Genomic DNA, 142,864 nt, shown 5'->3' with positions numbered 1-142,864 from the left:
TAGGAGTAATCGAGCACTCCGACAGTCCCTGGGCCAGTCCGGTCGTGCTGGTCCCCAAGGCCGCTACCCCTGGCGTCGCCCCAGAACTCAGATTTTGTGTGGACTACCGGGGCCTGAACGCCGTTACCCGAACAGACGCTCACCCCATCCCCCGAGCTGATGAGTTGATCGACCGTCTGGGGGCCGCCCGCTACCTGAGCATCTTTGACCTGACCGCAGGCTATTGGCAGATCGGCCTCCCCCCAGGCGCCAAGAGCGATCCTCCTTCTCCACCCCGGATGGCCACTACCACTTCAAAGTGATGCCCTTCGGAATGAAAAACGCCCCCGCCACCTTCCAGAGGCTTGTGAACAAAGTATTGGCGGGCCTGGAGGAGTTCAGCGCCGCCTATCTGGACGATATTGCCGTGTACAGTCTCCACTGGGCAGAACACCTCCAACACCTCCGGGAGGTCTTGACCGCCCTCCGGCGGGCAGGACTAACAATCAAGGCCTGCAAGTGCCAAATCGGCCAAGGGTCCGTGACCTACCTGGGGCACCAGGTAGGAAGTGGCCAGGTGGCCCCTCTCCAACTCAAGATCGCAGCCATCCGGGCCTGGGAGCCCCCGGTCACCCAAACAGAGGTCCGAGCCTTCCTGGGGCTCACCGGATACTACCGGCGCTTCGTGAAGGACTATGGCAGCATTGTGGGGCCCCTCACAGAACTCACGTCCAAGAAAAACCCCCCGAAAGTACACTGGACCCCTGAGTGTCAGGCCGCCTTTGAGAACCTCAAGTCCGCAATGTGCACCGCCCCAGTGCTCCAAGCCCCCGACTACAGCCGGGAATTTATAGTACAGACCGATGCCTCCGATCATGGCATTGGGGCCGCTCTCTCCCAAATCAACACAGAGGGAGTTGACCAGCCAGTGGCCTTCATCAGCCGACGCCTGATGGCCCGAGAACAGCGCTGGAGCACCATAGAGCGAGAGGCCTTCGCCGTGGTGTGGGCCCTCAAGAAGCTCCGGCCCTATCTCTTCGGTACCCACTTCCGGGTGCAAACAGACCACCGTCCTCTGCAATGGCTGATGCAGATGCGGGGAGAGAATACGAAGCTGTTGCGTTGGTCCATCTCCCTGCAAGGGATGGACTTCACTGTGGAGCATCGCCCAGGCCAAATTGACTGACTTGTCTTTACTGGGCCTAAGACAGGCGAATAGTGGTCCAAAGCATCAGGCAGGGCATACCTTGGACCTAATCTTGTCCAACTCCCCCATGATTAACTGCCTACCTCCGACTCAGGTTAACTGGACTGATCATTTTATTGTGGAATTCTATACCCCTAATATTTATATAACACCCCCATGTCCAGTGGCTCTGCCTACTAAAAGGAGACAATGGCATAAAATGACTCGTGAAACCTTCAATGAGAGGTTTGTTGACCCCCACCATCACTCCTACGGAGGGCATTGAGGTGGCTCTGACTAAATTTGAAGGAGCTATCACTACTGTGGTGGATATTATTGCTCCCTTAAAATTGTTCAAACCACATCCGGCACACAAGCAGGAAGTATGGTTTTCGGAACATTTAAGGCCCTTGAAACCAGTCGCCTGAAAATTTTAAAAGACATGGAGATCTTCCCATTTGGATGACGACAAGAACCGTTACTGGAAGGCCCTCACTACATATCATAAAGCAATTCGAGCGACGCATAAGAATTACTTTGCGTCCCAACTCGCAGCTGCTGGTAATGCTCCAAGGGTCTTATATCAAATCCTACAGTCCTTTGTCAAGCCTGTGGCGCGAGAGCTCTGAGCTAGCATCACAGCAAGTGTGTGATGAAATCACTCAGTTCTTTACTATTAAAGTAGATAGGATATATGAAAAAATCATCAGCTCTGATTTGTCTTTTAATAAAGATGTAACCCGACCACAAGTCGTCGACGAACCCTGCTCTGCTACTCAAACCCTTGCTGCATTTCCCTCTATCTCTCTAGAAGAGGTAGACTCTTCTATAAATCAGATCAGGGGCGGCTGTCCATCTGATACCATCCCAGCTAGAATAATACCTGTGGTTTGCAGTGCGTTGGGTCCTGGGATCCAGCGACTTGTGAATCTATCATTGGCTGAAGTGAGGTCCCTAGGGGGTGGAAAAAGGCTCTGGTAAGACCTATTCGGAAAAACTCTGCAATCCCATGGACGAACCTGTCCAATCTAAGACCGATATCTCTGCTTCCTTTTTTGGGTAAATTCACAGAAAAACATGTGAACCAACATCTATCAAATTTTATCGAACAAGCAGATGGCCTAGATTTTTCTCAATCCGGCTTTAGGCCGAAGCACAGTACAGAATCAGCAATACTGTCAGTCACGGACGATCTGCATGTGTATTAGGACAAGGGTTATTCCGTTATCCTGATACTGTTAGACCTATCGGCAGCGTTCGATACTGTGTCCCATAACATCTTGATTGGACGACTCGCAAACATCAGCCTCGAGAACAAGGCACTGGCCTGATTAAGGAGCTTTCTAGCCAACCGCACCCAATGTGTCACCATGGGTGCATTCCGCTCGGTGGAGGTAGAGATCACTAAGGGGGTGCCACAGGGCTCCTGTTTGAGCCCGACTCATTTAAACATCTATGTGGCCCCCCTAGCAAGAATCATGAGAGCTTTCAGTTTCATACCAATGTCATACGCGGATGACACCCAGCTCCTTTTCCCTTTTAAGTCTCTAACCGCCGAGGTTAAAACCTCTTTCTCCCAGGGCATGAAGGCTGTGGCCCAGTGGATGTTATCAAATTGCCTACAGTGTAATGTAGGGAAGACCAAATTCATGCTCTTTGGGGAGGCTAAAATCCTGTGGACTCCGGACTGGTGGCCACAAGATCTTGGGCCAGTCCCCGACCCTAAACAGGTCGTGAAGAACCAGGGAGTACGTCTAGACCAGGAGCTCTCGTTGAAGCAGCATGGTAACCACACTGTGGGCCTATGTTTCCACGTGATAGGCCTCTTACGTAACGTGTTTCCCCTGCTTCCTGATTCCACCAGGAAAACATTGGTACAGGCTCTCGTCCTAAGTCGTATTGACTACTGTAATGGGCTACTGTTATCGGCAAATGAGGCAGTATTAGCTAAACTCCAAGTGGTGCAGAATACTGCTGCCCGGTTGGTTTTGAACGCTGCCCCTAGATCCGCGTCCAAACCTCTTTTGGACAAGCTACATTGGCTATCGGTTCGCCAAAGGATTAAGTTTAAGACGTGTTGTCTAATTCACATAAGTCTAAATGGACTAGGTCCCTCTTATTTGATGGACAAATTTGTACCTTATACTCCTGCTCGCTCCCTCAGGTCTAGTAACCAGCTTCTATTGTGTGTGCCCAGTGCAAAGAAGTAATACAGGTAAAACAATATCCCAAAAGGTATGATTGAAAAGGCAATTTATGTTGCATGCACAAGGCATTACATAGATCAGGAAAAGGAGACACTTATTCAAATGATTTAAAGCCAAAATTAATTTTTGTATTTTTGATATTCAAACAGGGAAGTTAAAAATCATATAGGAATAGTTATGTACAGCCCAAAGTTAGGCAATTCAAGTGACAACCGATAGGACTTGGTGCTCAGGGATGTATGGCAACACAAGTGAGAAAGTGAACAGCGATGGACGGCGCAAGGTGAGCAAGGTGAAGTATTTACAGTGAGTAGCTCAACATGTGACACAGAATCAGTGACTTTTTTTACACAATTCACAATTTCAATGGAGTCACAACAAAAAGATGCGCCCATAATTGCGCTGTGGAGTCGACGACGTTTCGGTCCTTAACCAATGTGGACCATCTTCAGGACAAGGTTGTCTCGTTTCCGGTGCTGTGAGCGGGCGAAGTCTCAAAACCGGTACGAAAGGATCCGGCGAGGATCGTCTGACCGCCCAGGGACTGAATCGTCTGGAGGTCCGGAGGGGGCGTCACAAACAGATCTCGGCAATTTGAAATCCGGCAGCCAGGGACCTGGAAAATTACAGGAACTGGGATCGAAGTGAATCGGAGTAGGCGCACCAGCCAAGGGTCAGGTAGCCTGTGGCTAGCGTGTAGATCTACACGCTAGCCACAGGCTACCTGTAATTTTCCCTTCCCTGTTTGAATATCAAAAATACAAAAATTAATTTTTACTTTAAATCATTTGAATAAGTGTCTTCTTTTCCTGATCTATGGGATGCCTTGTGCATGCAACATACATTGCCTTTTCAATCATACCTTTTGGGATATTGTTGTACCTTTATACCTTTGAACCCTAATCCCGATTGGTTTATGGGTCACACTCCTGTTTTTTTCCTACAAGACCGTGCAAAGAAGGCCAGACACGGAAGCAAAGCTCTGTCGGTGGCCGGGCCTACATTATGGAATAAACTCCCCTTAGCTCTCAGGCAATGCTCGGAGCATCTGTTGTTTAGGAAACAACTTAAAACCTTCTTGTTTCAAAACTTATACTTTGTACGTGTATCCTCTGTTTGTGCTTGTGGTGTTCTGTAGGGCGCAGAGATACTCCTTCGGGAGTCGATTCAAGCGCGATATAAACCTGCAAATAAAGAAATAAAATAAAGAAATAAACTCTGATTTTCCTTGGGCTTCCCCGGTTGCTCCAGACGTTCCCAGACTCTCCACCGTGTGGGTAGTCCCTCAGACCTTGCTGGTCCACACTGAAGCATTTCTTTGATTCCTGCGTGGGTTGCTGTTGCCAAGCTTGTTGGGTCCAATCCGGGCACCGACACCTCAGCACTTGACATCCTTTGTGGGACAGCACGATTCCAGCTCCTGGTCATCATCGATGCCTCCTAGTCCTCGTGGCTGAAGAGTGAAGCTTCACCTTCTTCTCCTGAAATCACCCAACATCGGTGGGCATTCGACTATTGTGCCCCTGGTCACTGGCTAGTGACCCAGACTCTGTTCCCTCTGCTTTCAGGTTCTTCTCATCCACGATCCTGGCTTGGATCTTCCCGGACACTTTCCACTTGGACGGCAGCAGCACTTTGCAGCAGATCGCCATTGAAAACAACAGCGAAACCCGACACCAAAAGACACCTATGCACCCAGCTTCCCTGGGTGAGGTAACTCGAGTACTCCCATGCTCTAGTGGTTGTTGGCTCTAGAACCCCTTAAGTCCAAGGGGGTTTGCTTCAAGTCCTCTCCTAAGCGTCATTTATCTTTAAAATTCCAACTGCGACTTTCCCCATAGAAGTTAATGGTGATTCGCAGCTGTGTTCACATACTGAACGCGTCCCCCGTGGGTCCACTCTGTCACTGCCTTGGATGGTTCCTGGTGGCCCCAGCTGTTCTACAGGCTCTAGACTTTGTGTCTAGGCAAGTCGTAGTTCTTATACCACTTTCTTAATATATAGTTTGGTACGCCCCTAGGGTTCAACCTATATTCTGCTAATTTACTGTGTGTTATTCAGTTTACTGAATGTACTTTTGACTCTAGCCTTATAAAGAAACTAGAGGGATGTATTTAGAATAAATACATATATTTTATATATATATATATACCTGGTGTGGTTGTCCTTTCATTTGGTCATTCACGAGATTATAGACTGGTGAAACAAGCTGCTTTACATTCCTCCCAGACTTAGCCTGAAGGCTGCTCTTCACAGCTACCACTAGGATAGCTTTCTATATAGGTTGTCTTTAAACCTACCATCAATAAGGGTCGTTTGGACTGGTGCAAGGTGCCCACTAGAATAGTGGACAGCATATGCCAGGCCAACTTCTCACACCCACTGTCTCCAGAAGTCCTCCCCATGTGCTGTCTCTTTTGCTTTAGGATCAGCAACTGTGACTTGTTCTCTGAATAGCTGGGCTTGCTGGCTTAGTGGACTAATGTGTCCACTGTAGCCCTGTGTTCAACCTCATGGTCACTGGTTCAAGTCTCGGTGGGCACACTCAGCCTTTCATCCTTTTGAGGTCGATATAATGAGCACCACTGAGCTGGGTAACAATAAACATCTGTTATTTAGCGCCAAGATGCCTTTGGGTGAAAATTCACTTCACAAAATAGATGTTATGTTAATAGGTGGCTGAGTCTTGTGGTGGGGGGGGATCACACCTCTAATCGTGTTATGTCTCTTTGCAGAAGAGGAAAGCAAAACGTCAGTGAAGGGCAGGGGCTGTCTATGTTTCCAGATCTTAGGACGTCAACACGAGTGGCCTTATAAGATTACATACTTAGGTTTTCAAAATGCATGCGATAATTATCAGTTATTCCAAGGTTTTGGGGGAACAACACGTAGATTTTTGTGGTTACCAAAGCAACATCTCCATGTTGTAGGAAATGCACTTTCCCCCTTTTAAATTCTAGCAGATTTGACTTGACAAAATGTAATGAAGGGGGAGTCTTTAATGCACCCTGTAATGTAAATATTTCACAACTTGGATTTCTGAGCTCTTGAAACCCGGGGTGTTGCACAGCATTCAAGGTAAGGGCTCTCTTCTCACTGCTGGGCTCCCCATAGCAGCCCTCCACTCCAGGAATGAGGGGCTGAAAGGATGAGTGAATGATAGGTGGACGGACAGGTGAAAGGATGGGTGGGTGGACGAGTAAGTGAATGGATAGGTGGACAGACAGGTGGTGGAGTAAAGGGATGGATGGAAGAATGAATGGATAAGTGGATTAACAGGTGAAAGGATGGCAGATTAAACAGATAGAAAGATATGTGGATGGACATGTGAAAGATTGGCAAACTTAGGGATGGATGAGTGAGTGAAAAGATCAGTGAATGAATGGGTGGATGATGGATGGATGTCTGGATGCCCAGTGAATGGATAGATGGCAGAGTGAATGGGTAGATGGCAAACTTAATGAATGGCAAATTGAATGAATGGATCTTTAGATAGCAGAGTGGATGGACTGATGGATGAATGCCAGAGTGGATGAATGAGAGGATGGATGGATGGGTAATGGCTGGCTGGGTGGATGCATGGATGGATGGATAGATGGACGGACAGACGTGTGGATGGATGGAAAAGTTGGTGAATGGATGGATGGCAGAGTGGGTGGGTGAAGGATGTATGTATGTATGGTGAGTGAATTGAGGGATGAGAGGGTGGATGAATGGATGAATGGCAGAGTGGATGGATTGTAGATTGATTGGATGATAGAGTGGATGCATGGATGGCAGAATTGGAGGGTGAATGGCAGAAGATGAATGGATAGCAGAGGTGATAGATGGATGGACGGACGGATGATGAGGGATGAGAAGTAGGAATGATGGATGAGATGTAGGGATGAGAAGTTGGGGGGATGGATGATAAGTAGGGATGAGAAGTAAGGATGATGGCTGAGTAGTAGGCATTATGTACGAGAAGTAAGGATTTTAGATTAAAAGTAGGGATGAGAAGTTGGGACGATAGTTAAAAGTATGGGTAATGGATCAGAAGTAGGGATAAGATGTAAGGAAGATGGTTGAGAAGGAGGGATTGTGGGTGAAAAGTAGGAATGAGACGTAGGTATGAGGCAAGAGAAGTAAGGATGATGAATGAGAAGTAGGGATGATAGATGAGAAACAGGGATGAGAAGTATGGATGAAGAGGGAGTTATGAGGATGTCCTGAAAAGGATGCTGTAGCTGGTGGGAGTCTCTCAAAGGAAGAGATACGTTCCAGGCAAGCTTCATGATTTTGTGATGTAAGTGAAACCCAGTAAAACCTATTTTCCTTAAAGGATCATTGTTGTGTAATGTGGTTAATCTTTGTCAATGAGTTTTCTCTAATTGTATTTTTAAACTAAATGCTTTCAAGAGGGAGGCGTGTTGGGTTCTGTCTTGTGTTTATCTCGGCTGCTGTGGAGTGTTGTGCTCTGAGCTGGTTTCATGAAGCAGTGTGTCTTGAATGGAAGAGAGGGGCTGTCAGCTGTCAGTCTGTGTGAGTCAGGGGGGTAGTTCCTCTTGTCCTGTTAGACCAAGAAGAGAAATAAAGAGCGTTAAACCCCCTGAGCTCTGTTTCCTTTTAGTGGAAACCTTGCCTGCTGTACTGTTGGAAAAGAGTGTGTGTCATTAGGAAAAATAAACCAAGGAATGCTGCTGTCTCCGCGGGGCCTGTTGAGATGCTCTGATGTTGGTGTCCCACCGAGGAGAAAGCCTCTAGCTCCTCGCGGAGGGGCTTCGCGTTGCTGGTGTTAGGGGTTTCGCCCTGGGGTGTTGCGGGCTGGAGTTGTGGAGATCTTCGGCAATGAATGGAGCGATCGATTCTCACTGACGGTGCCGTGGATAATGTCTCCAACCTTTTCTGTAGTGAGAGGTGTGAGAAGTTGGCCTGATATGTAGTGTTTCCAATTCTGGAACCACTGGTGGTAAAACAGCTCGCTTAACACGACCTCTTAAGTTAAGCCTTTAAGGCTGCTTAGTCCATGCTACCACTAGGATAGCTTGTCTACAAGGTTGACTTACAACCTGACATCTTTGGGGTTTGTTTGGACTGATACCCAGTGGTTCCAGAATTGGAAACACTACATATCAGGCCAACTTCTCACAAGAGGCCATTCTCATCGGTGAAAATCATTGTGAGTGACTGAAGGCCAAGCATTGTTCACAGTCCCCTCCCCAACGCCCACCATCATCGGCTTTAAGCCTAATGTCCAGAGAGCCCGATACTATGGTGTGAACAAAATACTTTGACGACAGGCACTATGACTGGTTGTCATGTGTCAGTGAGAGCTTGGTCTTTGGGGATGTATGAACATGTGTCTGTAAGAATTGCATACATGTGTATGGGTGACTGGGAGCATGTGTCCTAGGTACTTGTGGCACACTACAAACTTTCATCATATGTGGCACCATACATGTGCAACGCAAACACACGACCATTGATTCAAATTGGGGAAATGCAGAAGAATGTTCTGCAAAAATGTTCACGATATGGAGCATTTTTTTCTGCTCTTTAAATTTCTCCCACTTGAAATAATGTCTGTCTTTCAGTCATGAATGTGGCACTGTGTCTACCAGCCACTGGAATCAAGGTGCCTGCTGTGTGTGAGGGCGACACTTTGAAATGGGAGAAAATTAAACCGAAGAGTAAACTTTATGGGGCTGATTCACAGAACTATCCTGAGACAAAATCCTAAACTTACTACTTTTGGTATTCACAGCAGGCACTAACGATTTTTGGTATTCATAGAATGCACTAACGACTCCTAACTTTACGTCTGCACTCGTGCCAGAATTTCCACACCTGGAGCTGAAATCCTGCAATTGTGCTGGAATTTCTGCTCCCGAGCCGGAATCTTCTCTACCGGGTCGAAATCTCAGCTTTCGGGCCGGAATACCCGTACTCTGGCCATTGATCAATTTCCTCAAGGCTAAACACCTGCTCAAGTTCTTACCATCCCCCACCATGCGTCAGCTGACACACTTCAGTCAATCCCAGCCCTGAAGCATGTATGAAAGCAGAGCAGACACACAAACTCTTTTAGCATGTGGCTGAATGTGGTTGTTGCTCTGCCCCTTGAGGAGGAGGAGGAGGAGGTGAAGGAGAGCAGAGAGGATCTTCAGGCAGAGGATCAACCTATTTGGAATGTCCAGCCAAGATCTGAGGGCCAGGTACCATTTCCCTCCGAGGTCATCCTGGATATGGTATGTGAGTGGGAGCAGGAACTTGACTCTGTGACCTGCTGCTCCCGTGCCATTCCAGCCTATCTCATGATCCTTTCTGCTCTCTATTTCTTTGCCACTGGGTCTTTCCAAAGGGTCTCCAGTGACCTTTTGGGCATTCCCCAGGCGAGCCAGTCGTGGCGCCTGCATCAGGTACTGATCTGCATCACTGCAAGAGCCACAACCACACACAAATGCCCGATACACTGGCCAGGAGACGAAGGGCCGCACAAGATTTCGATCTCCTTGGACACTTCCCATGTGTGTTGGGTGCAATTGATTGTACCCATGTGGCACTTCAGCTACCCCGCCGCATTGCACACATCTTCTGCTACAGACACCGATGGTATTCCAACAATGGGCAGGCTGTCTGGGATGCCAGTGGGAGGTTGATCGACGTGCATGCAGTGTTTCCAGGCAGTACCCATGACAGCTTTGTATTCACCATGTCACCTCTTGCCCGGAGGATAACTGCCGGAGAATTGAGCAACATTTGGCTACTGGGTAAGAACCAAGCACTAAAAATGAGGGATATGTATAAATGAAATGTATGAATGCACCTTAAATTAACAACCCTTGTACATTAAGAATCATAAAGCAAGATACAGTCTCAACAGACACTGCATGCACCAAGGTATGGATCATGTTCTGTGTAAATTAAAGAGGAAAATGTAACTAATTGCCCTTTCTTTCCTCTTCAGACGATGCTGGGAATGCACTCTCCCCACAGCTCCTCACCCCTTACAGGCATCCAACCACTGTACCGCAGCGTAGGTACAGTGGGGCACACATACGAACGCGAGCCTTCACGGAGCGCACTTTTGGTCTCTTGAAGTCCCGATTCAGATGTCTTGACAGTACAGGGGGTGTGCTGATGTACTCCCCTGAAGTTGTGTGCAAGATCATATTAGCCGGTTGTGTTTTGCACAATGCAGCTTTAACGCTTGGCTTACACATACCTCTTGTACCTCGGACAGCTCTGAAGCCGGGACACCGGGCCATTGCACAAAATAGAGGTCAGGGTATGCAGGTCTCTGACCAGCTGGTTGCCACCTGAGCAATCTGTTGTGTCATGGACAAAATATGATTTTCAGTCTGTTTGTTGTCAATGATGAAAGTTGGATAATTACGACTCTGTCCAAACATTCCATCCTGATACTACTTTGCAAGCCACACTAACTGCATGTAAACCACAGCCTTTGACAGTAGTCAAAAGACTGACCGTGCTTCAGCTCATGTGCCCATGTCAGTGATCAGTGTAGTGGACGTCCCTAAGGAATCTATTGACTCAGAGGAAAAGCTGTACATGTTCTGAGAGACCTTCCTGGACCTTATGAGGATGGGTTTCTTGAACACAAAGGGGCCTAACTTCTGCATTCTCAGAGTTTTGCCCTCAACAGCTTTGACTCCCCCACAGATGATGGGCCCACAACGTGAGTGACGAAGTTATGGGTGAATCTGGCATTGTGTGTCTGGGATACACTGCACTGCTTCGCCCCAATTTTTCCATAACACAACACACAACTCTTGTGTTGAGCACTAAATATAGACCATATTGCAAAGGAGGAGAAAACTAAACTGGGGTTCGATGGTGTGTCAGCCCCCCTTGTTCTAGCCAAAATGTCATTGAATAGTCTCTTCCCCCTTATGTTACATGTCTATGATTTTCTCTTGCACCGTCATTGCAGGTTTCTCCACTACAGAACAACAGGATGGCAGTGGATTTGATCTGTGATTGTGGATGAATCAGAATGAATACAAAATGGCTGTCAGCTACTTCCTGTGATGTATGTCCTGTCACCCACATCCTGTATTTCATTTCTTGTAAGAAATATTGGGTTTCGGTTCATTTTGGGAGATTACGGCCTGAAAACGTAATTTCCGATTCCGAAACCTGCGCCTCACATGCGGACCCGACGCTCCGGAACCGTAAATTACGTTTTTGGGCCGTAATCTCCGAAATTAAACAGGAACCCATTATTTCATACAGGAAATTAAATACAGGAAGAGAGAGACAGGAAATACATCACAGAAAGTTATTGACAGCCATTTTCTGTTCATTCTGAGTTATCCTCTCTCACAGATCAGGTCCTCTGCCATCCTGCTGCTCTTTTCAACCTTACTTCCCCCAAAATGGCTGAGGGTTATGAAGTGAGAGCACCCCCTTTCAGGAAAGGGAATTAGATATCTTAGCTGAGGGGGTGATACTCAAATATCCTCAGCTATATGGCGGGGCCAGAGAACCAGCTGAGCAATGCAGCGTGGCCAGACTATGGGCTGACATCGGTGAGCGCTGCAGTGCAGTGGGCATTCACACCAGGAAGGCGAGGGCATGCTGCAAGCGCTGGGAGGACCTAAAACGCTAGGCCTGGCACAAGGCTGAGGAGCTAGTGGGTCAGTCTTCCCAGCACTATGTGCATCGTCCCGCCTCTTGCCACTGTACAGGAGGGTCCTGAGTACAGCTTGGCCGATCCTCCATGCTCACCTGGTGGAGCATGAGCAGCAGAGACCTGGTAAGTGCATTATATGCATATGTGTCTAGAAGTATGATGTGAGTAAAGACAGAGCTGTGCCATCATGTGTCCCATGCCTCCATTCACCTATTCTGTGTCTATGCAGCAGTCATCATGAAGCAAACAGCTCACTGTAGCACATTGACTGTACAGGGCAGAGTGCATTTTGGGAGTTGTTGTTTCTTCATGACAACTGGGGAATTGAGAAACACATGTGCATTTGTAAATACATGTGCACCGCCAGCACCACTAACAGTGAACCAAGGGAATCATAACTGATCTGTGCATTGGCTGTCCAGTGTGTGTATGAGAGGCCAATGGGTATTGGATGCTGTGACTTGCATTGCATTCAGTGAGTTTGGGTTCTCATTGAGACAGATCATCATGTGCCATGGAGTCCAGACAGACTTTGAGATCCTTGCCTCCCTCTTAAGTGTTTCCAATGTAGCCGAGTGTGTCCACAGACACACGCCTTACCCTCAGTGGCGTGCATGCCATTTTTCATGTACAGGTAGCTGTAAAAGCCAGCCACTACAGTTCACAGCACCACCTGATCAGTCTCCGAAGCCAAACTGTGGCACTGGATTGTCAGCTTTTGTGAGGGACTATCAAAAGGTTAGACTCACAACTTAGGAAACCGAATAGCCCAGACCCTATATGGATGTGTGACCCCCAATCTGCATTTGTCTTGTCTCATACAATCCCACCCAACAAATAAAATTTGTCTAGACATAATAGTGCTGAGACTCCATATCACAGGCTCTTTTCAATACCATCTGGGCTCCCTCTGATCTCCTTTTGCAGACTGGGTTTGGAACATGCCCATGTATCACTGACAGAACACACAGGTCACAAGAATGCCAAAGTTGAGGGTTGGCCAGTACAGATGCGTAAGCCACCACAAATCTTGTGAGATGTCCATGTCAGACTCAAATCAGGAGATGACAGTGAACATGCACATAATTTAAGCTCATAAACACTCTATGGTGTGATCAGAAGAGAACAAAGTCTGACCTTGGCTCATCTAGGTATGTCTTTTTTATTTTTTATTTTTTTTAGAGTTTTATATAGCGCGAACAGACCCAAAGATATCGGTTATCAGAACGCTTTACATAGCACCAGTTTCGTTACACAAGGACACAATCATTTTGTAAGGCACGGGGAGATTAAGTGATTTGCCCAGAATCACAGGATGTTGAGCGTTGTTGCTGAGACTCGAACCCGGTTCCCCAGCTTTGATGTCGACTACTCTAGCAGTAAGGCTACATCCTCTCCCATCCTCTCTTGTCCTGACATGTACAACCACTACATCATGATCTTTCTTAGAATTCAGTGGGCAGAGCTGGCCAAATGGAACAACAGCCAGACACAGTTCAGAGCAGGACATCTATGGTGCACCGGCGGCTACGACCTCTTTCAACAAGTGAGGAAGAAGAGGATGAGGCAGGACCCGCAACATCAGGAGGCAGGGGGCTTGCACCCACCCGGACTGACCAGGAAGACAACTCTGGTGCTACAGACTGGGTGGAGTCTGTGGACATTGAAGTGCGGTGGGGAGAACTGGACACCTTTGGCTCGGGGGGATGGAGAGCCACTCTCCCCCGGACCATTCACGAGTTAATTTTGGCAAGGTGTCCCCGGGCAGGCCACTACGCATCCTGGGCCTGCCATCACCCCCTCTAGCTACATCTCCTACAACCTGTCCCCCTTACCGGAGCTGCAAGGTTGACACCAACATTGGCTACGAACCTGAGGCACCACATCCCTTATGTTCAACCCAAACCCCTCCCTGTGTTGTTCCTTTTGTGGCTGTGCCAGAGGGCTTGATGTGGGCATGTGGGGGTCCGCCAGACATGTCCTCTTGCATCCGCTGCAGATGTGTCTAGAGATGCACATGATGCGAGAGGATATTGCACAAGCTCTGGCCACCCTCCCTGCCAGTGTCGATTCCCTGTCCGCAGCCGTGTTGTGTTTCGTATCCCAACCTCCCTCCCACACCACCGTCAATGTCTCCCCCTGACCGTTGCCCCACACTGTTTCCCCCTGACCTCCTCGTATGTCCTGACCCCGTGTGGGGTCTGTTCCTGCACCAGCCAGCCAGGAGCCCACATCGGACTCAGAGAATCTGGTCATTGTGATGCTAGGGGATGACCAGAAGGACACTTGACCTGTTGGACATACGTTTTGTTGTGGACAATTGTTTACTTTTCCCCTTGTACATAGACGGGTTCCCCTGACGTTTTATAATTTTTTGCCCCACCCCAATCCAAGTTCCCTTCTCTTTCTGTAGTAAGAACATCATTTGTTTTCCTTTCTCCCTTCCAAAGAGAAAGTTGTTGTTTTTCAAAACTTACACTTTTATTTACACAAAATTTTTGAATCAGACTTTCTCTATCTTGTTTAACTTCATTGTGAATGTCTTGTGCAAAATACAGACATCTATTTTGGGAGTCATCTGCTCTGTACATTATGGCTTGTTGCAATTCTGGGGTTACACTTGTACATGTGTCACACACACACATACATCCTCATATCTCTCGGCCACCAAAATTGCTATACATTTGCCTATCAGGACATGATACGCAACAGAGTCTTGACTTGTGAAGAGAATTACTTTTTATTTACACATATTAACAGTGGTAAAAAAAAATTGGGGGCATGTTATCAATTGGGATTGTGCTTGCGACTTTGCAATTTTGGAGGTGAGTATGGCTGTGAGGGATCATGTCTGGGTTGTCGCCTACGTGCAGGTGGGTGTTGTGCATGTGCCTGTACAGGGTGACGTTCATGTGCAGGGGCAGATGGAGTATGTACAGTTGGTGTTTGTGCGTAGACAGGGGCTGGTTGTGCAGGTGGTGGAAGGGCTGATTTACAAAAACAATACACCGTTGTGTCCGCTAGAACTTTGTACTCACTGGGATGTGTCAGTTTGGTAGGTTCTCCAAGAGCATTTGGTGGCCAGAGCCAACAACGGAGCTGCACTTCACAATGGTTTTCATTGTATACAGACCACACGGCAATTCATATAGTAAAATAAAAAAGGAACTTCTAAAATGTACCCTAAATACCAAGTTTAGGATCATGGGTTATTTGTCTACCTCCGAAGCGGGGGTTACCCACACTATCGTGATTTAGAGGCTATTTTGCAAAATGTTTTCTTTCTTACACACTGGCTTACATTTGGAAGCCAAAGTTTGGTGGCCAAGTTGTTTAGGCTCTATGCCTACACCGTGTCCTGAAGCTAAGAACTTAGGGATATGGGTGGATCCCACACTCTCTTACGAGACACACATTAGTCGATTAGTGGGCAAGTGCTTTGGAGTCCTAAAGACTCTCAATAAAACCCTGGACCTCCTTCCTTTGGAGGCTCGGCGCACTATGACCCAGGCACTGATTACGTCACGCCTCGACTATGGGAATGTCCTCTTCTTGGGAGCTTCTAGTAAAAGTCTAGGACGACTCCAGATACTGCAAAACGCTGCAGCCCGCCTAGTACTTAGACTCCCAAGAAGAGCCAATTTCAGAACCGCCCTGGAGGCCCTCCACTGGCTCCCAGTGAAAAAAAGAATAATGTATAAAGCCCTCCTAATATGTCATCGGATCCTCTGGCATAAAGCTCCCGACTATCTGGCAGGTCTGGTCACCTGGTATGCACGCAGATCGCTTAGGTCGGGCGGCATGGGCACGCTTGTGACCCACCGCTACAGGAGAGAAAAAATGGGAGGTCGGTCCTTTAGAGTGGCGGCGGCCATAGGCTGGAACAAACTTCCCATCAGTCTCCGCCTGGAGCCTTCGGAAACCATTTTCCGCCGTCAACTGAAAACACACCTGTTCTCCTTATAAGTCTTCATTAATGTCTTTGGCCATGCACTGTCCTCTCCTCTGGCGAGCTTTCTTCTCTCTTTTAGCGCGGGGACACGCCGGGATGGCGTAACCATGGCGCTCTATAAATGTCTTATTATTATTATTATTAAAAATACAGATAAATCCAGTGCGAATAACAGGTATTCTACTACTCCGTATTCCCAAATGTCTTACAGTCAAAATGGTTCTGCACTTGTGTAGCTGGGCCTTGTGCCCACGATGGGAAAGACCCAAAACGCAATATGAAGACTTGGGACCAAATCTGAGACAAATCCTAACTTTACGAGTTTCGTTATTTACAAAAGGCACTTTACTACTCCTAAATGCCTTTCTGAATACCGAAAGTAGTAAAGTTAGTATTTTGTCTCTGCTTAGGAGTAGTAAAGTAGGAATCTTAACTTTGCGACTCCTAAATGCCTTTCATGAATACTGAAAGTAGTAAAGTTAGTATTTTGTCTCAGATTACTTTTGTGAATCGGGCCCTTGAAATTGTACAAATGAAAACCAACCCTTTTTGTAATTTGGGTAGCAGTGCATTGTGGGCAGTTTTGGGAAGTTGAAATTCAAAACAATAAAAAATCCCCAAACCAATTATAATAGTAAAGTTTAATAGCCAAAGTGACACTGAAATGACAATAATCCAACCAGCAAATCGGAGATATGACTTTTCACATATTGAGGTAAAGAAGCACTAAGTGCCAATGATGGTCAAAAGCAGCGGTAGAGCAGGAACGAGGGGCGATTCAACGCTCACCGTGCTCGAGCGCGGGTCAGACACAGTAACCAGGTTCATCCTGGTCAAAGATGTTACCTCCTGCTTTAGTCCTTTAAATACCAACTCGACTACAGTGTACACTTGTAAAGCCCCCCAGGACCTGAGGGGAAGCTCTTAGAGGCTCACAACATGGCGGGCAGAGGCCACAGGAGGGTCCAGTCCAGGTCTAGTTGACTTTGGTCAGCTGGCCAGTTAAAGGAAAATGCTTCTTGCAGCTTTTGTGTCCCTGTAGCTTTAACATGAAGTCGGCCTACTGGCCCTCGAAGTCCGCCTCTGTGTCTTTGGTACAATAGGGTGCGCAGAGACCGTCTTCTAAGCTGCTCTCAGGTCTCAGGCAGCAGATTCAAGCCACTCCTGATCTTCCACGGTTCAAGGCAGTGACTGGAAGTCTCACAATTGTGCCTGGCATGAGCTACTGCATAGAAATGACCCTGTGGAGGCTGCAAACAATAGAGTAAAGATTCCTGGGGCTAATCCTAACCACTCTAGACATTTTCAAGGTGGGCAAAGTCTTCAGCCACACTGAAGTTGGACTCTGATATTTGAGTGTGTGTTGGGAGTGTGCTATGATAACCCCAGTGACCCCCCACTTCAAATAGCTACATTCAGTTTGATACAGTCCCTGTACCCACGGCAACCTCTGAGACAGAAGTTTGGTTTAGCAAACTGAGCAATCAGGAACCCGACAGTGGATGTAATACACACATCATTTTGGCATTATTTCTCTCCTTTGAAGTGTGCCTCAAATGTTATATATAAACCCCACAGACTTGTCAATCAGGCGGTGACCCAGTAATGCCAAAGAAGGATCACTGAGAGTGAGGCCTGAGTGGCTGGGAGGACAACAGAAGGCCCTGCCCAAGTGTCAGCTAACATTCGCCTGTGACAGGGGAGGCATGTTTAAACGACTTTGCAGCCTCTGAGATGGTGCTGCCTCTGGGGGACCCATCCCTCGACTCACAACACCTCTTGATCCAATCCGCCGCCAGCTTTTGGCCTCCTATCAATTAACTGAAGACCCTGATGCTTTCTCTGTGTGACAAGAACATACAATCTTAGGGTTTAATGAGATTATAGAGGAGATTTAGGACTATGCACGTGGAAACATCAATAAATGCGGGGTTCAGGCAACGGGCCATGGTAATGGGAAGGGGTGGATTGATCCTGTCCATCAGTAAATGAAAGGGGATGAATCCTATGGCCCCCAGGGGGGGCTCTAACATGTATGATAGCTCAGGATACTTGGGCAGCGTACTTAGAAGGCCGCTATGGAAGCCCATCGATTTCACGGCGCCTTGAATGTGTTCCTGTGTGAGCCCAAGATCACACCGACTGAGCTGCAGGATTCACTCAGCCACAAATCATAGTTTTGCTCATTGGTCGTCATTCGGAGACCCCTAGAAGTGAACCTATGTTGTGGTTTGAGTGATTTTCGTCCAGCCTGTGATGCAGTAGACAGGAGACCCCTATGGGGCACGCGCCACTCATGGAAGCTTCCAATTGTGCTCCTGAGTGCAATACAAGCATTACATAGGGGATAACCGGCTCAGGTTGAACTCGATAAATCCGGCAGACTGTCGCAAAAGATCCCAATTCAGAATGAGCGTGGCAGGGGCGCGTCTTTGTTCCTTTGATTTTCAGCCAATTCTCCGCAGACCTTTCCCTAATCAGGAATCTACCAAATTAATTTCCCCCCTAAGTTGGAAAACAATTTAGCTCTTGTCAGCTTTATGCAGACAGCTTAGTTATGCTGCATAAAAAACCTATTGGTCTGAAAATAAAACTAGACTCCCTTGAGGCTTATAGATAGCAAATTCACTGAAAATTAACCCTGGGCGTAGTTTGCGTAGTAGCGCTACGCGTAGCTATGCAAAGTGCACTTCGCATTACGCAAACTAGGTGTAGCTACGTGAACTGCGTAGTGCACTGTGCAAAATGCCGTTCGCACTCATCGCACAGTGTCGGATGCTTGTCTACACTGTGCAATCAGTGCAAATCACATCTTGCACAGTGCGAGCGGTCATTTTCTGCCGCTCGAGTAGATTTGTACTCGAGCTGCAGCTTTCTCAACGCGGACTGATAGTTTCTCACCTCGAGCGATTGCGGCCATACTCGATCACTCGCAATGAGAATCCTGACCTCCCCGCGTTGAGAATCTCGCCAGGAGGTTTATTTTCCACGCTCGCGGTCGGCAACTTGATGTTGCTGATCGCGAACGAGGAAAAAGTCTCGCCGGGATGTTATTTTGCTCGCTTGCGGTTCCCAACTTGACGTTGAGGACCGCGAGCAAGCAAAAAATGCCCGCTATGCGTTTTTGCACTGTACTATGTGCAATTCACGTAGCGCGTAGTTGCGCAAACTACGCAAGCGTAGCAGGCCTACTGAAAATAAACCTGGATAAAACAAAAGTGGTAGTCATTGGGAAAGAAGTGAACAACTTCAAATTGTGCTTGCACACTCAAGAGATGGAAGTGGTGAATTCCAATAAGTATCTATGGCTGCCCTTTAATAGGAACTTAAACAAGGATTCCCATATGAGGGACGTCAGGCAGAGGTCAATGCCGCAAGCCGGGTGTTCGGGTAAATTTAACCAGAGATTGGGGGCTTTGTCCTTAGACAGCGAATGAAGGCTTATGAAGGGTAAATATCCCCTCAAGGGCTATATGGATCAGAGGTTCCTGCACCTGGCTGACCCCGTCTGCAATTGGGATCTGCTGGAGCGGGCCATCCTCAGGAGGCTGCTGTTGCCGCCACCTGGAACCATGATTCTGGGCCCAAGGATTGAAGTGAATCTGCTTTCCTGGACTTTGCTGCAAACTCCTGGGTTCTAGGATTTCTTAATAATCGGAGGAAGCAAAGCTCTAAAGGCATCTAGATCATGATGGGAAGAAATTCTTGGTAGTGAAAGGAGGTGAGCCAGGGAAGCAAGGGCCAGGTAAAAGATTTTTTTAAATGCATTCTCCTTGGGGTACATTGGAACTTGATCCCCTCTCCCCAGTGAACAGGCTCTGAGAGAAGCTTTGGGAAAGAATGGCGGTTCTTTGTACCTGGCTCGTCTGAAGGGGGCGCCCTCCATCAGCCTCACACTAAACACTCTTGGTCGCACGCGGCCTTTCTCGATGGGCCCCGGTACAGACCCCAAGCGACGGAATCGCATTTTAAAAGCGAGAGCGGGGGCAACCCAGTCTTTTGGCCCCTGAATGTGTAATGCTCTCTAGGTTAGATATGGATTTTGCCCCTGCTCCCTGAATGTAAAATGCTCCTGATCTCGTGCACCTATGGGCTGTGTTTTTATATCCACACCTGTGTCAAGTTTCCAAGCCATTATTTTCAAGGTGGTAAACGCTCTCAATGACGGAGGCAGTGGGGCTTCCATCCGAAATGTGCTATCTTGCTTTTGCGGTAGGAATTTCACAATTTATACTTAGAATAAGTTGTGCTGCTGGTGGGGGGGGGGAGAAGGGGGAGGGGGCATATCATCAAGGGCATTATCTCCGCTTTTTTGGATTAAAAAGCCAAAAAAGGGAAGATAAAACTATCGCCCTATTTACAAGAGGGTGCTAATATGCATAATCGCATGTTAGCACCCTTTTTTCCCAACGCCTCCCTTTGTATCTCCAATGAGATGCAAAGTGGGCGTCACTGGGCGTACCCCGGATGGACAACCTTGTAAATATCACTGATGTTCACATCGCGATATTTACAAGGCAGCCCACAGGATTTTAGCACACGTTAGATTTTGACGAAAACATCGGTTTTCACCAAAATCTAATGTCTGCTAAAATCCTGACTTAGCTATCCCTAACATAGGGGGTGGATTATGCTGATACGACCACAGGGTCGTATCAGAAAGGTTATTGCTGTTTTGCAGGGAGCATCGCTGGATAACAAGCAATGTTCCCTCCAAAACAGCTATTTCCCTGCAATCGCAGCAATTTTTAACCCCTTGAAGATACAATAACACGATATCTCCGCGATAAAAACCTGCGATAGCCGGCATTATAAAAATGAGCGCTAAGCGCGCTTTGCGATAGTTATCGAAAAGCGTTGCTAATATGCCCTATGGGTTTTTAAGTTGGCATTGTACTGTAATTGTTTTATTGTTGTTACAAGGACAAATGTTCCAATAAACTGTTACCAAGCCTCACATGAAAAGAGCCAGCAGACCTCTCAAGCAGGCTGTGACATTCAAGCAGGACTTGACCCTTTAATGTCAAAATGGATCTCCCCAAGCCCACCCGTGGCTCCCCTGCACCTTCAGGGCCTGAGGGGGATTTGCTGTGTCTGTGGAGGGTATCCATTGGAAGTCCTTGTCAGCCCCCACACCCATGCCCCGCCCCTCATTGCTGTGTCTGTGGGGGGGGGGGGGGGTGCATTGGAGGTCCATGTCACCCCCCGACACCCATGCCCAGTCCCTCATTGCTGTGTCTGTGGGGGGGTGCATTGGAGGCCCTTGTTACCACCACCCCCATTCCCCGCCCCTCATTGCTGTGTCTGTGGAGGGGTGCATTGGAGGTCCATGTCACCCCCACCCCTCATGCCCCGCCCCTCGTTGCTGTGTCTCTGGGGGGGGGTGCATTGGAGGTCCATGTCACCCCACCCCCCATGCCCCGCCCCTCATTGCTGTGTCTCTGGGGGGGGGGGTGCATTGGAGGTCCATGTCACCCCACCCCCCATACCCCGCCCCTCATTTCTGTGTCTGTGGGGGGGTGCATTGGAGGTCCATGTCACCCCCACCCCTCATGCCCCGCCCCGCATTGCTGTGCCCTCACTGCCCTTTCTTGCTCCTCCTGGGTTCCTGCCACGTGCCCTCACCCTCCCCTTCCTGTGTCACTTTCATGTCCTCCACCAATGCCATCTCTCCCTCCCTCGTGACCCTCAGTGGCTTGCGTAAGTTTGACGAATATACGTGGTACATACAGCAGTGATTGCAGTGATTTTAATTAATCAAGCAATAAAGATATATATATAGACTGGCGATGACGTCAGAGACCGGAAAAATAGGAAATCAATCTGAGCTTAAAGCGAAACATTTATTTAATAAATGAAAACGGCTCACAAGCTTAGAAACTGGCATAAATTAAGTAAACCTGGAGAAGGAACTCTGGGAAAGCTCCATTTCTGGGTAAGAGAAGTCCTCAGTGAAACGCGTCATGAAAGCGAAACGCGTGTCAGGAGCTGCTCTTACTATATTCCGGTGGACTTCAGGGATACTTTACCAATATGTCCTGGAATGTTGAGTACTTACGTCGCTTCGGCATGTTGGTATTGAAACCCTCAATGATTTTGTCAGAATCCTTCGCCAGCAGCAGGCTGCTGGTGGACCCTTGCATTCGGCTGAGAATGCTGCATTCGAGAACTTTCCCGGAGCTCCTTGGCTTTGCTCTTTGTTACATGTAAGCCTTTGATTCTATTGCGGCATTTCATTATCTATAATCAAACTCAGGTCCAGAAAACTGAAGCTAAAGCTCATAGGAGGCAGGTCAAGGGGTGGGTATCTCCTGTGAGGCCAGAGGCCAGCAGATGCGCCCTGAGAGCCAGCCGCCACTGAAGGAAAAGAAAGGGTGCGTAACCCCCAGTGCATCCACCACAAGCCCCTCTCATGGCCACAGGCCTCGGCTGCTGATGGCAGCATCAATGAAAGGGCTCTCCTGCCCTCTGACAGGTGACCTGTCCAGGTTGTGTGAACGAGGGCTTCCCCATACATGACCCTCTGGAATGCTACATGTCACCTGCACAGGCACTAGCTCTGGAAAAGTGGGCTGTGGATCTTAGCGCATATTCCCAGCGGACACCTTGTGTGAGCTCAGGCAGGTCTTGAGCAATGATCCGGTTGGTTCTTGAAGTGATTTATAATACGGGTAGCCGTGCTTCACTCCCCTTGCACACTCCATCTTATTCAGGGGATGAAGCTGCAGATTTCAGAAAATAATGCATTGCTAGATAGCTCATCAGCATTGACACGTTTCGACTCAACCATACGCCATTTGGTCAGAGGCGGGTGACGTCTTGTGCATTGAAGTAGAGGTCTCACAATATCTCTTCTGTAACTTTCATTACAATTTTACCTACAATAATAATGTTCAGAACATATGTTACCCCTGGAGTTTTCCCATCTCTACAGCTGGACACGGTGGCGCCCCAGGGGAAACAGGAAGTCTTTCGTACCGGAAATATGAGGCTACAGTAATGTCCTCAGGAAGCAGAGAGGCACCATGGGGGAGCAGCAGAAGCAAGCTGGGGGCCTCTGCAAGCTTCCCACCCTGGCACCCCCCTCAGAGCAGAAAGTGCTTCTGCTCCGGGTAGGCCTTCACCAGGACCTCTGGGCTGAACTGGTAGGTCAGCTTCTTCTTGACCTTCTTGACCTCGCCGGTCTTGCCGTAGTTCCGCAGGGCGCGCGCCATCTTCTGGTACGTCATCTTCTTGCGGTTGCCCTTCTGGATGCCCCAGCGGTGTGCCAGGGATTCCTTGTGCTTGGAGGAGAACTGGAAGGTGCCCTTCTCCTTGTCCACCCACCAGATGCTGTCCTTCATGCCCCCGCTGCGCAGCAGGTCCAGTAGGAACTGGTACAGGCGGATCTTCTTCTTGTTTCCTGTGGAGAGGTAGGAATCAGAGAAGACATTCAGAGGGATACGGGGTGCATGAAGAATGGGGCCCACGAACAAGAGGTACTGGAATCAGGAGCAGAGAAGACATCAAGAGTGATACGGGGTGCATGAATATTGAGGAGCACGAACAAGGGGCGCAGGAAGCAGGAGCAGAGGAGACATTCAGAGGGATACGGGGGTGCATGAAGATCGGGGTTCACAAACAAGGGGCGCAGGAATCAGGAGCAGAGAAGACATTCAGAGGGATACAGGGTGCATGAAGATCGGGGCGCACAAACAAGGGGCGCAGGTGTCAGGGGCAGAGAAGACATCCAGAGTGATACCGGGTGCATGAAGATTGGAGCGCGCAAAGAAGGGGCGCAGGTGTCAGGGGCAGAGAAGACATTCAGAGTGGTACGGTGTGCATGAAGATTGGGGTGCAGAAACAAGGGGTGCAAGAATCAGGAGCAGAGAAGAGATCCAGAGGAATACGGGGTGCATGAAGATTGAGGCACAGAAACAAGGGCGCAGGAGTCAGGAGCAGAGAAGACATTCAGAGTGATACCGGGTGCATGAAGATTGGAGCGCGCAAAGAAGGGGCGCAGGAAGCAGGAGCAGAGAAGACATTCAGAGGGCTATGGGGTGCATGAAGATTGGGGAGCACGAACAAGGGGCGCAGGTGTCAGGAGCAGAGAAGACATCCAGACTGTTACAGGGGTGCATGAAGAGTGGGGTGTGCAAAGAAGGGGGTGCAGAAATCAGGACCAGAGAAGACATTCAGAGGGATACGGGTGCATGAAGATTGGGGTGCAGAAACAAGGGGGCGCAGAAGTCAGGAGCAAAGAAGACATTCAGAGGGATATGAGGTGCATGAAGATTGAGGCGCAGAAACAAGGGGCGCAGGAGTCAGGAGCAGAGAAGGTATCCAGAGTGTAAGGGGTGCATGAAGTTTGGGGTAATTGAACAAAGAAGGGCGGTAGGAGGAGAAGATACTAGGAATGGCATGGGAACGCCCAAATATCAGGGCACATGAACACAGGGTGGCAGGATGGAGGGGGGACATTGAGAGTGACATGGGGTTCATGAATATTGGTGAAGACAATGAAGGGGCTCAGTAATTAGGAGTGAAGAAGACATTGGAAGTGATATGGGGTGCACATTTCATGAGGTTACATAGGCCCCGGGTACAAACACCTCCATTTTACATATTCACATTTAATAATTACATCTGTTTGAACAATGCTTGCACACACGCATGGCATAGTGTCCTCAGAACTGTTTTGCTTACAGTTACACTTCTTCGTAGGCGCATTCTCATCCTTTAGACCCTTCTGTTCAAGGACGGGGTACACTGCACAAAATGTTGTTATTTGTTGTTGTCTGTATGGCGACAGCACTGGGTGGAATCAACAGTGATGGCCGGAGAAGAGCTCAGACACATAACAAATGTGTCCAGTTTACGTATACAAACTGCGCCGCATCTTTGTCTAGACAGACGAGCCTTTCGATGGGTTGTCGAGGTCGCCCCATACCGGAATTATAACCTAGGTAATCCTGTCACTCTCCTGAGAAGGACAGCGGCCTGTTCTACACCAAGACTGACTCCCAGGTGACACACGCGCACTTAATAGGGAGGTAGACCACTCTAAGGTCTACCCGCACACCCTATGCCCTCTAGGATAGGCAGCACTAGGTAGGAGCACAATTAAATGCCTTCATATGATCAACGCAAACGCACAATGGTTGAATTGTTAATTCTGTTCACCATTCTCGTAATGCTGGTTACAATGTTTCGCTCCATTCTATTTCTAATTGCAGTTGTACGTATTTTACACAAGAGTCCAGTTGCTTCAATAAATATTCAAAATGCCAATTTGTGTACTTCCTGTGTGTCGCTTTGAGCATGCCTGAGTTAACAACAAAAGGGCAGATCTGTTTCCACGATTTCCTTGAGGAATCGGAGTTGTCATGTTCTGAGGTTGCAGACACCATCCGGTACCTTGGAAGGTTAGCGGTCCAGACGGTGCACTGTCAGAGCCAGGAATTAGACCAACATAATCTGATGGTATTTGCGGACAAAGTCCCACATAGTTGTAACGCTTATGTTGCCCAAATGCACAGTCTTACTGAAATAGTAGGAACTGTACAACACACAAACAAGGGGCGTTAGAAGCAGGAGCAGAAAAGACGTTGAGAGCGATATGGGGTGCAGCACACAAAGAGCTGAAGAGGGGGTGAGGGATAGGAGGACATGACCCCAACACAGCGAGATTGAGAGTCTCAACCGCGGTGAGATAGTGAGATTGTAAGTTAGAGGAGGAAGGAGAGTACAGATAAAGAGCACGGGACGTTGCAGAGGTCCTATGAGTTACGGGCAGTACATCCACGACCGGAGGGTGCAAACAGGCGTCCATAGACAGATGGGAGGAGGTAAAAGGCTAGAAGGTCTTGCTCAGCGCCCTCATGGTGCGAGTGAGTGGGTACGAAAGACTCAGGTCAGACCAAACCAGTTAGAAACCAGCAAGACATCCTTCTGTTCACAAGTACTAAGGAAGGTGGCTTTCTGTAGACCTCTCCTCCAGTACCGCAGATTTGATCTGTCCTCCTCAAGTTGATATACTGCAGAGCCAGGGTGATCCTGATAGTTTCGAGTAGCCTCACTAAGGAGGTTCACCTACAAGAGAGGCCTCCCCTAGACAGGGTCTCATTTCAGCTGGTGGACAGACATCATCTAATTAATTTGGATTTAATATTTGTGACAGACTAACCTGCTGCTTTGTAGATAAGTGGTACAGTGTTTGGGGAAAGAGATCTGGCACTGGGAATCTGGTTAGCAAGGACCCAGTGCAAGTACAGGTCGAAATCACATCAGACATCAGGCAAACAGTGGGGGCAAAGCATGTCAAAAGAGGCCCTTTCCACAAATGAAAGCGGATGAGACTAACCTTTCCCTAGAGACTTTTCATCTTCTAATGGGAAGACCATGCAAAGGCCATCTGCATTAGCATGGGCAGTCCCAGGTATGTGTTTGACTGTAAAGGTCATTCCCTGTAAAGATATGGACCAACTTAACGATTTGGGGTTTTCTCCTTTCATCTGCATTAGCCACCTGAGAGGTCTGGTGTCAGTTTGGACAAAGAAGTGAGAACCAAACAGGTGGGGTCTCAGCTTCTTTAGGGAGCAAACCACAACAAAGGCTTCTCTCTCAATGGGACTCCAATGCTGTTCTCTGCGGAGAAGCCTCCTGTATATAAAAACAACAGGTTGGTCTTGGCCTTCATCATTCATGGGTTGCTCCGATCCCATGTTCAGAGACATCTGTCTGCACTATGAACTGCTTGGAGTACTCTGAGATTTTAGACTGGGTGCTGAGCACACTGATTCTCTCAAGGTGTCAAACGCCTTTTGACAGCTCACGGTCCAGTTTACCTTTTTGGGACTTTTCTTAGAGCTCTATTTTTTGGTGGGGCCACAATGGACCCATATCCCTGAACAAACCTCCTGTAGGACCCCGTCAAGCCAAGGGATGCCCTGACTTGGGGCTCCTGGTTGGAGATGCCCAGTCCAGGATGGTCTGGATTTTTGACTGTAACTTGGCCTCCACCCACAAGGTGGCCTGAGTATCAACCCTTTCCCTTCCCTACCTGGCACTTGGTGGCCTTGATAGTGAGGTCTGCCCTCTGCAGAGCTTCCAGGACCTTTTCGAGGTGGATTAGGTGATTCTGACTGGTGGAGCTAAAGACAGCAATATCATCAAGATAGGCTGCAATAAAGGACTCCAATCTAGCAAGAACTTTATTCACCAGCCTCTGGAAGGTGGTAGGGGCATTCTTCAAAACAAAGACCATCACAGCGAGCTGGATGTGCCCACCTGGAGTGGAAAATGCTGACTTTTCTTTTGCTTCAGGGGTCCAACCTGTCTGTTCATACCCTGATGTGAGATCAAAGGTGCTAAGATGTATGGCTGCCCTTACCTGTCAGTGAGCTGAGCCCCTCCGTCCCGGGTGAGTGGCTGTGCTATACCAACCTCTGATTGATTGATTGATTGATTGAGCTCAGCAGCTCTTGGCATTGAATAAGCATCTGTCTTGGTAACTGCATTGAGGCTAAGCATGAGCGAATTTTGCGGATCTCGCGTTCGCGAATTTTGCGGATTTGCGGATTCGCAATCCGCAAAATCCGCGAATTCCCGCGAATTTGCGGATTTTTTTTTTTTTGTGTTCGCCCGTGTTTCTGCCAGTTCGCGAGGGTTTTGTACACTTTCGCAAATTGCGAACTTACCTGTCGGGTCGCAAGTTTCGCGAACTTGTTGTTTCTACGTGTCCAGCCTGTTTGGGACACTCTTCTTCATCACTGCCACTCTCTGTCACCACTGCCACTCTCTGACTACTCATGCCACCCTCTGGCCCACCCATGCCACCCTCTGTTTCATCACCACACCCTCTGGTTGTCCAGTGTACATTATTTTCGGCAAAGCAAAGCACACCTTCCCTGCCTCAAGTGACCTGAATTAATTTGGGGCTGATTAATGTGTCACAGAATATTTTTTTAGCTGGCACCTGCTTCCTTAGTGCGCCCTGATTAGTGATCTTTTGCACTTGCTAAGTGCTTTCATTGTTGCAAAATTAGTTACAACACCTGCCCTGCCCCAACTGACAATAATGAATTAGGGGCTGATTAATGGATTTTAACTTCCAGCCTGGCTCCTGCTTGTCTCCCTTAGCTGTAATTCAGGACCTTTGTGGCATATGTGTAACTATTCTGAGGTTCAGAGCAGGGTCACATAATAGTTTCAACTGGCAACTGAACTCTGGAGGGGCCCCTCAGGAAGCACTACAGGAAATGGCTACTAATGATGAGCCTGAACTTTTGAACCTGGTAAGTAGTTACTTTCAGTTTTGCTAAGATCGTATTTCTGCAATTTTGCACTTATTCGCGGGGCGCGAACTCACGCGAACTCACGCGAACAGTGCGAGCAGTGCGAGCAAAATCCGCTGCTCGCGGATTTGCGGATTTTGCGGGAGATTCGCAAATCTCGCGGATTGCGGATTTCCCGAAAATCCGCAAAATCCGCGAGCGGAACGGATTTTCCGCCCATGCCTAATTGAGGCCCCTGTAGTCCAAAGAAAACCTCCACCCTGAGAATGAGGCTCGGAAACTAACACACCGGGGCTGGCCAAAGGGCTCTCTGAGGGTTCAATGACACCCAACTCCAGCATCTTGCATACCTCAGCTTTATTTCTTTCCTTGACATGATCAGACTGCCAGTATATTTTGCTTTTGACAGGTAGGCTGTCTTCAGTGTCCACATCATTTATACACCAGTTAGTCTGTCCAGGGGTCAAGGAAAGAGCACATCATACTGCTTCAGGACATGCCTGCAGTCCGTCTGCTGTTGGGCAGTGAGAGTGTCCGAAAAGACCACTCCATCGACTGATGCATCTTTGCAACTGTGCGAGAGGAGTTCAGTGTGAGACTCACTCTCTGCCTCCTGTTCTCCATTTGTAACCATAAGCATGGTCACACCAGCCCTGTCATTCTGTCACTGTAGGGTTTAATGCAGTTTACATCTATCACCCTTTTGGGCTTTCTATATGTGCCAAGGTTCACTAAGTAAGTGGCCTCCCCTTTTCTCTCAAGGACAGGGTAGAGTCCAGTCCATTTGTCCTTGAGGGCCTTGGTGGAACAGGCTCTAAAACCCACACCTTCTACCCTGGTTGGAACTCCACCACGGCAACCTTTTGATCAAACCTGAACTTCTAGAGCTCTTGGCAGGTCTCAAGATTTTTGTTTGCGTTTATCGTGTGTTCAGCTATCCTTGAATGAAGGCCAAGTACATAATCCATAATGTCTTGCTTTGGTTCCAGGAGGGGTCTCTCCCATTCTTCCTTGACAAGGCAGAGGGGTTATCTTACAGGTTGTCTAAACAAAAGTTCAAAGGGGGAAAATCCAACTCCCTTTTGTGGCACCTCTTTGTACGCAAAACACAGGCAAGGTAGCAAGACATCCCATCTCCTTCTGAGTTTTTCAGGGAGTCCACCAATCATGCCTATCAGGGTCTTGTTAAATCTTTCAACAAACCCATTCGTCTGCATATGGTATGGTGTAGTGAACCTATAGGTCACCCCAAACTCAGCCCACATGGATTTCAAGAATGTAGACATGAATTGGTACCTCTGTCTGACACTGCCTCCTTAGGAAAGCCAACACTCTGAAAAATACCAAGGAGAGCCTTGGCCAATGCAGCTGCAGTGGTGGTCAGGGGAATTGCCTCAGGGTACCTGGTGACATGATCCACTACCACCAGAACAAATGTGTTCCCTGATGCTGTTGGAGGGTCAAGCGTGTAGGAGAGTAGGGTCTGTCTTCAGTCTTCTAGTTGCAGTAGAATGTTGAAGGTCCAGAGTTTCATTTCAGAGTTTCAGTTCAGGACAATCTAATGTCTCTAGACACAGCTCCTAGCTTTATACTAATCTAAGGGGCTGGATTACCTGCTAGGTCCCTCTTATGGGTGGACCTGGGAAGGGGGTGGTTACACCCCTTTCCCTTTGTCCAGTTTCGTGCCAGAGCAGGGCTGGAGTGCCCCAGCAACTGGTTTGAACCAGGCTATGCATGGAGCACCTTGTGTGTTCCAGGCAGTGTCTGGAATAGCATCTTTCCATTGAACCCATCCTGCCCCAATACACTACAGGCTGTCTGGGGCTAGCACCTCCCTCGACAGGAAACCTATTGTCCAAGCCTCCCCAGCGGGAGTTTCGTCCAGAAGCAGGAGGTCAGACTCGTGTCTGTGGCAGCAGCATCCATTTTGTGATGCTGAGGCTCTGTTTAACTTTAACCGGGTAAAGCTACAACTACATGTCTTCTCCCTCTAGAAGGGTGGAATGCTACCGCCGCCACCAGGACTGCCGGTGGGGTGCGGGGGAGGGGGGGGGTAGTATTCCAAAGCGTATGACACCTGACACAACATGTTTTGATAAAGCCAAACCAAAGTTAGCATTAACCGCGAGGATTATAATGCACTACATGGTATGGCTATATCATAGAACAGCTATAAGGACATTGTTCCGAAAGCTGCAGACAGCCTCAGCTCATGCTATAGCACCATCTCACATAAAACCAAGCACTCTGCCTCCAGGATTGTTAAGGCCTGCCATAGGAGAGACTTATAGGTGTATATGTGTCTATATATGAGGTTAGATATAGGTATACTATATCTAAAGCAAAGGGTGATTACCCCACCTTGCCCCAGCTGAGTGATCAGCCAGTTGTGTCAGTTTGGATAGCCAGCCAGAGGTGGCATAATACATGCTGCAGCCCCTGGTAGGCCTTGGATGCACCTATGCCCTGGGTACCTATGATACACTATACAGGGGCTCATAAGGTGACCCAATATCCAATTGGAGATGTACCTAAAGTACATGGAGGCCATTTTACAGTGAGAGCAGTAGGCCTGGGGCCCTGATTAGCAGGATCCCAGGCCAACTAAGTCGAAAACCAGCTAAACACTAGGCAAAAAATCTGGGGTAACCATAGTCAGGTATCCACCTTCCTGCAGACACCAGTAGCTCTACTACCATGGCGATGCTGGCACAGGTGTCCCTCAGGGATTCCACCCTAATCCCATTGATATTTGGCTCTTGTCTGTATCTCTCCAGGTCACATCCACCCCTCTCTACGAGACTAGAGTTGCCTCAGTGAGCACTTGACAAGGTCAGGGCCCACCTGTGATCCTATCTGAAGACTAACAACTGCATTTCCTGTAGATAATCTGGAGGCATTGTTTATGTTTTTACAGCTGAGGTCTCCAGTTCGGTGTCCAGTTGTCTTGCAATGAAACCACAGAGCCCTCTTGGGATCCCAGTTCTTAGCCTGGTACCCACCCTTGGACTGGGATGAGTTTATGGGCCTTCCTCCGGAGCAGGTTTTTGGGGGCCTAAAGAGGACTCGTTTTTGTTTTAGTCTTTTTGGTCACCATCTTTCCCTTGGGGAGTCTTTGTGACCTCTTTTTTTGCCATCCCACCAGTGGTAGTTTTGACCCAGTGGTCTGCCTTTTTCCCCAACTCTAGACGAGAAAGTGGACCTGAGTCTACCAGATGCTGAAGTTCCTTCTCATTGTAGCAATTACTCAAAAGATGCTCCTTCATAATTACATTGCAAACCCCTTCAAAGGCATTCACATTGTTACTGTTAACAAACCAAATAGTGTTTTCACAGAAACGTCAACAAATTCCATCCAGGACTGACTCAGGGTTTTTCCAGTCTCCCTGAATCTAATTTTGTATTCCTCAGTGGTGAGTCCAACGTCCTCGATCAGGGTGACCTTCATGAGGTCGTCAGACTCAGCATCTCTTTCAGGCAATGTCAGGAGTCTTTCCCTGGATTTCCCTGAGAGTCGTTCCCACAAGAGAGGAGCCCCATTTTCTTCTGGATACTTTCCTTCCTATACAGGCCTTCTCAAATGCAGTGAGCCATTTGGTGATATCATCACCATCTGAATATTTAGGGACAATCGCTTCAGGGAGTTTTGAATCATAAGAACCTTCACCCTCCCTCTTTATTTATATGCTGCCTCCAGAGATATGTCCTAGGCCCATCTCTTTTCTTTGTCCTTCTATTTCCTGGAGCTGAGCTTCTACGTCCAGTCTGCTGGTCAATCCTTCCAGCCTGAGGTCCTCATCTGAGGGGTCCATTCTCAGTATCATCTTTATTGGCAATATCTTCATCCTCAGACTGAACTACCAGGTCAGGGTGATCTTTCTCAAACTGAGCTATCAGTTTTTGGAGATATTCTTTTTTTGAACATTTGCCTGTTCTGATACCGTGGCCTTTGCAGAGCCTGCATTGAGGCATAGCTCAGGTCTATGCAAGAGGTCAGGTCGAGCACCTGATCCTGGCTACTGGTTTCAGGCATTATTTTACTAAAGTTGGGACCTTTTTATGGAGTTAAAAAACATAACTACACACAAAATACTTTGTCCTAACTAAAGTTCAGATTTTGACATTTCTATACAGTTTGTTTCAGGGACCTATGCAAGGCCCTACTAGTTAGTTTTAGAAATTTAGAAAAAATAGACCATTCAAATATTTGACTAACTAAAGACAATTTTGGGATTTACTAATGTGGTCAAATATTGACAAAGTTGTTCCAGCAAACACAAAGTGTTCTATCCCACTGCTGAACCACCAGTTGCAGGACGCTGGCTCTCTATGTAGGGTACTAAAAAGATATACACTGCGCAGGGTCCAGTGGAACTCTTGCTGGTACACAGAGGCTAAAGTAGATAATACTAACGCTCTTTTGCGGTAGTGTGGATGAGCACTTATCAGAGGGTAGTGCTCTAAAATATGCATGTCTTTTTGGCCGGCGGTCTTGGGCCAGCCAGCCAGACACGCGCATTTTAAAGTTCTCTAACTCAGCGGCCTTAGACAGGTGGGTTAGAGAAAGCGCATGCCTCCAGTGCTATTAGGAGCGCTGGAAGGGGCTGCTCTATCCAATCCTAGCGCTGCTTTCATGCTGTGAAAGCAGCATCAGGATTGGGTAATGCAGTTTCCTGCTTCCGGGTCTTACAGAAGACCGCGCAGTGAAGAAAGGAAGGTAAGTATAAATCTATACTACTATTATAAAGAGAGAACTTGCACCTTTGGGTAAGGTAATCTCGGGAACTACAGCGCCAATCTACACACCCAAGACATTTTAGAAAACCTCATGGCAAGCAGAAGGACATAGGCTACATAAAAATAAAAATAAAACGTTTTTTAAAATGTTAATAAATTAAAAAAAGTAGTCCCTTGCAACTAGCGCCGGCCGCGACGTCTGCGTGAGGGGAGGAGCAGCGTTGACCAGAACCAGGAAGAGCGGAGGACAACAGCGCCGGTAGGAGCTGCGAGAACCGGAGGAGCAGTGGCAGTGAGAGGTACGTTGCTGGTTGCTGGGGCGGGAGGCGGGAGGGAGTCGGCGGGTGCACCGCGCGGGCTGCTACCTAACTTAAAACTAATGTTGATGGAGTCCGGGCGGGAGGGCGGGCGCGGCTGCTACTTAACGAGCAGTGGCAGTGAGAGGTACGTTGCTGGTTGCTGAGGCGGGAGGCGGGAGGGAGTCGGCGGGTGCACTGCGCGGGCTGCTACCTACCTTAAAACTGATGTTGATGGAGTCTGGGCGGGAGGCGGGCGGGGGGGGCTGCTACTTAACTTCATTCGGATGTTGCTGGAGTCCGGACGGGAGGCGGGAGGTGGGGCGGGGCGGGGCGGGCAGGGGAGGGGGGGCGGGAGGGAGTCAGCGGGTGCAACCCTCGAGAGCATGCTGCCCCAGCCACCTTCTGCGCCGGGGTAAAAATGCAGCCCCCAGCCCCCTTCTGCCCCAGGCAACGCTGGGGCGGGCTGCTAGTATATATATATATTTTGTTTGTTATGTCCTCTGCCTCCCCACCTTGGGCACATGCATGCCCCTGGCCCCACATCTTGGGCACATGCCAGCCGCCACTGAATGCACTTACAGTTCGAAATTATATCAGGCAAATAGTGTGGGCGAACCATGCAAAAGAGAAACTTTCCTACAGGTGGAAATCCTGGACTACCTTGGAGAGGCGAGAGGAGGCCAGAGTAAGACGGTGTGGGCTGTCAGTGATTTCCTTTGAGTGATATGAGGTAGTGAAGAAGTTGGAGGCTCTCAGGAGTTGAGAACTGTGACCTTCTGGGAGTAGCACAGTGGGAGGTATCCAGAGGTGGGAATCTTGTGACCCTCCCACCCCCCTAGGAGTGATGGGAGGTGTAAAACCGTGGTAATACAGTGATCCCCCTGGATCGATGAGCAGCATGAGACAGTGGGAGGTATCAGGAGGTGGGATCTTGTGCCTCCCTTGGAATGATGCGAGGTAGGGAGACAGGGGTCAACCTTCTGAGGCAACGGTGAGATGTTGGAGGGATGGTGAAGGAGTGACAGGCCTTGGCAGAGGATAGAAACCACAGTATTTCCATGTCCGGGGCACCTCCTCTTTAAGTTCTTTCTGCTGCCCCTCCACCCCCTCCCCCACCCTGTCACTGCTCAGCCCTATCAACTGAAGAAGGCTCATCCCTCTGCTCACCCCCAGTGGAATGGAAAGCCCACTCTTGCCCCAGGCCCCCCCGACAGCCCAACTCACCTGGGTCCAGGTTGATATTCACAGGGCTTGGGTCACTTGTGTCCACTTCTCCATCGGACACTTCCAGGGGAGGGCTCAGCCCCCTCTCCACATCATCATCATCAGAGCTGGGCGGGACGGTGTACTGGAGGCACATGCGGGGCAAATAGTTCAACTGTTGGTGACAGAAAGAGGGAACGAGAGGCATATGAAGGTCGAAGTATCTTTGAGGAGTCAATGTGACAACAACAGGCATATGAAGGACAGATTCTTGTTTCATGGCCAATGGGAGAACTAGAGACACATGAAGGACACAGAATGCCTGAGAAGCCAATGGGACGCTGAGAGACATATGAACGACACAGGATGCTTGAGAAGCCAATGGGACACCTAGAGACATATGAACGACACAGGATGATTGAGAAGCCAATGGGAGAACCAGAGACACATGAATGACACAGGATGCTTGAGAAGCCAATGGGACGCAGAGAGACATATGAACGACACAGGATGCTTCAGAAGCCAATGGGACACATAGAGACATATGAACGACACAGGATGCTTGAGAAGCCAATGGGAGAACATGGCACTTATATAGGACGCAGGATATTTGAGATGCCAATGGGAGAACCAGAGAGATATGAATGACACAAGATGCTTGAGAAGCCAATGGGACACCTAGAGACATATGAACGACAGAGGATGCTTGAGAAGCCAATGCTAGAACTAGAGACATATGAAGGACACAGGATTCTTGAGAAGTCGGTGGGATGCCTAGAGACATATGAACAACACAGGATGCTTGATAAGCCAATGGTAGAACTAGAGACTTATGAATGACACAGGATGCTTAAGATGCCAATGGGAGAACCAGAGACATTTGAAGGACACAGGATGCTTGAGAAGCCAATGGGAGAACTAGAGACATATGAAGGACACAGTATGCTTTAGAAGCCAATGGTAGAACTAGAGACATATGAAGGACACAGTATGCTTTAGAAGCCAATGGTAGAACCAGAGACATTTGAAGGACACAGGATGCTTTAGAAGCCAATGGTAGAACTAGAGACATATGGATGACACAGTATGCTTTAGAAGCCAATGGGAGAACTAGAGACATATGAAGGACACAGGATGCTAGAGTAGCCAATGGGATGCCGAGAGACATATAAAGGACACAGGATGCTTGAGAAGCCAATAGGATGACGAGAGGCGCATGACGTACACAGTATGCTTAAGAAGACGCCAATGCGAGAGCTAGAGACATATTAAGGAGAAGGATATTTTACAGGCAAATAGGAGAACGAGAAACATATAAAGGTCAAGGATGTTTCATGGGCCAATGGAAAGGCATATGATGGACAATGCATTATTTGATTGGCAGTGGGAGGAAGTAAGGCACATGGTACTTTATGAGGGTAAAGATAGAAAGCAAGGCACTGGAAGGGTAACAAGTGTGCCATGGGTCCTTTTAAGGTTTTTCCCCCAAGCTCCCAGGGGACTCTGGGACACCGGGCAGTCAGTGTAACAAGCATTTCCCGGCGTAGGATGGCTCCTTCTGCAGAGCTGGATAAGTGCCAAACCACTTGTTGAGCCCTGACTCTTTGGGGGTGGGGGGGCTGCAGGGACCAGCAGCAGGAACACAGATTATTACATAAAAAACACACGGTAGGAGGTACCTCACTTAAAATCCACAGGGGCCTGATGCACAAAGGCCAACGATCTGAAGTCAGTGCAACCAACTTAAAAAACAAAGAATCAACTTGTAATGCTCAAAAGTGTTTGTGATTCAACATTAATATTATGAATCCTAAAGTGCGAGCAGGAAACTTCTTCAGCGATTTACAAAGGCAAGAGGGAGGCTCATGAGCATCACCCCAGGGAGTGTAAGGCCCCCCCAAAGAAGAGTAAATGGTGGTCTTCAAGGAGGCTGAGGGGGTGTCCACCCAGGGAGACTAAGGTTGTCACCCATAGGGAGGCTAAGGGAGCCCCTCCTGGGAAGTCTAATGGGTGCTCACCCAGATAATCTAAGGTTTTGACTCAATGAGGCTAAGGTGTGACCTGCATGGGGTCCAAGGGGCACCCCACAATGAGGCTAAAGGGTGGCATTCCAGAAAGGGTAAGGGGTGTCCACTCAGGGAGGCTAAAGGGCATCCACCTGGAGGTTTATGGGGGCCCCCCAAGGGTGTCCCCCTCAAGGAATAACAAGGGGCACACCCTAGGCAAGCTAGTGGACACACCTCTAGGGAGGCGAAGGCGGGGTCCCCCAACAAAGGCTACTGATGATTCCTCAAAGGAAGCTAAAGGGCGTCCCTCCAAGAGAGGCTAACAAGTGCTCCATTTGGAGGCTAGGGGCGTCCCTCCAAGGGGGGCTAACAAGTGCCCCCCTTGGAGGCTAGGGGCGTCCCTCCAAGAGAGGCTAACAAGTGCCCAACCAGGGAGGCTAGGGGCGTCCCTCCAAGAGAGGCTAACAAGTGCCCCCCTTGGAGGCTAGGGGCATCCCTCCAAGGGAGGCTAACAAGTGCCCCCCAGGGAGGCCAGGGGCGTCCCTCCAAGGGGGGCTAGCAAGTGCCCCCCAGGGAGGCTAGGGGCGTCCCTCCAAGGGAGGCTGACAAGTGCCCCCCAGGGAGGCTAGGGGCGTCCCTCCAAGGGAGGCTAACAAGTGCCCCCAGGGAGACTAGGGGGCATCCTGCCAGGCAGGCGAAAGTACACCCCCCTGCGAGTCGCGATGGAACACACAAACTCCTCGTGACTATTGACAGATGACACTCTGGCTGTGAGGATGCAACCAACCACGGGTGCAGACAGGGGTCTCAAAGACCACCGCATTCTCTCCACCATGTGCCATTCACAATGTGCCTCCCCTCATGGTGCGTGATTTGTATCACTCTAATGTATAGCTGGAAATGAAAGATTTGCATTTCGTCTAATGAAACATAACTGCACATAATTTTCCTGAAATTTACGTGAAAATACATTACATGCGTTTCACCCACTGCTTGTCACCACCCAGAGACAAACGGACTCATCAGGCGGTTTGATGTGACCCAGAATTCTGTGCCAGAATCTTGACTTAAAGACATTAGGGGAGGAGGGATTCATTGTTCATTTTTATTTTATTTTATTTATTTAGTGTTTTATAGAGCGCGAACCAGACCTGTGAGGGTATCAGTGCGCTTTACAGTAGCATCAGGTGGGATACAGAACAAAGGGGGGAGGAGAGTCCGGGGATAAGGGAACAAAAAGAAACAGTATATGGTAAAACAAACAGTCATAATATTCGACTACTATAAGCGATAGGAGCAACGATGCAATAAACTAGAAAAGCAGTCTCATCACCCAGAAGGATGGTTCAAAGTGCAGGGTGGGTAACATAGGGGAAGGCAGAAAATGAATAGTACAGTGATGGTAGGTAAAGTCAGGTTGAGGGGGTGAATGTAGCGTGAGCTTTGGGAGAGGAATTTGCCCTCTAGGAAAGATTTGGTCTCCTTTTTGAAGTGGGCTAGAGATGGTATTCTTCTAATGTCAGGTGGGAGTGAGTTCCATATTCTTGGGGCGGCCCCAGAGAAGGCCCGTTTGTATGTTCTTTGTGCGGGTTGGAGCAAAAGGGCTCTGGTGGACCTGGAGTTTCTGATTCCTCCAGATAATACAAGTTTCTGTGCAAGAAAAGCAGGGGACTTGGAATAGAGAGCCTTTTGGGTGATGCAAGCCAGTTTGAATTGGATTCTGGCCTCAAGAGGAAGCCAGTGCAGAGCTTTAAGGTGGGGCGAGATGTGGTCAAACTTCTTAGAGCCAGGTAGAAGTCTGGCGGCGGCGTTGAGGCAGGCTTTCAAGGGTGCCAGAGAGATCTTGGGTAGGTCTGCGAGAGTGGAGCAACCATATTCTAGTCGAGAGATGACTAAGGCCTGGATAGCCGATTTTAGATCGGGAGGGTCGAGGAAAGGTTTCAAGTTTTGTAGGTAGTTCAGGTGAAATCTGGCGGTTTTGGCCATCACATTGATATGGCCCGCATGTTCAAGTTGCCGTCTAAGGTAATTCCAAGGGACAATGGTAGGAGAGCAGTTTAGCGCTGTGATAGTCTTGGTCCAAACTTGGGTGTCTGTATTTGCATTGGGTGGCGAGATGAAGAGGAACTCTGTTTTATTGGCGTTGAGTTTAAGCTAGTTTGATGTGAGCCAGTGACAGTTAGTTTCAAGGCCTCATTCAGGGAACGGAGAAGAGATATTGATGTAGAGCTGTGTGTCGTCGGCATACATGTGGTAGGAGATATTAACAGTGCGCAGCACCTCTGAGAGCGGTTCGAGGTAAAGATTGAGGAGGGCAGGGGATAAGGTTGATCCTTGGGAGACTCCAACTGTGATCGGAGAGGAGGCGGATAGGTTGCCATTGATCAGGACTCTCTGCGAGCGGTTCTGGAGGAAGGATTGGAAACAAGCCAGAACGGTGCCATCCAGGTACATCCTAAGTTTGAGGCGATTCAGGAGAATTTCGTGGTTAACCGTGTCAAAAGCCGAGGATAGGTCAAGGAGGATCAAGAGACAGGTTTTGCCTTGGTCAAGGGCTTGAAGGTTATCATTGACAATGTGGAGGAGTGTGGTTTCCGGGCTGTGCCCTGGTCTGAAACAAGATTGCAAGTCATCTAGAAGGTGGAAGTTGGAGATTTGTTGGCTAACTGTTGTTGTACACATTTTTCCAGCACTATTTGGACACCTGAAAGAGCAGCCAGAAGCAGGAGTGGTGTACCCATCACCCCCCACTCCCCTCCAGTCAGGAGAAGCAGGCTCTTCGGTGTCAGTCCCAAGATGGAGACCACATGAATACCCGGATGGACAGAATCTACCAGACTGTGCATAATGCCAGAGACACCAACTATGGCTGCCGGAGAGGACACGTTACGTGCCCACATTACCGGTCTTGTGAAATGAATGCCTCAGTGTGTACCACAAGCAGCCTTCAGTTGTCCCTGCTGCCCTCTGGGTACCAGAACCAGCCCAGGGCTCTGCCTTTGCCTTAATGAAGATGCAAGAGGCACTCTCTGAGGCTCAGAGGTGTAGAATGTACTCTTTACATTTGAGTAAACTTTTCTAGCCAGAGGGGCACGGTGAATGGCATGGGACATTGGTCACGCAAGGTAACTTCTCTCATTTGCACAGGGGGCCTCGCCAGAAGAGAGGTCAGAGGTAGGAGTCGTTCTCAGGTCTAGCAGCACTTGGACACCCCCAGCAGAGAGGCCAAGAAACGGATGATTCCAGGACAGCCCATGCCTTCTGGGCTCTTGTTTACCAAGGAGCTCACAAGGCAGCTGACAGGTGGCCACCCTCATGGAGAGGAGCAGCTCCCAGCTTTACAGCTCCATAGCTCATCCGTGCACCCCTTCACCATCCAATGCGCTGCCGGCCCCTGGTCCCTGCAGCATCATATATTCCCATGGCATTGCCCCTTCTTGCCCCCCCTTCCCCTGGTACCCAAGGCATTGCCCCTTCTTGCCCTCCCTTCCCCTGGTCCCCACTCGTGTCTTCCCTTGGCATTGCCTCCTTTGGCCATCCCTCCCCCGTTCCCACTCATGCCTTCCCATGGCATTGCCCCTTCTTGTCCTCCCTTCCCCTGGTACCCACTCATGCCTTCCCATGGCATTGCCCCTACTTTCCCTCCCCTCTCCTGGTCCCCACTCGTGTCTTCCCTTGGCATTGGCCCCTTTGGCCATGCCTCCCCCGGACCCCACTCATGCCTTCCCATGGCATTGCCCCTTCTTGCCCTCCCCTCTCCTGGTCCCCACTCGTGTCTTCCCTTGGCATTGCCCCCTTTGGCCATCCCTCCCCCGGCCCCCACTCATGCCTTCCCATGGCATTGCCCCTTCTTGCCCTCCTGTGAGAAGTTGGCCTGATAGGTAGTGTTTCCAATTCTGGAACCACTGGTTATCAGTCCAAACAAACCCCAAAGATGTCAGGTTGTAAGTCAACCTTGTAGACAAGCTATCCTAGTGGTAGCATGGACTAAGCAGCCTTAAAGGCTTAACTTAAGAGGTCGTGTTAAGCGAGCTGTTTTACCACATACAATCCTGTAATCAAATGAAAGGACACCACACAAGTATATATTATAAAAATATATGTATTTATTTCTAAATTACTCCCCAGTACTCTTTATGAGGAAAGGGGCACAAGCGTTAAATCAAAAGCACTGTTACACATATAAAGTTGCACGTTTATGGATGAGGGCGGGTGGCCACTCAGACCATATATCAAAAAAGTGGTATAAGTAACACTTTACGAACAATGGTTAGGCCTAGGGCCTAGAGATTCGCTGGGAGCAGTCAGGACAAGCAATGAAGAAGTCGGGAGTAGCCCACAGGAGACGGGTGCAGCACGGAAAGTGCGGCGCGCACCAATGCACTGTCAATGGTGCGTAAAAGTCAATAAAAGTGAATAAAAAGATACTTCCGCTGAACCTAGGAACACAAAACTTTAGACACAGACCCTAGAGGTGTGTACCAGTGTAAAGACACCGGCGTTGCAAAGTTACCTCACCCACAGGCCGTGGGTGCACAGGGTCGAAGTGGCGTCGGGTTCTGTCACGCAGGTTCTTGGTGCTTGGAGCTGTTGCAGCTGCAGGCGCTGGGAAGCAGAAGTGTCCGGTGCGATCCAAGGGTGGATCGATGTAGAAAAGTACCTGAAAGCAGAGGGGACAGAGTCTGGGTCACTCAGCAGTGACCGGGGTGGAACCAGGACGGAACCAGGCAATGTCGGGCGCAATCAGGCAGTTGTCGATAGGCTTCTCTCCGCTGTCACGTGGGCTCTGGGGCATCTGCGACGTCCAGGAGCGGGTCACGATCTGTCCCACGTAGGCTCTCGCCGTCAGCACCGTCGGCTTGAAGATTGTAGCAAACAGCACTTGGCAAAAGCAATCCACGCGGAACCGGGAGATTGCTTATCACTCGAACCAGGAGGGTCAGAGTGGGTGCTCCTTTTCACAGGAGCTGGTGCAGATCTGGAGCAACCAGAAAAGCAAGTCGGATTTCAAAGTTCGTCGGCACAGGGGCCACCAGCCAGCTGGCAAGTGACCGGGCCAACGCGTCGAGCGCACACAAGCAGAAGGGCCCCACGCAGCACTCAGCGAGTGTGGAGGGGTGAGCTTTGGTGCAAGTGGAGCTCGGGGCTGGGGCTTCTCAAACCCCGGTGTACAGCTTCAAGGGTCACTCGTGGGCCGCACGGTCAGCGTCTCGTGGCCTTTTCAAGATGGCGTGCCCCACGCTTCCGGTCGCCTCCACGGGTCCCAGCTCTGCAGGGACTGTGGATCGGGCAGGTAGAAGGCAGGCAAGCTTGATCTCGTCGATCTCTGTCGCTCGAGTTCCGGCGGGAACTGCAACAAAGCAAGGGTCGAGGGCTGGATGGTGCCTGTTTGCACAGGGTGGTCACTCCTTGACCACAAGGGAGATTCTTCAGTCTTCTCACGTCGTGTAGAAAGTCGAAGGGTCCAGATTTCGTTTCTTATGTTTCTTCAGGATGATCTGAGGTCCGTTGGGACTGCTCCCCCTCTTATTCGAATCTAGGGGGTTGGACATCCTGCTAGGTCCCCTCCTATGGGTGGGACCCAGGAAGGGGGTGGTTACACCCCTCTCCTTTGATCCTGGCCGCGCTGGGACAGGGGCTGGGAGGCCCCAGAACCGGTTTGGCCGGATCCTGCAAGGGGCAGCCTTGTGCTCCCCAGGCAGTGTCTGGTTTCATTGAAACCTCCCTACTCCAATCCACTATCTCCTGTCTGGGGTGGTTTGACACCGCCCTGTGACAGGAAACTCTTTGTCCAGGCCTCCTCTGCCGGGTTTCGGTCAGCAGCAGGAGGTCAGACCCGTGTCTGTGGCAGGGGCATCCATTTTGTGGATCTGAGGCTCATTTTTAAATCAACCGCGTTTCAGTAAAGTAACATGTCTTCTCCCTCTAGAAGGGTGGAATGCTACCCCCGTCGCCAGAACTGGCGAGGGGGTAGTATTCCAATTCGTATGACACCTTACACGACATGTTTTGATAAAGCCAAACCAAAGTTGCTATATAACCGCGAGGATTATAATGCGCTTAAGAGTATATGGTATGGCATTATCCCGGATCAGCTTAGGGAGTTGTTCCCGACAGCTGCAGACAGGCTCAGCTCACGCCAGAGCACCATCTCACATAAAACCACGCACTCTGCCTCCAGGATTGATGAGGCCTTCCATAGGAGTGGCTTACAGGCTATATATGTGTCCAGATATAGGTTTAGATATAGGTATACTATATCTAAGCAAGGGGTGATTACACCCACTTGCCCCAGCTGAGTGATCAGCCAGTTGTGTCAATTTAAGAACCAGCCAGGGGTGGCAAAAGCTATGCTTCAGCCCCTGGTAGGCCTTGGTGGCACCTATGCCCTGAGCACCTATAGTGCATGGTACAGGGGCTGACAAGGCGTCCATTTCCAATTGTGGTATGTACCTATAGCACATGTATTAAGAATTTAGAGAGAGAACAGCAGGCTGGGGGTCTGATTAGCAGGCCCACAGCCTCAGTAAGTCGAAAACCAGTGAAGCAAAAAGCAAAAATTGGGGTGACCATAGGATAGCAGACCCTACTCTCCTACATAACCCCCCCCCAAACGCAGGGACATTAAACTTAACCTTGACCAGATAAGTCTTCATGTTCTAAGTGGAAGTACCTGGAGAGACCATCTGCATTACCATGGTCAGTCCCTGGGCGGTGCTCCACTGTAAAGTCCATCCCCTGTAGGGAAATGGACCACCTGAGCAGTTTGGGATTTTCACCCTTCATCTGATTTAGCCACAAGAGGGGCTTATGGTCTGTCTGAATTAGGAAGTGAGTACCAAACAAGTATGGCCTCAACTTCTTCAGGGCCCAAACCACAGCAAAGGCCTCCCTCTCAATAGCTGACCAACGTTTCTCCCTGGGGGTCAGCCTTCTGCTAATAAAAGCAATGGGCTGGTCTTGACCATCTTGATTAAGTTGTGAAAGCACAGCTCCCACCCCCAACTCAGAAGCATCTGTCTGTACAATGAACTGTTTGGAGTAGTCAGGACTCTTCAGGATAGGTGCAGAGCACATGGCCTTCTTCAGGTCATCAAAGGCCTTTTGACAGCTAACTGTCCACTGAACCTTTTTGGGCATCTTCTTGGATGTCAAGTCATTCAATGGTGTCACAATGGACCCATAGTTCTTTACAAATTTTCTGTAATACCCAGTCAGGCCCAAGAAGGCTCTGACTTGTGTCTGGGTAGTTGGAGGAGTCCAGTCCTGTATGGTCTGGATCTTGCTCTCCAGTGGCTGAACTTGACCCCCACCTACTAGGTGGCCCAAGTATACAACCTTGCTCTGCCCTATCTGGCACTTAGTAGCCTTGATAGTCAGGCCTGCCTTTTGCAGGGCCTCCAGAACCTTCTTCAGGTGGATCAGGTGATCCTCCCAGGTGGAGCTAAAGACAGCAATATCATCTAGATATGCTGCGCAAAAGTCATCCAACCCAGCAAGGACTTGGTTCACCAACCTTTGGAAAGTGGCAGGTGCATTCTTCAAACCAAAGGGCATTACCACAAACTGATAATGTCCACTAGGGGTAGAGAATGCTGTTTTGGCTTTTGACTCTTCAGCTAGTCTGATTTGCCAGTAGCCAGCTGTCAAATCAAATGTGCTCAGAAACTTGGCAGAAGCCAATTTATCAATGAGCTCATCTGCTCTTGGGATGGGATGAGCATCTGTCCTAGTGACAGCATTGAGACCTCTGTAGTCCACACAAAACCTCATTTCTCTCTTCCCATCTTTGGTATGAGGTTTTGGCACAAGGACCACTGGGCTAGCCCATGGGCTCTCTGATGGCTCAATCACTCCAAGCTCCAACATCTTTTGCACCTCAGCCTTTATACAATCCCTGACATGGTCAGGTTGCCTGTAGATCTTATTCTTCACAGGCAGATTGTCACCAGTATCCACCTCATGGGTGCACCAGTTAGTCTGACTGGGTGTGAGTGAAAACAATTGTCTGTGGGCCTGCAACACCTGTCTGCAGTCCACCTGTTGCTGCTCAGTGAGGCTGCCTGCCAAGGCTACTCCATCAACTGAACCATCATCAGGGTTCTGGGAAAGCAGGTCTGGGAGAGGGTCACTCTCTTCCTCCTGTTCCCCATCTGTGGCCATGAGGAGACTCATGTCCTCCCTGTCAACAAATGCTTTCAAACGATTGACATGGAGCACCCTGTGGGGGCTCCTAGGGGTGCCAAAGTCAACCAGGTAGGTGACTTCTCCCTTCTTTTCAATGATAGGGTAGGGTCCAGTCCATTGGTCCTGGAGAGCTGCTGGCCCCACTGGGTCCAACACCCACACCTTCTGCCCTGGCTGGTACTCAACCAGAACAGCCTTTTGGTCATGCCAGGCTTTCTGTAATTCCTGACTGGCCTCAAGGTTTTTGGATGCTCTCTCCATGTATTCAGCCATCCTGGAGCGGAGACCAAGTACATAATCCACAATGTCTAGTTTAGGCTTTTTGAGAGGTAACTCCCATCCTTCCTTCACCAAACTCAATGGACCTCTTACAGGGTGGCCAAACAAAAGTTCAAAAGGGCTGTAGCCAACCCCCTTCTGTGGGACCTCTCTGTAAGCAAAGAGCAAGCAGGGTAAAAGGATGTCCCATTTCCGCCTAAGCTTCTCTGGTAACCCTTTTATCATTCCCTTTAGGGTCTTGTTGAACCTTTCCACAAGCCCATTGCACTGTGGATGGTAGGGTGTGGTAAACTTATAGTTTACTCCACGCTCTTTCCACATTGCTTTTAAGTATCCAGACATGAAGTTAGTACCTCTGTCTGAAAGAACCTCCTTTGGAAAGCCCACTCTTGAGAAAACTGCAATGAGGGCTTTTGCCACCACAGGAGCTGTGGTGGTCCTCAGGGGAATTGCTTCTGGGTACCTGGTGGCATGATCCACTACCACCAGTATAAATCTGTGCCCAGATGCTGTTTGAGGATCCATGGGACCCACAATGTCTATTCCAACTCTTTCAAAGGGTACCCCCACCACAGGTAGTGGTATCAGGGGGGCCTTTGTTGTGCCACCTGACTTACCACTGGCTTGGCAAGTGACACAGGAGCGACAAAACTCCTTGACATTTTCTGACATGTGAGGCCAGTGAAAGTGTGGAACAAGCCTGTCCCAAGTCTTGTTCTGGCCTAAGTGTCCTGCAAGGGGAATATCATGGGCCAAGGTAAGAAGGAAGCCCCTAAACTTCAAAGGTATAACCAACCTCCTGGTTGTGCCAGGCTTGGGGTCTCTAGCCTCTGAATAAAGGAGTCCTTCATCCCAATACACTTTATGGGTACCTTGAGCATTCCCTGCAGCCTCAGCAGCAGCTTGCTGTCTGAGGGGTTCAAGTGAAGGGCAATCTAATTGGGCCTGCCCCAGGTCTGCCCTTGAGGGTCCCCCTGTCCCCAGAAACTCAACCTGATCAGGTTCAAGCTCCTCAGAGACAGTCTCCTCTTGGACTGCAGAATCAGTTTCCTGTGAAACCTGATCCTCAACCTGGGGCAAGTGGGAAGGCACAGCCTTAACCCTCTTGCTCCTTCTCTTGGGTTGTGGTTGGTCTATTGTTTCAAGATCCACCACTGGTTCAGGAAGGCACTTCTTAGCCTGAGACCTTGTCACTGCAAGGACATGAGCTGAAATCCCTAGCATTTCTGCATGAGTCCTGTACTCCACTTCTGACCAAACTGAGCTTTCAAGATCATTGCCTAACAGACAGTCTACTGGGAGGTCTGCACTCACAACAACTTTCTTTAGGCCATCTACCCCTCCCCAGGAGAAGTTCACAACAGCCACACTATGGGAAGTAGTGGAGTTGCTTGCATTGGTCACTAGGTAACTTTCACCTAGTACAATTTGTCCAGGGTCCACAAAGCCAGGTGCCACCATTGTGACACTGGCACAAGTGTCCCTGTAGGCCTGAGCCAGTTTCTCATTAATTAAGGGAGTCTGCCTATATTTGCCCAGGTTACTGGGGCTTACTGCAGTGGGCAAAGATATGTCCACATCATATAGGAGAACTGCCTGTGTGGGGATTCTGACTAGGCCAGATTCCACCTCAGTACCCAGGGTCAACCCTACTAAACCCTTTGGCTGTGTACCACCACTGCTGACTGTACTAGGGGGTGCAGTTGCTTTAGGAGCTGCAGTGGTGGGGACTGGATTTTTCTTAGTGCATTCACTGCCCCAGTGTGAAACTGATTTGCAGGTATTACACCAAGGTTTCTTTGGGCCATCGTTCTTCTTTTTCTTGTTTCCATTTTGGGAACCCCCCTCCTTATTGCTAGTTTGGGGGCCTGAAGACTTCTGGTCCTTTTCTTTATCTTTCTGATTCCCACCCTTCTGGTCTGTTTTCTTCTGGTCACCTTGGTTCTGGTTTTTCTGCTTAATCCTTGTTCTGACCCATTTGTCTGCCTTCTTTCCCAATTCTTGGGGAGAGGTCAAATCAGAGTCAACAAGGTATTGATGCAACAGCTGGTTCTGACAGTTATTAAGGATCTGTTCTCTCATCATAAGATTGTACAATCCTGTATAGTCTGAAACTTTACTTCCCTGCAGCCAACCCTCCAGAGCCTTAGTGGCACAATCTACAAAATCAGTCCAGTCCTGAGTCTGTGCTTTTTGGGTGTCTCTGAACAACAACCTGTATTGCTCAGTGGTTAGGCCAAACTCTTCAATAAGAGCACTCTTCAGAACAGAGTAGTTTTTGGCATCCTCAGGTCTAACAGTGAGGAGCCTGTCCCTCCCTTTCTCAGAAAAGGAGTACCATAAAATTGCTGCCCACTGATCCTCAGGGACCTGCTGTACCATGCAGGCCCTCTCAAGAGCAGTCATCCATTTGTGGATATCATCCCCTTCCTTGTAGGGGGGCACAATTTTTGTCAGGTTTCTATTGTCATAGGCCCTGTCTTTTTCTTTAGGAACTTTGCTGCCACCAGTGGCATCTAAGCCACTTATTTTCTGTTCCCTAGCCAAGGTAAGTTTAGCTTGAGCTAAGGTCAGTTTAGCTTGAGCCAGAGCTACCTCCTCCCTCTCTATCTGGAGTTGGACAGCCCTCATCCTGGCCCTATGCTCTTTTCTCTGGGAGGAAGTCATTCCTCTTTGAGATTCTCTTGAGGCACTAGAAAGGTGAGAGTCCCTTGACAGAGATCTCTCCCTTCTATTACCTGGGAGAATTTGGTTATGAGATCTGGAGTGGTGCTGGCCCTCTCCATTCCCATGTAGGTCCAAGTTGGCCTGGTTAAGCCTGGCAACCTGTACCTGGTTTCCCTGCTGATCCTGATCTTCAGGCTCTTCTACATCAGAGCCTTCCTCTTCCTCTTCCTCCTCCTCTTCTTCTTCTGGAAGATTCTCATTCTCAGGGGAGTTTATCCCTTCACCTGAATCTAAGGGAGCCTGACTCACCTTATCTAGATCATCCTTTTCTAGGAGAGCTATTAGGGAAGGAATGGTAGGGCCTCTGCCCTTTTTTAGCCCCCTGGCTGTGCACAAGGCACTCAGGTCTTTGTGGCTAAGGTTGTCATATCTGGATGTTGTCCCTATAGGATCAACTTCTACAGGAGCAGAGCCTGAGGCTCTACCTGTATCAGACATGACTGCTAGTGAGGTGTAAGTGGTGCACTTACCTACACTAAGTGGTTTCCTACTGTACCTTGCTAGTGAGTTGTAGTCAGGGTGTGCTAATCCCTTTAATCTACAACTACTAAGTTCAGTAGAACTTAATATGCTAAGCTTTTGATTTATATGTACCTAGAGGTACTTGATGTGATCTTTCAATTTGATAAAGATTGCAATGGTAAAACAAACAGCAAGCTCAAATCCGCACCGCTGCACACCAATGTGAGAAGTTGGCCTGATAGGTAGTGTTTCCAATTCTGGAACCACTGGTTATCAGTCCAAACAAACCCCAAAGATGTCAGGTTGTAAGTCAACCTTGTAGACAAGCTATCCTAGTGGTAGCATGGACTAAGCAGCCTTAAAGGCTTAACTTAAGAGGTCGTGTTAAGCGAGCTGTTTTACCACATACAATCCTGTAATCAAATGAAAGGACACCACACAAGTATATATTATAAAAATATATGTATTTATTTCTAAATTACTCCCCAGTACTCTTTATGAGGAAAGGGGCACAAGCGTTAAATCAAAAGCACTGTTACACATATAAAGTTGCACGTTTATGGATGAGGGCGGGTGGCCACTCAGACCATATATCAAACAAGCATTAGAAATGCAATAGGTCTCGCAGCATTAGAGTTAGTGCTTTTAGAATTGTTTATGGTTTTTTTTGTAAATCTTTAGCATGAGGTTGAGGGTGAGTGAGGGTGAGTGAGGGTGAGGCTGAGGGGTTGAGGGTGAGGGTGAGTGAGGCGTTGAGGGTGAGTGAGGGGTTGAGGGTGAGTGAGGGGTTGAGGGTGAGTGAGGGTGAGTGAGGGGTTGAGGGTGAGTGAGGGTGAGGGGTTGAGGGTGGGTGAGGGGTCGAGGGTGGGTGAGGGGTCGAGGGTGGGTGAGGGGTTGAGGGTGGGTGAGGGTGAGTGAGGGTGAGGGTGAGTGAGGGTGAGTGAGGGTGAGTGAGGGTGAGTGAGGGGTTGAGGGTGAGTGAGGGGTTGAGGGTGAGTGAGGGGTTGAGGGTGAGTGAGGGGTTGAGGGTGAGTGAGGGGTTGAGGGTGAGTGAGGGGTTGAGGGTGAGTGAGGGGTTGAGGGTGAGTGAGGGGTTGAGGGTGAGTGAGGGTGAGTGAGGGGTTGAGGGTGAGTGAGGGGTTGAGGGTGAGTGAGGGTGAGTGAGGGGTTGAGGGTGAGTGAGGGTGAGTGAGGGGTTGAGGGTGAGTGAGGGTGAGGGGTTGAGGGTGGGTGAGGGGTTGAGGGTGAGTGAGGGTGAGGGTGAGTGAGGGTGAGGGTGAGTGAGGGTGAGGGTGAGTGAGGGTGAGGGTGAGTGAGGGGTTGAGGGTGAGGGTGAGTGAGGGTGAGGGTGAGTGAGGGTGAGTGAGGGGTTGAGGGTGAGTGAGGGTGAGTGAGGGGTTGAGGGTGAGTGAGGGGTTGAGGGTGAGTGAGGGTGAGGGGTTGAGGGTGAGTGAGGGTGAGGGGTTGAGGGTGGGTGAGGGGTTGAGGGTGAGTGAGGGTGAGGGGTTGAGGGTGAGTGAGGGTGAGGGGTTGAGGGTGGGTGAGGGTGAGTGAGGGGTTGAGGGTGAGTGAGGGTGAGGGGTTGAGGGTGGGTGAGGGGTTGAGGGTGGGTGAGGGGTTGAGGGTGGGTGAGGGTGAGGGGTTGAGGGTGAGTGAGGGTGAGTGAGTGAGGGGTTGAGGGTGGGTGAGTGAGGGTGAGTGAGGGTGAGTGAGGGTGAGTGAGGGTGAGTGAGGGTGAGTGAGGGGTTGAGGGTGAGTGAGGGTGAGTGAGGGGTTGAGGGTGAGTGAGGGGTTGAGGGTGAGTGAGGGGTTGAGGGTGAGTGAGGGTGAGTGAGGGGTTGAGGGTGAGTGAGGGTGAGGGTGAGTGAGGGTGAGGGTGAGTGAGGGTGAGGGTGAGTGAGGGTGAGGGGTTGAGGGTGAGTGAGGGTGAGTGAGGGTGAGGGGTTGAGGGTGAGTGAGGGTGAGGCTGAGGTGTTGAGGGTGAGGGTGAGTGAGGGTGAGGGTGGGTGAGGGGTTGAGGGTGAGGGGTTGAGGGTGAGTGAGGGTGAGTGAGGGTGAGTTAGGGTGAGGGGTTGAGGGTGAGTGAGGGGTTGAGGGTGAGTGAGGGGTTGAGGGTGAGTGAGGGGTTGAGGGTGAGTGAGGGGTTGAGGGTGAGTGAGGGGTTGAGGGCGAGTGAGGGCGAGTGAGGGCGAGTGAGGGCGAGGGTGAGTGAGGGCGAGTGAGGGCGAGGGTGAGTGAGGGTTAGGGTGAGGGGTTGAGGGTGGGTGAGGGGTTGAGGGTGAGTGAGGATGAGTGAGGGGTTGAGGGTGAGTGAGGGTGAGTGAGGGTGAGTGAGGGTGAGTGAGTGTGAGTGAGGGGTTGAGGGTGAGTGAGGGTGAGTGTGGGTGAGGGTGAGGGGTTGAGGGTGAGTGAGGGTGAGGGGTTGAGGGTGAGTGAGGGTGAGTGAGGGTGAGGGGTTGAGGGTGAGTGAGGGTGAGTTAGGGTGAGGGGTTGAGGGTGAGTGAGGGGTTGAGGGTGAGTGAGGGGTTGAGGGTGAGTGAGAGTGAGGGTGAGTGAGGGCGAGGGTGAGTGAGGGTTAGGGTGAGGGGTTGAGGGTGGGTGAGGGTGAGGGGTTGAGGGTGAGTGAGGATGAGTGAGGGGTTGAGGGTGAGTGAGGGTGAGTGAGGGGTTGAGGGTGAGTGAGGGTGAGTGAGGGTGAGTGAGAGTGAGTGAGGGTGAGTGAGGGGTTGAGGGTGAGTGAGGGTGAGGGGTTGAGTGTTCAGACACACTGAATGCAGACGTATTGAGAGGCGCTCTCAGTGCCCCGCAGTCAACTATCCGGTTACTTCTATGTAACTTTGTATACGCGGGCCCTAACTTTGCTTTCTAAAAAGGCAGTTTTGAGACATGTGACAATCTACCGACTACAATAAACATCAGCCGGTTCGCTCGGTTTCAAATTATAAATGTTTCACAAGGAATAATGTTACTCGGACAGATCATCTACAACTGAGGGAAAATAGAAATAAACCGACATCCCCTGCCCTTTTCAAACGCCCGGCCAGACTCACCATCGTAGCACAGAATGCCGATGTTGTTGTTCATCTTGTCCAGGTACTGGTAGTTCAACAGGTCCATCTTCATAAACAGCATTGATCGGGCGAGCAGAGAAGACCAGCTCGTGTGCTTTTTCACCCGGAGGCGGAGAGCGGAAGGCGGCAAGCGGCGAGCTCCAGGCTCGGTCCGACACCCCAACAGCGAGAGGCCGGGCCTCCGACTGCAGGCCCAAAAGTAACGCGGAAAATAAACTTCAGCCAACGGCGGCGATGAAACACCCTTCAAGGGTTTCAGGTTAAGGGGGCTGCGAAACAAATTCTGTTTATGTCGTCGATACAAGTTACGAGGTTGCTAGAAGCCTTAAATCGGGTTGTTCATATTTTTTTTTAAAAAGCGAGCAAAGATATGAGAGAACAAAAGAAGAGGGTAGTTGTCCTCGCAGCCCGCTGCAAGTTAAACTGCTCTGACATGCAGGCTATGCTAGGTATGGCTCCTATGCGAGGCAGCTTCCTTTCGGGAGGGTGGGGCGAAGTGCGCATGCGCGCTGTATCCCTGGAGCGCCTCAAATGTCAGGGATATTTTCTGCACAGGATCAGCCTCCCGGCTTAGTGTGTGTTTGAAAAGGAAGAGGGGGCGGTGAGCCCGTACAGAAGGGGCCATGTCAGAGCCTGACAGGAAGCGGCGCTGGCAGAGCAAGGCTGAGAAACTGAAAAAAAAATATGTTTGGCCAGTACTACAAAACGCATTTCGGTAGGAACTACTCCCCTCCAAGATGGCGCGTTCAAAACGCCGGGGAACACATACATAATACGAAGGCGCGGACTTGTTTATTTTTGTTTGCCAGATCTAACAGCCAATTTGATGCAAAAACAGCGCGTCCTGCCGAAGACCTCTGAGAGCGGAAAAAGACGAGGCAGACGCGTGCAACCGGAGCTAGCGGGTAAACAAACACGGACGGTATCTTCTACGCGGGCAGTGAAGGCGGGAGGCTGTCAGAGGGAGCCTGGCTGACGAGCTGGGAGAGAGGGTGAGAGAGACGGCAGGATGAGATAGAGGGTGAGAGAGACGGGAAGATGGTAGGGGGGTGAGGGAGACGGCAGGGTGGGAGGAGAAAGGGTGAGAGAGCGATACCAGGATGGGAGAGAGAGAAGGTGAGTACAAGACGGGGGGGAGGAGAAATGCGACACGGCGGGAGGGGGCGGAGCGGGTAAACAAACACGGACGTGCACGCGCCCGTGACTTTTAAAGTCAATGCGCATGCGCATAAGCTTAATGCGCATGCGCATTGACCTTAAAAGTCACGGGCACTGCAAGGAATCGCCACGATTCCTTGCAGTGCAGATAAAGAGTGGATAACTCGCAATACTCTCGCCTTGCTCGATGCGCATGCGCATCGACAGGCGAGACCTAAAAAGTGGTATAAGTAACACTTTACGAACAATGGTTAGGCCTAGGGCCTAGAGATTCGCTGGGAGCAGTCAGGACAAGCAATGAAGAAGTCGGGAGTAGCCCACAGGAGACGGGTGCAGCACGGAAAGTGCGGCGCGCACCAATGCACTGTCAATGGTGCGTAAAAGTCAATAAAAGTGAATAAAAAGATACTTCCGCTGAACCTAGGAACACAAAACTTTAGACACAGACCCTAGAGGTGTGTACCAGTGTAAAGACACCGGCGTTGCAAAGTTACCTCACCCACAGGCCGTGGGTGCACAGGGTCGAAGTGGCGTCGGGTTCTGTCACGCAGGTTCTTGGTGCTTGGAGCTGTTGCAGCTGCAGGCGCTGGGAAGCAGAAGTGTCCGGTGCGATCCAAGGGTGGATCGATGTAGAAAAGTACCTGAAAGCAGAGGGGACAGAGTCTGGGTCACTCAGCAGTGACCGGGGTGGAACCAGGACGGAACCAGGCAATGTCGGGCGCAATCAGGCAGTTGTCGATAGGCTTCTCTCCGCTGTCACGTGGGCTCTGGGGCATCTGCGACGTCCAGGAGCGGGTCACGATCTGTCCCACGTAGGCTCTCGCCGTCAGCACCGTCGGCTTGAAGATTGTAGCAAACAGCACTTGGCAAAAGCAATCCACGCGGAACCGGGAGATTGCTTATCACTCGAACCAGGAGGGTCAGAGTGGGTGCTCCTTTTCACAGGAGCTGGTGCAGATCTGGAGCAACCAGAAAAGCAAGTCGGATTTCAAAGTTCGTCGGCACAGGGGCCACCAGCCAGCTGGCAAGTGACCGGGCCAACGCGTCGAGCGCACACAAGCAGAAGGGCCCCACGCAGCACTCAGCGAGTGTGGAGGGGTGAGCTTTGGTGCAAGTGGAGCTCGGGGCTGGGGCTTCTCAAACCCCGGTGTACAGCTTCGAGGGTCACTCGTGGGCCGCACGGTCAGCGTCTCGTGGCCTTTTCAAGATGGCGTGCCCCACGCTTCCGGTCGCCTCCACGGGTCCCAGCTCTGCAGGGACTGTGGATCGGGCAGGTAGAAGGCAGGCAAGCTTGATCTCGTCGATCTCTGTCGCTCGAGTTCCGGCGGGAACTGCAACAAAGCAAGGGTCGAGGGCTGGATGGTGCCTGTTTGCACAGGGTGGTCACTCCTTGACCACAAGGGAGATTCTTCAGTCTTCTCACGTCGTGTAGAAAGTCGAAGGGTCCAGATTTCGTTTCTTATGTTTCTTCAGGATGATCTCAGTTGCATTGGGACTGCTCCCCCTCTTATTCGAATCTGGGGGGTTGGACATCCTGCTAGGTCCCCTCCTATGGGTGGGACCCAGGAAGGGGGTGGTTACACCCCTCTCCTTTGATCCTGGCCGCGCTGGGACAGGGGCTGGGAGGCCCCAGAACCGGTTTGGCCGGATCCTGCAAGGGGCAGCCTTGTGCTCCCCAGGCAGTGTCTGGTTTCATTGAAACCTCCCTACTCCAATCCACTATCTCCTGTCTGGGGTGGTTTGACACCGCCCTGTGACAGGAAACTCTTTGTCCAGGCCTCCTCTGCCGGGTTTCGGTCAGCAGCAGGAGGTCAGACCCGTGTCTGTGGCAGGGGCATCCATTTTGTGGATCTGAGGCTCATTTTTAAATCAACCGCGTTTCAGTAAAGTAACATGTCGTCTCCCTCTAGAAGGGTGGAATGCTACCCCCGTCGCCAGAACTGGCGAGGGGGTAGTATTCCAATTCGTATGACACCTTACACGACATGTTTTGATAAAGCCAAACCAAAGTTGCTATATAACCGCGAGGATTATAATGCGCTTAAGAGTATATGGTATGGCATTATCCCGGATCAGCTTAGGGAGTTGTTCCCGACAGCTGCAGACAGGCTCAGCTCACGCCAGAGCACCATCTCACATAAAACCACGCACTCTGCCTCCAGGATTGATGAGGCCTTCCATAGGAGTGGCTTACAGGCTATATATGTGTCCAGATATAGGTTTAGATATAGGTATACTATATCTAAGCAAGGGGTGATTACACCCACTTGCCCCAGCTGAGTGATCAGCCAGTTGTGTCAATTTAAGAACCAGCCAGGGGTGGCAAAAGCTATGCTTCAGCCCCTGGTAGGCCTTGGTGGCACCTATGCCCTGAGCACCTATAGTGCATGGTACAGGGGCTGACAAGGCGTCCATTTCCAATTGTGGTATGTACCTATAGCACATGTATTAAGAATTTAGAGAGAGAACAGCAGGCTGGGGGTCTGATTAGCAGGCCCACAGCCTCAGTAAGTCGAAAACCAGTGAAGCAAAAAGCAAAAATTGGGGTGACCATAGGATAGCAGACCCTACTCTCCTACACCTCCCTTCCCCTGGTCCTCATGGCATTGCCCCTTCTTGCCCTCCCTTCCCCTGGTCCCCATGGCATTGGCCCTTCTTGCCCTCCCTGCGGTGCTTTCTGTTTCCTGCTAGACACAAACATGACTTATGTTACTCTGCTCTTAATGGCCTCTGATAAGGACTGAGCCCTGTGGTCATGTCCTGCCTTCCTGTCAGTACAGGTCACCAGAGCCCCTCAGATGGCTGGAAATGTTTCTGGGGCAATGTGGGACACTCGGGCGAGCCCGGGTACCGATGGGATGGGGGTACTTTCAGCAAGGACTTAAAGGCCCGGCGCCCAGTGGTGGCATCCTGGTGTGAATGTGTGCCTTCAGGTGGACACCTTCCCACTAGACCACAGGTAGATGTTGAGCCCAGCAGGTCTGCCGACCTGTCCACACACTCCTGACACACAGGCCCTGAGTGCTCCCAAGCTCCTCTCTTACTTACCCAAGACTGTAGGACTTACCTTGCAAAGGCAGAGACTCAGGTGTGGTCCCTGAAGCCCTCTTGCTGAGATGTGTGCGCGTACCTGCTGGTTGTGGCTGAGGTTTGCTTACTTAAGCCCTCATCCTGAGATGTGTGCACGTACAGTTAAGGCTGAGGTGTGCGACCTGAAGCTGAGGTGTGTTCGTGCACCTGCTGGTTGAGGCTGAGGTGTGGTGCCTGACGCCCCCTTGCTGAGATGTGTGCACTTACCTGCTGGTCGAGGCTGAGGTTTGCTGCCTGAAGCCCTCTTGCTGAGGTGTGTGCGCGTACCTGCTGGTTGAGGTGTGCTCCCTAAAGCCCTCTTACTGAGATGTGGGCGCGTACCTGCCGGTTGATGCTAAGGTGTGGTTCCTGAAGCCTCCTCACTGAGATGTGTAGAGTGGTGTGGCTCACTGGTTAGAGGCGGCAGACCCGGAAGCAGAGAACGGCCCGGGACTACGGTTCAATTCCCGACGCGGCAGGGTCGTGGACCAGGGACAGCGGACTCGATAATTCTCGCCTCGGTGCCTACTCTAACCAGGGATCACACTCGGCAACTCTGGGCATTAGCTTGCCTCATCTCTACAACGGCCCTCCACATTCGCCGGGGATGCCTGGTTTCACCTTGGAGATACCCAGTAGGGACCATGTCACAGGGATAGCCAGGACGAGTTCCCCAGCGGTCTACAGCGCCACGACGCCTCAGGGCAGCAGTGCGCTATACAAGACCACATACATACATACATACATGTGTGCATGTACCTGCTGGATGATGCTGAGGTGTGGTCCCTGACGCCCCCTTGCTGAGATGTGTGGTTGCGCACCTGCTGGTTGAGGCTGAGGTTTGCTCTTTGAAGCCCCCTTGCTGAGATGTGGGCATGTACCTGCTGGTTGAGGCCAAGGTTTGCTCCCTGAAGCCCTCTTGTTGAGATGCATGCACGTACGGTTGAGGCTGAGGTATGCTCCCTGAAGCCCTCTTTCTGAGATGTGTGCGCGTACGATTGAGGCTGAGGTGTGCTCCCTGAAGCCCCTTGCTGAGATGTGTGCGCGTACCTGAAGATTGTGTCTAAGGTGTGGTCCCTGAAGCCCTCTTGCTGAGATGTGTGCGCGTACCTGAAGATTGTGTCTAAGGTGTAGTCCCTAAAGCCCTCTTGCTGAGATGTGTGCGCGTACCTGAAGATTGTGTCTAAGGTGTAGTCCCTGAAGCCCTCTTGCTGAGATGTGTGCGCGTACCTGAAGATTGTGTCTAAGGTGTAGTCCCTGAAGCCCTCTTGCTGAGATGTGTGCGCGTACCTGAAGATTGTGTCTAAGGTGTGGTCCCTGAAGCCCCTTGCTGAGATGTGTGCGCGTACCTGAAGATTGTGTCTAAGGTGTGGTCCCTGAAGCCCTCTTGCTGAGATGTGTGCGCGTACCTGAAGATTGTGTCTAAGGTGTGGTCCCTGAAGCCCTCTTGCTGAGATGTGTACGCAGACCTGCTGGTTGATGCTGAGGTGTGGTCCCTGACCCCCCATTGCTGAGATGTGTGCGCATACGGTCGAGGCTGAGGTGTGCTCCCTGAAGCCCTCTTGCTGAGATGTGTGCTCGTACCTGCTGGTGGAGGCTGAGGTTTGCTCCCTGAAGCCCTCTTGCTGGGATGTGTGCGTGTACCTGCTGGTTGAGGCTGAGGTTTGCTTACTTAAGCACTTTTGCTGAGATGTGTGCACGTACAGTTAAGGCTGAGGTGTGCTCCCTGAAGCCCTCTTACTGAGGTGTGTTCGCGTACCAGTTGGTTGAGGCTGAGGTGTGGTCCCTGTCGCCCCCTTGCTGAGATATGTGCACTTACCTGCTGGTCGAGGCTGAGGTTTGCTCCCTAAACCCCTCTTGCTGAGGTGTGTGCGCGTACCTGCTGGTTGAGGTGTGCTCCCTGAAGCCCTTTTGCTAAGGTGTGTGCGCGTACCTGCTGGTTGAGGCTGAGTTGTGCTCCCTGAAGCCGTCGTGTAGAGATGTGTGCGCGTACCTGCTGGTTGATGCTGAGGTGTGGTCCCTGAGGCCCTCTTGCTGAGATGTGTGCACGTACCTGCTAGTTGATGCTGAGGTTTGGTCCCTGAAGCCCCCTTACTGAGATGTGTGCGCGTATCTGCTGGTTGAGGCTGAGGTTTGGTCCCTGAAGCCCTCTTGCTGGGATGTGGACGTGTACCTGCTGGTTGAGATTGAGGTGTGCTCCCTGAAGCCCTCTTGCGAAGGGGTGTGCCCATACCTGCTGGTTGAGGCTGAGGTGTGCTCCCAGAAGCCCCCTTACTGAGATGTGTGCGTTACCTGCTGGTTGATGCTGGGGTGTGGTCCTTGAAGCCCTCTTGCTGAGATGTGTGCACTTACCTGGTGGTTGAGGCTGAGGTTTGGTCCCTGAAGCCCTCTTGCTGAGATGTGTGCACGTACCTGGTGGTTGAGGCTGAGGTTTGGTCCCTGAAGCCCTCTTGCTGAGATGTGTGCATGAACCTGCTGGTTAAGGCTGAGGTTTGCTCCCTGAAGCCCTCTTGCTGAGATGTGTGAGCGTACCGTGAGACTGTGGTGTGCTCCCTGAAGCCCTCTTGCTGAGGTATGTGCTCGTACCTGCTGGTTGATGCTGAGGTGTGGTCCCTGACGCCCCCTTGCTGAGATGTGTGGTTGCGCACCTGCTGGTTGAGGCTGAGGTTTGCTCTTTGAAGCCCTCTTGCTAGGGTGTGTGTGCATACCCGCTGGTTGAGGCTGAAGTGTGGTCCCTGAAGCCCTCTTGCTGAGATGTGTTCGGGTACCTGAAGATTGTGTCTAAGGTGCGGTCCCTGAAGCCCTCTTGCTGAGATGTGTGCGCGTACCTGAAGATTGTGTCTAAGGTGTGGTCACTGAAGCCCCCTTGCTGAGATGTTTGCACGTACCTGCTGGTTGAGGCTGATGTGTGGTCCCTGAAGCCCTCTTGCAGAGATGTGGGCACGTACCTGCTGGTTGATGCTGAGATGTGGTCCCTGAAGCCCTCTTGCTGAGATGTGTGCGCGTACCTGCTGGTTGAGGCTGAGGTGTGCTCCCTGAAACCCTCTTGCTGAGATATGGGCATGTACCTGCTGGTTGAGGCTCAGGTGTGCTCCCTGAAGCCCTCTTGCTGAGATGTGGGCGCATACCTGCTGGTTGATGCTGAGGTGTGCTCCCTGAAGCCTTCTTGCTGAGATGTGTGCGCGTACCTGAAGATTGTGTCTGAGGTGTGGTCCCTGAAGCCCTCTTGCTGAGATGTGTGCACATACCTTCTGGTTGAGGCTGAGGTGTGGTTATTCAAGTCCTTTTGCTTAGGTGTGTGTGTGCATACCTGCTGTAGGAAACTGGCTCTATATTGTGCGTTAAAAAGGAAGGACACTGCTCAGAGAGTCCAGTGTGTCTCAGATTGGGATCCAGAGGCTAAAGTAGATTATACTAACGCTCTGTTTGTGGTAAGGGGGGCTGAGCAGTTATGCTTATCAGAGGGTAGTGTTAAGCGTTTGTCGTACTCAAAGAGGCAATAAATGAGACAGGCACTCAAGAATAAATCTAGGTCCAATTTTCAAAAATAATACTTATTTTTATATAATTTTTCAGACCTAGAAATTAATTCACAGGTAAGTTCTTACAGCCAGATTATCGACCCTAAATTGCATGTGCAAACGGGTTTGCAACCCGTTTGCGCATGCACAATGGCCCAGGGCCAGGTACAATTCCTAAATAGAATTGCGACTCGCTATTTAGGAATTGCGAGTTGCAATTAGGAAGGGGAGTTCCTTTCCTAATTGCATCCTCAAATCAATGTGAAAATGTTTTGTAACCGCAATTGTGGTTGTAAAACACTCGCAAATTACCACCCTCTTCAAGAAGGTGGTAATGCAGTCTCAATTTGGAAGAGATCCCCAGGGGACCCCTTCCACTTTGCAACTGTCTCTAAAAATATTTTTCAAGGGCAGCCATTGGTCCCAGAGAACACTACCTGCTCTTCAAAATTAAACGAAAACGGTTCAATATTTTTTTTTAACTGCACTCTGTTTTCCTTCAAGGAAAATTGGTAGCATTTTTTAAAAAAAGACTGTTTTATTTAAAAGCAGTCTCATACATTGTGGTCTGCTGAGCCCAGCAGGCCACCATACCTGGGAGGGCCTGTTATTCCCAATAGGCTCGAAAATTGTGAGAGGCTCATTAATATTAATGAGACTCGCAATTTGGGCTTCCATTAGGAATCGCAAATTGCGACTCGCATATGAGTCGCAATTTGCAAGGCACAAATTTGCTGGTCGTAACTGGTCTTTTAATTTCTTTTGACGTATCAAAGTTTGAAAAATAGTTCACAATTTTGCGCAATTATACACAATGATTTCTTGTGGGAGAAAATTCAAAAATGTACATAAAATCCTACCGTCATTTCTAGGAGTTCACCGTCAAGGTTTAGGATAGCAGCATGCCAAGGTCCAATGTTCCACTAGCGGATCATCGAGAGTGTCCCGGATTTGGCAGGGTGCCCGCTGCTGGAGTATTGGTAGCAGGAGCACTACAAAGAAGGGGGGTCGCCTCAAAGGGGCTTACAGGTAAGTCCAAGGTATCCTAAATGAGGGATCAGGTTACAAAGGCCTCTGGATCATGGGAGCACAGCTGGTTCGTCGTACGCAGGCTGGGGGGGCTGGGTGCAGAGCAGGTTGGTCAGCCAGGTTTTGTGCTTCAAGATGGTTTTCACGGCCAGGAGCAAGCAGGTTTCAGGGGTGATTTTGGGATAGCTGGGCCACTTAGGATGTGGGTCTCAGGGGTCTCGAAGTCCCTTGATGGGTGCTTGCTTCCTGGGCAGTTGGAGTCCGAGTTGGACTCTTCATCTCGGTGTAGGTTGCAGGGGGTCTGCCACCCTAGATAATGCTTCGGCACAGCTCTGGAAGGTCTTGATATGTTGATACTCAGTGGGGAGACAGATCTGACCCTCCAGAGCAGGTGTACATCTTCTGGTTTGGTTGCTGCATTAGAGCGGCAAGTCAGTAAGCTGGTTTCTCCGGGTTCGGAGACTGTGGTCTACTGGGGAGTAGATCGTACTAACAAGTTGCCAGCCCATGGTCTCTTTATGTGCACTTACAATTTCCAAGAATGGACTTGGAGATTCCAGGGTTATATCTACTCCGTCTTATTTGTCCGCACCCTGCCTTTGTGCTATAAGGCCTGCTGTAGGGGTGAGGTACCTATATCTCATGCAGTGTCTGTGGGCATGGTTTTCTTTGCACCAAGACACAGAGTCTACGCTGCATTATCTCGGGGAGGGGTCCGGAGGGTGGCACAATACATGCTGCACTCCTAGTGGACCCCCCAGTTCCAATGCCCTAGGTACAAGGTATGCCAATTTCTAGGGACATACAAGGTGGGAGAAGTTGTGCCAATTGTGAAACAATGATACAGTTTAGGGAAAGGATCTGGCACTGATGACCGGGTTAACATGGACCCAGTGCACATTCAGTCGAAATCACGTCATGTTCCAGGCAAAACGTAGAGGCTAACCATGTCAAAAGAGGCACTTTCCTACACCTGCTGGTTTAGCTTGAGTTGAGGTCCCTAAAGCCTTCTTGCTGAGATGTGTGTGCGTACTTGTTGGTTGAGGCTGAGATGTGCTGCCTGAAACCCTCTTGCTGAGATGGACGTGCATACCTGCTGGTTGAGGCTGAGGTGTTGTCCCTGAAGCCCTCCTGCTGAGTTGTGTGTCTGTACCTGCTGGTTGAGGCTGAGATGTGCTACCTGAAGCCCTTTCGCTGAGGTGTATGCTATGCATATACCTTCTGGTCAAGCCTGCGGTTTGCTCCCTGAAGCCATCTTGTTGAGGTTTGTGCGCATACCTGCTGGTGGAGGCTTGAGTGTAGTCCCTGAAGCCCTCTTGCTGTAATGTGTACGCGTACCTGCTGGTTGAGGCTGAGATGTGCTCCCTGAAGCCCTCTTGTTGAAATGTGTGTGCATTCCTGCTGGTTGAGGCTGAGGTGTGGCCCCTGAAGCCCTCTTGCTGAGATATGTGTGGGTACCTGCTGGTGGAGGCTGAGATGTGCTCCCTTAAGCCCTCTTACTGATATGTGACCACATACCTGCTGGTGGAGGCTGAAGTGTGTTCCCTGAAACCCTCTTGCTGAGATGTGGGTGCATACATGCTGGTTGAGCCTGAGGTGTGGTCCCTGTGGGCATACCTGCAGGTAGAGGCGGAGGTGTGCTCCCTGATGCCCTCTTGCTGAGATGTGTACGCGTACGTGCTGGCTGAGGCTGAGATATGTTGCCTGAAGCCCCCTTGCTGCGATGTGTGTGCGTACCTGGTCGTTGAGGCTAAGGTGTGGTCCCTGAAGCCCTCTTGCTGGGATGTGGGCGTATACTTGCTGGTTGAGGATGAAGTATGCTCCCTGAAGCCCTCGTGTAGAGATGTGTGCACATACCTGCGGGTTGAGGCTGAGGTGTGCTCCCTGAAGCCCTCTTGCTGAGATGTGTACGCGTACCTACTGGTTGAGGCTGAGGTGTGGTCCCTGAGGCCCACTTGCTGAGATGCCGGCGTGTACCTGCTGGTGGAGGCTGGGTTGAGGTCCCTAAAGCCCTCTTGCTGAGATGTGGGCACGTACCTGCTGGTTGGAGCTGGGGTGTGCTCTGTGAAGCCCTCTGGAAGAGGAGTATGCACACACCTGCTGTTTGAGGCTGAGGTGTAGTACCTGATGGCCCCTTGCTGAGATGTGAGCACGTACCTACTGATTGAGGCTAAGATGTGGTCCCTGAGGCCCCATTGCTGAGATGTGGGCATGTACCTGCTGGTTGAGGGTGAGTTTTGCTCCCTAAAGCCCTCTTGCTGAGATGTGTGCGCGTACCTGCTGGTTGATGCTGAGGTGTGGTCCCTAAAGCCCTCTTGCTGAGATGTGTGCGCGTACCTGCTGGTTGATGCTGAGGTGTGGTCCCTGAAGCCCTCTTGCTGAGATGTGTGCGCGTACCTGCTGGTTGATGCTGAGGTGTGGTCCCTGAAGCCCTCTTGCTGAGATGTGCGCGCGTACCTGCTGGTTTAGGCTGAGGTGTGGTCCCTGAAGCCCCCTTGCTGAGAAGTGTGTGCGTACCTGAAGATTGAGTCTAAGGTGTGGTCCCTGAAACCCTCTTGATGAGATGTGATTGCGTACCTGCAGGTTGATGCTGAGGTGTGGTCCCTGAAGCCCTCTTGCTGAGATGTGTGCGCTTACCTGCTGGTTGATGCTGAGGTGTGGTCCCTGAAGCCCTCTTGCTGAGGTGTGTGCGCGTACCTGCTGGTTGAGGTTGAGGTGTGGTCCCTGAAGCCTCCTTGCTGAGGTGTGTGCGTACCTGCTGGTTGAGGTTGAGGTGTGCACCCAGAAGCCCTCTTGCTGAGATATGGGTGTGTACCTGCTGGTTGAGGTTGACGTGCGGTCCCTGAAACCTCCTTGCTGAGGTGTGTGTGTACCTGCTCATTGATGCTGAGGTGCTCTCTCTGAGGCCCCCTTGCTGAGATGTGTGGTTGCACACCTGCTGGTTGAGGCTGAGGTTTGCTCCCTGAAGCCCTCTTGCTGAGATGTGTGCGCGTACGGTGAGACTGTGGTGTGCTCCCTGAAGCCCTCTTGTTGAGGTGTGTGCTCGTACCTGCTGGTTGAGGTTGAGGTGTGGTCCCTGAAGCCCTCTTGCTGAGATGTGGGCGCGTACCTGCTGGTTGAGGCTGAGGTGGGTGGTGGATGCTGGAGGCTCCAGGACATGCATCTGTTCCAGCTCCATGTGGCGGTAAAGCTGCTGCAGCTGAGGGGGTTGGACGCTCTGCAGCTCCGTGAAGTGGTTGTCGGCGAAGACGTCAAATTCGCTGTGTATGTGGGGGGCGTGGCACTCCCAGTAGTGATCTAGGGTAGAGGAGAGAACGGGGGAGGTCACTTCATTGTTATAATGAGAAGCCTCATTACAGGGTCATAACCAGGGCCGAACTGGATGTTGCGGGCACCGGGTGTTTTCCTGGTGGGCCGGAATGGTGGGTTCCAGTTTTGGACCGGTGGGGGCCACTTTTGTTACTCGATATCTGCCCCCTTCAACAAAAGCACAACAGCAGTGTTTCCCACCACCACCCCAGCCACCGCCCCGCCTGTCCGATTTAATTGCAGGTCTGGTGTGCGTTCCCAGTCCGGCCCTGGTCACAACAGGTTTAAAATCTCCAGCCCCAGCTCCCCCAGTGCTGTCCATTGCAAGGCAGACCCCAGGCCTGTCCTCATCTCCAAATATAATTAAGCGCTTGGGGAGAGGCGGGGTTACATTTCCCAGCACGGGTGCTGCCCGACATTCACTCTCACAATCCATTCATCTGCTAACCTGTCTTGGTCTCACCCCTTCTATCTGCTCAACCTTCCCTTCCAGCCTCTTTACCTTCCCAGCCTTCCCTTCCAGTGTATTTATCTGCCCAGCATTCAGTTTCAGAGTCCATTTATCTGCCCAGCTCTTCGAAACCCTTCTTTTTGTCAAAATCTGTCCCTCCAATACTGTTATCTTCCCGGATGTCTATCCTACCCCATTATCTACCTATGCTTCTATCTCCCAAACCTACTAAATGCCTAACCTCTTTTCTCACAGTCCTTATATCTGCCCAGACCTCTCCCTCCCAACCTGGTTTTCTATCATATTTCCCTATCATACCCTTTCTTTCTGATCAACATTCTCTCTGTCCAAGTCATTTTTTTTGCTCACTTCAGCAACTACTCAATCTACCCAGACCTCTCTCTATCAGTCCCTGTATCTCCCCAGACATCTTTCTCCACACCTTTATCTGCCCAGACCACTCTCTACCAATCACTTTATCTGCCCAGACCTCTCTCTACCAACGCCCTTATCTGCCGAGACTTCTCAGTAACATTCGCTTTATCTGCCCTGATATCTTTCTCCACGCTTTTATCTGCCCAGACCTGTAGCATCTTTTCTCTCCCAGGCCTTCTGTCTGTCGACACTTCTGTCTCCCAACCCCTACATCTACCCAACCATTTCCTCATCAGTTCTTCTACCTATTCAGTCTGTTCTTATGCAATCCCTTCATCTTCTTAGATATATCTCTTCCCTTCTACCTGCCCCGACTTATGTCTTCCAGGATTTCAATCTGCCCAGGCATCTGTCTCCAAGCCTTTCTTCCCCCACTTGTCTCCAACCCTTCTATCTGCACAGACTTCTGTCTCCAACCCTTCTATCTGCACAGACTTCTGTCTCCATCCCTTCTTTCTTCCTAGACATCTGTCTCCATCCCTTATTTCCGCCCAGACGTCTGCCTTTCAGGTCTTCTATCTGCCCAGACAGCTGTCTTCAGCTTATCTGCCCTAACTCCTGTCTCTCAACCCATCTATCTGCCCAGACTTCATTCTTCAAAACCGTCTATCGACCCAGAATTCTGATTCCAAACCTTTCAATCTCCCCAGATCTTTATCTCATAACCCTTCTATCTGCCCAGACGTCTGTCTCCTAAATCTTCCATCTTTCTGCCCAGACATTAAATGCTTAAAGTGAGAAGAGTCTCTGGTTACAGACTTCCGAGGATGCTGGGCAGTCACCATATGTGCCTTGGTGGATACCACTGGAAAGTGTTCAACATCATGAGGTGCATCAGACTTCCTTCATCGCATATTCTGGGCTATCTCGAGATCTCCATCTCAGAACATGAAATTCTTTTCCCGTTGTCTCTTGTCTGCATAGGCGTTCATTTTCTGTTTGTTAACCAAGTCCTTTATGCAATTGGTACCTTCACTGCCTTCTCATTGGTTGGTCCATTGAGGTAACTTTGTTGTCTTTGCTCTCCCGAACATCAAAGTTGCAGGACTTTCACCGGTGGCCGAATGCGGTGTTGAACAATAGGCTCGTAGTGTAGAGTTCAGTACAGTTTTCAACTTGAGCCTTTCTAGGGTTGCATGCGGTACCGCTTTTTTTAGCGCACTCATAATATGCTCAATGAGGCCGTAGGCCTGCGCCCATAAAGGTGTGCTTTTCTGATGCTTTATATTCAGACGCTGTAGAAAATCTTTAAATCCTGGCTTCTAAAGGACAGGCCATTATCAGACTTCACAATGGCTGGAATGCCTCATGTTGCAAAGATGTTATCCTGTTTCTTAATCACGTGTTCATTTGTAGTGTATTAAAGATCTTCTATGAGCAGGAAGCAGGCATGTTCATCCACGACTACTAGCAAATGATGTCCGTTATCAAGTGGACCAAAGAAACCAATGGCTATTCTCTCCCAGGCATGTTTAGGGAGTTTGGACATATTCAACTTATCTTGAGTCACATTTGTAGAAAAGCAGTTCCATAGGTGACAAGCCTTGAGTACCTTTTCAACTCACTTATCGAGGCATGGGAACCAAACTCGATCTCGCAGAACTCTCTTTGTGGCAACTAAACCACAATGTCCTTCATGAGCACTTCATTCATTCTTTGTAGCAGACACTCAGACATTAGAATTCTCAACCCTCTTATTATGACCCCTTCCTCAGTTAATGATGGTTAATCTTTAACGTTCTTATATTTTTTGTATTCACCATCATTGGTGAGGGATCAAGTGTGTCGGTTCCATGAATGATGTGTGATTCTCTCTTTCAATTCCAGCATGTCACTATCATGACCTGCGGCAGTGACAATCTGGGCTAACAATATGGCAGTTGGTGTGTTTTTTTCAACAATGAAATTGAAAAAGTCCGCAGCCGTCTTGGATGGAGTATCTTGATCTCGTATATGCGCTCTGGAACAGTAGTGAGCAGGATTCTGATCCTTTCCTGTACGATGAACAATGGTGTAATTGTACTCTTGCATTCATAATCTCATCTTTCACTGCGAGGAGGCATCTTGGCTTTTGGATTGCCAAATACAGTCAGTAAAGCTTGGTGATCAGTTACCAATGTAAAGAACACAGGGAGTATTCCCAAGCCCATAACACAGCTAAACTCTCTTTCTCAGGTTGTGAGTAAGCATGTTCTGTCTGAGACAGACTTCTACTTGCATACGCCACAATATGCCTTTGTGCATTTGGATGTCCACAGTGCTGTGCAAAAACAGCGCCTAACCCATCAGGGCTCGCATCAACAACATCCTCAGTATGAAGCTTTGGAATGAAGTAAGCCATTTCAGCAGCACTTGCAAAGACTTTTTTGATCTTCGGAAAACTTTTCGTGCATTCTTGCGACCACTCAAGTGAAACATTTGTTCTCCTTAACTCTTGTAATGGAGCACTTACAATATCAAAGTCTCTTATGTATAGTGAACAGTACATGCCAAGAAACAAACGTAGCATAGAAACATCTTGTGGGGTATCAGCATTTGATAGTGCTTGTACTTTTGCAGGTTCCGGTGTTATGCCCTCATCTGAAAAGATGTGGCCAGAGAATATTAACTTTGTCTCCTGGAACTCACATTGGACTGCATTTAAAGTCAAACCTGCATCTATAAGTCAACAACACACTTGTGTGAGAGCTTTAGCGTGCTCCTTCTGTGTAGCTCCAAAAACCATTATGTAATCGCCATATGTGAATGAATTCATAACAGACTGTATGATACGTCGAAGGATGTCTTGGAAAATTTCAACAGCCAATGACACAATAGAACTGAATCTTTAGTAATAAAACAGACCAACATGTGTAGAAAATGTTGTAATGTACCTGCAATCTTTTTGGAGTTCCAACTGATGATAACCTTGATTTAAATCAAGATGAGAGAACACTTTTGCACTGTTTAGCTGGGGTTATCTTGTTAGCAATATGCGGATCTGGGAGTGGTTCTCTTTCAGTTGTCTTGTTTGCCTGACCCATGTCAACGCATATACATACAGCTCCTTCACTGTCTTTTTGGGCACTACCACTTTGGGAGAAACCCATGCAGATGGACCAGTAGAATGCTCAATAATGTCCTGCTTAAGTAATGCTCAAGTTCTTTTTCAACAGCTTCTTGTAAGTGGCAAGCAGATTGTCTGTGTCTCTGAGCAACAGGACGGACATCTTCTTTAAATTTGCAAATTCACTTAAATAGTTTTAAGCTTTCCTAACCTATGAAACAACTAAGGGAATTGTCTTACTATTTCGTGATGAGCATCATTCATATTGTAATTAATGGAAATCAGTTCCATATCCGCAGCTGTGCTGAAACTGCGTAGACAGGCACTTAACACACTGTACCTTGAAGCATATGGATGGGTCCTTGCACCTACGTTTTCCTATGTTTCATGGTTGCAACAAACAAACTGACTTTTTATGGAAGTCGATGCAGCCCATGCATACACTTTTGTTTTTTATGGTGTGAGTCACGGTAATGGAGACAGTTCATTATATTTCTCTTCAGGCATTATGTTTATTGAGGCCCCACTGTCGATGATGAAAGGTATTGAACATCTATTTACTTTCAATGTAAGCATTGGACAATGTTTGCATGACATTGGTGCTTTAGCATGTCGATTTGTATGTGACTGACATTTTTACTCACATGCAATCTGTCCAACATGTGCACATTTCTCTGAGGTAATTTTCGACATGGCACACCCATCTTCTTCACTTTCACACGATAGTGAGGCAGATGAACAGTTTGACAAGGATTTAGATGACGATCAACTTAACTCAGTGTCGATTTGCCTCAATTGATGTTGCCGCTTTGCCTTGTGAGCCTGTGTTGAATGTTGCTTCTGGAAAGTTCTGGTGGCCATTTTGTCTTCGCACATGACACACTTACTTTCTCCTCGCTTTGCAAACTGTCACAAAATGATTCTCCTTTCTACATCTTTACCTATATGTCCAATAGAGGGACATTTACCTTCATGTGGAAATGAATATACACATCCAAAACACAACTTCTTTTTACATGTAGACATCACTTTGTGTCCTTCTGTTTTTTGCATTGACGTGCTTTTTACGCTCATTACTGATTCACTCAGAGCATCTCTGACCTCCATGTCAGAAGCCTGTCTTTCAGCTCACTCTTCAGCTCTGGCAGCCATCAACACTTGCTCCAATCTAAGAGTTTCTCTTGTGATTCATCATCTGAAGGAGTCTGATAAGCGTCCATCAATGACTCTCAGAAGCATAGCTTCTTCATCATTGAATTGATTGAATATACAGTGTTAGATGAGAGTATCGAGTCTCTCCACAAAGTCCTCAATGGTTTCAGCAACTCTTTGTCATTCTTGACTGAAAATTTATCTTTCGTAAACAATGTTTGGTACTAGATTGAATTTGATATTCAGTGTTTCTTTAATTGACAATATGTGATTTCTTCGTCATCTCGCTGCATTTTCTTTATGACTTCTTTCACACCATCACCAGCAAGATTTTGAGATACTTGATAATCTTTTTGTTATCAGACTCCTCAAGTGCATCAATGAAATCATGAGATGTCTCTATCCACGCAATCAACCTTTTGCCAGTATTTTGCATTTTGGCAGTATCGAAAGGTGCTGGTTGATTCAGGAAGGCAACAGTATGGTAACTTGTTGTGAGAGTGGATAACATCGAAGGCGGAACTCTCTCCGATACATTTTGCTGTCCATTCGAGCCATGGTCATTTGCTCTATTTGTGAATCCTTGTGATGAACCAGATTCACTGTCGATGTGGACGATCCCTCGGACACTGACCTTCTCCTTGCTCTGCAAACGGAACCCTTCACTTTCTGGAGACCTCTAGAGTAGTTCTGAGCAGTCACCTTGCAGCTTTACTGGTGGTTTGCTTCAGGTATAGTACAGCACAGTAAGCACAAACCTCGTGCTTCTTCTTGGGTACTTACGTCGTACAGATCTGCTAATCGAGGCTCTGGTAAGTGCAGTGACCATGTGCATTTTTTTAAAATTCATTTTGTCAGCCAGAACTTTTACGTATTTTGTCAGCATTTGACTACAGCAGTCTTTCGAGCTTCTTTTTGGTGTCTGTATGTAACCGCCTTTAGCAGAATCACTCTGTATATTGTACAAATCTATCTTGTGTGGCAGCGCGATGCCGTTATGTATAGCCTGAGCAATAGGTTCTAAGCCAGCGACGTGGAGATCCTTGCACTGTTTTCATAATCTTCAACTTCTACACAGCGGCTGGCGCTGCGCTTTGACTCCACATTCATGAAGCGTCAATTCTGTATTCCGACAGCGACACACGTGGCATGCATGGGCAGTCTGCCTGGATCACGTCAAACTCTCAGGGAGAGCAGGGGCATTCTTCGGGTGACTTATACCCCATCTCGTCACCAGTTGTAGCATCCAGCCAGCCTGGGTATCCGCCAACGACTGCGCCACACACAGAGCTTAATATTACGTCTTTATTCTTCTGTGTGTAACTATGAGCTCAACATTCTAAACCAAGCTTCATTGCATTCGGCTCTAACGCCTACTTCACAGCTCCACATAGTCCAGTAGGGACCAAAAGGATTCAGTCATAAAAACTTGTAAGACAGTCCAGCATCTCTCCCCTAGCCAATCTGCCCAGACCTTTGTGTCCCAAATCTTCTATCTACCTAGAGGTCTGATTCCCAACCCTTCTATCTGCCCAGACTTCTGTGCCCCAATCCTCCTCTCTGCCTAGACATCTGACTCCCAACCCTTCTATCTCCCCAGACTTCTGTGCCCCAAGCCTCATCTCTGCCTAGACGTCTGACTCCCAACCCTTCTATCTGCCCAGACTTCTGTCCCCCAAGCCTCCTCTCTACCTAGAGGTCTGATTCCCAACCCTTCTATCTGCCCAGACTTCTGTGCCCCAATCCTCCTCTCTGCCTAGACATCTGACTCCCAACCCTTCTATCTGCCCAGACTTCTGTGCCCCAAGCCTTCTCTCTACCTAGACTCCTCGCTCCCAACCCTCCTGTCTGCCTAGATGCCCCTTCCAATGCTTATCTCTGGACAGACTTCTGTCTCCCAACCCTTCTATCTGCCCAAACTTCTCTATACGAACCATACACTCTGCCTCCCTCTGCTCTCTCTCCAGTTCACCTTACAGACACATCGCTCTCGCCATCCTTCTCTGCTCATTATGCTCTTCCTCTCCTCTATCCCTTCTCCTCTCCCTCTTTCCAAAACTCATCCTGCACTCTCTCTCTCTTGCTCTCCCTCTGACACACTTTCTTTCACACTCTCCTGTTTCTTCTCTCCTTCTCACTCTCTGTCTGTTTCACCCTTGCTCTCTCCCTGATCATCCTTCCCCCTCTCGGTACCCATCACCCCTTTCCCTCCCTGCTCATCTTTCCCTCTCCTCTCTTACAATGCCCTCTCTCATTCACCCCGTCTCCATCCATCTCCAGCGCCCCCTGCAGGTGGACTCACCGCTGCGGCTGTCCCCATCGCTGCTCAGGTACGGGTAGTAGTCGTGGGGCTGGCGGTACAGCTCGTGCTCGTAGGGAATGATGTCCTCGGAGTGTGGCTGGAGAGGGGGGAGAGAAGACACATGAGTCCCTCAAGAACCCCGTCCCCTGGTGATCACCAGCTATGCCTGTGGACAAACCACTGTTATCTCAGAAAGGTCCAAACACAAATAAGCATTGGCAAAACCAACAGGCTGCGCCTATGCGAGACCTATGGACTTTGCCAATGTGTTTAGCCATGTTCTACACCAGCGTGGCTGCTGTTCAGCATGGCTAACAGTTGGTGGCATAGAGAAGAGTGGAATGTTTCAGAGTGGAGTGCAGTGGATTGCAGTGAAGTGGAGTGGAGTAGAGTGGAGTGTGGTAGAGTGGAGTGTTCATAGAGTGGTGTACAGTGAAGTAGTGTAAAGTGGAGTGGTATTGAGGGCATAGAGGTGAGAGGCATAGAGTGGTGCGGCATAGAGTAAAGTAGAGTAGAGACGGTATCTTTCCCTCTCAGTGGAAGAGAGCGGTGGTCAAACCCCTGTTGAAAAAGCCTACCCTTGGTCTGGAGGTTCTTAAAAACTTTCGCCCCATTTCTCTGCTTCTCCCAGCTCCTGCAAAGATGCTGGAAATCCATCTTAACCAGCATCTCGCATTCTTTCTGGAAACCTCGGGTCTCTTAGATCATTTGCAGCATGGATTTCGGAGGGGCATAGCACTGAATCTGCCCTTACCATAGTGCTTGATAACATCCACACTACTGTAGATAAGGGCACGAGCACCTTCCTTTATCCTGTTAGATCTTACAGCTGCGTTTGATACCCTGTCTTCCTTGGTGTTAATATCTCGGCTAAGGGAGATAGGGGTGGAGGGGCCAGCACTCAGTTTGCTGGCCTCTTTCCATGACCAGAGGGAACAGAGAGTGAAGCTGGGGGAGTTCCTATCTCCATCCAGGCCGGTGCAGTGTGGGGTCCCTCAGGGGTCGGCGTTAAGTCCGACCCTGTTTAACATCTATGTGACCCCACTGGCCAGGCTTATCAGATCGTTTGGGATGGAGGTAGTCTCCTACGCCGATGACACCCAGATCTTGCTATCTCTCGCCCAGTCGGTCAGCTCTTCTGCCTCCAATTTTAGACACTGTATGGAGGCAGTTGCTCAATGGATGATTTACAACTCATTGAGGCTGAATGGTGAGAAGACAGAGATCCTGGTATTCGGCGGGAAGGACAACATCTTGTCTGCGGAATGGTGGCCCCCATCCCTGGGGACTTGCCCTGTACCCACTCTCCTGGCCCGTAACCTGCGGGTCATGATTGTCCCGGCCCTTGCGATGGGTCAACAGGTGAACAGGACAATCTCCACGTGTTGGGGCATCAATAAGATCCTCTGGAAGATTGAGCACTATCTGTCCCTGCAAGACCGGAAACAAATTGTGGTTGCACTAATAGCCTCTCGGCTTGATTACTGCAATGCCTTATATGCAGGAATAAATAATTGCTTACTACAGCGATTACAAACGGTGCAGAACGCCGCAGCTAAGTTTGTGTTGGACTTGCCGAGGAGGTCAGCAGCCACTGCCGCTAGGAAATCCCTGCACTGGCTTCCGATTGAAGCCAGGATCTCTTTCAAGGTTCTCTGTCTGGTTTATGGATCCCTGACTAGAAAGGAGGTGGGAGGAATTAAAGATCTATTGGTTCCTTATGCTCCTTCCAGAAACCTCCGTTCCTCCAATAAGCTTTTTCTATCAGTGCCCCGAGTCCGAAAAGCCAAGTGGGGAGGCAGGGCCTTTTCTAGCTTGGCTCCTAGATGGTGGAATACTGTACCCTTTGAAATTAGGTCCCTGCCATCGATGCAAGCCTTTAGAAAGGCCCTGAAGACATGGCTTTTTGCCAAAGCTTACCCTTAGTTTTAGGATCTGCCTTTTATGATTTCTTTTGATAGGCGCCTTGATGCCTTCGGGCTAAGTCGTGCGATATAAGTTTTTATTCATTTCATTTCATTTCATTTCATAGAGTGTCACAGAATGGAGTGGCATAGAGTGTCTTAGAGCAGGGTGGCATAGAGTGAAGTGGTATACAGTGTCTTAGAGCAGGGTGGCACAGAGTGGCATAGATTGGAGGAGTGTGGAGTAGTGGAGTAGAGTGCAGCAGTGAGTTAAGGAGTCAAGTGGAGTGCAGAGGAGTAGAGTGGAGAGGCATTGAGTGTAGTAGAGTAGAGTGTCTTAGAGCAGGGTGGCATAGAGTGAAGTGGTATAGAGTGTCTTAGAGCAGGGTGGCATAGAGTGAAGTGGTATAGATTGTCTTAGAGCAGGGTGGCATAGAGTGAAGTGGTATAGAGTGTCTTAGAGCGGGGTGGCTTAGAGTGAAGTGGTATACAGTGTCTTAGAGCAGGGTGGCATAGAGTGAAGTGGTATAGAGTGTCTTAGAGCAGGGTGGCATAGAGTGAAGTGGTATAGAGTGTCTTAGAGCAGGGTGGCATAGAGTGAAGTGGTATAGAGTGTCTTAGAGCAGGGTGGCATAGAGTGAAGTGGTATAGAGTGTCTTAGAACGGGGTGGCATAGAGTGAAGTGGTATACAGTGTCTTAGAGCAGGGTGGCATAGAGTGAAGTGGTATACAGTGTCTTAGAGCAGGGTGGCATAGAGTGAAGTGGTATACAGTGTCTTAGAGCAGGGTGGCATAGAGTGAAGTGGTATTGAGTGTCTTAGAGCAGGGTGGCATAGAGTGAAGTGGTATAGAGTGTCTTAGAGCAGGGTGGCATAGAGTGAAGTGGTATAGATTGTCTTAGAGCAGGGTGGCATAGAGTGAAGTGGTATAGAGTGTCTTAGAGCGGGGTGGCTTAGAGTGAAGTGGTATACAGTGTCTTAGAGCAGGGTGGCATAGAGTGAAGTGGTATAGAGTGTCTTAGAGCAGGGTGGCATAGAGTGAAGTGGTATAGAGTGTCTTAGAGCAGGGTGGCATAGAGTGAAGTGGTATAGAGTGTCTTAGAGCGGGGTGGCATAGAGTGAAGTGGTATACAGTGTCTTAGAGCAGGGTGGCATAGAGTGAAGTGGTATAGAGTGTCTTAGAGCGGGGTGGCATAGAGTGAAGTGGTATAGAGTGTCTTAGAGCAGGGTGGCATAGAGTGAAGTGGTATAGAGTGTCTTAGAGCGGGGTGGCATAGAGTGAAGTGGTATACAGTGTCTTAGAGCAGGGTGGCATAGAGTGAAGTGGTATACAGTGTCTTAGAGCGGGGTGGCATAGAGTGAAGTGGTATAGAGTGTCTTAGGGCAGGGTGGCATAGAGTGAAGTGGTATAGAGTGTCTTAGAGCAGGGTGGCATAGAGTGAAGTGGTATACAGTGTCTTAGAGCAGGGTGGCATAGAGTGAAGTGGTATACAGTGTCTTAGAGCAGGGTGGCATAGAGTGAAGTGGTATAGAGTGACTTAGAGCGGGGTGGCATAGAGTGAAGTGGTATACAGTGTCTTAGAGCAGGGTGGCATAGAGTGAAGTGGTATAGAGTGTCTTAGAACGGGGTGGCATAGAGTGAAGTGGTATACAGTGTCTTAGAGCAGGGGGGCATAGAGTGAAGTGGTATAGAGTGTCTTAGAGCAGGGTGGCATAGAGTGAAGTGGTATAGAGTGTCTTAGAGCAGGGTGGCATAGAGTGAAGTGGTATACAGTGTCTTAGAGCAGGGTGGCATAGAGTGAAGTGGTATAGAGTGACTTAGAGCGGGGTGGCATAGAGTGAAGTGGTATACAGTGTCTTAGAGCAGGGTGGCATAGAGTGAAGTGGTATAGAGTGTCTTAGAACGGGGTGGCATAGAGTGAAGTGGTATACAGTGTCTTAGAGCAGGGTGGCATAGAGTGAAGTGGTATACAGTGTCTTAGAGCAGGGTGGCATAGAGTGAAGTGGTATAGAGTGTCTTAGAGCAGGGTGGCATAGAGTGAAGTGGTATAGAGTGTCTTAGAGCGGGGTGGCATAGAGTGAAGTGGTATACAGTGTCTTAGAGCAGGGTGGCATAGAGTGAAGTGGTATAGAGTGTCTTAGAGCGGGGTGGCATAGATTGAAGTGGTATAGAGTGTCTTAGAGCAGGGTGGCATAGAGTGAAGTGGTATAGAGTGTCTTAGAGCGGGGTGGCATAGAGTGAAGTGGTATACAGTGTCTTAGAGCAGGGTGGCATAGAGTGAAGTGGTATAGAGTGACTTAGAGCGGGGTGGCATAGAGTGAAGTGGTATACAGTGTCTTAGAGCAGGGTGGCATAGAGTGAAGTGGTATAGAGTGTCTTAGAACGGGGTGGCATAGAGTGAAGTGGTATACAGTGTCTTAGAGCAGGGTGGCATAGAGTGAAGTGGTATACAGTGTCTTAGAGCAGGGTGGCATAGAGTGAAGTGGTATACAGTGTCTTAGAGCAGGGTGGCATAGAGTGAAGTGGTATAGAGTGTCTTAGAGCAGGGTGGCATAGAGTGAAGTGGTATAGAGTGTCTTAGAGCAGGGTGGCATAGAGTGAAGTGGTATAGAGTGTCTTAGAGCGGGGTGGCATAGAGTGAAGTGGTATACAGTGTCTTAGAGCAGGGTGGCATAGAGTGAAGTGGTATACAGTGTCTTAGAGCGGGGTGGCATAGAGTGAAGTGGTATAGAGTGTCTTAGGGCAGGGTGGCATAGAGTGAAGTGGTATAGAGTGTCTTAGAGCAGGGTGGCATAGAGTGAAGTGGTATACAGTGTCTTAGAGCAGGGTGGCATAGAGTGAAGTGGTATACAGTGTCTTAGAGCAGGGTGGCATAGAGTGAAGTGGTATAGAGTGACTTAGAGCGGGGTGGCATAGAGTGAAGTGGTATACAGTGTCTTAGAGCAGGGTGGCATAGAGTGAAGTGGTATACAGTGTCTTAGAGCAGGGTGGCACAGAGTGGCATAGATTGGAGGAGTGTGGAGTAGTGGAGTAGAGTGCAGCAGTGAGTTAAGGAGTCAAATGGAGTGCAGAGGAGTAGAGTGGAGAGGCATTGAGTGTAGTAGAGTAGAGTGTCTTAGAGCAGGGTGGCATAGAGTGAAGTGGTATAGATTGTCTTAGAGCAGGGTGGCATAGAGTGAAGTGGTATAGAGTGTCTTAGAGCAGGGTGGCATAGAGTGAAGTGGTATAGATTGTCTTAGAGCAGGGTGGCATAGAGTGAAGTGGTATAGAGTGTCTTAGAGCGGGGTGGCATAGAGTGAAGTGGTATACAGTGTCTTAGAGCAGGGTGGCATAGAGTGAAGTGGTATACAGTGTCTTAGAGCGGGGTGGCATAGAGTGAAGTGGTATAGAGTGTCTTAGGGCAGGGTGGCATAGAGTGAAGTGGTATAGAGTGTCTTAGAGCAGGGTGGCATAGAGTGAAGTGGTATACAGTGTCTTAGAGCAGGGTGGCATAGAGTGAAGTGGTATACAGTGTCTTAGAGCAGGGTGGCATAGAGTGAAGTGGTATAGAGTGACTTAGAGCGGGGTGGCATAGAGTGAAGTGGTATACAGTGTCTTAGAGCAGGGTGGCATAGAGTGAAGTGGTATAGAGTGTCTTAGAACGGGGTGGCATAGAGTGAAGTGGTATACAGTGTCTTAGAGCAGGGGGGCATAGAGTGAAGTGGTATAGAGTGTCTTAGAGCAGGGTGGCATAGAGTGAAGTGGTATAGAGTGTCTTAGAGCAGGGTGGCATAGAGTGAAGTGGTATACAGTGTCTTAGAGCAGGGTGGCATAGAGTGAAGTGGTATAGAGTGACTTAGAGCGGGGTGGCTTAGAGTGAAGTGGTATACAGTGTCTTAGAGCAGGGTGGCATAGAGTGAAGTGGTATAGAGTGTCTTAGAACGGGGTGGCATAGAGTGAAGTGGTATACAGTGTCTTAGAGCAGGGTGGCATAGAGTGAAGTGGTATACAGTGTCTTAGAGCAGGGTGGCATAGAGTGAAGTGGTATACAGTGTCTTAGAGCAGGGTGGCATAGAGTGAAGTGGTATAGAGTGTCTTAGAGCAGGGTGGCATAGAGTGAAGTGGTATAGAGTGTCTTAGAGCGGGGTGGCATAGAGTGAAGTGGTATAGAGTGTCTTAGAGCGGGGTGGCATAGAGTGAAGTGGTATACAGTGTCTTAGAGCGGGGTGGCATAGAGTGAAGTGGTATACAGTGTCTTAGAGCGGGGTGGCATAGAGTGAAGTGGTATAGAGTGTCTTAGGGCAGGGTGGCATAGAGTGAAGTGGTATAGAGTGTCTTAGAGCAGGGTGGCATAGAGTGAAGTGGTATACAGTGTCTTAGAGCAGGGTGGCATAGAGTGAAGTGGTATAGAGTGACTTAGAGCGGGGTGGCATAGAGTGAAGTGGTATACAGTGTCTTAGAGCAGGGTGGCATAGAGTGAAGTGGTATAGAGTGACCTAGAGCGGGGTGGCATAGAGTGAAGTGGTATACAGTGTCTTAGAGCAGGGGGGCATAGAGTGAAGTGGTATAGAGTGTCTTAGAGCAGGGTGGCATAGAGTGAAGTGGTATAGAGTGTCTTAGAGCAGGGTGGCATAGAGTGAAGTGGTATACAGTGTCTTAGAGCAGGGTGGCATAGAGTGAAGTGGTATAGAGTGACTTAGAGCGGGGTGGCATAGAGTGAAGTGGTATACAGTGTCTTAGAGCAGGGTGGCATAGAGTGAAGTGGTATAGAGTGTCTTAGAACGGGGTGGCATAGAGTGAAGTGGTATACAGTGTCTTAGAGCAGGGTGGCATAGAGTGAAGTGGTATACAGTGTCTTAGAGCAGGGTGGCATAGAGTGAAGTGGTATACAGTGTCTTAGAGCAGGGTGGCATAGAGTGAAGTGGTATAGAGTGTCTTAGAGCAGGGTGGCATAGAGTGAAGTGGTATAGAGTGTCTTAGAGCGGGGTGGCATAGAGTGAAGTGGTATAGAGTGTCTTAGAGCGGGGTGGCATAGAGTGAAGTGGTATACAGTGTCTTAGAGCGGGGTGGCATAGAGTGAAGTGGTATACAGTGTCTTAGAGCGGGGTGGCATAGAGTGAAGTGGTATAGAGTGTCTTAGGGCAGGGTGGCATAGAGTGAAGTGGTATAGAGTGTCTTAGAGCAGGGTGGCATAGAGTGAAGTGGTATACAGTGTCTTAGAGCAGGGTGGCATAGAGTGAAGTGGTATAGAGTGACTTAGAGCGGGGTGGCATAGAGTGAAGTGGTATACAGTGTCTTAGAGCAGGGTGGCATAGAGTGAAGTGGTATAGAGTGACCTAGAGCGGGGTGGCATAGAGTGAAGTGGTATACAGTGTCTTAGAGCAGGGTGGCATAGAGTGAAGTGGTATAGAGTGACTTAGAGCGGGGTGGCATAGAGTGAAGTGGTATACAGTGTCTTAGAGCAGGGTGGCATAGAGTGAAGTGGTATAGAGTGTCTTAGAACGGGGTGGCATAGAGTGAAGTGGTATACAGTGTCTTAGAGCAGGGTGGCATAGAGTGAAGTGGTATAGAGTGTCTTAGAGCGGGGTGGCATAGAGTGAAGTGGTATAGAATGTCTTAGAACGGGGTGGCATAGAGTGGCATAGATTGGAGGAGTGTGGAGTAGTGGAGTAGAGTGCAGCAGTGAGTTAAGGAGTCAAATGGAGTGCAGAGGAGTAGAGTGGAGAGGCATTGAGTGTAGTAGAGTAGAGTGTCTTAGAGCAGGGTGGCATAGAGTGAAGTGGTATAGATTGTCTTAGAGCAGGGTGGCATAGAGTGAAGTGGTATAGAGTGTCTTAGAGCAGGGTGGCATAGAGTGAAGTGGTATAGATTGTCTTGGAGCAGGGTGGCATAGAGTGAAGTGGTATAGAGTGTCTTAGAGCGGGGTGGCTTAGAGTGAAGTGGTATACAGTGTCTTAGAGCAGGGTGGCATAGAGTGAAGTGGTATAGAGTGTCTTAGAGCAGGGTGGCATAGAGTGAAGTGGTATAGAGTGTCTTAGAGCAGGGTGGCATAGAGTGAAGTGGTATAGAGTGTCTTAGAGCGGGGTGGCATAGAGTGAAGTGGTATACAGTGTCTTAGAGCAGGGTGGCATAGAGTGAAGTGGTATAGAGTGTCTTAGAGCGGGGTGGCATAGAGTGAAGTGGTATAGAGTGTCTTAGAGCAGGGTGGCATAGAGTGAAGTGGTATAGAGTGTCTTAGAGCGGGGTGGCATAGAGTGAAGTGGTATACAGTGTCTTAGAGCAGGGTGGCATAGAGTGAAGTGGTATACAGTGTCTTAGAGCGGGGTGGCATAGAGTGAAGTGGTATAGAGTGTCTTAGGGCAGGGTGGCATAGAGTGAAGTGGTATAGAGTGTCTTAGAGCAGGGTTGCATAGAGTGAAGTGGTATACAGTGTCTTAGAGCAGGGTGGCATAGAGTGAAGTGGTATACAGTGTCTTAGAGCAGGGTGGCATAGAGTGAAGTGGTATAGAGTGACTTAGAGCGGGGTGGCATAGAGTGAAGTGGTATACAGTGTCTTAGAGCAGGGTGGCATAGAGTGAAGTGGTATAGAGTGTCTTAGAACGGGGTGGCATAGAGTGAAGTGGTATACAGTGTCTTAGAGCAGGGGGGCATAGAGTGAAGTGGTATAGAGTGTCTTAGAGCAGGGTGGCATAGAGTGAAGTGGTATAGAGTGTCTTAGAGCAGGGTGGCATAGAGTGAAGTGGTATACAGTGTCTTAGAGCAGGGTGGCATAGAGTGAAGTGGTATAGAGTGACTTAGAGCGGGGTGGCATAGAGTGAAGTGGTATACAGTGTCTTAGAGCAGGGTGGCATAGAGTGAAGTGGTATAGAGTGTCTTAGAACGGGGTGGCATAGAGTGAAGTGGTATACAGTGTCTTAGAGCAGGGTGGCATAGAGTGAAGTGGTATACAGTGTCTTAGAGCAGGGTGGCATAGAGTGAAGTGGTATAGAGTGTCTTAGAGCAGGGTGGCATAGAGTGAAGTGGTATAGAGTGTCTTAGAGCGGGGTGGCATAGAGTGAAGTGGTATACAGTGTCTTAGAGCAGGGTGGCATAGAGTGAAGTGGTATAGAGTGTCTTAGAGCGGGGTGGCATAGAGTGAAGTGGTATAGAGTGTCTTAGAGCAGGGTGGCATAGAGTGAAGTGGTATAGAGTGTCTTAGAGCGGGGTGGCATAGAGTGAAGTGGTATACAGTGTCTTAGAGCAGGGTGGCATAGAGTGAAGTGGTATACAGTGTCTTAGAGCGGGGTGGCATAGAGTGAAGTGGTATAGAGTGTCTTAGGGCAGGGTGGCATAGAGTGAAGTGGTATAGAGTGTCTTAGAGCAGGGTGGCATAGAGTGAAGTGGTACACAGTGTCTTAGAGCAGGGTGGCATAGAGTGAAGTGGTATACAGTGTCTTAGAGCAGGGTGGCATAGAGTGAAGTGGTATAGAGTGTCTTAGAACGGGGTGGCATAGAGTGAAGTGGTATACAGTGTCTTAGAGCAGGGTGGCATAGAGTGAAGTGGTATACAGTGTCTTAGAGCAGGGTGGCATAGAGTGAAGTGGTATACAGTGTCTTAGAGCAGGGTGGCATAGAGTGAAGTGGTATAGAGTGTCTTAGAGCGGGGTGGCATAGAGTGAAGTGGTATACAGTGTCTTAGAGCAGGGTGGCATAGAGTGAAGTGGTATAGAGTGTCTTAGAACGGGGTGGCATAGAGTGAAGTGGTATACAGTGTCTTAGAGCAGGGTGGCATAGAGTGAAGTGGTATACAGTGTCTTAGAACGGGGTGGCATAGAGTGAAGTGGTATACAGTGTCTTAGAGCAGGGGGGCATAGAGTGAAGTGGTATAGAGTGTCTTAGAGCAGGGTGGCATAGAGTGAAGTGGTATAGAGTGTCTTAGAGCAGGGTGGCATAGAGTGAAGTGGTATACAGTGTCTTAGAGCAGGGTGGCATAGAGTGAAGTGGTATAGAGTGACTTAGAGCGGGGTGGCATAGAGTGAAGTGGTATACAGTGTCTTAGAGCAGGGTGGCATAGAGTGAAGTGGTATAGAGTGTCTTAGAACGGGGTGGCATAGAGTGAAGTGGTATACAGTGTCTTAGAGCAGGGTGGCATAGAGTGAAGTGGTATACAGTGTCTTAGAGCAGGGTGGCATAGAGTGAAGTGGTATACAGTGTCTTAGAGCAGGGTGGCATAGAGTGAAGTGGTATACAGTGTCTTAGAGCAGGGTGGCATAGAGTGAAGTGGTATAGAGTGTCTTAGAGCAGGGTGGCATAGAGTGAAGTGGTATAGAGTGTCTTAGAGCGGGGTGGCATAGAGTGAAGTGGTATACAGTGTCTTAGAGCAGGGTGGCATAGAGTGAAGTGGTATACAGTGTCTTAGAGCGGGGTGGCATAGAGTGAAGTGGTATAGAGTGTCTTAGGGCAGGGTGGCATAGAGTGAAGTGGTATAGAGTGTCTTAGAGCAGGGTGGCATAGAGTGAAGTGGTATACAGTGTCTTAGAGCAGGGTGGCATAGAGTGAAGTGGTATACAGTGTCTTAGAGCAGGGTGGCATAGAGTGAAGTGGTATAGAGTGACTTAGAGCGGGGTGGCATAGAGTGAAGTGGTATACAGTGTCTTAGAGCAGGGTGGCATAGAGTGAAGTGGTATAGAGTGTCTTAGAACGGGGTGGCATAGAGTGAAGTGGTATACAGTGTCTTAGAGCAGGGTGGCATAGAGTGAAGTGGTATAGAGTGTCTTAGAACGGGGTGGCATAGAGTGAAGTGGTATACAGTGTCTTAGAGCAGGGTGGCATAGAGTGAAGTGGTATACAGTGTCTTAGAGCAGGGTGGCATAGAGTGAAGTGGTATAGAGTGTCTTAGAGCAGGGTGGCATAGAGTGAAGTGGTATAGAGTGTCTTAGAGCGGGGTGGCATAGAGTGAAGTGGTATAGAGTGTCTTAGAGCGGGGTGGCATAGAGTGAAGTGGTATAGAGTGTCTTAGAGCGGGGTGGCATAGAGTGAAGTGGTATAGAATGTCTTAGAACGGGGTGGCATAGAGTGAAGTGGTATACAGTGTCTTAGAGCAGGGTGGCATAGAGTGAAGTGGTATAGAGTGTCTTAGAGCGGGGTGGCATAGAGTGAAGTGGTATACAGTGTCTTAGAGCAGGGTGGAATAGAGTGAAGTGGTATAGAGTGTCTTAGAGCGGGGTGGCATAGAGTGAAGTGGTATAGAGTGTCTTAGAGCGGGGTGGCATAGAGTGAAGTGGTATAGAGTGTCTTAGAGAGGGGTGGCACAGAGTGGCATAGATTGGAGGAGTGTGGAGTAGTGGAGTAGAGTGCAGCAGTGAGTTAAGGAGTCAAGTGGAGTGCAGAGGAGTAGAGTGGCGAGGCATTGAGTGTAGTAATGTGGCATGGAGTGGCATAGAGGGAGTTGTCTAGAGTGGAGTAGAGTGCTGTAGAGTGGAGTGACACAGCTTGGAGTGTGGTAGAGAAGAGTAGAGTGGTGTAGATGGTTATAGAGTGTCATGGAGTGACTTATAGTAGAGTGGTGTAGAGTGTTGTGGAGTGTCATTGAGTGTCACAGAGTGGCATAGAGTGGAGTGGAGTGGTGTGGAGTGAGTTAGAGTGGAGTGGCACTGAATGTTGTAGAGTGGTGAAGCGTAGTGTGGAGTAGAGTGACCAAGAATTGCGTAGAGTAAAGTGGCATACAGTAGAGTAGAGAGGTATGTTGTAGAGGGGTGTGGGGTACGGTGGAGTGGAGCAAAGTGGCATAGAGTGGAGTAGAATGTCATAGAGATGAGTAGAGTGAAGTTCAGTGGAATAGAGTACAGTGGTGTAGAGTGGTGTAGAGTGGTGTAGAGTGGTGTAGAGTGGTGTAGAGTGTCATAGAGTGGAGTGGCGTGTCATAGAGTGGAGGGGCGTCCACCGTGGCATAGGGTGGAGTAGAGTGTCGTAGAGTGGAGTGGCGTGTTGTAGAGTGGAGTGATGTGGCGTAGAGAGGCACAGAGTGGAATGGTACAGAGTGGAGATGCACTGAGGAGAGTTCAGTGATGAGGAGTGTCATGGAGTGGTGTGGAGTGGAGTGGAGTAGAGTGGCGTACAGTAGACGTGCACAGAATAGAGTATGGTGTTGTAGAGTGGAGTTGCATAGAGTGGAGACTGCATGGTGTGGCAGCACACTGCCTTTATAGACACCATATTTTCAATTGAAATGACCATTACATTATAACAGACATTGTTTTACTGACAACATTATACAGCTACTAAAGATACTGTGTAGACAAGGCATCACCTAGTGTATTGATTTATTTTGATTGATTCAAATATTTGTTTCCACCACACTTCAGAATTACAAAAAAATGTGCTTCATTTGAGCTTTCCTGCTTCTGATATATTCTGAAACATTTGCACAGTTGATTTACAGACATTTACATGTTGCTGGGTGCTTGAAAAAAGCCTTTCCTTTCATACCCCCCGATTGTCAGAAAAATCCTCTCACTTTGAAGTCGGAGAAAGAAAAGTAAACACCAAGCTTCTTCGGAAGACAGAGCCTGACCTCTGACCTCTGTCTCTGAATGCACAACAAATGTGACCAGATAGGAACAAAATTGGAACGCCTGTTTACAGAAAGCAAGCACTCATGGAAGTATACAGTGAACGGGCTATGCTCCACGGGATGGACAATGACATGCTGGACAGCCTTAAACGAATAAGAATAGCAAATAGAAAGAAAGTAAAGGGGAGTCATAAACCACAAAGCCAGTGGCAAGCAACGGGCGGACGGTACTCCCAGGGAAGCCACCAAGATGTCTTCAACAAACCAGTCAGCCGGACCGTGAGGCTTCCACCTAAAAACTGAGTAATAAGGTCAACACTGGAGAGGACATCACGGGCCACATGTAGGTGTCCAAAAACCCGTCGGAAACGGCTGAAAATACCGATTTTCGTCCGTTTACGACCGGTATTTGGACATTGTTATGTAGGGGTAGCAAAAACATACAGATTCGGTAAATTTACCGAATCGGTAATTTTACCGAATCGGTAAAATTACAGAATCGGTAAATTTACTGATTCTGTAAATGTTACAGATTCGGTAAAATTACCGATCAGTAAAATTACCGAATCTGTAATTTCTTATGTAGGTAGCACTTTAAACAGTGCTACCGGGCCTTTAGAATTCGTTATTTACCACCTAATACCATTGGGTGGTAAATAACGAATTCCTGTGTAGATGCAAGGGCATGCATGTGTATCACATGGCACACAAGCCAGAAACAGGTGTGTAACAGGGTGTCAAAGTGACACCCTGTCCCCCTTGACAATTCGGTATTTTTACCGAATCGGTATCTGCTATTGATTCCTATGGGCTTCAAGGCTCATAGGAATCAATGGTAAATACCGATTCGGTAATTACTGAATCGGTAAATAACGAATCCTACCGATTCGTTAAAAATTACCGAATTTTTCCCTACATCTTATTTACCGATTTATAAATACCGAATCGGTAAAATTCTGTATTTATGAATCGGTAAATAAGATTCACCTACATCTAGCCCCACATGTACTAGATCTCATAATATCATCACATGAAATCAAATCATACGAACGACCCCAGATCAGAGAACAGTAGTGCGGCTCTAGACCAAGATGACACGGCGAGATATAAGCAAGGCCCACACAAATGAGGGACTTTCATACACTCTGCCCAGCCCCAACCTCACTAATACCCCCCTGCAGGTGCCGCAAGGTGTGGACTTCACGCTATGAAGAGACCTGTAGAGGGTTATAGGTGCTTCTTCCTGTGCATGGAGCTTGGCCTCGCCTCTTACGGGTCCAATCCGCGGCTGGGGTTTAACACCGGAAGGTTTATCATCCGGCACAACATTCGGTGCTTTGACGAATGTGAACACTTTCCCACTCTGCATGTGTGCTGCACTGTACGTCATATATTCAAAGGAACCTTCTCCACTTGTACGTCTCCGGGGCGACAATGGCGCAAACCAAGGAGGGTGGACTAGTGACGTGGGCTCAGGAGGAGCCGGGGGACTATATGGACAGCTTACAACTCGAACCAGCTCATTTCTAGGGCAACCACCGGTCTGTTACTGTCCCTTAATGCTCCCTAATGTCCAGCATCTGTTACTGAAGTTTCACCAGACAGTATTCTTCTGTCCTTTTAATCTTTCTGACTGCCAGGCCTGCTTGTCCAGCAGTCTCGCCTGGAGACTGTCCGGAGCCCTGGAGACTGTCCGGAGCCCTGGAGACTGTCTGGAGCCCTGGACACTGCCCAGAGCCCCGGAGACTGTCCGTAGCCTTTGGAGACTGTCCGGAGCCGTGGAGTCTGTCCGGAGCCCTGGAGTCTGCCCGGAGCCCTGGAGACTGTCCAGATCCATGGACACTGTCCGGAGCCATGGAGACTGTCCGGGGCCCTGGAGTCTGCCCGGAGCCCTGGAGACTGTCTGGAGCCCTGGACACTGCCCAGAGCCCTGGAGACTGTCCGGAGCCATGGACACTGCCCAGAGCCCCGGAGACTGTCCGGAGCCCTGGAGACTGTCCGGAGGCATGGACACTGCCCAGAGCCCCGGACACTGTCCGGAGCCATGGACACTGTCCGGAGCCTTTGGAGACTGTCCGGAGCCCTGGAGACTGTTCGGAGCCCTGGAGACTGTCTGGAGCCCTGGACACTGTCCGGAGCCTTTGGAGACTGTCCGGAGCCCTGGAGACTGTCCGGAGCCCTGGAGACTGTCCAGAGCCCTGGAGACTGTCCGGAGCCCTGGAGACTGTCCAGAGCCCTGGAAACTGCCCAGAGCCCTGGAGACTGTCCAGAGCCCTGGAGACTGTCCAGAGCCCTGGAGACTGGCCAGAGCCCTGGAGACTGTCCAGAGCCCTGGAGACTGCCCAGAGCCCTGGAGACTGTCCAGAGCCCTGGAGACTGTCCGGAGCCCTGGAGACTGTCCGGAGCCCTAGAGACTGCCCAGAGCCCTGGAGACTGCCCAGAGCCCTGGAGACTGTCCAGAGCCCTGGAGACTGTCCAGAGCCCTGGAGACTGCCCAGAGCCCTGGAGACTGTCCGGAGCCCTGGAGACTGTCCGGAGCCCTGGATACTGTCCGGAGCCCTGGATACTGTCCGGAGCCCTGGATACTGTCCGGAGCCCTGGATACTGTCCGGAGCCCTGGATACTGTCCAGAGCCCTGGAGACTGTCCGGAGGCATGGACACTGCCCAGAGCCCTGGAGACTGTCCGGAGCCCTGGATACTGTCCGGAGCCCTGGAGACTATCCGGAGCCCTAGAGACTGTCCGGAGCCCTGGACACTGCCCAGAGCCCCGGAGACTGTCCGGAGCCCTAGAGACTGTCCGGAGCCCTGGACACTGTCCGGAGCCCTGGAGACTGTCCGGAGCCCTGGACACTGTCCGGAGCCCTGGACACTGTCCGGAGCCCTGGAGACTGTCCGGAGCCCTGGACACTGTCCAGAGCCCGGGAGACTGTCCAGAGCCCTGGAGACTGTCTGGAGCCTTTGGAGACTGTCCGGGGCCCTGGAGACTGTCCGGGGCCCTGGAGACTGTCCGGGGCCCTGGAGACTGTCCGGGACCCTGGAGACTGTCCAGAGCCCTGGAGACTGCCCAGAGCCCTGGAGACTGTCCAGAGCCCTGGAGACTGTCCGGAGCCCTGGAGACTGTCCGGAGCCCTAGAGACTGCCCAGAGCCCTGGAGACTGCCCAGAGCCCTGGAGACTGCCCAGAGCCCTGGAGACTGTCCAGAGCCCTGGAGACTGTCCAGAGCCCTGGAGACTGCACAGAGCCCTGGAGACTGTCCGGAGCCCTGGAGACTGTCTGGAGCCCTGGATACTGTCCGGAGCCCTGGATACTGTCCGGAGCCCTGGATACTGTCCGGAGCCCTGGAGACTGTCCGGAGCCCTGGAGACTGTCCGGAGCCCTGGACACTGTCCGGAGCCCTGGACACTGCCCAGAGCCCCGGAGACTGTCCGGAGCCCTAGAGACTGTCCGGAGCCCTGGACACTGTCCGGAGCCCTGGAGACTGTCCGGAGCCCTGGACACTGTCCGGAGCCCTGGAGACTGTCAGGAGCCCTGGACAATGTCCAGAGCCCGGGAGACTGTCCAGAGCCCTGGAGACTGTCTGGAGCCTTTGGAGACTGTCCGGGGCCCTGGAGACTGTCCGGGGCCCTGGAGACTGTCCAGGGCCCTGGAGTCTACCCGGAGCCCTGGAGACTGTCCGGAGCCCTGGAGACTGACTGGAGCCCTGGATACTGTCCGGAGCCCTGGAGACTGTCCGGAGCCCTGGATACTGTCCGGAGCCCCGGAGACTGTCCGGAGCCCTGGAGACTGACTGGAGCCCTGGAGACTATCCGGGGACCTGGATACTGTCCGGGGCCCTGGAGTCTACCCGGAGCCCTGGAGACTGTCCGGAGCCCTGGAGACTGTCCGGAGCCATGGACACTGTCCGGAGCCTTTGGAGACTGTCCGGAGCCCTGGAGACTGTCCGGGGCCCTGGAGACTGTCCGGGGCCCTGGAGACTGTCCGGAGCCCCGGACACTGTCCGGAGCCATGGACACTGTCCGGAGCCTTTGGAGACTGTCCGGAGCCCTGGAGACTGTCCGGGGCCCTGGAGACTGTCCGGGGCCCTGGAGACTGTCCGGAGCCTTGGAGACTGTCCGGGGCCCTGGATACTGTCCGAGGCCCTGGAGTCTACCCGGAGCCATGGACACTGTCCGGAGCCCTGGAGACTGTCCGCAGCCCTGGAGACTGTCCGGAGCCCTGGAGACTGTCCGGAGCCCTGGATACTGACCGGAGCCCTGGAGACTGTCCAGAGCCCTGGAGACTGTCCAGAGCCCTGGACACTGTCCGGAGCCCTGGAGACTGACCGGAGCCCTGGAGACTGTCCATAGCCCTGGAGACCGTCCGGAGCCCTGGAGACTGTCCGGAGCCCTGGATACTGTCCGGAGCCCTGGAGACTGTCCGGAGCCCTGGAGACTGTCCGGAGCCCTGGAGACTGTCCAGAGCCCTGGAGACTGTCCGGAGCCCTGGAGACTGACTGGAGCCCTGGATACTGTCCGGAGCCCTGGAGACTGTCCGGGGCCCCGGAGACTGTTCAGAGCCCTGGAGACTGTCCAGATCCCTGGAGACTGACCGGAGCCCTGGAGACTGTCCATAGCCCTGGAGACCGTCCGGAGCCCTGGAGACTGTCCGGAGCCCTGGATACTGTCCGGAGCCCTGGAGACTGTCCGGAGCCCTGGAGACTGTCCGGAGCCCTGGAGACTGTCCGGAGCCCTGGAGACCGTCCGGAACCCTGGAGACTGTCCGGAGCCCTAGAGACTGTCCAGAGCCCTGGAGACTGTCCGGAGCCCTGGAGACTGTCCGGAGCCCTGGAGACTGTCCGGAGCCCTGGAGACTGTCCGGAGCCATGGAGACTGTCCGGAGCCCTGGAGACTGTCCGGAGCCATGGAGACTGTCCAGAGCCCTGGAGACTGTCCAGAGCCCTAGAGACTGTCCGGAGCCCTGGAGACTGTCCGGAGCCCTAGAGACTGTCCGGAGCCCTGGAGACTGTCCAGAGCCCTGGAGACCGTCCGGAGCCCTGGAGACTGTCCGGAGCCCTGAAGACCGTCCGGAGCCCTGGAGACTGTCCGGAGCCCTAGAGACTGTCCGGAGCCCTGGAGACTGTCCAGAGCCCTGAAGACCGTCCGGAGCCCTGGAGACTGTCCGGAGCCCTGGAGACTGCCCGGAGCCCTGGAGACTGTCCGGAGCCCTGGACACTGTACGGAGCCCTGGAGACTGTCCGGAGCCCTGGACACTGCCCCGGACAATGAATGAGCTCCTTTGATTCACTCATGATATTACTCTCAAGAGGGGGGTTTAATACTTTTCTAAGTTCATGATTAGGAACTTTTCCTTCAAATAAATGTCAATAAATGGTGTCATCTAATATGCTAAATTAAAACATTTCCATATTTTAAAGAAACATAAAAAAAAAATGTTATCATGTTTTTATATGTTGGTTGTTTAATAATTTACGTCCAGTAGCAGATCAGTGCGCTGCCAGGGGGCCCGGGCCCTGCCTGCCCCCCACAAGCACCGGCAGCAGACCAGAGCGCTGCCAGGGGGCCCGGACCCTGCCTGGCCCCCACAAGCACCGGCAGCAGACCAGTGCGCTGCCAGGGGGCCCGGGCCCTGCCTGCTCCCCACAAGCACCGGCAGCAGACCAGAGCGCTGCCAGGGGGCCCGGGCCCTGCCTGCCCCCCACAAGCACCGGCAGCAGACCAGTGCGCTGCCAGGGGGCCCGGGCCCTGCCTGCTCCCCACAAGCACCGGCAGCAGACCAGAGCGCTGCCAGGGGGCCCGGACCCTGCCTGGCCCCCACCAGCACCAGCAGCAGACCAGAGCGCTGCCAGGGGGCCCGGGCCCTGCCTGCTCCCCACAAGCACCGGCAGCAGACCAGAGCGCTGCCAGGGGGCCCGGACCCTGCCTGGCCCCCACAAGCACCGGCAGCAGACCAGTGCGCTGCCAGGGGGCCCGGGCCCTGCCTGCTCCCCACAAGCACCGGCAGCAGACCAGAGCGCTGCCAGGGGGCCCGGACCCTGCCTGGCCCCCACAAGCACCGGCAGCAGACCAGAGCGCTGCCAGGGGGCCCGGGCCCTGCCTGCCCCCCACAAGCACCGGCAGCAGACCAGTGCGCTGCCAGGGGGCCCGGGCCCTGCCTGCTCCCCACAAGCACCGGCAGCAGACCAGAGCGCTGCCAGGGGGCCCGGACCCTGCCTGGCCCCCACAAGCACCGGCAGCAGACCAGAGCGCTGCCAGGGGGCCCGGACCCTGCCTGGCCCCCACCAGCAGCAGACCAGAGCGCTGCCAGGGGGCCCGGACCCTGCCTGGCCCCCACAAGCACCGGCAGCAGACCAGAGCGCTGCCAGGGGGCCCGGACCCTGCCTGGCCCCCACCAGCACCTGTAGCAGACCAGAGCGCTGCCAGGGGGACCGGGCCCTGCCTAGCCCCCACCAGCACCAGCAGCAGACCAGAGCGCTGCCAGGGGGCCCGGACCCTGCCTGGCCCCCACAAGCACCAGCAGCAGACCAGAGCGCTGCCAGGGGGCCCGGACCCTGCCTGGCCCCCACCAGCACCTGTAGCAGACCAGAGCGCTGCCAGGGGGACCGGGCCCTGCCTAGCCCCCACCAGCACCAGCAGCAGACCAGAGCGCTGCCAGGGGGCCCGGACCCTGCCTGGCCCCCACAAGCACTGGCAGCAGACCAGAGCGCTGCCAGGGGGCCCGGGCCCTGCCTGCCCCCCACAAGCACCAGCAGCAGACCAGAGCGCTGCCAGGGGGCCCGGGCCCTGCCTGGCACCCACAAGCACCTGAAGCAGACCAGTGCGCTGCCAGGGGGCCCGGACCCTGCCTAGCCCCCACAAGCACCGGCAGCAGACCAGAGCGCTGCCAGGGGGCCCGGACCCCCACAAGCACCAGCAGCAGACCAGTGCGCTGCCAGGGGACCTGGGCCCCCACAAGCACCAGCAGCAGACCAGTGCGCTGCCAGGGGGCCGGGCCCTGCCTGGCCCCCACAAGCACCAGCAGCAGACCAGAGCGCTGCCAGGGGGCCCGGGCCCTGCCTGCCCCCCACAAGCACCAGCAGCAGACCAGAGTGCTGCCAGGGGGCCCGGGCCCTGCCTGCCCCCCACAAGCACCAGCAGCAGACCAGAGCGCTGCCAGGGGGCCCGGGCCCTGCCTGGCACCCACAAGCACCTGAAGCAGACCAGTGCGCTGCCAGGGGGCCCGGACCCTGCCTAGCCCCCACAAGCACCGGCAGCAGACCAGAGCGCTGCCAGGGGGCCCGGACCCCCACAAGCACCAGCAGCAGACCAGTGCGCTGCCAGGGGACCTGGGCCCCCACAAGCACCATCAGCAGACCAGTGCGCTGCCAGGGGGCCGGGCCCTGCCTGGCCCCCACAAGCACCAGCAGCAGACCAGAGCGCTGCCAGGGGGCCCGGGCCCTGCCTGCCCCCCACAAGCACCAGCAGCAGACCAGAGTGCTGCCAGGGGGCCCGGGCCCTGCCTGCCCCCCACAAGCACCAGCAGCAGACCAGAGCGCTGCCAGGGGGCCCGGACCCCCACAAGCACCAGCAGCAGACCAGTGCGCTGCCAGGGGGCCCGGGCCCTGCCTGGCCCCCACAAGCACCAGCAGCAGACCAGAGCGCTGCCAGGGGGCCCAGGCCCTGCCTGCCCCCCACAAGCACCAGCAGCAGACCAGAGCGCTGCCAGGGGGCCCGGGCCCTGCCTGCACCCCACAAGCACCAGCAGCAGACCAGAGCGCTGCCAGGGGGACCGGGCCCTGCCTAGCCCCCACCAGCACCAGCAGCAGACCAGTGCGCTGTCAGAGGGCCCGGACCCTGCCTGCTCCCCCCCCCCCCACAAGCACCAGCAGCAGACCAGAGCGCTGCCAGGGGGCCTGGACCCTGCCTGGCCCCCACCAGCACCTGCAGCAGACCAGAGCGCTGGCAGAGGGCCCGGGCCCTGCCTGCCCCCCACAAGCACCAGCAGCAGACCAGAGCGCTGCCCAGGGCCGGCTTTAGGGCAGTGCGACTGGTGCAGCCGCACTGGGCGCTGACCTGTGCAGGGGGGCACTGTAACCTCAGGGGGGCGCTGTGTTTAGCAATATCTTATGATAGGAAAGATAAGGGGCACTTTTGCAGGTAGCAGTGAGAGAATCCGAGGAGGTGGTCATGGGACGTGGGTGCGCCGGACACCTCCAGCGCTAAAGCTGGCCCTGGCGCTGCCAGAGTTTGCCAGGGAGTCTGCTGTTTGTTCAGCTGCTGACTGTGCCCCTTCTGTTCCTGGCCTCTCTGCTGAGACGACTCTCATACATGGGGTGCATGTTTCTGGATTGCGCTGGGAAAACCTTTCAAAAGGTTTTTTTTATCACTGAACCTTTTCATCAGTTTATTTGGCTCTCCCATCTGATCCACATTTCATCCTGCTCTTGGGGTGTCTTTGTTTGGGGGTTGGGCTCCCACTTCTGAGATAAATACAAAGGGCTCGATTCACAGAACTAACTTAAGACAAAATCCTAAATTTACTACCGTTTTGGTATTCACAGAAGTTAGGAGTCCTAAGTGACTTCTGTGAATACCGAAATGGTAGTAAGTTTAGGATTTTGTCTTAATTTAGATCTGTGAATCGGGCCCAGAGTCCTCGGCACACCATCCTACCCAGCAGATTCCCCTCTTGTTGGTTTTAGGCCACAGCATCTTGTGGGTATCTCACACCCAGACGTGAGGTGTGAGATTGTCTCCCACGCCATTTCTCTGCCCTGTATCTTCACGTGCAGTTAGAGGCACCTCAGTGTCATTTGCTCTTGCAGTGAGTCTGTCCTTTTCAGGCCTCTCTGGGGTCCCGGCCCCCATCATAGAGGGATTCTCAGCACCACTTTGGCCCCAGCAGTGGAGGCAGCAGGGTCTGCCGGGCCTCAGCCGTGGAGGCAGGCAGGGTCTGCCGAGCCTCAGCCGTGGAGGCAGGCAGGGTCTGCCGGGCCTCCGCTGTGAAGGCAGGCAGGGTCTGCCGGGCCTCCGCTGTGGAGGCAGGCAGGGTCTGCCGGGCCTCAGCCGTGGAGGCAGGCAGGGTCTGCCGGGCCTCCGCTGTGAAGGCAGGCAGGGTCTGCCGGGCCTCAGCCGTGGAGGCAGGCAGGGTCTGCCAGGACTCAGCTGTGAGGGCAGGAAGGGTCTGTCGGCCTCAGCAGTGGAGGCAGCAGGGTCTGCCGGCCTCAGCCGTGGAGGCAGGCAGGGTCTGCCGGGCCTCCGCCGTGGAGGCAGGCAGTGTCTGCCGGACCTCAGCCGTGGAGGCAGGCAGGGTCTGCCGGGCCTCAGCCATGGAGGCAGGCAGGGTCTGCAGGCCTCAGGCGTGGAGGCAGGCAGTGTCTGCCGGACCTCAGCCGTGGAGGCAGGCAGGGTCTGCCGGGCCTCTGCCGTGGAGGCAGGCAGTGTCTGCCGGACCTCAGCCGTGGAGGCAGGCAGGGTCTGCCGGGCCTCAGCCGTGGAGGCAGGCAGGGTCTGCAGGCCTCAGGCGTGGAGGCAGCCAGGGTCTACCAGGCTTCCGCCGTGGAGGCAGGCAGGGTCTGCCGGGCCTCAGCCGTGGAGGCAGGCAGGGTCTGCAGGCCTCAGGCGTGGAGGCAGCCAGGGTCTACCAGGCTTCCGCCGTGGAGGCAGGCAGAATCTGCCAGGACTCAGCCATGGAGGCAGGCAGGGTCTGCTGGCCTCAGCAGTGGATATCCAAAGAACAATGGTTCCTGTGGCATAACAATTTGTACATATACAATGTAAAACAGCTTAAATAAGCAGTATTAACTTGTAACAGATAAGGGTATGGCAAGGAAAGAAGCACACGTATGCAAATTTTATAAGAAAGACTTCTGATATTTCAACTCATGAAAGTGTCCATATTTACAACAGCAACACATATACAAAAAGTTATATGTACAAAAAGTGCAGTGCATCCCAAGTGATTTCGTGAACAAAAAACAGAACAAACACAAATAATGAGTGATATATACAGTTTTGCGTTATGAATATCTACAAAGGGAATGACCAAGCAATATAATACAATAGTTGCTAACAGTGACTATCTACAATCATAGATCACTGTGCTTAAGGGGTTCCTTCCCTATAGCGTCGACGGCGTTTCGACCTGCTTGATGGAGGTCTCGTCAGGACTAACCAGTGTGGGACATCTCGTGGTGTCTAAAATCAACGCAACCCATGCGTGATGAATTAAGTAAATTAGACTTACAGTGTATCCAGCCGGGCACACTCTGGTTATCGTGGTGCTCGTGGTAATGGAGACGAGTTTCACACACGTTGCAGCAGAGAAACAGGATAATACCTACTCGTGTGACACGGACTAGCTCAATCGCAGATTCCCGGTCGTCTGTATGGTAACAGCGGAGTCAGTGTCATTTGCTCTTGCAGTGAGTCTGTCCCTTTCAGGCCTCTCTGGGGTCCCGGCCCCCATCATAGAGGGATTCTCAGCACCACCTTGGCCTCAGCAGTGGAGGCAGCCAGGGTCTGCCAGGACTCAGCCATGGAGGCAGGCAGGGTCTGCCAGGCCTCAGCCGTGGAGGCAGTCAGGGTCTGCTGGCCTCAGCAGTGGAGGCAGCCAGGGTCTGCGTGCCTCAGCCCTGAAGGCAGGCAGGGACGGCCGGGCCTCAGCCGTGGAGGCAGGCAGGGTCTGCCGGGCCTCAGCTGTGGAGGCAGGAAGGGTCTGCCGGCCTCAGCCGTGGAGGCAGATAGGCTCTGCCGGGCCTCAGCCGTGGAGGCAGGCAGGGTCTGCCGGGCCTCAGCCGTGGAGGCAGGCATGGTCTGCCGGCCTCAGCCCTGAAGGCAGGCAGGAACGGCCGGGCCTCAGCCGTGGAGGCAGGCAGGGTCTGCTGGCCTCAGCAGTGGAGGCAGCCAGGGTCTGCTGGCCTCAGCAGTGGAGGCAGCCAGGGTCTGCCAGGACTAAGCCATGGAAGCAGGCAGGGTCTGCCGGGCCTCAGCCTTGGAGGTAGCCAGGGTCTGCCAGGACTCAGCCATGGAGGCAGCCAGGGTCTGCTGGCCTCAGCAGTGGAGGCAGCCAGGGTCTGCCAGGACTCAGCCATGGAGGCAGGCAGGGTCGGCCGGGCCTCAGCCGTGGAGGCAGGCAGGGTCTGCCAGGACTCAGCCATGGAGGCAGGCAGGGACGGCCGGGCCTCAGTCGTGGAGGCAGGCAGGGTCTGCCGGGCCTCAGCCGTGGAGGCAGGCAGGGTCTGCTGGCCTCAGCAGTGGAGGCAGCCAGGGTCTGCCAGGACTCAGCCATGGAGGCAGGCAGGGTCCGCCGGGCCTCAGCCGTGGAGGCAGGCAGGGTCTGCTGGCCTCAGCAGTGGAGGCAGCCAGGGTCTGCCAGGACTCAGCCATGGAGGCAGGCAGGGTCTGCCGGGCCTCAGCCGTGGAGGCAGGCAGGGTCTGCGTGCCTCAGCCCTGAAGGCAGGCAGGGACGGCCGGGCCTCAGCCGTGGAGGCAGGCAGGGTCTGCCGGGCCTCAGCCGTGGAGGCAGGCAGGGTCTGCGTGCCTCAGCCCTGAAGGCAGGCAGGGACGGCCGGGCCTCAGCCGTGGAGGCAGGCAGGGTCTGCGTGCCTCAGCCCTGAAGGCAGGCAGGGATGGCCGGGCCTCAGCCGTGGAGGCAGGCAGGGTCTGCTGGCCTCAGCAGTGGAGGCAGCCAGGGTCTGCTGGCCTCAGCAGTGGAGGCAGCCAGGGTCTGCCAGGACTCAACCATGGAGGCAGGCAGGGTCTGCCGGGCCTCAGCCGTGGAGGCAGCCAGGGTCTGCCAGGACTCAGCCATGGAGGCAGCCAGGGTCTGCTGGCCTCAGCAGTGGAGGCAGCCAGGGTCTGCCAGGACTCAGCCATGGAGGCAGGCAGGGTCCACCGGGCCTCAGCCGTGGAGGCAGGCAGGGTCTGCTGGCCTCAGCAGTGGAGGCAGCCAGGGTCTGCTGGCCTCAGCAGTGGAGGCAGCCAGGGTCTGCCAGGACTCAGCCATGGAGGCAGGCAGGGTCTGCCGGGCCTCAGCCGTGGAGGCAGCCAGGGTCTGCCAGGACTCAGCCATGGAGGCAGCCAGGGTCTGCTGGGCTCAGCAGTGGAGGCAGCCAGGGTCTGCCAGGACTCAGCCATGGAGGCAGGCAGGGTCCACCGGGCCTCAGCCGTGGAGGCAGGCAGGGTCTGCCAGGACTCAGCCATGGAGGCAGCCAGGGTCTGCCAGGACTCAGCCATGGAGGCAGGCAGGGTCTGCCAGGCCTCAGCCATGGAGGCAGGCAGGGTCTGCTGGCCTCAGCCGTGGAGGCAGGCAGGGTCTGCTGGCCTCAGCAGTGGAGGCAGCCAGGGTCTGCCAGGACTCAGCCATGGAGGCAGGCAGGGTCTGCCGGGCCTCAGCCGTGGAGGCAGGCAGGGTCTGCTGGCCTCAGCAGTGGAGGCAGCCAGGGTCTGCCAGGACTCAGCCATGGAGGCAGGCAGGGTCTGCCGGGCCTCAGCCGTGGAGGCAGGCAGGGTCTGCGTGCCTCAGCCCTGAAGGCAGGCAGGGACGGCCGGGCCTCAGCCGTGGAGGCAGGCAGGGTCTGCGTGCCTCAGCCCTGAAGGCAGGCAGGGATGGCCGGGCCTCAGCCGTGGAGGCAGGCAGGGTCTGCTGGCCTCAGCAGTGGAGGCAGCCAGGGTCTGCTGGCCTCAGCAGTGGAGGCAGCCAGGGTCTGCCAGGACTCAGCCATGGAGGCAGGCAGGGTCTGCCGGGCCTCAGCCGTGGAGGCAGCCAGGGTCTGCCAGGACTCAGCCATGGAGGCAGCCAGGGTCTGCTGGCCTCAGCAGTGGAGGCAGCCAGGGTCTGCCAGGACTCAGCCATGGAGGCAGGCAGGGTCCACCGGGCCTCAGCCGTGGAGGCAGGCAGGGTCTGCCAGGACTCAGCCATGGAGGCAGCCAGGGTCTGCCAGGACTCAGCCATGGAGGCAGGCAGGGTCTGCCAGGCCTCAGCCATGGAGGCAGGCAGGGTCTGCTGGCCTCAGCAGTGGAGGCAGCCAGTGTCTGCCAGGACTCAGCCATGGAGGCAGGCAGGGTCTGCCGGGCCTCAGCCGTGGAGGCAGGCATGGTCTGCTGGCCTCAGCAGTGGAGGCAGCCAGGGTCTGCCAGGACTCAGCCATGGAGGCAGTCAGGGTCTGCCGGGCCTCAGCCGTGGAGGCAGGCATGGTCTGCTGGCCTCAGCAGTGGAGGCAGCCAGGGTCTGCCAGGACTCAGCCATGGAGGCAGGCAGGGTCTGCCGGGCCTCAGCCATGGAAGCAGGCAGGGTCTGCGTGCCTCAGCCCTGAAGGCAGGCAGGGACGGCCGGGCCTCAGCCGTGGAGGCAGGCAGGGTCTGCCGGGCCTCAGCTGTGGAGGCAGGAAGGGTCTGCCGGCCTCAGCCGTGGAGGCAGATAGGCTCTGCCGGGTCTCAGCCATGGAGGCAGGCAGGGTCTGCCGGGCCTCAGCCGTGGAGGCAGGCAGGGTCTGCGTGCCTCAGCCCTGAAGGCAGGCAGGGACGGCCGGGCCTCAGCCGTGGAGACAGGCAGGGTCTGCTGGCCTCAGCAGTGGAGGCAGCCAGGGTCTGCTGGCCTCAGCAGTGGAGGCAGCCAGGGTCTGCCAGGACTCAGCCATGGAGGCAGGCAGGGTCTGCCGGGCCTCAGCCGTGGAGGCAGCCAGGGTCTGCCAGGACTCAGCCATGGAGGCAGCCAGGGTCTACTGGCCTCAGCAGTGGAGGCAGCCAGGGTCTGCCAGGACTCAGCCATGGAGGCAGGCCGGGTCGCCGGGCCTCAGCCGTGGAGGCAGGCAGGGTCTGCCAGGACTCAGCCATGGAGGCAGGCAGGGACGGTCGGGCCTCAGCCGTGGAGGCAGGCAGGGTCTGCTGGCCTCAGCAGTGGAGGCAGCCAGGGTCTGCCAGGACTCAGCCATGGAGGCAGGCAGGGTCCGCCGGGCCTCAGCCGTGGAGGCAGGCAGGGTCTGCTGGCCTCAGCAGTGGAGGCAGCCAGGGTCTGCCAGGACTCAGCCATGGAGGCAGGCAGGGTCTGCCGGGCCTCAGCCGTGGAGGCAGGCAGGGTCTGCTGGCCTCAGCAGTGGAGGCAGCCAGGGTCTGCCAGGACTCAGCCATGGAGGCAGGCAGGGTCTGCCGGGCCTCAGCCGTGGAGGCAGGCAGGGTCTGCGTGCCTCAGCCCTGAAGGCAGGCAGGGACGGCCGGGCCTCAGCCGTGGAGGCAGGCAGGGTCTGCGTGCCTCAGCCCTGAAGGCAGGCAGGGACGGCCGGGCCTCAGCCGTGGAGGCAGGCAGGGTCTGCCAGGATTCAGCCATGGAGGCAGGCAGGGTCCGCCGGGCCTCAGCCGTGGAGGCAGGCAGGGTCTGCCAGGACTCAGCCATGGAGGCAGGCAGGGACGGCCGGGCCTCAGTCGTGGAGGCAGGCAGGGTCCGCCGGGCCTCAGCCGTGGAGGCAGGCAGGGTCTGCTGTCCTCAGCAGTGGAGGCAGCCAGGGTCTGCCAGGACTCAGCCATGGAGGCAGGCAGGGTCCGCCGGGCCTCAGCCGTGGAGGCAGGCAGGGTCTGCTGGCCTCAGCAGTGGAGGCAGCCAGGGTCTGCCAGGACTCAGCCATGGAGGCAGACAGGGTCTGCCGGGCCTCAGCTGTGGAGGCAGGCAGGGTCTGCTGGCCTCAGCAGTGGAGGCAGCCAGGGTCTGCCAGGACTCAGCCGTGGAGGCAGGCAGGGTCTGCCGGGCCTCAGCCGTGGAGGCAGGCAGGGTCTGCGTGCCTCAGCCCTGAAGGCAGGCAGGGACGGCCGGGCCTCAGGCGTGGAGGCAGGCAGGGTCCGCCGGGCCTCAGCCGTGGAGGCAGGCAGGGTCTGCCGGGCCTCCGCTGTGAAGGCAGGCAGGGTCTGCTGGCCTCAGCAGTGGAGGCAGCCAGGGTCTGCGTGCCTCAGCCCTGAAGGCAGGCAGGGACGGCCGGGCCTCAGCCGTGGAGGCAGGCAGGGTCTGCCGGGCTTCAGCGGCAGCGAGGGCAAACAGTCACAAGAGTCTCAGGGAGGCAGCGAGGACATTTTGTTCATCCCGTCTTAACTAACAGACATTAATGTTTCCAAACTTTATCCTGTGGGTTTCAAAGTGTTTAGAAACATAATCAAAATGTCGCTGTTCCTTTCTCTCCAAGAAAGACGGGGCGGAGTCTGCGGGTGCTGCGCCCCTTGGTACATCGATGCATCGATTTACTATTGAAGAAGGATATAGCGCCAAGAGGCAATCCTACAAGGAACACAGCGAATGAATGATAGAAAGCTAAATATAAAGTATAAATAAATGCACTGATGATGTATTGTATGAAGGAGTCCCCTCCTCCTCAAATGTGTTCATAAAATCGACCCTTTGTCCTGAATTTTTTAAGACCTGTCCAGAATTGGCCTCCATTCCAGTCTTCTAGGAAATTAGGTCACAACGACGGTCCTCTCTGAGGGCCATTCATGGTCCAGTTGTCACCATCCCTAAGGGTGGCCCCCAGATCAGGGCCCCGCAGGCAGGAGCTCCTTCTGAGTGTTTCAGGAGAACCCTTCTTTGAGGGTTCAAGGAGGGGGTGGGAAGCAATAGTACAGGCGATCCCATAGAGGGCCCCAAAAATACCAGCAGGAGAAGGAACAAACCCGTAGCAGGCATGAAATAGTAAATACCGTGGGGCGGATTTACACGCCCCTTAAGACACTTATTTGCCGCCATTCCGTCACTTTTGTGATGTAGCGGCGGCGTAAACCATGCGCCACGTTGCGCCCTATTTGCACATGACGCATCTAGGAAGATGCGTCACATTGTAAAGCCCTGCGCCACATGAAACCTGCGTCAGGTTTCATGTAGGCGTTCCGCACAGGGTGGGCGTTCCGGCGCAGGAACGCCTCCTAAAAGTTGCTGAGTGAAATCTACAAGATTTCACTCAGTCACTTCATGGCCCATTATGCCTCAAAACCCTGCGCCTGCTTGAGATAGGCGTAAAGATTGGCGCACCATGTTGGACATAGGCAGGGTTGGAACAGTTGCAACATGCATTTGTTTATCCTTGCGCCATGATGCGCCGCATTGGTGGCGCAAGGGTGAACTTGTGTCACGCATCTTTCCTGGCGCATCCTGCTGATTTGCAGGGATGCGCCAGGAAACGTAAATTTGTCCCATTTGAGGAGGGAAATTTACTCATTGGAAAATGGAGAGGATTGGAAAATAGATGCAGGGACCGCAGAACGACGCCTCCTCCTCTGGTGTTAGAAGGAGAGCTTGGAGGCCTGGGGGGGTTTGGGGGGTGGGGGAGAAACAGAGAGAGGGAGGGGGGTGCAAGGATCGCCCCTCTACTCTAAAGCAACAGAGTCTGACTCCATCTGAAGTTACATCCTTTTCGCTGTCATTCACCTTCACGTTATTAACCCCTTCGCCGCGAGGCTAATTCCCCAGCGGCGTTGGGGAGGAGGGGGCGCATGCAGCGCCACGGTGCTCGTGACGAGCTCCACTCGTCACGCTGCACGGTGGCGCTGTGCTGATGATGAGCTGAGCTCGTCATGACGACGCCGTTTTTTAGAACGCTCAGCACTGTGGGGGAATTAGCCCACGTGTGAGCGCCGCGCGTGTCATGACGAACTCAGCTCGTCATCAGCACACGGCCACCGTGCTTCATGACGAGCACGTCATGAGCACGCAAGGAGTTAAATCTCATTATGGCCGTTCTTACTCATCGTGCAAATGGACATTGACCTGATTGACAGTGTGCCCGCCTCCCTCCTCTGGCGGCCTCCACACACCGTATCCAATCACAAGGAGGGGAGGGCTGGAGAAGCGATGGTCAATTCAGCTTCCATATAAAGTCCAAAGATCAAAAGGGAATGGACCACTTGTACCTGTGTGCCCAGGGTCATGGGTTTTTCGATACCTTTCATAAAAACCCTCATACACGTACGCAGGTGGACAGGCAGTATATCTTGGTTCTCCGCCTCTTCGTAACGTGACAGCGTCCTCACAGGGTTGTTTTTGGTACGCTGACCCCCACCAGGAGCCAGACCCACTGGTACTAACTACAGTAGTGTCCAGAGACCAACACATTATAACAAATAGTAGTGATCAAGTGGAGTGGGTTAAACATGTCTACATCGTCATTTTTGTGAATTCATTTATTGTATGGAGGAGTAAAAAGGGTAAATCGCTGTTTGTGCAACAGTGTGAAGTGGGTCGCTGATTAACCACTTGATGATCGGGTCAATTGTACCTGAAGGATCCTTATTGCGGGGCTCTGCGGGGACCGGTGAGACTCTTCTCGAAGCCTCCTGCAGCTTCAGGAGTGCTCGCTTGTGCTCACTCGGAGGGCACCGATTTTGCAAATAGCAACAGCTCACTTCTATAGGTCCTGAAGAAAGCCCCCTGACTCGACTGGGCGGAATGGGGCTGAAACATGTTGACCTCATATATGGACTACACTAGTGCGTAAGATTAGTAACGCTATCTACACACACACACCTCTGTTGCAACCTTTTCACATCTCCATACATTAAATGTACCAGTTGGTCTACCTCCTGGTGGAGGTCAGCGTACCAAAAACAACCCTGTAATGATGCTGTCACGTTACAAAGAGGCGGAGAACTAAGATATACCGCCTGTCCACCTGCGTACGTGTATGAGGGTTTTATGAAAGGTATCAACAACCCATGACCCTGGGCACACAGGTACAAGTGGTTCATTCCCTTTTGATCTTTGACCTTCACACACCTACAGATGCCAATCTATTCACAGCCACATTACAGGACTGTGCACCCCCCCACCCTAACCCCTCCCTCCCTCTGCTCCAGGGATGTCTGTCCAGGCTCTGAGCACAGGGATCCCCAGGGGTGCAGCTCCTGTCTGCAGCAGGTGGGGGCCCCAAGGGGATGTCTGTCCAGGCTCTGAGCACAGTGCTCCCCAGGGGTGCAGCTCCTGTCTGCAGCAGGTGGGGGCCGCCAGGGGAAGTCTGTCCAGGCTCTGAGCACAGGGATCCCCAGGGGTGCAGCTCCTGTGTGCAGCAGGCGGTGGTCCCCCAGGGGATGTCTGTCCAGGCTCTGAGCAAAGGGCTCCCCAAGGGTGCAGCTCCTGTCTGCAGCAGGTGGGGGCCCCCAGGGGAAGTCTGTCCAGGCTCTGAGCACAGTGCTCCCCAGGGGTGCAGCTCCCTCTGCAGCAGGTGGGGGCCCGCAGGGGAAGTCTGTCCAGGCTCTGAGCACAGGGATCCCCAGGGGTGCAGCTCGTGTGTGCAGCAGGTGGGGGTCCCCCGGGGGATGTCTGTCCAGGCTCTGAGCACAGGGCTCCCCAAGGGTGCAGCTCCTGTCTGCAGCAGGTGGGGGTCCCCCAGGGTATGTCTGTCCAGGCTCTGAGCACATGGCCCCCCATTGGTGCAGCTCCTGTCTGCAGCAGCTGGGGGTCCCCCGGGGGATGTCTATCCAGGCTCTGCGCACAGGGCTCCCCAAGGGTGCAGCTCCTGTCTGCAGCAGGTGGGGGCCCCCAGGGGATGTCTGTCCAGGCTCTGAGCACATTGCCCCCCATTGGTGCAGCTCCTGTCTGCAGCAACTGGGGGTCCCCCGGGGGATGTCTGTCCAGGCTCTGAGCACAGTGCTCCCCAGGGGTGCAGCTCCTGTGCGCAGCAGGTGGGGGTCCCCCAGGGGATGTCTGTCCAGACTCTGAGCACAAGGATCCCCAGGGGTGCAGCTCCTGTCTGCAGCAGGTGGGGGTCCCCCAGGGGATGTCTGTCCAGGCTCTGAGCACAAGGATCCCCAGGGGTGCGGCTCCTCTCTGCAGCAGAGGTGGGGGTCCCCAAGGGATGTCTGTCCAGGGTCTGAGCACAGGGATCCCCAGGGGTGCAGCTCCTGTCTGCAGCAGGTGGGGGTCCCCCAGGGGATGTCTGTCCAGGCTCTGAGCAAAGGGATTCCCAGGGGTGCGGCTCCTCTCTGCAGCAGAGGTGGGGGTCCCCAAGGGATGTCTGCCCAGGCTCTGAGCACAGGGCTCCCCATTGGTGCAGCTCCTGTCTGCAGCTGGTGGGGGTCCCCCGGGGGATGTCTGTCCAGGCTCTGAGCACAGTGCTCCCCATTGGTGCAGCTCCTGTCTGCAGCAGGTGGCGGTCCCCCAGGGGATGTCTGTCCAGGCTCTGAGCACAGTGCTCCCCAGGGGTGCAGCTCCTGTCTGCATCAGGTGGGGGCCCCCAGGGGATGTCTGTCCAGGCTCTGAGCAAAGGGATCCCCAGGGGTGCGGCTCCTCTCTGCAGCAGAGGTGGGGGTCCCCAAGGGATGTCTGTCCAGGCTCTGAGCACAGTGCTCCCCATTGGTGCAGCTCCTGTCTGTAGCAGAGATGGGGGTCCCCCAGGGGATGTCTGTCCAGGCTCTGAGCACAGTGCTCCCCAGGGGTGCAGCTCCTGTCTGCAGCAGGTGGGGGTCCCCCGGGGGATGTCTGTCCAGGCTCTGAGCACAGTGCTCCCCAGGGGTGCAGCTCCAGTGCGCAGCAGGTGGGGGTCCCCCAGGGGATGTCTGTCCAGGCTCTGAGCACAGGGATCCCCAGGGGTGCAGCTCCTGTCTGCAGCAGTTGGGGGTCCCCCGGGGGATGTCTGTCCAGGCTCTGAGCACAGTGCTCCCCAGGGTTGCAGCTCGTGTCTGCAGAGGTGGGGGTCCCCCAGGGGATGTCTGTCCAGGCTCTGAGCACAGGGATCCCCAGGGGTGCAGCTCCTGTGCGAAGCAGGTGGGGGTCCCCCAGGGGATGTCTGTCCAGGCTCTGAGCACAGTGCTCCCCATTGGTGCAGCTCCTGTCTGCAGCAGGTGGGGGTCCCCCGGGGGATGTCTGTCCAGGCTCTGAGCACAGTGCTCCCCAGGGGTGCAGCTCCTGTCTGCAGCAGTTGGGGGTCCCCCGGGGGATGTCTGTCCAGGCTCTGAGCACAGTGCTCCCCAGGGTTGCAGCTCCTGTCTGCAGAGGTGGGGGTCCCCCAGGGGATGTCTGTCCAGGCTCTGAGCACAGGGATCCCCAGGGGTGCAGCTCCTGTGCGAAGCAGGTGGGGGTCCCCCAGGGGATGTCTGTCCAGGCTCTGAGCACAGTGCTCCCCATTGGTGCAGCTCCTGTCTGCAGCAGGTGGGGGTCCCCCGGGGGATGTCTGTCCAGGCTCTGAGCACAGTGCTCCCCAGGGGTGCAGCTCCTGTCTGCAGCAGTTGGGGGTCCCCCGGGGGATGTCTGTCCAGGCTCTGAGCACAGTGCTCCCCAGGGTTGCAGCTCCTGTCTGCAGAGGTGGGGGTCCCCCAGGGGATGTCTGCCCAGGCTCTGAGCACAGGGATCCCCAGGGGTGCAGCTCCTGTGCGCAGCAGGTGGGGGTCCCCCAGGGGATGTTTGTCCAGGCTCTGAGCAAAGGGCTCCCCAAGGGTGCAGCTCCTGTCTGCAGCAGGTGGGGGCCCCCAGGGGAAGTCTGTCCAGGCTCTGAGCACAGTGCTCCCCAGGGGTGCAGCTCCTGTCTGCAGCAGGTGGGGGCCCGCAGGGGAAGTCTGTCCAGGCTCTGAGCACAGGGATCCCCAGGGGTGCAGCTCGTGTGTGCAGCAGGTGGGGGTCCCCCGGGGGATGTCTGTCCAGGCTCTGAGCACAGGGCTCCCCAAGGGTGCAGCTCCTGTCTGCAGCAGGTGGGGGTCCCCCAGGGTATGTCTGTCCAGGCTCTGAGCACATGGCCCCCCATTGGTGCAGCTCCTGTCTGCAGCAGCTGGGGGTCCCCCGGGGGATGTCTATCCAGGCTCTGCGCACAGGGCTCCCCAAGGGTGCAGCTCCTGTCTGCAGCAGGTGGGGGCCCCCAGGGGATGTCTGTCCAGGCTCTGAGCACATTGCCCCCCATTGGTGCAGCTCCTGTCTGCAGCAGCTGGGGGTCCCCCGGGGGATGTCTGTCCAGGCTCTGAGCACAGTGCTCCCCAGGGGTGCAGCTCCTGTGCGCAGCAGGTGGGGGTCCCCCAGGGGATGTCTGTCCAGACTCTGAGCACAAGGATCCCCAGGGGTGCAGCTCCTGTCTGCAGCAGGTGGGGGTCCCCCAGGGGATGTCTGTCCAGGCTCTGAGCACAAGGATCCCCAGGGGTGCGGCTCCTCTCTGCAGCAGAGGTGGGGGTCCCCAAGGGATGTCTGTCCAGGCTCTGAGCACAGGGATCCCCAGGGGTGCAGCTCCTGTCTGCAGCAGGTGGGGGTCCCCCAGGGGATGTCTGTCCAGGCTCTGAGCAAAGGGATTCCCAGGGGTGCGGCTCCTCTCTGCAGCAGAGGTGGGGGTCCCCAAGGGATGTCTGCCCAGGCTCTGAGCACAGGGCTCCCCATTGGTGCAGCTCCTGTCTGCAGCTGGTGGGGGTCCCCCGGGGGATGTCTGTCCAGGCTCTGAGCACAGTGCTCCCCATTGGTGCAGCTCCTGTCTGCAGCAGGTGGCGGTCCCCCAGGGGATGTCTGTCCAGGCTCTGAGCACAGTGCTCCCCAGGGGTGCAGCTCCTGTCTGCATCAGGTGGGGGCCCCCAGGGGATGTCTGTCCAGGCTCTGAGCAAAGGGATCCCCAGGGGTGCGGCTCCTCTCTGCAGCAGAGGTGGGGGTCCCCAAGGGATGTCTGTCCAGGCTCTGAGCACAGTGCTCCCCATTGGTGCAGCTCCTGTCTGTAGCAGAGATGGGGGTCCCCCAGGGGATGTCTGTCCAGGCTCTGAGCACAGTGCTCCCCAGGGGTGCAGCTCCTGTCTGCAGCAGGTGGGGGTCCCCCGGGGGATGTCTGTCCAGGCTCTGAGCACAGTGCTCCCCAGGGGTGCAGCTCCAGTGCGCAGCAGGTGGGGGTCCCCCAGGGGATGTCTGTCCAGGCTCTGAGCACAGGGATCCCCAGGGGTGCAGCTCCTGTCTGCAGCAGTTGGGGGTCCCCCGGGGGATGTCTGTCCAGGCTCTGAGCACAGTGCTCCCCAGGGTTGCAGCTCCTGTCTGCAGAGGTGGGGGTCCCCCAGGGGATGTCTGTCCAGGCTCTGAGCACAGGGATCCCCAGGGGTGCAGCTCCTGTGCGAAGCAGGTGGGGGTCCCCCAGGGGATGTCTGTCCAGGCTCTGAGCACAGTGCTCCCCATTGGTGCAGCTCCTGTCTGCAGCAGGTGGGGGCCCCCCGGGGGATGTCTGTCCAGGCTCTGAGCACAGTGCTCTCCAGGGGTGCAGCTCCTGTCTGCAGCAGTTGGGGGTCCCCCGGGGGATGTCTGTCCAGGCTCTGAGCACAGTGCTCCCCAGGGTTGCAGCTCCTGTCTGCAGAGGTGGGGGTCCCCCAGGGGATGTCTGTCCAGGCTCTGAGCACAGGGATCCCCAGGGGTGCAGCTCCTGTGCGAAGCAGGTGGGGGTCCCCCAGGGGATGTCTGTCCAGGCTCTGAGCACAGTGCTCCCCATTGGTGCAGCTCCTGTCTGCAGCAGGTGGGGGTCCCCCGGGGGATGTCTGTCCAGGCTCTGAGCACAGTGCTCCCCAGGGGTGCAGCTCCTGTCTGCAGCAGTTGGGGGTCCCCCGGGGGATGTCTGTCCAGGCTCTGAGCACAGTGCTCCCCAGGGTTGCAGCTCCTGTCTGCAGAGGTGGGGGTCCCCCAGGGGATGTCTGCCCAGGCTCTGAGCACAGGGATCCCCAGGGGTGCAGCTCCTGTGCGCAGCAGGTGGGGGTCCCCCAGGGGATGTCTGCTCCAGGCTCTGAGCACAGGGATCCCCAGGGGTGCAGCTCCTGTGCGCAGCAGGTGGGGGTCCCCAGGGGAAGCTCTCTCCCCCCCCAGTTGTGCTGCTGCTCCTGCCCCTCCCCCCCCCCATGCTGTGCAGAAAGTCCCACATTGAGTAACCCCATCCTCAGCCCAGGCGCCGCTTCCTGTTTCTCAAGTCCGAGCCTCACAATCCTGAGGTCCCCCCTTGTTCCTCTTTCAGTTCGTGACAGCAGTTGTGTTACAGAATCCAGTAACCCCAGCCCAACAAGCTGCTTCCTCTCTGTTGTGTAACACTAAGGGAGGGGGGGCGGTGGTGGCCCCGCCCCACAGACAGTATGGAGCACGCCTGGCCAAGCCGGCGGCATGGGGTGTGCTGCAGGTTATGTTATGTACGTTATGGTGTATTGTATTGTGTTGTGTTATATGTTATGCTATGCTATGGTATGTTATGGTATGTTGTATTGTATTGTGTTGCGTGTGTTATGCTGTGTTGTATAATGTATGTTGTGTCATGTTATATGATATGTTAGGTTGTGTTACGTTATGTTATGGTACACTATATTGTGTTGTGCATGGTATGTTGTGTAGTGTAGGTTGTGTTTAGTATGTTATGTTGTATTATGCCATGCTATGTTATGTTTTGTTATGTTCTGTTATGGTGTATTGTATTGTGTATGTCATGTTATGTTATATGTATCAGTAGAGCGTGCTGTCACCCGTCAGGCTATACTGGCACGGGTCAGGTGCGCGTCTAGCCACGCCTTCATTCGAAGGGAAGGTCCTGGCGCGGAGCAGGTGCGCGTCTAGCCACGCCTTCATTCGAAGGGAAGGTCCTGGCGCGGAGCAGGTGCGCGTCTAGCCACGCCTTCATTCGAAGGGAAGGTCCTGGCGCGGAGCAGGTGCGCGTCTAGCCACGCCTTCATTCGAAGGGCAGGTCCTGGCGCGGATCATGTGCGCGTCTAGTCACGCCTTCATTCGAAGGGCAGGTCCTGGCCCAGAGCAGGTGCGCGTCTAGTCACGCCTTCATTAGAAGTGCAGGTGCTGGTGCGGAGCAGGTGCGCGTCTAGCCACGCCTTCATTCGAAGGGAAGGTCCTGGCGCGAAGCAGGTGCGCGTCTAGCCACGCCTTCATTCGAAGGGCAGGTCCTGGCGCGGATCATGTGCGCGTCTAGTCACGCCTTCATTCGAAGGGCAGGTCCTGGCGCGGATCATGTGCGCGTCTAGTCACACCTTCATTCGAAGGGCAGGTCCAGGCGCGGAGCAGGTGCGCGTCTAACCATGCCTTCATTCGAAGGGCTGGTCCTGGCGCGGAGCAGGTGCGTGTCTAGCCACGCCTACATTCGAAGGGCAGGTCCTGGCGCGGAGCAAGTGCGCGTCTAGCCACGCCTTCATTCGAAGGGCAGGTCCTGGCGCGGAGCAGGTGCGCGTCTAGCCACGCCTTCATTCGAAGGGCAGGTCCTTGCGTGGAGCAGGTGGGCGTCTAGCCACGCCTTCATTCGAAGGGCAGGTCCTTGCGTGGAGCAGGTGCGCGTCTAGCCACGCCTTCATTCGAAGGGCAGGTCCTGGCGCGGAGCAGGTGTGCATCTAGCCACGCCTTCATTCGAAGGGCAGGTCCTGGCACGTAGCAGGTGCGTGTCTAGCCACGCCTTCATTCGAAGGGCAGGTCCTGGCGCGGAGCAGGTGCGCGTCTAGCCACGCCCTCATTCGAAGGGCATGTCCTGGCCCAGAGCAGGTGCGCGTCTAGCCACGCCCTCATTCGAAGGGCAGGTCCTGGCGCGGAGCAGGTGCGCGTCTAGTCATGCCTTCATTCGAAGGGCAGGTCCTGGCGCGGAGCAGGTGCGCGTCTAGCCACGCCTTCATTCGAAAGCAGGTCCTGGCGCGGAGCAGGTGCGCGTCTAGCCACGCCCTCATTCGAAGGGCAGGTCCTGGCGCGGAGCAGGTGCGCGTCTAGTCACGCCTTCATTCGAAGGGCAGGTCCTTGCGTGGAGCAGGTGCGCGTCTAGCCACGCCTTCATTCGAAGGGCAGGTCCTGGCGCGGAGCAGGTGCGCGTCTAGCCACGCCTTCATTCGAAGGGCAGGTCCTGGCGTGGAGCAGGTGTGCGTCTAGCCACGCCTTCATTCGAAGAGCAGGTCCTTGCGTGGAGCAGGTGCGCGTCTAGCCACGCCTTCATTCGAAGGGCAGGTCCTGGCGTGGAGCAGGTGTGCGTCTAGCCACGCCTTCATTCGAAAGCAGGTCCTTGCCCGGAGCAGGTGCCCATCTAGCCACCCCTTCATTCGAAGGGCAGGTCCTGGCGCGGAGCAGGTGCCCGTCTAGCCACGCCTTCATTCGAAGGGCAGGTCCTTGCGTGGAGCAGGTGCGCGTCTAGCCACGCCTTCATTCGAAAGGCAGGTCCTGGCGCGGAGCAGGTGCGCGTCTAGCCACGCCCTCATTCGAAGGGCAGGTCCTGGCCCAGAGCAGGTGCGCGTCTAGTCATGCCCTCATTCGAAGGGCAGGTCCTGGCGTGGAGCAGGTGTGCGTCTAGCCACGCCTTCATTCGAAGGGCAGGTCCTGGCACGTAGCAGGTGCGTGTCTAGCCACGCCTTCATTCGAAGGGCAGGTCCTGGCGCGGAGCAGGTGCGCGTCTAGCCACGCCCTCATTCGAAGGGCAGGTCCTGGCCCAGAGCAGGTGCGCGGCTAGCCACGCCCTCATTCGAAGGGCAGGTCCTGGCGCGGAGCAGGTGCGCGTCTAGTCATGCCTTCATTCGAAGGGCAGGTCCTGGCGCGGAGCAGGTGCGCGTTTAGCCACGCCTTCATTTGAAAGCAGGTCCTGGCGCGGAGCAGGTGCGCGTCTAGCCACGCCCTCATTCGAAGGGCAGGTCCTGGCGCGGAGCAGGTGCGCGTCTAGTCACGCCTTCATTCGAAGGGCAGGTCCTTGCGTGGAGCAGGTGCGCGTCTAGCCACGCCTTCATTCGAAGGGCAGGTCCTGGCGCGGAGCAGGTGCGCGTCTAGCCACGCCTTCATTCGAAGGGCAGGTCCTGGCGTGGAGCAGGTGTGCGTCTAGCCACGCCTTCATTCGAAGGGCAGGTCCTTGCGTGGAGCAGGTGCGCGTCTAGCCACGCCTTCATTCGAAGGGCAGGTCCTGGCGCGGAGCAGGTGCGCGTCTAGCCACGCCTTCATTCGAAGGGCAGGTCCTGGCGTGGAGCAGGTGTGCGTCTAGCCACGCCTTCATTCGAAAGCAGGTCCTTGCCCGGAGCAGGTGCCCGTCTAGCCACCCCTTCATTCGAAGGGCAGGTCCTGGCGCGGAGCAGGTGCCCGTCTAGCCACGCCTTCATTCGAAGGGCAGGTCCTTGCGTGGAGCAGGTGCGCGTCTAGTCATGCCCTCATTCGAAGGGCCAGTCTACAGCTTCTTGCAGAAGTCAAGAAGGGAGGAGGTGCCTCGGTTGTGGAGTGGGCGGTCCTTCCACGCATGGGAGGCGGTGTAGGGGAAGGGCGGAGCTCTTGATCTGGTTTGGCGTACACGTGGATTGTGTGCACTTATGAGAACGGCCACCAGAGGTGTCTGGATAGTGACGAGAGATGTAACTAACGAGGCTGGCTCTGCGACTGTGGTGTAGTGCTTTGAAGGTGTGGGTGAGGAGCTTGAACTGTGCGTACTTGTGCATTGGGGGCCAGTGGTGCTCCTAGAAGTGTGGCGTTCCGTGTGTGATGCCTGGCAGGGCAGGAGTGTTTCTGGCTGCCTAGTTCTGAATTGTTCACACTCATTTGGTGAGTTGGTTGCTGTTCCCGGCGTACAGGGAGTTCAGCGTGCTAGTGATGAGGGCTTGTGTGACGGTTTTGTGGGTGCTTCTGGGGAGCCACTTGAAGGTTTTCTTCAGGGTGTGGTAGCTGGAGGCTGTGATGGTGTTGACACCACGTGAAGTCTGTAGTCGATGGCTGTCCTGTTGTCCTTGGCTTGGCTGCCAGAGGTGGGTCTGGCTCCTAGTTCGACTGGCCACCAGGTGGAGTGACGAAGACCTCAACTTGTGTTGTATCAGTGTTGAGTTTCAGACGGCTGGCCTTCATCCAGTCAGAGACTTTGGCCATGCAGGAGGTGGACTCATGTATGAGTCGAGTGTCATCGGCGTAGGGAGTGGGTGTTGATGTAGTGAGAGCGGAGCGCGCTGGCCGGAGGAGTCCCGTATATCTTGAGGAGGGTCGAGCTGAGTGACGGTTCTTGAGGTACTTCACAGATGGGGTTGTGGCTCTCCAAAGAGCAGGGGCGGGGTGACTGGTTGTGAAGTGCTCATCATGAAGAAGCACATCCATCGGCTGGCAGGTCGTGAACGCATCGGATGGGGATCGGGGAGTCGATCGTGTTGAATGTTGTGGAGACGTCCAGAAGGCTGAAGGCCGCCGTGTCTGTTTTGTCCATCATCATGCTAATGTCATCTGTCGGTGATGAGGGCGGTTTCTGAGCAGTGGTTGGGTCTGAAGCTGAACTGTGTAGGGAGTTGGTGGTCATGGAGGAGGTTGGAGAGGTGTTTGCTGGCGCGTTTCTTTAGGACTTTGGCCAGGGATGGAAGCAGAAACAGTGGTCTATTGACGAGTGTTGATAGGTCTGCGAAGGGTTTCAAGAACAGTGAGAGGACTGTGGCGTGTTTAAGGAGTGCGGCTGGCATTGGTTCAACACCAATGAAGACCCCTTAAAGATTTTGAAGTAGGGTTTGGAAGTCACTCTATGGTCTTCCTTAGGAAGGCCTCTTAGGCGAGACTTCCATCAGGCTACCGTGGTGCTGATGTATCAGTAATCACCAAGAGAAGAAAGGGTGGAGCAGCGCTTTACTTTATTTTTTATTTTTTTTAATTTACAGCGTTTTATATAGCATGAGAGTGACCCGCAGGTCTCGGGCATCAGAGCGCTTTACATAGCACCAGTTGCGTTACACAAGGACACATTCATTTTTGTTAGGCACGGGGAGATTAAGTGATTTGCCCAGAATCACAGGATGTTCAGCGTCGTTGCCGAGACTCGAACCAGTTCCCCAGATTCGAGGTCGACCGCCCCAGCCCTTAGGCCAACCCCTCTCTTAACCCTGGACTCTTCTTGTTGATCACGAACCAAGAGATTGATACGATAGATTTTTTGCCAGTATTGTGCTGTATTAAAAAGAGTTTTATCTTTGTTGGCTCTTTGTATTTATATAGGAACATTACTCTGGTGGGGAACGTGTTAATGGAAGAGGCAGCTGGGTGGAGAAATTCATTTCCGTCAGGACTGGAGGCTCAGATTACACTTCTGTTTCTTCACTGACAAAAACAGCAGCCAGGAGAAGTTCAACAAAGAACCACAACTCCCATGAACATCAAGAGCACAGCATCTACTCCCACCAATCACCACCCTGACAAGTCCTCAAAGGTGGAAGACCCATCTTGCTGCCTCTTTCCTTGCTGCGCGGCAGCCCAGATATGTGCTTCCCAGTTCTCATTACTTTTTGGATGGTTATGATCTATTGTAGGGTATGTTTTTAATGGTACATTGTTATTGTGGGATGCGTCATCCCGCCATCATTGGCTAAACTTAGGTTTGTATTCCCATATTTGGTAGTTTGGACATGTCTGTCAGGCCAGATGTGACGCGGCCTGATGAACTCCATCTCCGAAAAAAGCCTTGAGTGACAAAGAGCCTCCCTTCTTCCCCTGGGTTCCCCTTGGAAGGTGTTTGCTGCAGAGACTGGGGTCTACTCATGGAGTCTCCTGCCGTAGTATGCTATGCTATGTTTTGTTATGTTATGTTAAAACAACTTATAGAGCGCACTTATACCAAAAAGGTGTCTTGGCGCTGACTGCTCCTGGGACAGAAAAAAGCCTGCTTGTTAAAAAGCCAAGTTTTTAATTGTTTCCTGAAGGCGCTAAGAGTGGGGCGGGCTCTGACCTGGGGAGGAAGGGTGTTCCGTTACTTTGCCGTAGCGATCACACAGCTTCTGTCACCCCAGTTGGTCCTGTAGGTTCTGGGGATGGTTGGCAGGTTTGCCCCAGAGGAGCACAGCTCTGCTGGGTGTGTAGATCTTCAAGGAGTTCTACAGAAACTCTGGCCCTGTGTTGTGAATCGCCCGATAGGCAACGCACAGCACCTTAAATTGTTTTCTGCTTCTAATTTGCAGCCAGTGGAGTTGTCTGATACCTTTAAAAACAGAATTAAAATGTAGGGGTGCCAGAAAGCATCCTATGGGCTGCCTTCTGTACCATCTGTAGCTTCTTTAAAACCGATTCCTGGACACTGATCAATGAACTGTTACAATAATCCATATTTGGACATAACCAAAGCGGAAATTATTGTGCTCCTAGCTTTAAGTGGAATAAAAAAGGAACAGTTTCTTTACCGTTCTAAGAATATAAAATCCGGAAGAGACCAGAGAGTGGACATGGCATTTATTATTCAACTTGTCGTCTAAGATGACACCCAGTTTGTTTGCCTTGGACTCTGGGTCAGGAGAGGTCCCCATTTTTCTGGCCACCAGCAGGAGGACCAGGCAGGGGACACTCTGTAACGGAGTAACCATTGCGCTTTACGAGATGCCATAATAATAATAATACGTTTCCAGAAACAATCACCTCCATTTTTGTGGAATTCAATTGGAGGCGATGTCTGAACATCCATGAGCGGATTGCTAGCGCGCCATCGGGAAAATCGACCGAGACGTCTGCCCCGTTTTTGTAGACGGAGAGAACAATTTGGGTCTCATCTGCGTATGACGTGAGCACTAGGCCAAAAGATTTGATCACCCATGCCAAATCAGTGATATAGATATTAAAAAGCGTGGGGCTGAGGGAGGAGCCCTGCAGTACTCCACTTGGGAGAGAGAAAGTGGGAGGGTCGAAAGTGCCCAAGATTACTGATTGAGAGCCCGAGACGAGAAGGATGTCAGCAGAGATTTGGCCCTATTCCTGATTCCAAGTGAGGAGATACTGTTGATCCGGAGCCCAGGATCAACGCATCGAAGGCTCATGCTCTCTATAGAGGCAACTTTTAGCCCACCATGAACACTCGGTAAGAGTTCTTTCTGAGTCTCAAGTAATTCGGGGGGGCAGAGTGACTTTATTTCTTCACATTTGGAGAAAATTGACTTGAACGCCCGGGTGTCAGAGACCCTTCAGGAACTCTGGTAGGAATTTACCACGCCCCAAAACAAAGGTGGGTTCTCATTGAAATGGCTTTTTCTTAACAAGAGTTGAGTTTTATCGACTCAGAAATACAAGAGCTGTAGCACAAACAGGCTACAGCTCCCTCCTTTTCTCACAACACAAGGTTTTGCAGCATCATTTTCTTAGTCCAGTAGAAGGCGGGGTCACAGATTAGTTTTAAATCTAAGAACATTGAATTGTTGTCTTCCATCTCTTGAGGGATCACCTGCTCCTGCAGGAAGGAGAATAGAAGGTCCGTCTGGACCACAAAGATTCCTATCTTATGATCCCCATATTTGCTTCGCACAGACATTTTCTACAACTCAGTGGGAGAGAAATCTTAGTACTAACTTACGGTCACTCCTCTGTGCTTCAGTGTTTCACCAAGGTAATGAAACCAGTGGTTGAATGTCTGAGTGAAGACAGTATCCGCCCAATCATCTACCAAGAGAAGGTGGCCATTCTGGCACAGGCTCGGGAGCTGTTGTCTCAGCCTTTGGGCAAATCAACTCATGCACCCCCTAGGCTTGTAAAAATGAACGAGAAAATGGTCCTTCTCCCAACTCAATCACTGAAATTCTTAGGTTTCCAAATCAACTCAGGAGAGTGCAACTGCAGTTGGCCAAACTCAAGAGAAGGGACATCAAGAAAGAGCTGAAGTCCTCAGTGAGTAAACAGATGTTCATCAGGGTTGATTGCGGGAGTCGTGGGACTCCTGTCCTCCTCGATTCAAGCGGTGCTTCCGGGCCCTCTGGACTGGAGGGCCAAGCAGCGTCTCAAGATTCAGCACCTAAAGAAAGGGCCGACTTATACGAATCAAATTCCGATATAGGACGAGGCCAGGCAGAGCTCAATTGGAAATTAGTGATATGGAGGCTTGGAATGGCATGGACATTTTTGGATTCCACCCGGACATAGTGATAGAATCCGATGGCAGCCGGTAGGGTTGGGACACAAGATGCAGCATCACCTCCACAGGAGACAGGCGGTCTCAAGCAGAGATGGAACACCACATCAATTACATGGCAGTACTGGTAGGGTTATTTGCCATAAATACCCTCTTATGAAAGAAAAACAACTGTTGTATCCTGCTTTATTACACTTTTCCAAATGTATAAAATAATGGCCAAAACCAATGAGCTTTGAGACAGTCTTCAGACCCCGACTGTCGCCTGCTCTCCCGGTCGCTGCGTTGAATTAAACCAACTGTTCTTGTTTTGCCAAAGGCCTCTTGTCTTTCATTTTTTCAAGGTAAATTAATATTTGAGCAACAGTATTGTAATGGCAGCAAAATGATGTGCCGTCCACTAATGACATATTAGGGGATTCACATTCGAGCAACACTGGCATCTCCATTCCTGCAGGTGTTTCCCTCAATCAGGAGCTCTCGGGCTCGTGCAGGATCGGCCTCTTTGCACCCAGACTGAGCAGGCAACTGAAAGCGTTCTTCAGTTGGAGACCTGACCCGTTGGCGAAGACAACTGATGCTTTCTACAGGACTGGTCCACAGACCTGAATTATGCGTTTCCCCCGTTTGCGATGATATCGCGAGTGGCGCCCCATGAGAAGATACAACTAGCAGCTCTAATAGTGCTCAGCACTTCCTGCTAAAGGAGCCGTGGCCTCGAAAGCTTACACCCTGGGTTCCATGTTAGAAGACTTATTGAAAGCAGCTGATTGGTCTTTGGATTCAATGTTTGAGCATTTTTATTATAAATCTATTATTATTGTGCGTCAGTGGTGGTGGATTAACTTTAAACAAGAATAATCCGAGCTTCTGGTCTTGACATAGAATAAAGATGTGCTATCTGTCGCATCAAGAATTTTCAATTCTCTTCAGGACACAGAGGCGAGGATTACCCCACCCAGGTTCATACGTGCTGATGCAATATATTAATGCAATATTATAATATACATGTTATGCGGTTTTTACATGCCTCCTCTTGTTTTAATTATCATTGGTATATAGTGACTTGGTGTACTTACTTGCCCACAGCATCAGAGTGTAAGGAATGGCAAAGGTACCACACATTCATTTTGTGTTGCGGATTCTGAGCAGTATCAAGAGTAGTTTCCAGAATGTAGCACGTATGTTTCCAGAGGCAATATAAGGTGTATCTGTGTCTGTAATAAAATTGGGCATTCTTGTTGCGATAGCTAGCATTTTTTATATTCGGTATAAAATGAGGCATTAATGGCTGACAGCGCAAACCAGACTTAATTTCCCAGTTTACTTCTTCCCTTCAGACGTTCCCACCATTTATTCAAGAAAGTTTTGGTGACAGCACTTATGATTCATGGCAGGGTAAAATCTCATCCTTTTAGGTAAGAATAGGAGTTCACCAGGGATTGGCGCCATGTTTACTCCACGCAAACAGGTTTAAACCGCATTCTATTATGTAGAAATAGGAGCTCACCAGGGATTGGTGGCATGTTTACTCCAGGCTCACAAGTTCAACCTCATCCTATAATGTAGACAAAGGAGCTCACCAGGGATTGGCGCCATATTTACTCCAGGCAAACAGGTTCAACCTCATCCTATTATGTAGGAATAGGAGCTCACCAGGGACTGGCGCCATGTATACTCCAGGCATACGCAGTCAACCTCATCCTATTATGTAGGAATAGGAGCTCACCAGGGACTGGCGCCATGTTTACTCCAGGCTCACGAGTTCAACCTCATCCTATAATGTAGGAATAGGAGCTCACCAGGGATTGGCGCCATGTTTACTCCAGGCAAACAGGTTTAACCTCATTCTATAATGTAGGAATAGGAGCTCACCAGGGACTGGCGCCATGTTTACTCCAGGTAAACGAGTTCAACCTCAACCTATTATGTAGGAATTGGAGCTCACCAGAGATTGGCGCCATGCTTACTCCAGGCAAACAGGTTTAAACTCATCTATTATGTTGGAGTAGGAGCTCACCAGGGATTGGCGCCATGTTTACTCCAGGCTCACGAGTTCAACCACATCCTATAATGTAGGAACAGGAGCTCACAAGAGATTGGCGCCATGTTTACTCCAGGCAAACTGGTTTAAACTCATCCTATTATGTACACATAGGAGCTCACCAGGGATTGGCGCCATGTTTACTCCAGGTAAACGAGTTCAACCTCATCCTATTATGTAGGAATAGGAGCTCACCAGAGATTGGCGCCATGCTTACTCCAGGCAAACGGGTTTAAACTCATCTATTATGTTGGAATAGGAGCTCACCAGGGATTGGCGCCATGTTTACTCCAGGCTCACGAGTTCAAACACATCCTATAATGTAGGAATAGGAGCTCACCAGAGATTGGCGCCATGTTTACTCCAGGCAAACTAGTTTAAACTCATCCTATTATGTACACATAGGAGCTCACCAGGGATTGGCGCCATGTTTACTCCAGGTAAACGAGTTCAACCTCATCCTATTATGTAGGAATAGGAGCTCACCAGAGATTGGCGCCATGCTTACTCCAGGCATACGGGTTTAAACTCATCTATTATGTTGGAATAGGAGTTCACCAGGGATTGGCGCCATGTTTACTCCAGGCTCACGAGTTCAAACACATCCTATAATGTAGGAATAGGTTGGCGCCATGTTTACTCCAGGCAAACTAGTTTAAACTCATCCTATTATGTACACATAGGAGCTCACCAGGGATTGGCGCCATGTTTACTCCAGGTAAACGAGTTCAACCTCATCCTATTATGTAGGAATAGGAGCTCACCAGAGATTGGCGCCATGCTTACTCCAGGCAAACGGGTTTAAACTCATCTATTATGTTGGAATAGGAGCTCACCAGGGATTGGCGCCATGTTTACTCCAGGCTCACGAGTTCAACCACATCCTATAATGTAGGAATAGTAGCTCACCAGAGATTGGCGCCATGTTTACTCCAGGCAAACTGGTTTAAACTCATCCTATTATGTACACATAGGAGCTCACCAGAGATTGGCGCCATGCTTACTCCAGGCAAACGGGTTTAAACTCATCTATTATGTTGGAACAGGAGCTCACCAGGGACTGGCGCCATGTTTACTCCAGGCAAACAGGTTTAAACTCATCCTATTATGTACACATAGGAGCTCACCAGAGATTGGCGCCATGTTTACTCCAGGCAAACTGGTTTAAACTCATCCTATTATGTACACATAGAAGCTCACCAGTGATTGGCACCATGTTTTCTCCAGGTAAACGAGTTCAACCTCATCCTATTATGTAGGAATAGGAGGTCACCAGAGATTGGCGCCATGCTTACTCCAGGCAAACGGGTTTAAACTCATCTATTATGTTGGAATAGGAGCTCACCAGGGATTGACGCCATGTTTACTCCAGGCTCACGAGTTCAACCACATCCTATAATATAGGAATAGGAGCTCACCAGAGATTGGCACCATGTTTACTCCAGGCAAACTGGTTTAAACTCATCCTATTATGTACACATAGGAGCTCACCAGAGATTGGCGCCATGCTTACTCTAGGCAAACGGGTTTAAACTCATCTATTATGTTGGAATAGGAGCTCACCAGGGACTGGCGCCATGTTTACTCCAGCCAAACAGGTTTAAACTCATCCTATTATGTACACATAGGAGCTCACCAGGGATTGGCGCCATTTTTACTCCAGGCAAACAGGTTCAAAGCACGACACCTGTGTTCTTAAAAGGTATGATTGTGGTGGACGATGAAGTGGGCGCTAGGATATACAAAAAATTATAAAACCAGGCACTGTGCTTAATATAAAGTGCATCACCCTGTGCATAAAAGTTAATGCACGTGCAAAAGACACATGAAAGAGGGCGCTGTGATTAAACATGAAGCGTGGCACCTGTGTACATACAAGTTATACGTGCGGTAGCCTATAAAGTGGGTGCCAAGATGATGAAGTAAACAGCGCAATGTACTAGGAACAGACACTCACGCCACACAGTAACACTAGCAGGAAATAAAATGAAACAAGTAGTTCCCAAAGGAACAAATAAACACCTACAAACGTAAGGAAACTGTAGCGGGCCATTGCCCCTTAGCTAAAACCGGAAGTGATGTATTGGGAGCGCCAACCAATAAGGAACCAGAAAATAAAAGCAAAGATGGAGTGAACCAATTGAAAGCAGCAGGCGGGATTACACTCTGTATAGCGATTATAGCAGACAACGCCTGCATGCGGCGTAGGTGCGACCTGAAAATAGGGAGGAAGGCCATCAAATCCGGTGCTGGGAGCAGAAACAGACAAGCCAGGTGTCCAATCACGTTCAAGAGCAGACCCGAAGCCCACTCTGAGGAGGTATCTATTGATTGAAAATCTTCCTGCGACAAGCAGCTGAGGCTGTCTGTAGCAAGACCACAAGAATCCCTGTGTCTGTGAGTCGGGTCAGAGCCTGCTTCCGAACCCCCGAAGCCCGAAGACCTTCTCATTAGGAACCTTTTTTTGCAGTTTTTTTATATAGCACAAACTCGACCCAAAGGTATTAGAGCACTTTACATGAGCATCAGTTACAACACACAAGGACACATTCATTGCTTTCAGTAGGCGCGGGAGGAGAAGAAGTGATTTGCCCAGAATCACACTATGTTGAGCTGACGCTGAGACTCCAACCTGGTTCCCCAGCTCCAAAGGTGGCAGGTCTGGCCGTTACGCCACTTTGCGGTGCTATTTAAAGGAGCCAGGCCCAGTCTTTCAGCCTTCACTTAGATATTGAGTGTCTGTCAGTCGTTCCCAGGACAGCGCGCTCTTTGAAGCGGTCACGACTCACAAGTGGCCCCTTCAGACATCTGCACTTTACGCACAAGGGCCCGCGGCTGCTGCTGAGACCACATCAAAGGAGGGCCTGGGGCTCTGCCAGCCCCCGGCACCGGGCACCCCTGCAGGCTGGCAGAGGGGAGGCTTTAAAGATAAATGTGCCTGAAGGATGAGAGGGTGAGATTGAGTGTGGGGCCTGGGGGAAAGAAAGAAAGAGAGAGAGAGAGAGAGAGAGAGAGAGAGAGAGAGAGAGAGAGAGAGAGAGAGAGAGAGAGAGAGAGAGAGTTGGTGATGTGCGATGGCCCATAGGCCCCTTCATTTACGCCTCTTCAATTAGTCTCTTTGGTTCCATCTGTTTCCTTCTTAATCGCTGTTTTCTGATATCCGCTTGAGCGTCTTCCTTTTGTGTGTCTTTCTACAGTCTTGCTTTGACCTTTCATCTTCTCTTGCTTCTTTCTTGCTGACATGCGAAAGGTGCGCTGTGACGTGACAATGGCCAAGCTGTCCCCTTCGCCATCCGTTCTTTTTTTTTTTTTTTATCTTCCACTTGTGTCCGGGGATATCGTTGCTACATTTCCTTGCTTGTCCTTTTTCGACCATCGCGATGCCTCCTTTTTTTTTTCTTTTTCGTTTTGTCACATGTCTTCCTTTCTTTTCATGGGCCTTTGTTGTTGCGTTTGCTGTTTCATCTCTTTCAGCAGTGTCTTCTTGTTCCACTCTTTTTACCCTTCTTGTGTGTGATAGTCTCACTCTTCTTGATTCCCTCATTGCCGTTTCATTTCTGCTTTCTTATGCCACCACCTGTCTTCGGTGTTGTGTCACCTTTACTACCAGTTCCATCTGAATTTGGCTCTCTGCGCAGCCTTCGGTCAGCATCTGCTGGGTCGTCCTCGGCCGTCATAACAAATCTGATCTCTTTCAATTCTTTGTGGTGCTCTCCGGTCCATGTGAAACGTTTTCCTTTGTTTGTTATCCCCCTCAGTGGGGTGCTTGTGGCAGCATCATCTTCTTCCAGCCTTTCAGTTGCCATGAGACCCATCATTTGCGTTGTGATGTTGCTCACCAGGCACGGCGCTGTTTCTTCTGTGAACTTTCCTCGCTCTATTTCCTTTGCGTGTGCTGTCGCTCTAGCCTCCGCTCTTGCTAGGGCCAGGATGTTTTCTAGTGACGTCGGCTCTTTCTCCCACCTTATTTCTACTTGTGGCTCCGACAAGTTGAATGGTGGTGGTTTTCTGTATGGTGCACTTTGTCTTTCTGACTTGGGGTCTGTCATTTCTTCTTTTCTGTGCTTTTCTTGACACTCTTTTGTTATTCCTTCCATTATCTTTTCCTTTTGTCCTCTTTTCTTTATTGCTTCTGCTTTATTAGTGCTCAACTCAGCACTTTCTGCTCCTTTTCTTCTTTTCTGTGCTCTTCTTGGCACTCTTTTGTTATTTCTTCTATTATCTTTTCCTTTTGTCCTCTTTTCTTTATTGCTTCTGCTTTATTAGTGCTCAACTCAGCACTTTCTGCTCCTTTTCTTCTTTTCTGTGCTCTTCTTGGCACTCTTTTGTTATTTCTTCTATTATCTTTTTTCTTTTGTCTTCTTTTCTTTCTTGCTTGTGCTTGTTAGTGCTCAACTCGGCACTTTTTTTTTTTTTCTTTTCGTCAGCACTTTACCGTCTTTATTTTCTCTTATGTGTCTTTATTTTCTTTTCTTTCCTTTTATTTCTTGCCTTTTTCTCTTATTTGCTGTTCTTGTCTTTGCTTGTGCTTTATTAGTGCTCAACTCGGCCCTTTCTGCTCTTTTTCAACTGTGTCTGCCCTTTTATCTTGTCGTTCTTATATCAATTTGTTTTTCCTTTTTCCTCTTGCAGATCCTTTATTTTCTCTTGTTTGTTTCCTTTCTTTTTATTTTCTTTCCTTTTTTTAGCCTTTATTTCCGATTCCTTGTCTTTGCCTTTGCTTTGTTTGTCCTTTTTCTTGCAATCGGCACCTTTTTCTACTTTTTCCGACCTTTTCCTGACTTTAAAATGGCCGCCCAACTTTCCTGCTCGCTGATTGGCCCTCGTGCCTGACTCCAAAATGGCCACCGAGACGCTCGTTAGACTTCTTAGCCAATCGGGGCGCTGCCTGACTTCAAAATGGATGCCCAACCTTCCTGCTCGCTGATTGGCCCTCGCGCCTGACCCCAAAATGGCCGCCGAGACTCTCGCAAGAGCTCGCGCCAATTTCTTAAAACTTCGCGCTTTTCGAACGGCTTCTTACCGGCATAACAATCTTCCTCTCGCAGCGGTCGGGGTGGGCTCCCGCGTCGCTGCGCTTCTTTTCCTTTTGTGGGCACTTGCTGCAATCTTTCTCCTGGGCACAACGCGATCCAGGGTGGGCTCCTGGTTTGAAATCGCAAATCTTTATCCAAAGGGCACAGCGTCGAGTTTATCCCATCCTTCGTCGCCAGTTGTCATGTCCTGTAACCCAGGAACTCACACAGGACACGATGTTGCTTTCTGCAAGTATTCTTTTATTTATTGGCTTACATCATGCATGTATCATCACCTCCTTCCTCGAGGTCCAGCTCCAGAATGTCTCCTCTCCCCACCCCTTGCCCGGATGTGGTGTCCGGTGTCCCCTCGCCCCTGCGCTGACCCAGGGTCCGAGTGCCCTTGTCCTGGACACGATAGAGGCGAACCGAACCCCTAAAGCTCAAGGGCCAACAAACTTGCAACCTCGCTCCAGAGGCGGCGGAGACTGGTGCCAAGTCGGTCCTTGAAGATCCAGAACCTTCTTTCGCCCTCTGCTGCCAGTCCCCTGAGGTCCCCTGTGTGTGTGTGAAGGAGTGTGCCGAATACTGCCCTCCAGGCTGGGCGGAAGGGCATTCTGGGAGTCTGAGAGGCCAGTTCGGTCAGTAGGGTAGTGAGTATTTTTTTAGTATTACTGGACACTGCAGTACATTTCGACAGAGGATGCGGAAAGGAGGAGGGGGTAAAATACGGGCTGCGCTTCTTTTTTCTATTTGTAAGTGGGTTCCACCATGGGTGTTTTGCATCTTTTTTCTGTGCTACAAATCTTTTAATCTGCTATCAGGACAAGTACTGCGTGACATGTTTAGCTTTGCATTCTTTTTATGCAACACTAGGTATTTCTCTGTGCTATGGTTGAGTTCCCAGGTGTCTGAAGTGCGAGAGCTCATCTAGTGCTTTGTTATTGTTCAGCTTCGAACTTGTCTTATATTTGTCATGAGAAAGGCATCATTCTTCTTTAAACCTTTCTTTAGCATTTTACAGATGATAAACACCAAACCACCGACAGCGCTGGGATCAGAGGTCCCACCGCAACAGCAGTGCAGGCAAAACATGATTGCATGTGTTGGAAACTAGGATCAGTTAGCGGTGCCCCCCGCACTGTTTGCCCCATTTGAGACCCCTGGATGCTGGTGCTCTGACTCTGAGAGTGCCCTGGGCTCTGTCGGGCAGGCCCAGGGCAAGTGCTCTGCTGAAAACACCCACATACTTTAGGGTACACTATATATTAGGGTACACGTATAATTGGCAGGCCCTAGTGGATAATAGGACAGTGGGATTAAAACTCCCTTGAAGTGCCTAGTATATAATAGGTCATGGCAGTGTAGAGGCCGCAGCCCTTTCTGCACCTGCATGCGTGCACTGCTGGAGCCTGAGGTCAGCTTAAAAGCAACCTTGGGTCGCTGGACTGCTGTTAATATGCACATTGTGCCCAAACTCGACTTTGGAGGTAGGGGCACTTAAGAAGTGATATAATACAATAGTTTGGCATATTAGGCACCCCCAGGGTCTCCCCTAGGTGTCACAGGGGTGGGAGGTCATGTACTTATAATGGGGGCCCTTATAAAAGAGGTTTTATATGCCCTGGGTTTAGAGAAATTGAACATTTCAGTTCCCCCAGTGTAGTGAAGCACTTCCCAAAATCGACTTTGGTGCTAGGAGCACCGTGGAGTGAGGATCTACAATAATTTATCATATTCAGGCCCCTAACATCTCCCCTAGGTGTCCTAGGGATGGGGGGGGGTCATATATCTATAAGCAGGGTCCTTATAAAAGATGTTGGAGAAATTGCACATTTTCTCTATTGTAGATCCCCAACCACATAGGATAACATTGCACTAGTTTATGAACGCATACCTATCACTAGGAATTAATCAAAATATCATTCAAGGACTTAAGAGAAGGGTATTGATAAATCCAACAATATGCTATTGTTGAATTTATCCAAAAATATACAGAAAAAAAGTTATAAGCCTTTTTTGTCTGTAAGCCAAATTCAACCTTCCTGTGGTCTTCCCTGATTGGTCAGAGTTAACAGATTAGCCAGGATGCTTTGATGAAGTGATAAGTGGCTCACGCCAAAGAGAGGCTGTCTGATGGAGAGAGCTATGCTACAAAGGAATGTCACAGCAGGGGAGGGGGTTGCAAAGCATGAACTTCAAAGGAAGAATAGGACAGGCAGGGAAGGCCACGCCCATCTACCCCCAGTCCGCTGACCCAGCCAGATGGCAGGCTTATAGCAGGAATTTGCATATGGCATGGGGGGGAGAGCTATAGAAATGAGAGATACTGGAGGCTGGGTTACCTAGCTCTTGCTCCTCTGCTGAGATTTCAGCCATACTGAATTTTGGAGGAATAGTGCTTTCTGGGAGAAGATTATACCACACCTTCGAGGAAGTGGTCATACTCTGGGGTGTTTCCCTGCACCACATTGGACAGGAGTGCTCTTATGCTTGGCAGCAGAGAACATTGAATAAATATGTGAGCGGAGCAGAGCCTCTCGGATCTGCTGCCTGAAAACAAGAGAAGGAGAAGGCTTCCCAACCTAGAAACTTAATTTGCACCATCAGGCCTTGAATTCCGACTGACTGCACCTGCTGCGTTATCTTAGCCTACAGCCCTTTAGATGTAGCTTGCTGCAAGAGGAACATAGAGTGGACTCCCTGCAAGCCACAGGTTAACAGAGCTCACCAGGAACGTCACCACCAAGAATCCCCAGCCTGGAGGATCACCGACTGTGCCAACACCGTCACCCCGCTCAAGAAAGCCTGCAAACCTCATGCCAAGAAAGCCAGCCGGTTCTCCCCCGCACTCCAAGACTCCAGACGGACCTGCAGATGACTTGAGAAACTGTGGAGGAACTCCAGAGGAACTCCACAACTCCAAAACCTGACAGACCTCAACAACTTCAAAACAGCTACCGCCGACGACCACAAACTCATCAGACTCTCCAGGAAGAAATCCCTCCAGGACAGAATCTCCACCAATGCACACAACACCAAGGAACTCTTCAGCATCATCAAAGACTTCTCCCAACCTCACAACAAGACTACAGACATCCCACCCTCCCAGGACCTCTATGACACTCAGACTCAGCACTTTATTCCATCACCCAATCAAGACCATCTACGGCAACTTTGACGACGACAACCCCTACAAGGAGCCCCTTCCCAAAGCTCCCAACACCACGCAACCTATGCTAGACAGCTGGACTGCCCTTAGCACAGAAGGCACTCTGAAGATAATGAAACCACCCACTCTGGGGCCCCTATGGACCCCAGACCCCACCACATCTACCGCAGAGCTGCAGACATCATCGCCCCCGAACTCCAAAGAATCATCAACCGATCTTTTGAGACCACCTCCTTCCCCGACGACTGGAAACAACACAGGAATCAACGCTCTCCTGAAAAAACCATCAGCAGACCCCACCGACCTCAAAAACGTCAATCCAATCTCTGTGTACCCCTTACCCAGCCAAAGTCATTGAAAAAGCCATCAATAGCCAACTCACCGCCTTCATAGAAGAAAACAACATCCTCAACTCCTCCCAATCAGGTTTCAGGAAGAACCACAGCACTGAAACCACTCTCCTTGCGGCTACGGACGACTTCTGCTCCCTACTCGACAGGGTAGAGACGGTGGCCCTTATCCTCCTGGACCTCTCTGCGGCCTTCAACACTGCCTCTCACTACACCCTAGCCCACAGACTCCACGAAGCAGGTATCCGGAATAAAGCCCTCAACTGGATCATCTCCTTCCTCTCTGCAGAACCTAATGAGTCAGACTCCCTCCTTTTCACTCAGAACCTTCATCAACCACCTGCGGAGTCCCACAAGGATCCTCCATCAGCCCAACCCTGTTCAACATCTACATTGTCCCAATCACATCCATTGTCAGAGCACACAAACTTAACATCACATCATACGCAGACGACACTCAACTCATTCTTTCCCTCTCCAACCAATCGAACATCGCCAGAAGCAACTTTGAAGTCGGTATGGAAGCCGTTGCCAGATGGATGAAGAACAGCTGCCTACAACACAACACGGACAAAACCAAAGTGCTCATCATGGGCCCACACCCCACCACCTGGAACGAGACCTGGCGGACCCCCGCCTTCAGCCCCCCTGCTTCCACAGACCACGCACGCAATCTAAGAATCATCCTGGACTCTGAACTCAAAATGGACCGCCAGGTCAACGCCATCACCTCCTCCTGCTACCACACCCTCCACCTGCATATGACCTAAAATATTACTTGACTCTATACATGGTCAGTGACATCACTGATGACATCTCAAATGACATCACTGATGATTTGACTGATGACATCATCCAGTGATTGTGAGTGTTTTCTAAAACATTTTGTGTGTTAAACTTTTATAGTAAGGTGGCATAACAGTTAAATTAGTATACTTTCTGTACTACTAATGAGTGATTCCTTTTTTAAACATAGTTTATGTGAGATGCTGTGTGAGTGTGTGTATGCGCTGGGACGCTCTAGGGCAGCCATGCGGTCTATAAATACATTTTCATTTCATTTCATATCCGTGTGTGAGTGGGTGTCTTAGTGACAGTACAGGTATGTGAGTGGCTGTATGAGTGTATAAGTGGGTGTCTGAGTAGTAACTGTGTGGGTGACTTAGTGCTGTGTGAGTAGCTGTAGTAGTGAGTGAATGTGTCAGTGGCTGTATGGGTGGGTGAGTGAGTGGCTGTGTGAGGGGCTGGGTTGGGTGAGTGTGTGTGTCAGTGACTGCATGGGCGAGTGAATGGGTGTCTGAATCACTGTATGAGTGATTGTTTGGGTGTATAAGTGGCTGTATGGGCGAGGGAGGGTTTGGTTAAGTGAGTTGGTGTGTGACTGTCTTATAGAACGTGAGTGTCTGTGGGATTGGCTGACTGGGGGAGTGAGTGGCTGTGTGTGTGAATTTATAGATGTGTGGATGGGTATGTAAGTGGTTGTGTGAGTGAGTTTGTGAGTGGCTTTATAGGTGAGTGAGTGGCTCTGTTGAGAGGCTGTATGGGTGAGTGAGTGAGGGTGTGAGTGGCTATATAGGTGAATAACTGAGTGTGTCACTAGCTGTGTGAGTGTGTGGTTGTATGATTGGCTGTATTGGTGAATGACTGGTTGTATGACCAGGCTCTATGAGTGAGTGAGAGGGTGTGAGTGGCTCTTTAGGTGAGTGATTTGTTGTGTGAGTACTGGTATGGGAGTGTGAATGGGTATGTGAGGGGTTGTGTGGCAGTAGGGGTATGAGGGGTTCTACGGAGGTGTGATTGGTTGTCTGGGTGGTTCTGTACATGATGTAATCAGTGATGTTATTTGAGATGTCATGAGTGATGGCATTGATCAAGTCATGAGCGATGTAATATGTGAGACCATATGCAGTGTGTTGCAGAGGCGTAAGTTATAGTTAGCTCACTAACCATAACAGCTGAATTTCTCTGGGTTTGTGTGAGTGAAATATGAGCCTGATTATAAAGTCCCTGTAACCTTTGTTTTTTTGAGTGAATTTCTAAGGTTTTTGTAATTCTATTTCCTAAGTATAACATCTCTGTAACCTTTGGTCAGAGGTCGCAGGCAGGATATGGAATAAGGGAGACTCAGGGAGATCTGAGAATGAAGCCAAAGCGAACAAAGCACCCTCGGCCTCCGAGAAGATGTGATCTAGTTCTGCACCACCTGCTCACATATGGGGAAAAACGAGTCGCTATAATCTGTAATCGGCGGCAAGGGCGTGGTCCAGGCTTCACCGAGGAGCAAGCACAAGATCCACAGAAGAGGCATCAGAGAGGCTGTCAGCAATGCGGGCAATAGAGCTTAGGCTGATGAGCCTGTGGCCGAGGAAAGTAGGTGGGCCGTTCTTCGGGTGGCATAAGTAGCCCCACCCGCCTGGGCCCACTCCATGGCAAGCACACACGAGTGTCCCTCTACTAACCGCGAGGGGATGCAGAGCCGGGTAATTGTCAGAGGCAAAGTGACCACAGCTACTCCTGGTCCCCCAGCAAGGGGTGTCCCTGCCTCCTGGCTACTGCCAGGTGTCACAGAGGCCTCGAGGAGCTGCAAATGGGAAGTCATTATCACTTGCAAGGAAGAGGCTGGGTCAGGAGGCACACTGGCGAATCGTAGGGGATTGGTGAGGCCAAATGGGAGCCCCTCAGTTTCTTTTTTTCCCCTCACCTCCTTGGGACAGACAAAGATACATAACCCTCTTCTGTTCCCCTTTGCCTGCCTGATATCACTTACTGCGTCAATGGAGAGAGGTTGTGGCCTTAGCGACTTTGGAACTGATGAAGCAGTTCCGGTGCCGGCGTCACCTCAACACCCTGTGATTCTGGGCAATTCACTTCATCTGCCTGAGCCTAAAAATCATGAATTCGACCTTTTGTAAAGTTATCTAGTGCTCATGTTAAGCGCTCCAATGCCTTCTGGTCAAGTTTGCGCTATATAAAACTGCATGTATGTCAATAAAGTGACACTGTTTTTTTAATTTATTTTTTATTTTTTTATTTGCACGTCAGCATCATTATCTTTGTACAAATTTACATGTGAGGCTAGCAGCAAAAAAAACAAAAAAAACAGATGCACCTCTCACCAGCCTCTTAGCATTAGAGAGTTTTTCTCAAATATTGTTAAACCATACGGTGGATATCTTAAAAACCCAGGGTGAGTGTGAAAGGCAGCTTTTATCTGTGGTACGTCCTGTGTCCCCGCGGAATGTAATCAAAACATGCTCAGCATTCCACAGGATGAAAAAGGCAGTTAAAAGTGAGTTCTTAGCATTTTTGATAATTATTGAGCTTCCAACATATATTCTTTACCAGTGGACTGTTCATTACAATTTAAGTCCCTTTCACAAGTATGTTTCTTTAACAAATCTTTGCGTATATAATTGAATTACTTTTTGGTGAAAATCAAAAGATTTTCTCTGAATAAAAGTGTGCATTTAATGAAAAAATAAAATAAATCTTATGAACAGCTACACAATGAACCAAAGTCAGAAGCTAGGTGCAAAGATTTCCCATTAAGATAACTCTGATCTGACCATGTCATGAGTGATGTAATATGTGATGTCATCAGCAGTGCATTGCTGGGGCGCAAGTTATAGTTAGCTTAACTAATTATAAAGGCCAAATTTCTCTGGTTTTGTATGAGTGAAATTTCCAACTAAATATAACGTACCTGAAACCTGTGGTTTTTTCATCTAATTTCCAAGGTTTTTTAAATACTAATTTCTAACTATAATGTCCCTGAAACCTGTGTTTTTTAAAGTGAATTTCTAAGGTTTTTAAAATGCTAATTGCTAACTTGGGTGCCAAAGCCCCTCAGGAGTAAGGTGGAGTTCATTCCCCAACCAGTGCTGTGCCAGGAGGCGTGTTTGCAGAGCGGTAGAAAAAGGTGAGTGTGGCCTCCGAATACTTCTTAGTAATCCAAATGTGGGACTTACTGGAGGTAATATGAGGGGTAGGTAGCCCCCAAGGTCAACCTTGGGGGCCAACTACCCCTCCTATTACCTTCAGTAAGTCCAACACCGCAGGATTGCTAAATTCTCACAGCAGACCACGCCCCCTTTCCCCACCATTCTGCAAACATACTTCCTGGTGTGCTCTTGGATAGGGATTAAAGTCCCCTTCACTGCTGGGGGTCCTTAGGGACCAACTAGCCTACCTGATACCTCCAGTATTCCCCCGATAGTAGGATTGCTCACAGGTGGACACAGGCCACTCCCCCTTTCTCCACCACTCTGCAAACGCATCTCCTGGTGAATTCTGGGTTGGGGGATTATCGGCCACATATAGGTTTTTTCAAATGCATCAAGCATTTTGGGAAAAATCGCTATTTTTACCGAATTCCAAAAATGCGATTGCTTTTAAGGAATCGCAAATTTGCGATTCCTTAAAAGCAATGCATGATTACTTTTAAAATTGCGAATTCGCAATTAGGGGGTGCAAATTACTACAAGGGTGAACCTCGTGGTAATTTACGAAAATGTACTAAAATGCTCAAAATTGCATTTTAAAACACTGTCATGTTAACGACACACATGTCCTTAGGACATGTGTGTGTGAAACATGCACTTCAAATAACATTTCTGGGGTGCAGGGGGGGATCCTTTGGACCCCCCTCTGCACCCTTTGAATGCATTAACAAATTGCGATTTTCAAAAAGAAAATCGCAATTTGTTAAAGCCTTCCCATTGATCCCTATGGGCCTTTTGGCCCATAGGGATCAATGGGAATTGCGAACGTGCCTCTTGGCGCACTGCTGCTCGGGGGATGAAGTCCACCTTAGTCCTGAGGTCCTCAGGACACAAGAGACCTCATCACCCCACCAGCAGTGCACCAAGAGGCTCGTTTGCAGAGTGGTGTAAAAGGGGGAGTGGCCTCGGACCACCTCTCAGCAATCCCACTGTGTGGCGCTTACTGGCGGTACCTGGTGTGCTAGTTGGCCCCCAGGGACCCTCAGGGTTCAAGGGGACTTAATCCCCCAGCTTAGAACGCTCCAGGAGGCGCATTTGCAGAGTGGTGCAGCTAAGGGGCGGGGCTTCCAGCAAGATGCTGGCTTTTTTGTTCTTCTTGTTAGAAGGGGGGCTGTGTGGCCCCCCTTCTCATAATATTTTGTGAGCCCTGGTGACCCCGTCCCCCAGGGCCTTTGACGTATTTTTATTGTTTTTTTTCTTTAAAAGCAAAATGAGAGGGAGCTGCGCGGCCTTCTTCTCGAGGCCGCTTTCAGCCCCAGGGACCCCATTCCCCGGGGCATCGCCACTTATTTATAATATTTTCATTTTTAAGTAGGGGGGCCTCTGTAGGCCATTTTTTGCCCCGGGGACCCCATCCCCTGGAGCTTTGCCTATTTATTTATTTATTTATTGTAACTACAGGAGAGGGGCGCGTGGCCCCCCTACCCTGGGCCCCTTCTGGCCCCCTGGACCCCATCCCCCAGGGCCTGGCCTCAACATTAGGGAACACAGAGGGAGCCCCAATGCCCCCGTGGTCCCTGCCGGCTCCCCACCTGCTGCTAGAGCCGGCATTGCTTTTGGGCAAAGGGAGCTGCTGACATGCAGCTCCCCTTGCCCAAAAGCAATCTGCTTTGCTTTGTGGAAGTGAGAGCAGGTTTGCTGCTCTCGCTTCCACGAAGCAAAGAAGTGTTTGCAATGACAGGGCGGGATCCTTGCTCCCGCCTTGCCATTGCAAACTGCAATATCCCGTGGGTAGGCACTCCGGGACATTGCTGGAGCCGGTCCTATGGGGTGGCGGTCCCCAGGGCCAAAGATGGCTCCGGGGAGGGTCACGCAGCCCCCCACCCTTCGTTAAAAAAAGACCAGGGGAGGTGGTGGTCCCCGGAGCCTGGGGTCTGCAACGGACCCCCCGCCCGTGATTAAAGTTAGCCAGGGGAGGTGGCGGTCCCCAGGGCAGCTTGGGGGGGCAGGAGCTCCTCACACACTTTTTAAGAAAAGCCCTGTGGAGGTGGTGGTCCCTGGGGTTGTGGGGGCCCCGTCCCCCGCATAGCAATCATACATTGCCCCCAGGACCTGGCCCAGGGGCCTTAAAACCAAGGAAACTCCGGAGCCCGAGCTTTATTATTTTTTTTTTCTTCAGCAGGATTCATGCACCCTACGTGAATCCCGCCAAAAACATTTTTTTTAATGCTTTTTTTGGCCCTGGATATGATATCATATGTGATATCCGGGTGAGAAGAGGCCGAGATAGCACTTGCTACGCAGGAGAAGTCACGCCACAGTTAGGCACCTTCTCCTTTGCCCCTGACCCGGAGAAGTGCGCACACGCATTTCACCAGGTACAATGCAACCAAGGACTGACTGAAATCAGGTCATTCTTTCATTTATTTTCACTTCCTCTATCTTGCACTGGTCCTGAAGAAAGCCCACCGACCTATACAGGCAATCAGGCTGAAACATGTCGACCGTTTTATAATACACATCATGCAGTGCGCTTGAATTCCTAACTATTCTAAAGCGGCACAACATTCAACTACCCTTCCTCATTTGGGCTACCCGAATCCAGACCCAATAAAATTTTGTATCTGGCTGTCCGGGTATTTTAACTCACTTCCCTAGCACCTTTTCTATCCACGATCACTACTGTTTTTAACCAAGGGTAAATCCTCCAGGCGGAAGTTGCATAAACACTGACCCAAGGATTATGCACACACATGTATAAAAGCGGGGAGACAACATATACCGCTATGAACATTCAAATACACGTGTATGAGGGTCTTTTACTTTGTGAGACACCATGTACCAACCTGCATAACCCGGTTATGCAGGACAAGTGATCCTTCCCCTATGATCTACTGTTAAACAATGGAGACTGAACGGATCAGCACTCTACCTCCCTCCAATTGATTTTTTGTCAGCTTGTGACCCCAGCAGAGACCAGAAGACGCTTGTGAAACCACTGTGCACATCACTAGGAATGCCTCATGCAGAGAAACCATTACTGAAGTGAACTAGACTGCGAGAGGCATAGAAACAGGAGAAAAGAGAGGGGGTGGGGCAGAGAGAAACTGAGAGAGTGAGAGGTACAGAGTAGGGATGAAGAGGCAGAGACCGAGAGTGTGTATACAAGAGATGGAGGGAGACACACACACAAAAGAGATCAAGAGAGAGAGAGCTAGGGTGAGAGAGAGAGAGAAAGAGGGAGAGAGAGAGAGAGAGAGAGAGAGAGAGAGAGAGAGAGAGATGGAGAGAGAGATAGAGAGGGAGGGAGGGAGTGAGAGAGAGGAGAGAGAGAGAGAGAGCGAGAGAGAGAGAGAGAGAGAGAGAGACCAAGAAAGAGAGAGAGGGCCCGATTCACAGAACCAACTTAAGACAAAATCCTAAACTTACTACCATTTTGGTATTCACAGAAGGCACTTCCTCATTTCGGTATTCACAGAAGTTAGGAGTCCTAACTTTGGGACTCCTAAATCCCTTCTGTGAATACCGAAAGTCTTAAAGTTAGGTTTTTTTCAGTTTAGAAGCCCTAAAGTTAGGACTCCTAACATTACTACACCTAAACTGGGAAACATCCTAAATTTAAGACTTTCGGTATTCACAGAAGGCATTTAGGAGTCCTAAAGTTAGGACTACTAACTTCTGTGAATACCAAAATGAGTAAGAGAGGATGAAGAGGGGGACAGAGAGAGGACGAAGAGGGGGACAGAGAGAGGATGAAGAGGGGGACAGAGAGAGGACTAAGAGGGGGAAAGAGAGAGGATGAAGAGGAGGAAAGTGAGAGAATGAAGAAGGTGACAAAGGGGGACTGAGAGAAGACGAAGAGGAGGACATAGGGGGACAGTAAGAGGAGGAAGGGGCGGACAGAGAGAGGACAAAGAGGGGGACAGAGGGGGAGAGAGGATGAAGAGTTTGACAGAAGGGGACAGAAAAAGGACGAATAGGGGGACAGAGAGAGGATGAAGAGGGGGACAGAGGGGGACTGAGAGAGGACAAAGAGAGGGATGGAGAGAGGATGAAGAGGGGGACAGAGGAGGACAGAGAGAAGACAAAGAGGGGAGAAAAGGGGAGAGAGAGGACGAAGAGGGGGACAGAGAGAAGATGAAGAGGGGACAGAGAGAGGATCAGGAGGGGGAGAGAGAGATGACGACGTGGGGGATAGAGAGTGGATAAAGAGGGGGACTGAGAGAAGATGAAGAGGGGGACAGAGAGAAATCGAAGAGGTGGACAGAGGGGGGAGAAAGAGGGCAAAGAGGGAGACAGAGAGAGTATGAAGAGGTGGACAATGGGGGACAGAGAAAGGATGAAGTGGGGGACAGAGAGTGGACGAGGAGGGGGAGAGAGAGAGGCCAAAGAGGGGGATAGAGAGAGGACAAAGAGGGGACAGAGAGAGGATGAAGAGGGGTACAGAGAGAGGATGGAAAGGGGGCGAGAGAGAGAGAGGATGAAGAGAGGGACAGAGGGAGGATGAAGAGGGGGATAGAGAGAGGATGAAGAGGGGGACAGAGAGAGAATGAGGAGGGGGACAGAGAGAGGATGATGAGGGGGACAGAGAGATGACGAAGAGGGTGACAGAGAGAGGATGAGGAGGGGGACAGAGAGAGAGGACAAAGAGGGAGACAGAGAGAGAATGAAGAGGGGCCACAGAGAGGATGAGTAGGGGGACAAAAGGGGACAGAGAGAGGATGACAAGGGAGACAGAAAGAGGACGAGGAGGGGGACAGAGGGAGAGAGAGAGAGAGAGAACTAAGAGGGGAACAAAGAGAGGACAAAGAGGGGGATAGTGAGGATGAAGAAGGAGGCAGAGAGAGGACCAACAGGGGGACAAGAGGGACATAGAAAGGATGAAGTGGGGGACTGAGAGAGGACGAGGAAGGGGACAGAGAGATGATGAAGAGGGGGATAGAGAGAGGACGAAGACAGGGATAGAGACAAGATAAAGTGGGGGACAGAAAGAGGACAAAGAGGGGAACAGAGAGAGGATGAAGAGTGGGACAGAGGACGAAGAGGAAGATAGGGAGAGAGAGGGGACGAAGAGGGGGATAGAAAGAGGATGAAGTGGGGGGCAAAGGGAAGACAAAGAGGGGGAGAGAGAGAGGACAAAGAGGGGGATAGAGAGAGGATTAAGTGGGGGACAGAGAGAGGATGAAGAGGGAGACAGAGAGAGGACAAAGAATGGGCAAAGGGGGAGAAAGAGAGGACAAAGAGGGTGACAGAGAGAAGATGAAGAGGGGGACAGAGAGAGGATGAGGAGGGGGACAGAGAGAGGACAAAGAGGGAGAGAGAGAGAGAACGGAAAGGGGCCAGAGAGGATGAGGGAGGGACAAACTCGGACAGAGAGTGGACGAGGAGGGGGACAGAGGGAGAGAGAGAGGACAAAGAGGGGGACAGTGAGAGGACAAAGATGGGGATTCGCCCAGCCTCATACCCTATAGTGTCTCCACCCATCATTCTCCTACAAAGCTGCCAACTCCTGGACTGTCCTACCCTAACACAGCAGGGCTCCCTCTCACTTCTTGAATTCCTGACCCAGTCTCAGCCAGTCTAGGGCCTTTGCTCAGCCTACTCAGTGCCTGGCCAGTGCTTAATTTGTAGAAATATACGTGCCAGGGCTGTGGTCAGCCGGACTCTGCAGCATGCAGCACCCATTGCCTCAGACAGCACTGCCGGCGACCCTACAAATACACCTATGAACGTCACCCTACTTCAAGTGTGGCCCTTCGGACTACTTCAGTCCACAAGCTATGAGATGGATTGGACGGCAGGTATTAGTCATTTTAATGTATATTGAATTAACCACATCCATGCTGGTGACGGAACCACTCCGTCACGATCCTCGGACGCGCTGTGCTGGTGACGGAGTGGTCCTGTCATGGCCCGGCCGCCGCGCCTGCACTGCACTGATTTCACGCCTGCGCGGCGCGTTCTATTGAGCGGGCGGGGCCTTGACGGAACCACTCCGTCACAAACACAGCGCGCCCGAAGCTCATGACGGAGTGGTTCCGTCACGAGCATGGCAGTGCTGCACGGCCCCCCTCCCCCCTAGCACTGCGGCGGAATTACCGCAGCAGCCAAATGGTTAATAAACAACTGTTGTTGTGCTCATCTCTAAAAATACAAACAGCACCACCCTGTGGCAGACTATCCTGAGACCCGGTGTTGGCAATTAAGTGATGTTGCTGAGCACGGGAACCGCCTGCTCAAATTAAGCACAGTGACAAGCAGCAGTCAATATGGGCTCCCTGGGCCTCAGCCTCTATAGGGCCTTCAGACTGCTGCCAGACGTCTATAGATCCTAAGGGAACCCTACAAGCCCCCCCCAACCTCTATGGGGCCTTCAGACAGCTATCAGACTTCTCTAGATCCTAAAGGAACACTACATGGACCCCCAGCCTCAGTCTCTATAGGGCCTTCAGATGGCTACCAGGCTTCTCGAAACCCTAAAGGAACCCAACATGGACCTCCGCAGTCTCCCTCTCTATAGGGCCTCCAGGCAACTCTCAGGCTTCTCCAGACACTTACGGAACCCTAGATGGACTCCACTCAGCCTTTATAGGGTTGACCCAACTATCAGAATTGCTCCCAGTCCATGTCAGGACTCCATTCACATCAAATCCTACAGGATAGTCAGCTAGTCTCAGTCTGTGGGCAGCGCTCAGGACTGATCCAGGCCCTATAGGAACTCACATTACACAGCCCCTATATGATCTCAACGATGCCTCTATAAGGGAGCCCTAGCCCCAGAAGGGTCTAACACCCACCCCTCTCTCGACCACTGATCCCCCTCAGGACCTGCCCATGAGAGAAGGGCAGGAGCCAGTACTGTCTCATTACTGCCCTTTGAGCCGGGACTCCGAGAGGAGGTTGATTGTGGGGGAGATTTGCCTGCAGACCCCCCTTGAGGAGGTGACAGCCGCAGCTTCTCCAGGTGCAGTGCACCCTATTATTTATTCTCCCTCATTGCTGTAAAGCTATGAGCGAGAACACCTCAACCAGGAGGGGGCGCTATATACAGCACCCCACACTACAGAATTAATCGTGCAGCTGCATGACATTCAATAACACCCCTCAGACCCACAATCATTTATGTCACTTCCGCCAAACCACTCCCACCACAACCACAAAACATGCCGTGTGTTTGACAACATACATCACCAAAAACAAAACCAAGGTTTACCAGCATATCCCACCACAAAACATGCTGCATGATTGACAACATACATCCCCAAACACCCCCCCCAACGTTTTCAGCACACCCCACCACAACCACAAACATGCTGTGTATTCAACAACATACATCATGAAATACACCCCATAGGTTTACTTAAACAGCTAACCACAACCATAAAACATGCAGTGTGTTCAACAATAAATATCACCAAACAGACAAGCCAGGATTACCAGCACACCCCACCACATCCACAAAACAGGCAGCGTGTTCAACATACATCAGCAAATACACACTCCAGGTTTACCAGCACACCCCACCACAACAACAAAACATGCTGCATGTTTGGCAACATACATGACCAAACGCCTCCCAAGTTTTTCAGCCCACCACAGCCACAAAACATGCTGTGTGTTCAACAACATACATCATCACAACAACACACCCCCTAGGTCTACCTAAATAGCCCAACACAAACACAAAACATGCCGCATGTTCCACAATATAGATCACCAAACAGACAACCCAGGTTTATCAGCAGACCATACCACAACCACAAAACATGCTGCATGTTTAACAACATACATCATCAAACGCACACCCCAGTTTTCCAAGCACACCCCACCACAACCAAAAGACATGCAGTGTGTTCAACAGCATACATCTTCAAACACAACCCCTAAGTTTACAGGTTTATCTACACACCCCACCACAACCACAAAACATGCCGAGTGTTCTGCAACAAACATCATCAACCACACACCTCAGGTTTACCAGCACACCTCAAGCCAACTACAAAACATGCCACATGCTCGACAACATACATCATGCAGGTGTACCAACACATCCCACCACAACTATAAAACATGCTACATGCTCAAAAACATACATCGCCAACCACACATCTTAGGTTTATCAGCACACCCCACCTCAAGCACACAAAAAGCTGCGTGTTCGAACAACAAACATCACCAACCACAGACAGCAGGTTTACCAGCACACCCCGTCAAATACAAAACATTCAGCCTGTTCGACAACATACATCACCCAATACACAGCAGGATTACCAGCACATTCCACCACAACTATAAAACATACTGCTTGTTCAAAAACATACATTGCCAACCACACACCCTAGGTTTATCAGCACTTCCACCACACAATATGCTATGTGTTTGACAACATATATCACCAAATACACACTGTAAATGTAAATGCAGGCTTATGAGCACATCCCACAACAAAACATGCTGCGTGTTCAGCAACAAACATCACCAACCACACACCTCAGCCTTACAAGCACATCCCACCAAGAAACATGCTGCGTGTTCGACAACATACATCACCAAACATGCAACCCATGTTTACCACCACACCCCACCACAAAACATGCTGCATGATTGACAAGATACATCACCAAACACCCCTCATGTTTTTCAGCACACCCCACCACAACCACAAACATGCTGTGTATTCAACAACATACATCATCAAATACACCCCCTAGGTTTACCTAAACAGCCCACCACAACCACAAAACGTGCAGCGAGTCCAACAATAAACATCACCAAACAGACAACCCAAGTTTACCAGCACACCCCACCACAACCACAAACATGCTGCGTGTTCAACAACATACATCACCTAATATGCACCTCAGGTGTACCAGCACACCACACACAACCACAAAACATGCTGACTTTTTGACAACATACATCACAAAATACACACTCCAGGTTTACGAGCACACCCCACCACAAACACAAAACATGGTGCATGTTTAACAACATACATCACCAAACACACAACCCAGGTTTACCAGCACACCCCACCACAAAACATGCTGCATGATTGACAACATACATCACCAAACACCCCCTCAAGTTTTTCAGCACACCCCACCACAACCACAAACATGCTGTGTATTCAACAACATACATCATCAAATACACCCCCTAGGTTTACCTAAACAGCCCACCACAACCCCAAAACATGAGCTTGTTCAACAATAAACATCACCAAACAGACAACCCAGGTTTACCAGCACACCCCACCACAACCACAAAACCTGCTGCCTGTTCAACAACATACATCACCTAATATGCACCTCAGGTTTACTAGCACACCACACACAACCACAAAACATGTCACGTGTTTGACAACATACATCACCAAATACACACTCCAGGTTTACCAGCACACCCCACCACAACAAAACATGCTGCGTGTTCGACAACATACATCACCAACACCCCTCATGTTTTTCAGCACACCCCACCACAACCACAAACATGCTGTGTATTCAACAACATACATCATCAAATACACCCCCTAGGTTTACCTAAACATCCCACCACAACCATAAAACGTGCAGCGAGTCCAACAATAAACATCACCAAACAGACAACCCAAGTTTACCAGCACACCCCACCACAACCACAAACATGCTGCGTGTTCAACAACATACATCACCTAATATGCACCTCAGGTGTACCAGCACACCACATACAAACACAAAACATGCTGCCTTTTTGACAACATACATCACCAAATACACACTCCAGATTTACGAGCACACTCCACTACAACCACAAAACATGGTGCATGTTTGACAACATACATCACCAAACACACAACCCAGGTTTACCAGCACACCCCACCACAAAACATTTTGCATGATTGACAACATACATCACCAAACACCCCCTCAAGTTTTTCAGCACACCCCACCACAACCACAAACATGCTGTGTATTCAACAACATACATCATCAAATATACCCCCTAGATTTACCTAAACAGCCCACCACAACCCCAAAACATGAGCTTTTTCAACAATAAACATCACCAAACAGACAACCCAGGTTTACCAGCACACCCCATCACAACCACAAAACATGCTGCGTGTTTAACAACATACATCACCTAATATGCACCTCAGGTTTACTAGCACACCACACACAACCACAAAATATGTCACATGTTTGACAACATACATCACCAAATACACACTCCAGGTTAACCAGCACACCCCACCACAACAAAACATGCTGCGTGTTCGACAACATACATCACCAAACACACAACCCAGGTTTATCAGCACACCCTACCACAACCACAAAACATACTGCGTGTTTAACAACATACATCTCAAACACAACCCCTAAGTTTATAGGTTTACCTACACACCCCACCACAACCACAAAACATGCCGCGTGTTCAACAACATACATCATCAAACACCCCCTCGGTCTACCTAAATAGCCCACCACAACCACAAAATATGCCCTATGTTCCACAATATACATCACCAAACAGACAACCCAGGATTACCAGCACACCCCATCACAAACCACAGACAAAACATGCTGGATGTTCAAAAACATACATCCCCAACCACACAGCTTAGGTTTATCAGCACTCCCCACCTCAAGCACACAAAATGCTGCTTGTTCGAACAACTAACACCGCCAACCACAGACATCAGGTTGATCAGCACACCTCACTACAACCACAAAACATTCAGCTTGTTCGGCAACATACATCACCCAACACACTGCAGGATTACCAGCACGTCCCAGCACAACTATAAAACATACTGCATGTTCATACATTGCCAACCACACACTCTAGGTTTATCAGCACTTCAACAACACAATATGCTGTCTGTTTGACAACATATATTAATAAATACACACTGCAGGTTTACCAGCACATCCCACCAGAAAACATGCTGCGTGTTCAGAAACAAACATCACCAACCACACACCTCAGGCTTACCAGCACACCCCACAGATTCTTCAACACCTTCTTCGCATGAATATCCCTCTTTTTTACTTAAACACCTTACACACCATGTATTCACAAACACACTGTGTTTTCATCACAGCCCAGAAAGCCTCCAGTACTCACTCTGTATTCATTAAAAAACACAGCATGTTCAAAACACCTCCGCGAGAGATTAACACCTTCTAGAACTTCCCTAAAACATACTGTAAGTTCATCCCCACACCCCATAGACACACACTAGTGGGGAAAAAAAGATACATTTTAGGAACACCTAGTAATCTCAACTGTTTAGTCCCCCTCAAAAAAATTGAAAAGGACTTATACTGAAGAAAGACTAAGGCACTTACCGGTGAGATGATGGTGAACCCTTCCATCGAGTGAGCCTGTAACATTTGCAACGACGTAGAGTAGCAAGCGCAGCCAACTCCAGGGTGTGGCAGGGAGACCCTGCTGCTAAAACTCCATGGAGGGAGGGTGACTGGAGCTTAAAAGCACCACACAGATCAAGTCACCTATGATAAACCCCACAGTGAGCCCAGGAACCGCGACAGGACCTCAACTACACCTCATGGGAGCTCAGAGACACCACCTATGGAGTAAAAACAACGAAGGGACCTCAACCACACCTTACGAGAGCTCAGAGACACCACCTATGGAGTAGAAACATCGAAGGGACGGCAACCACACCATACAGGACCTTAGGTATGGCGAACAAACCTCAAAGGGACGTCAACAACACCTTATGGGACCTCAGAGACACCATCTACGGCGTACAAACCTCAACTGGACGTTGACAGCACCATTCAGGACTTTGAAGACATCTTTCTGGACCTCAACAGATCCCTACTGTTGTTCAGACAAGCCTCTCAGGACTCAGAAGGCCCCTCTACAGGCCCTCAAAGGTCTGCAAGATTCTATCAACAACCTTTGCACCCACAAGACAGCTCACTGGACTTGAGAGACCCTCAGAGGAGCGCAGAGGCACCCCCAGAGCTCAGAGACCACCACTCAGGACCACATGGCCCCAAAGGCCTAAGAGGACCCCCACACAGGTTGAGAGACCTTAGCAGCACCCCCAAAGCCTGAGGCCCCGGCCAGTGGCCCCCCTCTGAGCTGGTGCCGTGGGGGAGGGGAGCTCGGTTCTCCTTCTCTGTTTCGCCCCAGTGATTCAGAGGAAGACGCCGCGTCCACAGCAAGTTCCTTCTTTTCTGCCGGGGCCCGAGCACCACGAGGGAGGCTTCTCTCGGCCCCCGTGACGTCACCGCGCCTCCCAGGGCGCATCAATCATGCCTGGGACGGGCAGGAAGCCTGGCAGAGGCTGCCCGACCTGTGGGCAGCAGAGGGTGCAAAGGGTGGGGGGCAAAGACCACAGAGGGGCGTCAGCCTGGGAGGGAGACATCTACAGGGGCGGGGGGCAGTGACAGGGTGCATCAGTGTCCAGGTGTGTTCTGAGGGGGCAATTAATGGGAAAGGAGGCAATAACAGGGTGCATCCGTGTCCAGGTGGGATCAAGTAATGGGGAAGGGGGGACAATCATAGGGGGCCTGAATGAGGTGGGTCCTTAACAGGGGCTTAATGCACAGAGGAACCAATAACCGGAGGCCCAGTGAAGGGGTCAACAGTGGGTCGGTCATGGATGGGGCTCTGGGGGGGGGGGGGGGTCGGACTGGAACTGCCATCAACAGGGAAGTGGGGAGTCGATAGAGAAGATGTCTCTAAGGGGTCTCGGATGTAGGTTTCAGGGGGGCGTTCATAGTAGATGTCTCTAGTGGCCCCATCACTAGTGGGCACTACGGAGGCCCTAGAGGCAGGGAGGAGTAACCTCTGGAGCGACATTGGCACTTGTGAAGATGGCGCACCATGGAGGCCGCAGCACTACTGCGGAGTATGCATTAATGTGCACTATGGAGATACTAACACTTGTGAAGATGGTGCACTATGGAGGTCCTAGCACTCATGAGGGTTATGCATTAATGTGCACTACGGAGACATTAGCACTTGTGAAGATGGTGCACTATGGAGGCCCTAGCACTAATGAGTGTTATGCACTAATGTGCACTACGGAGATGTTAACACTTGTGAAAATGGTGCACTATGGAGGCCCTAGCACTAATGAGGGTTATGCACTAATGTGCACTACGGAGATGTTAACACTTGTGAAGATGGTGCACCATGGAGGCCCTAGCACTAATGAGGGTTATGCACTAATGTGCACTATGGAGATATTAACACATGTGAATATGGTGCACCATGGAGGCCCTAGCACTAATGAGGGTTATGCACTAATGTGCACTACGGAGATGTTAACACTTGTGAAGATGGTGCACCATGGAGGCCCTAGCACTAATGAGGGTTATGCACTAATGTGCACTATGGAGATATTAACACATGTGAATATGGTGCACCATGGAGGCCCTAGCACTAATGAGGGTTATGCACTAATGTGCACTACGGAGATGTTAACACTTGTGAAGATGGTGCACCATGGAGGCCCTAGCACTAATGAGGGTTATGCACTAATGTGCACTATGGAGATATTAACACATGTGAATATGGTGCACCATGGAGGCCCTAGCACTAATGAGGGTTATGCACTAATGTGCACTACGGAGATGTTAACACTTGTGAAGATGGTGCACCATGGAGGCCCTAGCACTAATGAGGGTTATGCACTAATGTGCACTATGGAGATATTAACACATGTGTGCACCATGGAGGCCCTAGCACTAATGAGGGTTATGCACTAATGTGCACTACGGAGATATTAACACTTGTGAAGATGGTGCACCATGGAGGCCCTAGCACTAATGAGGGTGATGCACTAATGTGCACTACGGAGATGTTAACACTTGTGAAGATGGTGCACTATGGAGGCCCTAGCACTAATGAGGGTTATGCACTAATGTGCACTACGGAGATGTTAACACTTGTGAAGATGGTGCACTATGGAGGCCCTAGCACTAATGAGGGTTATGCACTAATGTGCACTACGGAGATGTTAACACTTGTGAAGATGGTGCACTATGGAGGCCCTAGCACTAATGAGGGTTATGCACTAATGTGCACTATGGAGATATTAACACATGTGAAGATTGTGCACCATGGAGGCCCTAGCACTAATGAGAGTTATGCACTAATGTGCACTACGGAGTTATTAACACTTGTGAAGATGGTGCACCATGGAGGCCCTAGCACTAATGAGGGTTATGCACTAATGTGCACTACGGAGATATTAACACTTGTGAAGATGGTGCACCATGGAGGCCCTAGCACTAATGAGGGTTATGCACTAATGTGCACTACGGAGATATTAACACTTGTGAAGATGGTGCACCATGGAGGCCGCAGCACTAATGAGGGTTATGCACTAATGTGCACTACGGAGATATGAACACTTGTGAAGATGGTGCACCATGGAGGCCCTAGCACTAATGAGGGTTATGCACTAATGTGCACTACGGAGATATTAACACTTGTGAAGATGGTGCACTATGGAGGCTATAGCACAAGTGCAGCATG

The 142,864-nt window shown here is 51.6% G+C and overlaps 1 protein-coding gene across 2 annotated transcripts; it reads right to left on the bottom strand.

The window, feature by feature from the left end:
* Nucleotides 1-21,783: 21,783 nt before the first annotated feature.
* SPI1 (Spi-1 proto-oncogene) lies at nt 21,784-140,558 on the bottom strand. 2 transcript variants are annotated; one of them, XM_086959699.1, is made up of 5 exons: nt 139,693-140,558; nt 70,678-70,774; nt 63,092-63,279; nt 34,495-34,648; nt 21,784-23,361 (listed from the first exon to the last, which is right to left on the bottom strand). In XM_086959699.1, exons 1-5 carry the CDS (start codon nt 139,735-139,737, stop codon nt 23,045-23,047), a joined length of 801 nt encoding a protein of 266 aa, XP_086815825.1. In that variant the 5' UTR covers nt 139,738-140,558; the 3' UTR covers nt 21,784-23,044. The 2 variants fall into 2 exon arrangements, with proteins under 2 accessions (XP_086815825.1, XP_086815824.1); XM_086959698.1 differs by having other exon boundaries at nt 63,032-63,279; nt 139,693-140,525.
* Nucleotides 140,559-142,864: the final 2,306 nt, after the last annotated feature.

This window comes from Lissotriton vulgaris, chromosome 2_2 (genome assembly GCF_964263255.1).
Source record: "Lissotriton vulgaris chromosome 2_2, aLisVul1.2, whole genome shotgun sequence".
NCBI lineage: Eukaryota > Metazoa > Chordata > Amphibia > Caudata > Salamandridae > Lissotriton > Lissotriton vulgaris.
Note: the sequence above shows the minus strand (reverse complement) of the source record. Positions and strands in the feature narration are given on the sequence as shown.

Bases quoted from the DNA above. Each gene is read 5' to 3' on its own strand.
- SPI1 (XM_086959698.1), bottom strand. From the start codon at position 139,737: ATGTTACAGGCTCACTCGATGGAAGGGTTCACCATCATCTCACCG. The intron at 34,649-63,031 runs GTACGAGCACAC...TGTCACCAACAG, and splicing joins ACCTCAACCTCAACCAGCAG to TTGAACTATTTGCCCCGCAT. The intron at 23,362-34,494 runs GTGAGTTGGGCT...ACCTCTCCACAG, and splicing joins GAATATCAACCTGGACCCAG to GAAACAAGAAGAAGATCCGC.